The sequence below is a fragment of the Labrus bergylta genome, chromosome 18, assembly GCF_963930695.1.
Source record: "Labrus bergylta chromosome 18, fLabBer1.1, whole genome shotgun sequence".
Lineage (NCBI taxonomy): Eukaryota > Metazoa > Chordata > Actinopteri > Labriformes > Labridae > Labrus > Labrus bergylta.
The window spans coordinates 6,966,359-7,110,537 of record NC_089212.1 but is presented as its reverse complement, the minus strand read 5'-3'; the positions used below and the strand labels follow the sequence as shown (position 1 = coordinate 7,110,537).

At 42.4% G+C, this 144,179-nt stretch overlaps 3 protein-coding genes across 3 annotated transcripts; all 3 read right to left on the bottom strand.

Moving 5' to 3' along the window:
- Positions 1-8,920: 8,920 nt before the first annotated feature.
- gsc (goosecoid) lies at positions 8,921-11,945 on the bottom strand. Its single transcript, XM_020653103.3, has 3 exons — positions 11,419-11,945; positions 10,366-10,625; positions 8,921-9,527 (listed from the first exon to the last, which is right to left on the bottom strand). The coding sequence occupies exons 1-3, from the start codon at positions 11,732-11,734 to the stop codon at positions 9,378-9,380; spliced, it is 726 nt and encodes a 241-aa protein (XP_020508759.1). The 5' UTR covers positions 11,735-11,945; the 3' UTR covers positions 8,921-9,377.
- A 62,194-nt stretch (positions 11,946-74,139) lies between these two features.
- On the bottom strand, positions 74,140-97,911 carry dicer1 (dicer 1, ribonuclease type III). The gene is made up of 30 exons (XM_020641271.3): positions 97,753-97,911; positions 95,817-95,865; positions 95,452-95,562; positions 93,139-93,339; positions 92,831-92,993; positions 92,574-92,704; positions 91,670-91,804; positions 91,372-91,532; positions 91,070-91,238; positions 90,126-90,598; positions 89,884-90,016; positions 89,276-89,518; positions 89,019-89,173; positions 88,800-88,932; positions 87,657-87,732; positions 87,433-87,572; positions 87,131-87,310; positions 86,817-87,030; positions 86,575-86,728; positions 85,922-86,104; positions 85,625-85,730; positions 85,339-85,514; positions 84,300-85,062; positions 83,961-84,113; positions 80,999-81,652; positions 80,127-80,379; positions 79,453-79,721; positions 77,885-78,047; positions 76,956-77,031; positions 74,140-76,693 (listed from the first exon to the last, which is right to left on the bottom strand). The coding sequence occupies exons 4-30, from the start codon at positions 93,250-93,252 to the stop codon at positions 76,528-76,530; spliced, it is 5,736 nt and encodes a 1,911-aa protein (XP_020496927.2). The 5' UTR covers positions 93,253-93,339; positions 95,452-95,562; positions 95,817-95,865; positions 97,753-97,911; the 3' UTR covers positions 74,140-76,527.
- Positions 97,912-99,581: 1,670 nt separating this feature from the next.
- Positions 99,582-139,514, bottom strand: clmna (calmin a). Its single transcript, XM_020641261.3, has 13 exons — positions 139,079-139,514; positions 116,268-116,329; positions 113,119-113,214; positions 112,853-112,936; positions 112,671-112,763; positions 111,197-111,393; positions 110,833-111,026; positions 109,946-110,028; positions 107,776-109,860; positions 106,198-106,367; positions 104,481-104,556; positions 104,317-104,381; positions 99,582-104,079 (listed from the first exon to the last, which is right to left on the bottom strand). Exons 1-13 carry the CDS (start codon positions 139,161-139,163, stop codon positions 103,962-103,964), a joined length of 3,408 nt encoding a protein of 1,135 aa, XP_020496917.2. The 5' UTR covers positions 139,164-139,514; the 3' UTR covers positions 99,582-103,961.
- Positions 139,515-144,179: the final 4,665 nt, after the last annotated feature.

Below are 144,179 nucleotides of genomic sequence, written 5' to 3'. Positions count from 1 at the left end.
AGTGTAAATACGTCCAGCACAGAACAAATCAATGATGCAAATATCAGAAAGTATTTATCACATTTCTGTAACCAATCGCAGTTTAAAACGTGACCCACTTTGCTGAAGTGTTTACACAGATAAAGAGAGGAAGTTTTCTTTTCTGAACATTTTAGTCCAGACTGAGGTGGAACAAGGATATACTACAACCAAGTTATTCACACCAATGTTTTGTTTTAGATTAAATGTTCCCCTGAAAGATGAACCCTTTCATTCATGGTGTCCGCAACCCTTAGATATATGATTGACGTCAAAAAAATATGGACGTCTTCCAGTTGTACAAAAATGAAGCCAAATACCCCCTGCCAAAGGCGCTAGCTACCATATAAGACTGATAACCTAATTTGACACCAGGAAATGCACAGTGGACAAAACACACATGAACCTCGTAGTTAAAGGTCGAAGGTCACTCAGGTGGGTTCAGTCCACAGAAGAACAGATTCATGTGTCGGTTTGAAGCCAACGCTTAGAGTTATGGAAAGTTCGGTTCAATGAGCTGCTCCAACTGATGTGACGATGTCAGCGTGTCAGTTTGTCTCTTGAGCGCTCTCTTATGCACCATGGATAAAAAAGAACTAAACGTTTTGATTAGCCACCAACACAAAAGGTTTTTTCAAAAATCTCTGCAGTGACCTTAAAATCAGTTTTCATTACGCCAAGGGGATTAAACGTTTATTAAAAAAACATGTACACATCTGTGGATAAGGCCATGTGGAGTGTCTTTAATTTACATTTTGAGATAAATGCTGCAATGAACATTTAGAAACTGTATAAAGAAGAAGACAAAGAGGTGTGTTGTTGTACACGCTTTGCTGTGGAGACTCGAGTGATTCCATGAAGAGCTATAAAAAGTACTCGTTGCTCTGTGTGTCTGCAGTGTTTTCATCCTCGACGCCTGTTTTTTAATGCTCGTTCATTTTGTGATTAAATGTATAATTTAATCGAAGTGACTCAGCTTTGTTGGAAACTATTTAAAGGTATGATTTCATCAATCCTGAGTCCCTGATCGGGAGCCAAAACTAGTTTTTTTTTTCTTTTTATAAATGTGATTTCTGCAGTGGCAGTCGCTTTTTCTCGTTCGGGGATTTAAATCGATGGATCACCCGATGGATGGAGGTGGCGGTGGACGCTGTGCACACAAACCGCAGGACGTCCCGGGTGTCGCTCGGATTCAAACACTCGGTCACAGTGAAGGAACGATGGTGGTTTCAGTTGAATTTTGAAAATGTAAACACGTTCTGTGTCACGCTTTAAATCATGGCCGGCTTTAATATTTGACTGGACAATACATCCCCCCCCCCCCCTTCTCATAAACTCAACCATATAATCACAAATCATGACAACAATACAAATCTGAACATGATTATAAACATCATGAGTGCTGTTTGTTCCTGCAGATGTTACACACATTTTGAAATGGAAGGGAAATGAATCAAATCTGAGTTCACTTGTCTGACACAAATTCTGTTATGATCCTGATCCGAGTGATTGTGCGATATTTTAGAAATGTATCGACGGCTGTAATCTGCAGTTGAAGGTCTTAAATCTTCAGTCTGTGCACATACAGTACATGATGTTTCTGCAGGCTTTTGTAATCTTTTATATTTGCACATGTTCATGAGTCCCCTCACACACTCCTGCTGTTGTCTGTTGTCTGAAGTCTGTTTTGAAGTTATTCCCGCACCGCTTCATTGAACATGGCCGTGATATTAATCCTGCGTTTCATTTTAAGATTTTGTGAATTAGAAACGGATCACCATCATTCATAAATAAATCTTTCATTTCATTATTTATGTGATTTAAAACCATTATGACTCACTCTGGACCCCAAACAGAGCATGCAATCAAAACAAACAACAACATAATGCGCGACCAGAGAACAACACATTACATACATGATTAACACATTAATATTTACAGATATTAAATGTTGATGAAGACACAAAAAAATAAGATAACACTGCCAAAGTAGCACATCGCATACATATATGTATGTATTTATTTTTACAGAAAGATCAAAACTAAATGATGTAAATTGCCCCACCGTCATCTGTAGTTTACACACATGACGTGTCTGCAATGACAGCAGGGTTCACATGAGTATGAATGGACTCCATGGTGACTACATTCATTTATTATTCACTCATATCCTTTTTAAGCAGAATCTTTATAAGATCTGAAGACATCAGGCACTCTGTTGAGTCATGCAGCCAAGAAATAAAAATCTCTTTATCATCAGACAGAACTTCAATTTGGAGCTCAAACTGATTATTTTTTTAAACGAAAAACGCAAAAACAAAAGTGAATATTAATAACTGTCTTTCTCTTCATCGATTCCTTCATTTGTTTTATTTCTGAGTTTACAAAATGCAAAAAGGAAATTTGCATGATCATAACTAAGTGATTTAAATTCTCCCTCCATCACCTGTATAGTTTGCACCCCTGCTGCACGCTCTCGAGAACTCTAATAATAATAATAATTCATATCATTAATCACAGGTAAATGAGTCCTGGGCCCACACGTCTGGACGGTGTGCTGAGAACTTCAGCAGCTGAAAAATAAAAGGCCGATGAGAGAGGATTCATCATGAACTATGAGACAACGATGAATTCTCCACGACTATCACCGGATCTTAAGGCAGACAGTAGGGTGTAGTAACATAAACTAGACCAGGGGGTCCCAACCTTTCATTCTTTGAGCCCCACCGACAACTTATGTCTAATAAACTCTGAGCTCCCTACCCCCCCATAAGGACCTTTACTCTAAATAAAACGTGACACAATTTTGTTAACAGTGCTGCTTTAAGTTAGACATTTTTTCTTACAGCTTCTCATCAGTCTACACACACTATTCTTACCAAATGACCTGGTCAGAAATATCCAGTCAATGTGTTATCATGATTGAATTTAATATGTGCAAATGTGGTTTTTATAACCTCACTCAAAGCTTCCTGCCCCCAAGAGATCTTTGGCGCCCCCCTAGAGGGCCCAGGACCCCAGGTCAGGAACCAATAAACCACACTTTGACTTTTTAAGTTCTAAATGTAGATTATTCATGTTGTGATCTACAGGAGGTAAAAAAGTTATCTTCTTAAAATCTTCAAGTAAACCGGCTACGTTATCTCTACACACTGTTATAATTAACTCCAGATCTTGAGATGAGGTGTTAAAGAAATTAAATCCACCATGGCCCCTCTCAGCTTCCGTACTCTCACTGTACAGCAGCTCTGCAGAGACGGGAAGAGACGGCTGACGAAAACATTGATGTGACGGGTTATAAAGCAATGAGCTAAAATCATGCTGATTGTAGATTTACCATAAATCAGACTCTCAACAAATCCAGGTCATTTATCACATCACAGGGATCAAAATCTGTCTTTAACTTTGGTTTAAAACGGCTCTGATTGCAATGCAAACAGTTGCACATAAGCCTGTTCTGAGGAGGCTCATAGGTGCAGTGTGTTCCTCTGCAGAGAGGGATCATGAATGTGGTTGAAAGCTGCAGTTAGTGACTTAAATTTGTTCATCCATTAATTCATTTATTTTTGTTAGGGTGCCTTTTAAATGAAATCCCTCACAGTGTTAGAATCCATTATTTCAGATTTCTGGATTTGAAATCAAACACAAGATGCTCGAGCCCTAAAGAAAAGAATAAGATAAAGGACCTGATAGCGTTTACAGACGACTTATTTCCTCTGCTTGAAGGGAAAAATACATCGTAATATGTTTTGAATTAAGAAAATAATAAAACCCAGAGTAATTTGACCTTTCTCTGTCACGTATTACTTTTCAGCTGAGGAATTAAAAATGTCAGAAAGAACACCGTCTAAAGGGTTAACATGATGAATTGTACTAGATGACTGCAGAAATGAAACACTGATTCCAAAAAAAGAAAATTGAAGGAAAAATTTGACCAATAAAAAAGATCTGAGTGATCTTTTTGTTTTTCCACGTCTGCTGATGTGAGCGATCAGGCGCTCCTCAAAAGGCTGGACGCTCTGCTCCTCGTCCTCCTGCAGACGGGATGATCTGGACTCAGCTCCATTTATTCTTCTCTCTCTTCGCTGTTCTGGTTTTTAAACGTCTTCTACTAAAACCAGTTCTGTTTCTTTGTATACTACAAAAGAAACACAAACATCTGCTGAGCTGTTGATGCAGCTCTTTAAATAATAACATCCAGACTCAAGAAGAGGGGATACTCTTAATCCCCCCCAAAAAAAAACATTTCTAAGTGTCCCGTCCAGCAGAGGAGAAACGGCCTCTGTTAGAAACAGTGACATGTAACACTCCTCTTGCATATTTAGAGTGTACAAGCCAATTAGGGAAAGAAAGTATCCTACTGAATATTATCAATCAATCAATAGTGTGAATCAGACAGGATTTAGAAGTGGAGAGACAGAAAACTAAGTGTGTATACTCCATGTTCCTGCGTAACCTCTGCCCTGCACCGCTGATAACATCCCACTGACATGTCTTACTCTCTTACATATACTTTAAAGTTTCCTTTATGGGAGTTGAAGCCACTTTTCCTCATTATTATACAATAATCACTTGACATTTCTCTCACATGCATGTGGAGATTTCTCCAACCTGTCGTAATGTTTGTTCAGTCACATGCAGGCCGTAATAATTAACGATATTTGGACCTCCGGACGGGCTAGACCTCCTCGTGGAGACTCGTGAAGGGTAGGTATAAGGTAACATTTGAAGTAACTTTGGCATGGACTTTACTGCCTCCTCCTTCTCCCCTTCCCTGTCCATGTCACCCTCCTCCTCCTCCTCCTCCTCCTCCTCCTCCTCCTCCTCCTCCTCGTCTACCTCCTCCTCCTTTCTGACTGAAATTCTTATCTCATGTTTATAAGATTTGCTTGTGTGCAGATATGAGGTTTCCTTGTGAAAATCAGGATTATAATGTGTTGTGGCTGAACCGGAGACAAGACCACAAATCAAAGGGTAAAAACACACATGAAATAGAGGGAGGGAGACATACAGTGCATGCAGACGGACACTATCGATGCTTCTCAACCACAAACAGGCTGATGAATCTGTGCACGTCTACTGTTTAATACGGAGCCAGCAGCGCTGCAGAAAATCAAAGCTGTGATCAAAACAAAAACCAGAGGAATTCAAACACTGCGGCTCCCAAACCTGCGCTCCAGTATCTGCTGAGCTTCAGCTGACACAAATACGATCCTGCAGGAAATATTGAATTGTTGATTTTTTGATTGTTTGGCAGAGAAACCGACAAACATGAAACGCTCTGATTGTCTGTTCAGTGTCAGCCGCTTCACTTCTCTTTAAATCGGATACAGGCTGCGTGAGGGTGAGGTCGTCTGAGGAGCACAAACCGATAACAATCTGATGTTTTTTAGGTATTTATATAGGGACTTATCGTCTTAGAACGCAGCTCATCTGTCTGTGTTTGTACTACCACGACAACAGGAATGTCTAAACAGTGGCAGAATAAAGATTGTTTTATTTTTTATTTGACCTTCATTAAGCCAGGATGGTCCCATTGAGATTAGGAACCTCTTTTTCATGGGAGACCTGACCAACAGGCAGCAGCAAAAACACAACGTTACAGATGGAAAACACAAAGAGAGACAAAGTACAATTCACAAAACACTACATTTTGCATTAAAATATGAAAACCATCTGTGAGTCAAATCTGGGAGTCAGTAGTTCAAGCACTGGAGCTCAAAGCATCGACTTCCAGCTCCTTAAGTTTGAAGTCATTCTGCAACAGATTCCAGGCTGAGGGTGCAGAACACCCAAAAGCCTGTTTCCCAATTAAACTATGAAGGGTGTCGATGTTGATATTTGTATTTGAAATGCAGTCGATGCAACATGTGATGCCTTTGGATTGTTTCATTGAAAAACTTTACTCGGTGGTGTAGTGCAGGGTGTACCCACTTCTAAATCTCCTCTGATTCACACCTATGATTGACAGACAATATTCAGTAGCATGCTGCATTCTTTTTTTCTAAGATGGTGAAAGGATGACCCTCCCTCCGCTGTCTCTAATTGGCTAAATATGCAAGAGTAGTCTTACATGTCACAGTTTGTAACAGAGGCCGTTTATCCTCCACTGGACGGGTACGTATATTCACTTCTTCAGGCACCCACACTACTTTACTCCCAGCCCGTCCTAGTGACAAAAATCTGACCCTTGACCCTTTTCAGCTAATTGAAGGAGAAAATGATGAACCAATTCTCTTCACTAAAGAGTCATTTAAGGTTTGACTCCAACATCAAAATAAATCAAGATAAATAAACTAGTTTCAGACGTGAGGTTTTAACTTCTGTATGTGACATATATTTTTCTGCATGATTATTTGCATTCAAAACTTTCAATTCATGTGATGGAAATATTCAATATCTGCACGGCTGTAGGGCCGGGCCATTCATCCTTTTTCAGTTTCAATCATGATTTTTCTCCTCCTCATCGATAATGAGGACTAGATCATCGAGATGAAGCGATCACTGAGCCGCACGCTGTGTTGATGTTGTTTAGTCCGTAGGTTTCCTCATGTGTGGAAAATGTTTCAAAGTGTTTGTTGTTCTATTTTGGTCAACGAGAGATCATCACCCCTACCTCCAGATCAGAGTGAATTTATTTTGATGTATTGATTATTATTTTTATATAGTGAGGGCATAGTGCAAAACATCTGGGAATAAATTCCTTACATAGAAATGTCACGACAAATGTGTTCATAAAGGGGTCTTATTACACATGTAAAAAGATTTAAATCAGATTTAAGTCGGGGGAACCTGAAACCTTATCAGGGAAAAACTGAAAATATTAACCTCTGAATTAGGTCACTCATGAGGGCTCAAACTATCAAACTATCAAACTAGGGCTTCTTTAGGATTCTGAATCCATTGCAAACATTTGTTTCACATAAAATCCAATCCTTGGAGGGAATACTTTACATGTACATATAAAAGTAGCTTTATATGTTGATTTCAATATCTCAAATATTTATGTACATATATACAACTGGCTGAAGACATTTCTTGGTAAGGAATTTATTAACAGATTTGACAAATATTTGACAAAATTCCCTCACTAATATATTTCACTTATTTATCTTCATGTTTTTCAAAGTCTTCAGGGTGTTTTAATTTCAGTAACTACATGTGATCCAGATGTTGTAAAATCAATGAGTAATGGTGTTTAATAATCATGAACTCGATATCAATCAAAATAATCTGGCTCTACATTGCTGCTGTAATCGAGCAGCTCTATTGGCTGTAGCAAGAAAAAAAAATATTGACAAAAAGACCCTCAACACACACACACACACACACACACACACACACACACACACACACACACACACACACATACACACACACACACACACATACACACACACACACACACACACACACAAACATTAATATTGTTGTTATCATAATTATCGTTATTATGAATGTCTCTTTTGTATTGGGTAAAATATTTAAATGTGTTTTTCTCAGATTTAAAAAAAAATAAACATTTTAAAATATATTTATGTTCTTAAAAGATCAAAACTTTTAGGTGGCCACATTTGGTTAGAATGTGTCGGCTTGTAGGTTTACAAAAAAAGTTGAATGAGCTGCGATGAGAAGCAGCGAGTTAGATTTTTTTTTTTAATTCCTCTTATGATGCACACTTCTCTTTTCTGTGAGTAAGAATGAAAAAATACCGTTTTAAAAATGCATACAGGTTGTGGAAATACAAGCATGATTCTACGTTCACAGCTGAGAACCTTCTGTTGAAGTATTTAATGTCTCCAATTTTTTTTTTAACACACATGCACAATTTGTGTTGACTTTGCATGTTTGATAATTAAAACATACAGTTGTGATTCAAGTCACATTAAAGCTGCTGATGTGGACCACATTATTTTTATTGCTAACAACTGATTATAACAGAGAGCAGAACATCAGCATCACTGACTGTGACCTTGATAAAACAGCGTGAAGTAAACACCTCCCTGACAGTGAACGTTACAGCGTGACGTAAACACCTCCCTGACAGTGAACGTTACAGCGTGACGTAAACACCTCCCTGACAGTGAACGTTACAGCGTGACGTAAACACCCCCCTGACAGTGAACGTTACAGCATCATAAAGAGGAATAACTCACAGCTGGTCAGCTACATGTGTACCTAATTAAAAAAACTGTGTATTAAAGTCTGTGTTAATACCTGCATGAAAACTGCTTCAAAAAATAAACCAATAATAACTTTTTTTTATTTCATTATGGGTTTTACTCGACCATTTACTCGATTAATTGATCAGTTGTTCGATGCTAAAATATTAATTTCCCCGACACTGGCATCCTAAAATGTTTATATCAGCAAAATGTTTTTCTCCAAACTATAAGAATTATTTTTGTTTCCAGGAGGATAAAACTTAATTCGGAAATATCTCTTCAAAGTTTGATCTAAATGTATAAACTATTTGAATGACATGCGATTGCTGCAGCTTTGTTTTCACCCGTGTGTGCCAGTTTTTCTTTCAAAATAAAGTCCATGTAGTGATAAACAAACAGCTGAAAGATCTGTAAATCTACACATATTTCCTGTTTAATGTATGACGTGTCTTCTGCTTTCCGTAGAGACGCTTAAGGAGGTTATTGATTTTCTAAAGGCATAATCAACCCTACAGGAGAGTCTTGAAGTAAAACACGGTCCATTATTCCCCAGCTCATGTACATTTAAAGCTTGAAGTTTGGTTTCCCTCCAGCTCCACCTGCTCCATTTCTCCTTCTCTGTCTCTGCAGCATAACTCCACAGGCAGAGATGATTGTTCTGTTCAGATTTAACACCGACCTGACGTACAATAACCGGGTCAGACCACCGAGGAAAAAAAAATCAGACAACTTGTTGATAATGTTTCATTTGTATTTTAATGTATAGTATTTGTCCTTTTACGTATGTTTTCTTATTTCCGGCCAAATAAAATGACATAAACATTAGGGGTGTAAGCTCTTTAAAAGCTGCAGCGCTCAGCAGCTCCTATATGTGTTTAATCTGCAGCTGCTGAGCCACATAAAGAATAATGTTACAACGGAGAAATAGCAGAATTACAACATTTAATATCCCTTAAAAATGTCAAACATTACAATATATTCAGACACGTCATGTCAGACCTGCGGGAGTCACGTGCCCCCGGGCCTGCGTAACATCACAAACTTAAATTAAATATAAATAGCGCACACAGAACCTTTAATAAAATGTAGATATGTACAACTGTGCAACATGGCAACACTTCTTCATCATCACACCACCACCAGCATGTCGTCGAGTCCACTCTATGTATGTACACACAGACTGAGCTGTTTTTATCAGCTGTCCGAGTCCACGTCGCTTTTACTCTCGTCGGTTTTCTCCGCGGACGTTTTGGTCGCTTTGTTCCATTTCTGAGAGTTTTCAGATTCCTCTGATGAAGAGCGTTTCTGCCTCCTCCACTTCGCGCGTCTGTTTTTGAACCAAACCTACGTGATAGAAAACACAGTGTAAATCTCGAGGCCGAGGCGCTTTTATTCTCTTTCTTTTTTAATGTATCCAAACAACAACGTGACAGAGTTTGACGCGTCGAATTTATATCAGAACTTATTTGGCACACTTCATCTTGCGCTAAATATTTCTGACAGGCTTCTCTGTTTGTGTTCAATATGTGTTAGGCTATCTACAGTTTAATTCCACGCATCTTGTTTTTATTGACTTCATTGATTTTTTTTTTTGCGTAAAAATCGTTTGTTTGTTGTTCCAAACTCAGATGTCAACCAAAGCCTTGCACAGTGCCTTGTCAGCATTTATTAAATAATTTATATAAGTTTCCATTTCTATGTAAAAAAAAATGTTTTTAAACTCCGAGGATATTAAAAATAAATCGAATGTGAATTAATTTCGTTGTTCGCATGATATAAGACTGTTAAACTGTTTTAGATTTTTTTTTTATCATTCACGTCGAGAAATGTTGAAAAGGGAAAAAGATAAAATTCCTAGATGAACAAAGCTCTATGGAATTAATTTAACATCAAATAAAAAATGCATTTTTATTCTGATTGCTATTTTATTCGAGATTAACTCATTCATTGTGTACATATTTAAATACAGGTAAATTACGTTCATTTTTAAACAATTGAGATGGATTAAATCTAATTTGAAGTAACAAAAATCCTAGAATGCATTGATTTGCTAAATCTGTTTTTTTTCTGTTCCCCCTAATTTTAAAATAAATCAAACAAAGTGTGAGCGAATGTGAAGTTTTAAAAAACTTGGAGTAGAGAGGGGAAAAAAAATAAAGAAGCAATAGGAAGCTGCACTGACCTCGACCTTCTCCTCCCGGAGGTGGACCTTTCGGGCCAGCTGCTCCCGCGTGCCGACGTCCGGGTACTTGGTCTCCTGGAAGAGGCCCTCCAGAGCCTCGAGCTGCTCGTCGGTGAAGATGGTTCGGTGCCTCCGCTTCCTGCGGCAGTGCAGCTGGTTGAGGAGCTGCAGCTCGGTCCGCGACAGGCTGCCCATGTTCATGTAGGACATCATCTGATGCGGGACCGGGGAGAGCAGCACCGAGCCCGGGCTGTCGTAGCCTACGTGGCGGAAGAACGGAGAGACATGACGCACGGATGAGTTGAAACAATCAGACTCTCACAGAGTGTATATACATATAAACACTGTTCATGAGTTATGAGGCTAATGGGACACTCAGGCTCTGGTTGTTTACATGCAGATTACAGCTGGTGCGTAAAATGTCACACTCAGGCTAAGTAATGTCGTTTAATACACGTTTAGCTCATGCGTTAAAAATAACAACTTTTTATACCTCTTAGATCATGCATACAAGCGTAATTCTAAAACTTGAAGTGACATTTACCCCCTGAATCGATTCTTTATCTTGAGTAGCAGTATAGCTAATAAGGCTGACTCATATCCGTGCAGCTGGCATCAGATTTTTCTTCATATCTGTGAATATTTACGAGTGCCTTGAATAGATTTCTGTGCGTAAATTTGCCAACTTTTAATTTCATTCCGAAAGCAACAATTTGTTCCATGATACATAAGATTAGAAAGTGTTGACATATTTTCTTGGGAGAGTTTTTTTTTTCCCAAGGAAAATTATTATCAACAGTAAACCAACACTATCAGCGTTTTAAACATCTGTTATCTTCCCATTTCAAAGTTAGACCGGAAGAAACGAATAAACAGAACTTCAGATGGAACACTTTTCTTGTTAATTTTACTTTAAATGGTGAGCCAAAGCATCTTGCATTTAAAACGTGCAACAGGTTTATAATTCCATGTGGCTTTCTGTGAACAGTATTACAGTTCCATGACTACATGTTAGTATAAAACCCTCAATAAGCGGGACATTGTCGGTCCTACCTGCAGGGATGCAGGGGCACTGCTGCGGGCTGAGACCGGGCACTGAGCCGCAGCACGGCGGACCTCCTCCGGGGCTCTGGACGTGCAGCTGTCCGTAGTAGTAGCCGTTATATCCAATCCGGGTCCCGTTCACAGACTGAATCCCGGGTGGAGACGGCCCGCACGTGGCCGAGTACAGTCCGTTGTAGTCGGTATAGATAGAGTCCGTGAGGCCGGCGGAGAGCACCACCGGGCCGCTCCGGTGCAGCAGCAGCGGCTCCTTGCAGCTCGGCCGGCCGGACAGGATACTGTCGATGCTGAACATCCCCGCGGGCATCACACCGGTGCGCGGCGGCTCGTGTACGCGGAGAGGAAAAGTTGTTAAACTAAAGGTTTCTCGAAATAAAAAAAATGTCCCGGACAGAAAGATCTCCGTGTTCCTCTAAAACTGCGTCATGATCACTCTGGAGGCTTCTTTTCTTTTCTTTCCTGCATGCGCGACTCCGCGAGATGGTCTCTCGTGGATGCGGACTGGGTGTTTTAATGGGACCAGTTGGGGAGCAGGGCTGGTTTTATAGCCTGCTGACGTCACGGCGGAGCTGAGCTGCTCTGGGATCAGCTGCTGCAGCGCGCGCGGCGTGAACGGGCCCAGATCTGTGTATTGAGAATTAATTCAATTAAGATAATCCGCACTGTTTGCAGACTTTAGGAAACTCTGCTGCTGGGGCATTGAGTAATCCGATTATTTCCTTGTCAGCGAAGGCATCACAATGTGCGGGACACATTAACTTCATATCAGAGATTACAATGAGGACAGGACGCGCGCGGCCTTTATCAGCAAAAGTCAGAGTTTAAAAGAAAATAAGGATCAACGAGTTCATTTATTATGAAAACACCATTTCGATTAGTGGACTCCGAGATTTTCTCTTTCAAAATGTCGAGCCTAATGGTGCAATAATTCTTAAAAGTATTTATTTGGAGTCATTAAACGGTTTAATAGTCTTAATCACGGCGCTTCACTAAACGTGAGTCATTTTCAGATTTACGTTTTTAAAGAACCACTCGGATGAATTTGCAAACTACTGAACACATTCAAGGAGTTAATTGACTCCGGTTTCCTCCAAGTTTACAAAAAGGCTACATAAATCAAGAAAAGCCAACTGCTTAATAAGCAAATTAGCAAAACTACTTCATAATAATCTCAGTTTATTTAGAGTTTTTATTCAAAACAAAAATGATGTGGATATCCATACATCTATACACGCTGTACACATTCCGAGGTAATATGCATATATGTTTGAGTAGATTTAAATAGTTAGATAAGCTGCTTACCTGCACCAAACTCAATGCAAAATATCCTCAATTTAAGCAAATTTAATAGAACAAAACATAGCCTAAGTATGTGTGAAGGCTTTGTGTGTCTACATAATAATAATTTGTATTATTGTTGTATTATAAGAGCATTAGCATAGTAAGTATAATCAGCTGCAGGCAGCCTTCATGATTTCTTTAAAAGTTCAGAAATTAAACCCCCCTGACGCTCCATTCACGCGCACATGATGTGAATACATGTCAGGTAAAACTGTAATCAAGGCCTGTATTTGTTTCTCTGTCTCTTTCTTTCTTTCAGGACTTAATGGATATTTACCATATTTCCATGTCAGACCGGATCCACTGAGCGTTATATCTGCTCTTCATCTCATTACCCACCCTGCGCTCCTCTCTCCACGGGGAGCAGATTTTCCTCCCCGGCAGCAGCTCCCTCTCTGCGGGGTCACAACGTCCGAACATTTCCCCCCTGACCGGGATAAGATAACGGCCCATTATCGCCTCCATTCAGCCTGGAGAAAGAGAACTTATTGCGTATTTACACCGCTAATCAACATGGCCTGAGTGGGGGTGAAGTGGGGGGCTTCAGGCTGCAGGCTGCTGTGGAGGAACGTGGATTCCCAGTTCAGATCTTAATGGGACGCGCTGATTGCATTTAGAACTCAATGGGCTCTTAACACATACTCATGTCAGGCTGACAGATAAGTTTGTGATGGGGAAATGTGTCGTACACATCAGCGCGATGATTAGCACGGCACGGCACAGAAACAGGGCTCTGTTTGAGGAGTATTGTCTTCACTAATGCGGTAAAACAACCGATTTCAATCACATCAAGAGGACACGTCTGCAGATCCGTTTCTCTGCGGGAAATCATAAATTAGATTTATTTCACAGGCTATTTTAACATTTGCATAACAGCATGTTTATTCCGCATAGGTGTCAATAATTGACACAATGCTGAGCCGAATAAAATCACGATCACAATTTGTTTTTCTCTTAGAGGACGAAATAAAAAATAACTCGAAATTATCTGACATTTTTTTTTGTACAAAATCTGGGAGACGGTTCTAAACATGATGTTTAAAATTTAGAATCCTATAATTAGTCATTTAAATTTTTAAAGTTATTATTTGGAAATAGAAAAAAAAGGGTATTTGTTACTTTCTTGAACATTTTTGGACACTATCAATCAAACTAGTGCGCATGCGCTTACCGTGCACGAAGCCTTTACGCAGTTAGGCTACTTCTTTATTTCTAATTTAAATTATTTATTGATCCACTTTCTCAACATATATACAGTCATATTTTAGTGCAATGTGAAAAAAACGATTTCCTAATTTCTATTCTTTTTTCTTAATTCTCTCAATTTATTTTTATTCCAGGCTCGGAGCAATTTGGATCAAATTCCCCCGAGGACAAATTGAAATACAGAGTAGAACTATAACGTTGTAATTAAAAGTGGAGTAAAAAAAAAAAATCATATACACACCATCTGAAGATTATACAATAGGCTTCTTGTATAACATATGGAATAAACAGTTCACTACATGATCAGATTGATTCTTTTTTCCGCTGGTTAAAATCCTCAGATTCTGTTCTTGCATATTTTGTATAAACATTTTTCATACTTACCTGATTTGAGCCCAATCCACTTTGCAAACAAACTTTAGTACGATGAAAAGCCTTTCTGCTTTAAGAGACATTCAATTGTAAAAGGACCAAGAATATATATTTATTTCTCTGTGTTGAATCTGAACCTTCAGAACTACATCTGAAACCTGATCCATGAATTTCTTATGGCTCACTTTCAGAAGGAGAAAGCGTCAACCTCCAAAAAATATACCTTATATATCTTATTTGTCCTTTACAGCAAACACATCATTTTACTGTTGATCTCCATCACTGAGCATACTTTTGTCCACATTGCTACTGTGGAGGAAACACAATACAAGAAACTAAAATGAAGTCAAAATTCTTCAAGATTCATTAAACTTCATGCACATCTTTTTTTCCTGAGTTTTATATTGATGTATATGTAGAATATTTATCCAATTGTTTTTTTATTTGCACTCAAAATGCAACATTTTACCCTAACAAGAAAAATCCTTTCTTATAAAACCTTGTAAAACCAGAATATTTTAAAATGTGTGTGAGGCTCAAACATACTTTCTGAAACCTCAAAGTTATGTAAATGTTTCCTTATGAGTGTAATCCCACATTTTATTTAGGCATCTTCTTCTTGAGCTCAAAAACTAGACTCAATCATTTAATCTCTTAATCTCTCATGGAAGGAAATTTACCTAAACAAAAAAGGAGTTTCCCTTCAGGTTTATTAAAAATACTGTAAACTCAGGTCAGACTTATTCTATACACGTTTCTGCTAACATGAAAAGCAAAACCGGATTTTTAGGTTTAAAATTAGATTTAAATTTTATTCCCTGTCTACATCCCAGCTCAAATAATTTACAGGTGGATATATTTTCAATGTGACACATCCTTTTAGTGTGTATAATAACACAGGACAATGAGTTTTTCTGCTCTGCTGCCTGATAGAAGCTTTGCTTTTTGGCGCCTTTTGATATGGAAACATGCCGTTGTTGTCACTGAAAAGCTTTTTCTGTAATACAGTCACTCTGTGATTCCAGCCAAGTGCAGAGAGAGAGACAGGAAAACATTAAGGGCCATGCTGTTATTATTTTCACATTTATTTCTATATTTCTACTTCACGGCGGCAGTGAAAAGGAGCGAGTGAAAGGGATTGCTTTAAAGCGAAACATCCATTTGAAAATAAAAGCTGAGGAGCAGCGCAGTGAAGGCAGCACTTATAGGTGAATAGAAGCGTCAATCAGGCTGCAGATGGAGGCTGAAGACTCACCCCTCCACAAAAGAAGATGCATCTTTATATATCAGAGCCCTGATCTGTAAAACCTGGTTAAACACAGCAAATAAAACACGGATGCCTGGTAATGCATCCGTCCAACAGAGGATAAATACAGTGTGAGGGCTGGACGGGCTTTTACATCAGACTGCAGGGGAACAGAACATCTGCAGCATTTACATAATCACACCATCAGAAAAATACTGAAAGGGATAGATTGATGGATAGATGGAAATACAATATATATTTTAGTTACGTACACAAAGTGAATTAACCATTACAGTCATGACCTTTTTTTAACCCTTCATAGGGAGCATATTTTGGCTCATGCTTGTCTAAGAGAACTTTTGTAGAGAACTCCCTCCAATTAGCTTCTTAATGCTGCTTATCAGATGTGTAAACATGGAGTTTACCATTCCTATTTCATATGGTTTGAAAGCTAACACAAATAAAAATGCTCCATATAAACACCTTCACCAGAATAAACAGACACAAACAGATAGTACTAGTGTGAAGAATAAATAGCGGCTGCATTCTCTCTGTGCATGTTGATGTAAATGGTTTGAAAACCAGAGTAACGCTGCATATTGCCTTGTTGAAAATGTATGATGTTGGGACAAAGGTGGTCTAGCGGTTTGGTTGAGCCTCTGTAAGGAGGCTATAGTCCTCAAAGCGCCCAACCCAGGTTCAAGTTCGACCTGTGGCTCCTTCCCAGCCTGTCATTCCCCACTCTCTCTCTCCCGGATTTCCTGCTCTATCTATTGTTGTCTGAAATAAAGGCATTAAAAAACCTCCCAAATTGTTTCAGTAAAAAGTATGATGTTGCTTAATAAGAGCAACACATAAAAAGCAACTTCTCCACTGAACATAGGGTCAATATCCAATTTAAGGGAGTTGACCAAACGTGGCAAAAAGTTATTGTGATGTTGAAAGGTCGTCCATGAGGGATATATATATGCATGATATGCTCATCACCTCTGGACAAAGCTGCAGATTAAGTCTGTGCATGTAAACACTGGACCATGATGAATCACAACATGTAAACAATTAACCCTCATTCTCCAATCAGAAGGATTTAAATCAGAATAGCAAGTATTAGTGTCACCTTGGCCTCTGTCAGAAAACCCTTCCCCAACATCTTTTTCACAGATGAATTCAGATTTTTGTTACTTTTAAAAACTTTTCAGGCAGTGATTGGTCAGGTGTGTTGAATAAACTTGAACTTATCCCCATCTGTATACTTTGCATACATTCACACATACTTCACATCACACCTTAACCTTCTTTATGACTGCAAGCTTCTTCTTTTTTTCCCACATTTCTTTTGGCAGCCAATCAAAACTTTTTTCTTCGAACAAATCACTCATAAATACTGATTTTATTAACTGTGAGACAGTCCATAAAGAATTGTATTAGAGGCGTTTTGGAGCCTTTATTTTCAAGAAGCAGGATGGGCACTTTATTGTGAAAGATCATCATGTTTGGTTCTTGTATAAAAAAAAGTCAAAAAACTCCAGATTTAACCAAAGTTGTCAATTCAGAATAATTTATGTAAAGGTGTTGAGTCAGTTTTTCCTACCAAATAATTTCCAAGCAACATATAGTTGATTGGGTTAAGTCAAAACAACACATAGCCATGCGAATATATTTGTTTTACCAGTGTTGAACATAGCAAAGTACAATGTTGAACAAACAAGAGAAAACTGGACGTCTAAAAGAAAAAAGACATTTCTTGTCCACAGTATGGTGTCCATTGTTCTCATTTCTCTTTGACTCTTATCTTTTTTTGTTTTATGTTACAAATCCGGAGGTTTTCAATAGCTTTACTGAATTGACTGTTAGCATTATTATACTTTTTGTGTCTACTATAAGCCTAGTATTGGTGGTACTTTTTTTGAAAGGCTGGCAAATCATTGAAATATGGAACATGACGGTGTCAGTCATATTTGTCTGCAGACACCAGATGTAAATTACAGAAGCTGAAGGAAAAATACTGAATCAAATCCTAAAAAGTTGCAGAGAACTTAGTAAATAGCTATAGAGGTAAGAGTGACCATAACAGGAACTGGACTTGATGTGAAAACTGTGCGTGTGTATTTGAAGCTTGTGAATGTTCCTGGATGTGGGTGATAGACTGGTTCATAGTTACACATACGGGCTGGTGCGGTGCCAGACAGGCATGTGTGTGTTTGTGTGTATTAACATCCTGTGTATTTGAAAGGAAAAATCATTTCATTGCATCAGCTTGTCTTTCTGTAGTGTTAGGACCCTGGTCAACAAGCTGCAATCCCAAACCCGTAAATCTGAAATCCAATTACTGAATGTCCTCATTAGAATGGTTAAAAACTAAACGTGGTCCTCACAACGATAGCAGTACAAGCACACACATACACACACACTTTAGACATCTGTATTTATCATACATGTCAGATCTGTCATGTTGAAGCTGCAGTGTTCTTCTCTGGATTGAACCAGGGCTGCGTTCAATGTCCACGATGAAACCCATCTGTTGTCGGGTTTGCTACAGTTCAAGGACACCCCTCCACCACCCACCACCCCCACCCCCTCGCCATTCCCACCACCAACCCATGAAAAGCGTCTGGTTCTCAAACAAAACCACAAAGTGCCTGTAGCCTGACCACAAATCTAATATCAGCCTCACACATCAAAGCACACAAATCACAAACTGTAGTTTCTGTTCAACTGTCGTGTTCCTTCACACATGAGCTTCAACAAAATTGTAAACGTAATAATCCTCACACAAACAGGGCTCTGCCTACTGGAAAACAAGCAGCGGTGATGAGGATGCTTCCTGACAATTCATACTACATTAGAAGACAAAGATTATCAAGACAAAATGTCATTCCCTGTTTTTAGTTATACTTAATAGAGGAACTTTTAGGACATCCATTGGCAACATCGTAATTAGCTGGCAGCGGGACAAGCTAATGTGCGCTAATACATTTCACCAAAAGATCTTGATTTTGTCACTGACAGGTTCAGATCGTTATTCCAAGTGTCTGACAACGTTGCAGAAAGGATCCCTTCAGAGATAGACCTTTTTGTTAAATCTTTTTTTTTTCCAACCAGAAACAGCTGTTACATCGTTCTCTTCAAAGATGGATCACTGACCAGTTAAAGAAGCAAAGTACACTACTGAGTTTTTTTTAGACAACTTTTACTTGCAGAAGAAGGGAGTTGCTGATCTACTGATGCCTCCATTGTTTTGTTTTTTTTCCAAATGTGCTACAAAATGTGTTGGATCAAAACTTTCCAGTTCAAACACTAAAGTCACAAAATAAATCAATACAATTAAAGAGGTAGTGGTAAACCAGCAATTCCAATTTTCTATACAGTAAAATTACTGTTTTTGCCAATTGAGTCTTGTGGCTTTGAAGACCATAATGAAACTTCTGTTTCTGATTTTAAAAAGAAGCATCTAAGTCTTCCACAAAGAGGGTATCTTTGTATGGATAAAAACAGCCAAAAAGGAGCACACTCAACAGTAAACACGATTCCAGGTGCACGACATCAATAACACAATTGATGACACAATGCAAGAGGGAAATGCTCCTAATGCAAAACCTAAACAATTCCTTCCATTGCTGATGCAAAGGGCCATGTGGGCAAAGATGATACTGATTTAAATTGAACATGTGTGACCACTGCACAACATTTTTAGAAAAGAATAGAATAGAACTTTATATATCTACAACGTGGAAAATTGTCTTTGGCTTCACAAAAACAAAAACATGATGACAAACAAGAAAACATTTAAGTACAGCAAGAGATTAGAAGAGCAGTTGGAGTCCTTTACAACATCACCCTAATCACCCTTATTATCCCCACCCTAAAGAAAGAATGTGAATGAAAAGCTATATGTGTGGATATACTCGATACTGAAATAGTGTTTAAAGGCTTTAAATTAAATCTGTCAGTTAGAAGATTGAATATTTCTTTTGAGCTTTTGTCATCATGGTTAAAAGAAACCCAAAGCAAAAAAAGATCCTTTTAAACTCATCTATCTGACCTCCTTCCTCTGTGGATGTTCGTCTATAATGTTCACTGACCTCCTGCTCTGCTCCTCATATAATTAATACGGCCATTAGAGGGCGTTGTCTCTTGAACATTAAAGTGTCATTCTGTGCCAGTCACTGCTGTGAGATATTAGAAATAACCAAAAGTGTAAAAAGTCTTCACAGCAGGCAAACACATAGTTCACATAAATATGGACAACAATACCAAAGTTGAAAATTGTTTTCACAAAACGTCTTGTAAGTGGAAACAGTAAAATAAATCCTCCTGTGGTTTTGACAACAGAATGCTCTTTTAAAGCGTTTAAATCTGTGCAGCATTACGGCTGATTTTTCCTCAGAACAGCCCTGAGCTGTCTGCAGCTTGAAGAGTTCAGATTTCAGGAGTCACATGAATATACGGACTATTCAAAGAGGGGGCCGAATGCAAACATGTCCATTTCTTTTTAAAGAGCAGTGTGGTACCTGCTATTGCATGTGTCCAGTCATTTTCTACTTAAATGGTTTCAATTCAGCGCTAACGTCATGCTGTCAGAGGACAGAAAAGGCCCAGGCGCTCTCTTTCAGGGGGTCATCAATCATTCATTATAACCACAATCCATCAGCCAATCCTGGTAATTACTGATTACAGGCAGCCAGTCATGTGGCAGGATCAAGGAAACACACGCACACACTCACACTCGCTAACGCACAGATGTCATGTCAGGAATCAGAAACACATTTACACATTAGAAGGTCTGAAACATGCTCTCTGACTCCCCCTCTTTTCACAGAGGTGCTACTTAACACACTTTGGAATTATAAGAAATTCAAATGAGCTGTGCAGGCGCTGGCAGGAACATAATAGAACCACAAATTATTCTATCAAAACAAGCCGACACACTCACACACACTCAGCCGAGATGAATTTAAAACTCAGCCCTGTCTCAACACAACACCGCTCTTTAAGATGTCTTTTACATATCCACATACGACTGTCATGGCAGTGTGTAAAAAAAAAACATTCAATATGTATTTACACTATTTTTAACACCTTGGTGCACGTTCTCACTTCATTATAAATCTCCTTTATTTAAATTTACTCTGTAGCAGTGAAGTAATAGTTCTAGATGAGACATTTAGATTTTATAATCTCGAAAACCTTTTTTGTTGTTGTTTTTATTACAAAAACAAATCCAGCATGAATCTTTAATAGTTTTTTCCATGTTGGTTCAGCACTTAGTTTTCTACCATCTCTTGTGTTTACCATATATGGACGTGTCAAACAAAAGCAGGTGATGTGCAGACTCACCTTGCTTACTTCTTAATCACATTTTCTTTTAAACCTCAATGTGAATAACTTGGACAGATAAGACAAATGATGGCAAATAAACCTACTGAGCAATAATTTTGATTACAGCTCTGCACACTTTTCAGTATTTCAGTATTATAATTGTCTACAGAGTTGAAGTATTATTATTGGTATTGTTTGTTTAACTTGTACACCGTCTCTAAATGTCATACTGTAAGACGTCTGCACTTAAGATCATCCTGAACTCTTTTACAAACTTTTCCATCACACCTACTTTATACATTTATCAAATTGTTCTTTTTCCAAGTTCCCCGATTAGAAGAGCTCCTACTTGTTTGTTCGACTACGTCATATCCATTGTGAAGCATTAATAAGAAAATAATCGGGAGGTTGAGCACTTTAACATGTCATGCTCATTCATTGTGAAAGCAGTAAAACAAACATGTTGCATGTGTCTTCTATGTTCTTCTGTGTTCTTTAACATAACCTGTCATAATGTCAGCGTTAGCTCGTTATCTCTTGGGCATTCAGCCTAGTTTGATTAGCACAGCGTTTATGTCAGAATCCAAAGTGAATCCAGCAAACATCAACGTTACTGCGTCGGCTTTGGACAGAACAGAACGGATTAATCAGAAATATTTGATTTTCAGAGAAAAGGAGGGAGGACTTCATGATCGTTTGCCATGCCATAATGAAGAGTGAATAAAGATGGCTGTATATTCTGGTGCAAACAGGCTGCAAAACTCTGTAAACTGTTCGCTCCCCTACAATGTTGGACTCAGCCTGCCCGGTCCACCTCGAGAGTCTTGATAAATACCAAGTGTGATGGCACGGCACCAAAGACCCAGGGCAGCGGTGGGGGAAGCAGAGCACGGTGCGGCCCTGAAACAGAACCAGATTGTTGAGATCTGGGAGGTATTACCTAGCCAGCACCTGGCCTGCATGGGTCCCGCTCCTCTGTGTAACTCAATCTAAAAGCTTAACTCTGTCGAGCTACTGGCAGAGGTCCCCCATTAATCCAATGCAGGTGCCAAACAGCCGCGTCCACACACTCGCTTCATACCTGTTAGGGACAATTTGAAGACATATTATATTTTCCTTCTTATGCTATTTATCTCAGTTTGTATGTGCTGCCTGCATGCACAAGATGCATAAATAATAAGTGGAGATAAAGCGTCCAAAATGAGGAAAACCAGGGAAGAATACTCGGGGAGATTCTTTTCGACAGAAAGATGTAAATCCCTTAAAAACCTTGAGGTCTTAGGAGGGGTTGATAGCAGACAATGGCCCACTTAAACTCCCCGCTCACTTCATGCCCCGGGAAATTAAACCTGATTTTTAACAGTGCCGCCATTGTGATTTACAAATAATTTGACAGAGCGGCTAAAAATCTTTAATATCCCATGATGACAGAATGGAATTAGCCGCATATTTCCCTCCTAACTTTCAATTTTCCTCCTGGTTGTGTAAGCCCAGGCCCTAATCCCATCTTTATACAGCTTCAGTATTAACCCTCATCAAAAACACTCACACAGGTCGCCGGCCCACTCCGGGACCCTTCTGAGAGGAGAGGTGCGTTTTGTTCACAGAGCCTCAACGTGGCCTTTGTTGGGGCAAACATTATGAGGGGGGGGGGGGGGGGGGGGGGGTTGTTGCAGTTTTCTTGCAGGAGGGGTTATTTAGGAGCCTGAGAATCAATCCAGTATTACAGTTAAGCCATGTAATAATTACCATCATTAGGAGTAACTGGAGCGTGGAGATGACCAGACTCCGCTCATAAACCTGCAGCTAATGCCGTGCGTTCCTTCAGACGTTTGTCATATACATAATTCAATAATCCTGGAAATACATATTAACATTCCCCCGCAGCTGAAAACTGTCAGAGCTTTGCCCCGCAGCTCTCCGGCTCTGCTCTCTCTCTCTTTCTCCCCGGAGTTTACAAGGTCAACTTCCATATTCTCCCCCCCCCCCCCCACTCCCCTCCTTCCTCTCCCTGCACACTCTCTGAGAGGAAGAGAGAGGCTTTCTCTGCAGGAATCTGTGCAAAATTCAATTACTGCATTGGTTTTCAGGGTAATTCAGATAATCACTACACTGTATTTTAATCACAGACGTTGTTTTAAGAGCAGAAAACGCTCTGCAGATACAGTGCAGATATTTGTTTACTGTTTTTTTTTGGGATGTAGGCATTTAGCAGATCCCATTAGTGAGTCTGTGTCTGTGCACTTCATGCCTGAAATCGACAGAACATTTCATTACAGCGTGCATATCTGCTGCAATAAACAATGCCTGGTAATGCTTTAAAACCTTTACTCAACCTTAAAGTGCACCCTCTCAAATTAGACCCTTCTCAGCATGTTGTTATTGGCACCAAACTGCAGCAGATTTCTATCACAGGTCGGATAATTCAATAAGCATGAGGGCATTCAAGCGATAGCCTCGAACCACTTCACTGGGTTATGTTATGGTTAATGTAATACAGATTTAATGTGCGTTTATGGGGAAAATCTGGAAGATGTGCAGATAATACAGCTCGGAGTAAACAGCACAAAGTTCCAACACAAGAAATCTTTTTTTCTTTTCATGAAGACACAAAAGGAAAACAGAGATGTTCAGTGTCTGTGGACCACAAACTTCATCCTTCACAATCAAATGGTTTAATTCGAAACAGCCTGAGTAAATAGAAATACTGAGTTTCATGTAAACTGGAACACAATAAACATTTATTTCTGAAACACATGTGGACCGGTGAAAAGTAACGAAGCTTCACACGATGTTTTTAAAAGTATGAAAATCAAAATTCATGTGTTTACAACCAGCATATGAATACATACTTTGAGGTTTGTTATAAGTTAGAATAAGGAGTTTTTACAATAACTTCTGCAGTATTTAACAACACAGCAGCACTTTAAATCAGTGCTTCCCAAAGTGTGGGTCGGGACCCCACAAGAGGGGGGTCTTGATCCGTCTTCCAAAAAGACTTATTGTAAAAACAATATGCACAAAAGTAGTTTAATTTCAAATAAAAAACCAGGGTCATTAAGTGAAATGAAAATTCAATTAATGTGTACAAATATGTAAAAAGTAAGCGGACGTGACAGGAACATCGAGGGTGCTGCTATTTACACACAAAGATGAACACACCTGAACACACCACACCTGTGTGTCTTTAGTGAAGGTCTGTGTGTCCACTCAGTGCTAAAGTCTAAACACACACATTACTATAATCCTGCTTTATCCTTTCTTACATAACATTTAGACATAGAATAATTTAAAAGTTATTAGGCTGTTGTATTCTTTTGTGTTCTCAATGTCTGAACGCTGCGTGGGACGTAGCTGTAGCTACATTATGTGCATTAACCCCCTCCAGGGACAGCGCGGGGTCCCCACTCTTTGGCAGCCTTATTTTGGGAAATAGTTTGGGAACCCCTGCCTTACATATCTTTTTTGTAGACACTGTTTATTATTTTATTTGTAATAAATAGAATTACATTTCTTCTATTAATACAAACTGACACGAGAAAAGGATAAACAGTGTTAAACAAACTGGGGTTGAAGTACTCGAAATCGGTCTTTTTGAAGGTCTCAGTCTCGTCTCGGAATCGAAAGCATTTTTACTCTGTCTCGGTCTGGGTGGACTCCGGATTGTAAATCAAGGCCGGTCAAGACCACCACTTGATTTTCCACGTCATAACTGTGATTAGAAGGAAAACACCTCCTTCTAAAAGAACAAATCACTTCACTTAATTTGTAGTTTGATTTTTATCCCCCGTTATGCCCGCAACCTTCCAGGTGTCTAAGTGAGTGACACATATCATATGATAATGATTGACTACATTTTTTGTAAGGGACTTTAAAATGGTTGAAGTAAAACATTTTTTTTTAAAGTTAAAACAAATATTGTTCTGGTCTTTGTTGAGTGTTATATCAGCTAGAATTTGAAAAACACTTCTCTAAGTTGAAACATGAATCTCAGGCCCCACAGTGTCATTTATTTCCGTCTCTCTGGCTGCAAGAAGACTCTACGGGGAGGTAACTACGGTGCACAGAAAAGGACAAAATGGCACACCATTAATGCGATTAAAAATAATGAGTGCATTCATTTCAGACCTTAATTGCATCACGATTAATGTCAGCCCTAATGCAAATACTTTTCCAAGTTCTATAAACTCCTCCCATAGGATCCTCTGTAAATTTGAAGATATGCCTAAACCCTCGTCATGACCTCTGACCTTATGTGCAGCTGAATATGATGTTTTTCATTTTCAGGAGGGAAGGCCTGGATGTGTAGTCTCTGGTAGTTTAACCCCTCTGCTGATGTTTACACCTGCAGCAGAATACACATCCACTCATTCAGAGGGATCAGCCAGGAATTTGGCTGGCTAATTGGGTCTTAGAGCGAAAGAAAAAAGAGAGAGAGAGAGAGAGAGGGAGAGCGAGAGAGAGAGAGAGAGAGAAAGAGAGAGAGAGAGAGAGAGAGAGAGAGAGAGAGAGAGAGAGAGAGAGAGAGAGAGAGAGTAAATAGTCCCTGGCAGGCTAAAGTAAGGATGGAGGAGGAGGAGAAAAAAAAAGTCTGTTATGAACTCTATTCGCCTTAATTTCCTCTGCAATGAAAGAGAAGGAAGATTAATGAAATATCCTCAAATCCATCCTGTTTCATTTCTATTAAATCAGCAGTGAAACTCAAGCATCCTGCCCAGGCACAGGAGGGGGAGGGGGTCTCTGGGATAACGTTTCCCCTGGTTGCTAAAGAGACTTTCTGGTGGTGAGCAATGATATTTTGAAAATTCAATTGTTGCTGAAGTCTGTATATCAGGTATCACTTTGATTCCCCCTCAGACTCAGAGTTATTTAATTACGTCCGTACAATGTTTGGGATAAATAAGACGTTTTCCATGAAGCAGACGTTTTTCTCTTTAAGTCTAAAAAAAAAAAAAAAAAAAATGCAACCTTTCCTGATTCTCCCCATAGGATCGGTGAATAATAGCAGCCATTTCCTCGAGTACAACATGCTCTAAATCTCCGTTTGTGTATCCAGACACAATGAGCTGCTGTCTCACATGAAGCTGCACGGAGGAGGTGAAGTGTCAATACAAATGCAAACAGCAGCGTCCTCATTGGGAACAGTGAGACGAGCCACTCAGAGCCCGCGGAGTTAGCTAATCCTGTCTCAATTAGAATGAGCTAATAAGTAGGCCTGTAATTAATCTGACAATGGAGGAGGCCGGGAACAAACGTCTTAAAGCGCTAAAGCCATTAGTCCTGCAGCTGTGTGTGTGTGTGTGTGTGTGTGTGTGTGTGTGTGTGTGTGTGTGTGAGTGTGTGTGTGTGTGTGTGTGTGTGTGTGTGTGTGGGAGGGGGGGGGGGGGTGTTTCAGAGGATGTTGTTGCTATAGTCATTGTGGGGATTCCTGCAACAAAACTGATTTTTTTTAGAGAATTAAAAGTCAGTCAAATGCTTCCTTTTCAACCCTGCCAACACAATTTTCTTTGTCCAACTTGTCAGTTAATGCAGCTTTGGCTTTCCCCCTGAGCTTCAAAATACAACTATTCAGATACCCCACAGTGTGAGTTTTGGACATGCAGGGCTAGTTTGGGGATGTAAGGCACCTAAACTACCAACTGAGGTGAGGAAAAGGATGACAGTTGTGGTTTAAATAACCAGAATCAGGCGTGCAGGGAGCTGATTGGTTAGTGCACGCACCCCATGTATGGAGGCTGGAGTCCTCCAAGAAGGCGGCCAAAGGTCCAAATCCGACCTGTGGCTCCTCTCCTGCATGCCATTCCCCACTCTCTCTCTCTCTCTCGCGCTCTCTCTCCCTGATTTCTGATTCTATCCATTTTCCTCTCTCTAAGTAAAAAAAGGCATAAAAAGAAAAATAAATAAAAGAATCCGGTGTCATTGTAAAATAGTTTCACACGTACAAAGAACATCTTGTGATGTTATTGGTCCATTAAGGAACCAAAGTGAACAGCACTTCATCAGGACATTATTTTTACCGTGCAAAAATGTGAAAACGAGAAAAGTGCTGTTCAATAAAGACAGTTTTTAAAAGATCAGACACACTGAAGGCAGTGATTCAAACAAACTTTTACTACATATTGTCACTACTTTGTATCTCTCCTTTTTGGGCCTTAGAGATAGGACAGTGGATAGAGTCAGAAATCAGGGAGAAAGAGAGCAAGAGTTGGGAAGGAAATTAAGAAAATGAGCCACAGGTCCAACTCGAACCTCGACCATGGAGGACTACAGCCCCCGTACATGGGCCGCACGCACTAACCACTACACCACCAGCGCCCCTCCAGTTTCTTTTTAAACTGAAAATGATGTAAAAATAATTGTTGTCTAATTTCCTGAGATACATCATTCAACCTGAAGGGACCGACTTGTGAAACTTTAACAATATCAAGCTTTCCCCAGACGTCACAGTTCAGTGCCTGCAGTCATACACTTCTCTCTGTTGCTTTTTTCCTGTTGTACTGAACTCATAACGAACCGTGACCCCGTAAACCCATGTGCCAACCGAACCGCGACCTCTGTGTACTGTTACCCCCCACGTGTCACGATGTCATATCTTACCCTGTGAACTCTAAGAGACCATGACTGCACAGAAAGCAATTAAAATAACAGAAACGCAAGAACTTAAATGTGGATTACAGCATGCTGATCGAGCAGTGTTTACGAACTGGTCCTGGTTTGTGTGTCCCTGGTGTCACCGGCGGAGTGACTGTTGACCCCCTTTAAAGTGTGTGTGTTTGTGTGTCGAAAGAAAATTGCCTGTCAGACTAAACTGAGGGCGGTCAGATGAGCAGACGGATGGCACCTTCAGGATATGTTGCTTTTAAACCCTGTAAACCTCCTGAGCTGTGGAGCTCAAACTCTCTGAGTGTTTACTGACAGCTGGCCTGTTCACGTTTGACGATGATTGGTTTTCGGCTGAACACACACACACACCCACACACACACACACACACACACACACACACACACACACACACACACAAACACACAAACACACACACACACTCATGTCACTGTATTTGTGAAGACCTCAGCCAGCATTTCTTCACCTCAGATGATTTTTTTTTCTCCTCCGCTTGATCCCCGACTTGACATTTGGTTCTCATAAGTGTAGGAAACCCAGAGCATGCACTCACACACCAAAGCAGCAGCAGCAGCAGCAGCAGCATCAGTCGGACTCCTCCACCCTAAACTCTGCACTCTGTCATTTAAAACAATAATAAACAAGCGCTGAGGAGAGCATAAAACCTGCTGAAATCTATTACAAGGGAACAGTGTGGTTATATGGACGAGGGGGGGGTTTACACATCAGTGTAATTCAGAGTGCCATGCTGATCCGGGCCAGGCTCTCTACATACACTTATCTGATCCTTACGGGTGGTCCGACCAGCGCCGCCATGTTGGAGACTAAAGCTGGCCGATCTTGAGGTCTTCTCCTCGGGAAGTGATGGAGGAGAGGAGGGGTGCGCCGTATGTGGTCATGGGTTTATTCTGCTGCTTTCTATTGTCTTGATTTGGAGATTAATCTTCTTTCCTGAAAGACAACACAAAACATCTCCTCAGCCGTATGAAATCACAGAAAAATGTAAACTTTAAAGCTCTGGTGTCTCTGCCTTTTCTTTACATATGTTAGGGTCTAAGTTACTAAAAGCTTCAAGGAGTTTTGAATGTTTCCAGTAGATTGTTTCAGCCTGCAGCCTTTAAAAAGCCTGGAGTGACTGAAACATAACTCTTTGACCCGATCACAATGAAGTTCTAGTTCTTGTTTTTGTCCCTGACAGACTCCGATTGTTTTCCTGACAACATCACAGATATGATTATGGATGCATCGCTTCATGGGTTTAACATCAGTATCAGCCAAAGATGTTTTTATTTTGGTCATTCATTGAAGAAGAAGAAGAAGGGTCTAAATTCAATGTGAATCTTCCACTTGAGTCTGGCTCACATTACAGCAGGTGTAAAATCCTTCATGATTTTGAAATCAGGGAGCATCACACAAAAGGAGAATGTTAGCAGATATTCTTCTACGTCGTCTCAAACATGCTCAAACTACAAGATATATTTAAGATTATCCTGCCCGGCGGAGGAATGCACCTCCTCATGTAAACAATGGAGCCGGCAGTTAAATTTGCGATTGTAATGTTTAGTGCAGAGAGGACAAAAACATAAATTAAAAAAAGTTTTAGGTGAAGAAATGTCTGGGGAGAAGCGGGCATCATGGGTTGTGTATGAGAGTTGGAGGTAAGGTGAGGTAACTGTGAGATGCATTACATGTGTCCAAGCTCACTTTTGCAGGTTTCGTCTTGCTGTTGGTCGCCATACTCTCCACTTATTACTGTCCTCCCTCATCTCTCAACGTTATTGTAGTCACACCCAACTTCTGCAAGACCCTTTCATGACGTCATCGCCAAGATCTTCAATCCTAAATATCAAACATGTTTGAAATAGATAGGGGCGTCCCCGACAAACTCTGAGCAGATCGGAGACGTTAAGATTGGATCTTTATTGGACTCACAGTACAGGATAATTCGGACAGATAATCGGTTCCGAGCAGCCTTGAGTCGGGAGTGACCCTGCGTTTGTCGGGAAGGAGGAACCGGACCTCAAATCCTGCAGTGTGAGTCAGGCTTTACAGATACAAAAACCACAACTACAACCTGTACATGTTTACACTGGTCCATTTCTCTATGAAGAAAAGTTTCTCAATAAAAATATAATTAGCCTGAAATGAACTATTGTAAACTCTAAGAGTGATCTTAGATATTCACTTCCTGAACACTTCAAAGCAGACAGAGGGCTCACTCACAGACCTGCAGGTTTACTTACAGGATAATTATGCAAAAGAAAGAAGCCTAGTATCTCCAAGTCACTTTCAAAGAGGAACTCTACGATTATTTTCTATCACAATTTGAGTCGCTGAGATTTTGTTGCAGTGAGTTAATTCAACTGTCTCTGCTGTCTTTGTCTTTATTCAAGCGAACATGTGCATGTGCATGTCTTCACGTGTATCTTATCTAATCCATCATCCTGAGCTAATACGTCAAAATCTACATGCAGTATGTGTTCAAGGTCAAATCCACATTACACCCCATGTCAGAGACCTTCTGTATGACTTGGATCTAAATAAAAACACCTGGTGTGTCATCGTGTTCTGCAAAGCGTCCGTTTTAACTGAGCTGTACCTTCCAGTGTTGAATTAAATTCATCATTTCTCGGCCGCGGCAGAATTGAGCGGTTGTGACACGGGCTCCAGCAGCTGGCGGCTGCGTTACACGTGAGAAAAATTAAAGAGGTGAATGTGATCTGGTTCTGCAGGAAACCAGCTCAGCCTTTCACAGTGAACCCGGCTGGTTTCATGTATGAGCTCAGTGTAGTGCTGCCTGTGAGCGACCCCCACACTCGTCTCTCTGTAGGTGACAGATGAGAGCGGCCGATGAGACCTGCTGCTGCGGAGCGGCGTCCAGATGAAAATAATTACAGAGTGTGAGATGATGAAGAGGGAGCAGGCTGACACGAGCTAATACATAATCAATACAAGCGTTTACATTCAGGGAGAAAAGATGGTTCCATCATTTCATCATGTGCTCAATTTCCACTCAGGGAAAGAGAAACATGTCTCATAATTAAGTTTCATTTTATTAAAGTGGATAAACTGTTCGATCAAATAAAGGCAAAGAGCCACAAAACAAATCTTATAGTTGGGTTTGGAAAAACATAGCTTTATTTAGTTTGCACACAAAGTTTGATTCAGTCTAGCAAAGACTGCGGTGCAAATAAGAAGGTTTTTGGTGACCTTTGTTTAACCCTTAATTTTATGTTTATATAAAAGCAGCTTGATAGAAGAAAGGTAGTGACTTTAAAAGCTTAGGTGCAATGTTACCTGACCGGACGGGTAACTTAGCTACAGGTGATGCCCTCTTCTGCTCTGTTTTCTGTTAAACTGTACCCGCTGACCAGTCCAGTGAAGGAATAAAGGACCTAATCCATAATTATAATGATTTCTTTACTGTATTAGACTTTCTCAATGAAAACAGAGAAATCTTAAATTAATAGACGGAAATCTCCGCATTGGAGAAAGAATTGGTTCAACATTTGAGTCTTTTTCTTAATTTGTGTGTTTGTGTTCTCTCTCCCTCTCTCTCTCCTGTGTGCTCCCCAGGTGTTGCCCCGACACACTGTGGTTTTTCAGTGTGTCCTGCTCCATCGCTACCTGTCGGCCTCAGTCGGTGCGCTTGGTGAGAGGATTCCCTCTGATTTGTCTGTTCAGCTTAGCGCATCAGTGCACGAGAAGAAAAACGGAAGTGACCAAAGATAGTAAACGACTACAGTCAAGAGTTCATCTGTTCATCAGACATTATTCCCAATTAGAAGTATATCACGAGTGGTGAGCGACAGCGGTGTGAAAATGCTCTTCTGTATCATAACAACGGTTCATAAATCTGCCTTCTTCTCTGTCCTCGTCCTCTTCCTGTTTCCCCTTTTTGGAAAGACGATTACAGACTACCGCCGCCTGCTGGCATGCAGCGGTATTTCCTCTCACTCATGAGCAGAACGTACCTTGTAGTTGTCCATCGGCTGTAGTCTTTGCGGTGTGTTCAAGTGCAACTTTTTTGGCCAAGACAAAAGGTCGGCCTTCGTCGCCACTAGTTCTTTGCCGTCTGCTTGGTGTGTCAGGGCCTTCAGAGTGCCCGGCCACACCTGAGGCAACTTACCAATCAGAGGCTGAGACATGAAGAGCAGGAGAGAGGAGGCAGCCAGTGGCCAGAGGGTCACTCGCCTGTGTGTGTGTGTGTGTGTGTGTGTGTGTGTGTGTGTGTGTGTGTGTGTGTGTGTGTGTGTGTGTGTGAGACGTCAAGCAACTTCAGTGTGATCCTGTTATTTAAGATTAGATTAGCTCCTCTATTGTTTTTGTCCTTTATGGAAGAAGCTTGTTTTGAGTCGAACATTTGTCTTTAGTTTGTAAATGAATCTCTTTTTAAACTTTGCTCATATTTAGTTCCTCCTTCTTTTCCCTGACTTTTAGTTTATTCTTCCTCCCCTCATCTCCTCACCATCTCAGGGAACATAACAAATGGATTTGCAAAATTGCTCTTAGCCATAAAAACAGTTGACAGTACAAAAAAATACATAGTTCAGGTGACAGGAGACACATCTGTGCAAATACAGCACGTGGAAAAATACACGGTGGTAATGGTAATAAAAAAATGTTTGCCTCATAATTAAAAAAGGGAAACTAAGACATGCATCAGAGAGTCTATGAAGAGGTTATCGTCTCCCTCACTCAACATGAAGGATCACTTTGAGGGTAAAAGCACCTGGAGTAGTTCTGCTCTCCTTCTCCATGATGCCCCTTGAGATGAAAAAGTCAGACCGGATCCTCAACACTAAATACATTTCCCCGCTCCAAAAGCTCTCACAGGGCAATTTGAACAACACTCATCTGTCAAAAACAAGCAATCTAAAAGTTTCATATTCCTACGCTGAGACTTGGGAAATCTCTCTTGAGCGAGAGAAAATGAAAGTTGGGGAACAGGACATCTGTCAGGGAGTAATGGCCTCGGCCCGCTCGCTGTAATTCCACAAATGCATCCGAGCTCTCGCATCATGTCGAATACACGTCACAAACATCCCAATCTGATAACAGCATGTCACAGATAAATACAGAAAATCATTTCATTTGTCCGCTGACCGTATGAATAAGCCATCAGCACAAGCCTGCAGCTCAGTGAACGCTGCTCTTGGCCGGGGCTGGATTAGATGCTACTGATAGAGGAGATGAATTGGAGATAGAGAATTAAAGTGGTGTACCTCCTGCTGTAACGCTTCATTTGTTTCATATTCATTACATGTGGTCTGAGTTACTGCATGCACTGTTATTTCTCCTCGCAGCAGACCTTTATTGAGTCATATGAATTTTTATTTTTTTTTCAGAGGAAATGTGATCCTGGCAGTCGCAGATATTCAATACTTGATAATCATCTCATAAAGACGCATAAGATGCAGAGACTCCCCGTCAAATAAAGTGAAGACAGATGATTGTTGTGTTATTATCGAGCCCGTCTTTGCCCCGTTCACATGCAAAGAAAGGAACCTCTTCCTCCTGCAGGATCGGTCTCCTTAATTAATATAATTTCACTCTTTCCACACGGTGTCAGGTTGATTTGAAGGCAGTGAGACGCTGTATTTACGAGGTTTTAAATGTATATTTTACTGTGTGTTTTGAAGTATTTTTACACCTTTTATTTAGTTTATGACTTCTCAGAGGACACGAGCAGCGGAGAGACAGAGATGCACATGCTTAAAGAAATGAGGCCTTTTTTTAAAACCCAAAAACATACAATATTTAAGTTAAATTACACCCAGAAACCTGAAGTTCTGCAGCGAGTAACAAGACAAAAAATGCACAAGGGACACTTGATACGTCACAAATCTGCCCTATAGCTAAAACAATATTAACGAGTCAACAATTAGCTTTTCTTTCATAATGATCCTCAATCTGCACAGTCAGCAGGGTCGTGTATCTCAGTGGTTCTCAGCAGGCCTAGCCTAAGAACTGCACCACCAACTCCTTCATGGAAATCTTGAACAAAATTTCAGATGTTTTTTCTCAACCAATCAGATTGATTGAATGACTAACAGAGCAGTTTGGACCTCAGATGGTTCAAAACATGTGACAGAATGAATAGAAGGAACAAAACTTGCATGTTTTAAAAGTGCTTGATAGACTTTTTGACACTTTTTTTTTTGCAGTCGCTTTTTCACGACCCACTTTTTGGGTCCCGACCCACCAGTTGAGAACCATTCAAGTGGATTTTTCATAATATGTCCCCTTTAAGACAGAAAGAGGAGTATGTTCAACAACATATTTAAACATGATATTTGACATTTTTTCTAATTTTGTTGTAACATTAGGGGGCACAAGAGACCCCAAAAAAAGTTGTGATCCCGGGGAATTCTTTGGTGCCTGTCCTTCATCTTAACCAGAAAAATAACACCAAGTGAATTGCAAACATTACTTGAATGGATGTTAGCTTTAAAAACAGAAAATGAATCCTTTAAATGTGTCTGTGATTTAATCTCCAGACGAACTACTGGCTAACCCCTTTCCTTAGATGTTGTGCAAAAGTTAGATCTTGCAATCTAAAGTTAATGGCTCGACTTTTATCTTCCACTTCATTTGTAGTCTCACTTTCAGAAATAAAAGTGTGGCTAGTAGATGCACAGACGTTAGAGCGGTTTTTAATCTGAGCGGACCACAGAGATCTTTAGAAAACGCTCGTCAGCAGTCGGACAGTATCTGGGTTACAAGCGCTGATGAAGTTTCAATTTCAACCGTTTACAATCAAACTAACTGCAGCAGATCACCTCTCCAGCTGTGCAGTCATCACTCACACACACACACACACACACACACACACACACACACGCACACACACACACACACACACACACACACACACACTGGTTGATCTCATCAGTTCTGGTTCACAAGCTGATAACCAGCAGAGCGCCGGTGTAACACCCAGTAACGTTAAACGCTGAACTAAAGCAAGCCTGAAATCTGGACCTGATTGCCTGGCTTTGTGCCGACTGCAATCGGCCACACTGAGAGTTGATGGTAGACTGAACCGAAGTTACAGAGATCATTTGAACCCTATTGTAAGCTTTTTACATCTAAAGTCTTCAGAAAAGTTGATGAAAAAGAGTAAATGGAGCGGGCAGGGCTCGTCCTCCTGTCAGCAGCCTGTTAGAGGCGTTCTGAAGTTTCCAGTGACGCTCCTCGCTGAGCAGCAGCTCTGGGAAAAGGATACGGGCCGAGGAGTAAAGTTTCCATCCCACCTACCATGTGGTGCCCTCACCGGGCCCGAGCCCACTCACAGAGCCCCATTTATCCTATTACATCAATCTGCTGGGATCCACTTCACACACTGGCAGAGTTTAGGAAAATATGCAATAGATGGAATCGACAAGAAGCCACAGTTGTGGTGCACATCATGTCCATGAATATAATTCCCATCGATTCTCGCTGCCAAACATCTCAGACCGGCTTAATACTTTTATATGAAATCCCTCTAAAAGCGTATAATTTCCAGTGATTGCTCACACTTGTGGCCTACTTACATTCACATTGACAAGGGAGCGGTGGCTCTGCTCCAGAGAACACACTCTGTCTCTCTGGTGTTTCCTCATCGCTGCCAGCTTATTTATTCTGCACGGCTTTAAGTGTCGGCTGTGGAAAAGGGAGGAAACAAAGAGTCATTCTGAGAGCATGTGCGAGGTTAAAGCTGAACTGTTTCACTCCGCTGGGTGAGAAAATGGAGTCTGATTTTAAGCCTGATTCTCAGCAGCAGAGTCGGAGTGTACAAATCTGCATTTAAAGACGAAGATTAAAATGACGGTGTGACGTCGAAGCTGTCAGTAACGTTTCTAAAGAGTCTGTAAGACGGAGTTCAAATGATCTCTAATTCCTCTAAGTGTGGCAGTTTGGTGTCCTGAACCAGTCAGTCTGAAGATTGAAATGTAAGAACTGGACCAAAGTACGAAGGCCAAACAGGATCAATATTCTGCATTATATAATATAATTTGTACATCAGTGCATTCAGTGTTTCAACATAAATAATAACCATAGTTTCATTTTAAAGAAAATTAATTTAATAGACCACAAATAAGATCAATATTCAACATGTTAACACCATCTAAGAAACCAAAGAAATAAAGACCAAATGTAGATAATCATCATTTTTTTCTAAAGATAATTTCAAAGCATGAGTTTCACATCTGATTTCAAAATACCTCTTCTTCATTCTGTAGTCAAGTTATTATCTGCTGTCATTATTTTTTGTTTGTCAGAAAGATAAGGGCTCTATGTAATTCTTGTTGCTCACTTTTTTGGGCTTTAACAGCAGCCAATCGGACGACAGTCCTGTGCCTACTCATCCACAGAGAGCTGATAATACTTTGTTTTTTTCTTTCTCTGGTTTCATTTTAAAAACCACTGGTCTCCATAAAAGTTCCTTACTCTTGGAAATAATGTTTGGAGAAGGACTGAACGAAACAAAAACGTCAGAAGTCGGTAGAGAAGAGTACGAAGCAGCTTCATGAAGTGCATGAAGATCAAACCAGTCGCACCAGATCTAAACGTCTTCACCAAAGCTCACTGGCTTGTGGTTAATTCTGCTGAATCTGCTACCTGCTGTGATCACACATCAGATCTAATTCACTGCTCCTGATCGAGTCAGAGGTAGCCCGACCTGATGGAATACCCCAAATAGCCAATGAGAGCGAGCAGACCGGGAAGCATCACTAACCGGATGCTGTGTACTTTTACAGCTCACAAACATGGCAGCGAACATAAACACAACTTTGCCCCGAGTCGAGTGAGAAAGAAAGCTGCAAAACAGAACGCACACCGGATTATAATGTTATGAATCAGTCGAAACCATCTGTGGTTTCCCATGTATTTAAAATCGGTTAAGATTGAAAAAAAAATCTTCTAATGTGTAGCCAATATAAGAGGCTTGCAGGAAAAAGTTGGAACGTTTTGCAATCACACATGCAGCTCAACCAAAAAACGTTTGGAAATCTTTAGAAATTTTGTGCATGTCTGAAAAGTCTCAATATTTATCGGGGCTGCCTTCCTTTAATACTGTTTGTTATTAACTGTTCTTTTGTCTTTCAGTATGATTTCTAATCATCTCTATAAACTCTGATAGTCATATCGGGTCCTGGCTCCCTGCTTGTTCCTGTGATGTCTGTAAATAAACCACACGATGTGAGAAGTTACTTTGTTGTCCCGCTGAGACTCTGCTGACCGCTCAGCCACCAAACTCAAGGAACCAGATCTGTCTCTGTTTGGGCGTCTCTCACAGAGATTATAATACATCTGAGAGGAAGTCTGCTCCAACAGGCCAGGATCCAGCACCCCAGAGCTGCTGCTGCTGCTGTGTGTGTGTGTGTGTGTGTGTGTGTGTGTGTGTGTGTGTGTGTGTGTGTGTGTGTGTGTGTGTGTGTGTGTGTGTGTGTGTGTGTGTGTGTGTGTGTGTGTGTGTGTGTGTGTGTGTGCGCGTGCGCGTGTGCGTGTGTGGCAGGTATTATGTCATGAGGTCAAGTGGTGAAAATAAGGTCAGCAGCAGCCTGACCACAACACCGGAGAGCTTCATCAACACAGCGTTAGAAAACACACACAACACACCATACGAGTGTGTCATGTCATTTTGTGCCAAGGTGTGACAGCTCAAACTAAAGTCTGCAGACAGCCGAGTCCCGCCGCTGTTTGTGTGTATTTATGTGTAGCCGTGTGTTACGTTATGAAACGGGAGATTTGGCTGCTTCTCTTGATTCGAAAAAGTTATTATTCCTCATTTGCTGTTCCTGGACCCGAAGCACGGGAACATTAAAAACATTAAAACAATGAGGAACTTTTGTATGGTGTAAATAATTTATATCAGAAAAAAAAGAAAAACTGTTCCCGCCTGCTGGGAGCAAACACGAGTGGAACCAGCAGGTGAGATTTGGCTCTTATGAGCGTGTCCATGAAGCATGAAGCTGTTAGAGAAATAAATTCAATTAATACAGCATTAAAAATATCGCTGTCCGTACATTTTCCTGACTCTAATCAGGTCAGATTTGTGAAATCACACCTAAACTCTATTTTAAAAATGAATCTAAATGAAATAAAGGTTCATTTTTACCTCAGTTGTTTACAAAACTAACAGACAAATGTTCTGCTCTCGAGAAAATAAAAGACTTTGGTTACATCTTCAAAGGTTCAAAGTTATCTTTATGGTCCTCACAGGGGAATTGGTTTGCAGCCGGAAACGTACAAAACATGTTTTATTTTTATTTATTTGACATGGATATAAAGTAACATTGGTGCTGTAACATTAAACCACGCACAAGTCTCAGATGCTCTCAGTGTCGATTGCTAAATGCTCCTTTGCAACATCTGACCACAGGTTGAGGGTAGAAGATTACACTTCTAGGTAGAAGAAGAGAGGGCGATCTGACCACCTGCTGGTTGTCAAGGTTGATAAGTTGGACTTGACTCCTCCCAGAAATCTTGCTCGACACTTGAACCAGGCTATCAGGACATTAAAACAGATTCAATACAACTTTTTACAAGAGGTTAATCATCTCAGAAAAATAGAACTAATTTTCATTATAGACAGGCAGATCATTTTGCTGGGCTGTCAGTTTTGAAGGGCTTGTTTTCAATTGTCTCTTATAAGAAATAAGATATAATTACGCTGAGATATTCTGATCTGAATTTCTTGAACTGGACTGTTGGTGCTCGGTGTTCAGTTCAGCCTGAGACAGACAGAAGCAGTCGAGTTTAATCCCTGTGTGTTTGCATTTAAATGCGCTCTCAGCTCGCTGCCCTCCCTCCTATTGGTGGATTAATGCCTGTTGTCTCTTCATTATGTTAAGCTGCCACATTAGGAGGAGAACTTGTCACGGCATCACAAGTGTTTTTTCCTGTTTCTAATGGCTGCCTCTGTGCACTAATGAACCTGTGATTAATAAAAAACATGTCCCCCGGAGCAGTGCTGTGGTTGGGGGTATGTGGGGGGAGGGGGGGGGGGGGGGTCTGAATGGCTGCAGGGCCAGAGAAGTCAAACTCCCATTACATCATCCTGCCCACATGCAGCGCCGGGACTCTGCAGCGTGATGTCACAGTTTACTCAGCGTCCAGGCCATTTGTTTTCTTATGAGAAGCCCTTTTGTTTATTTTCATCGTTCTGAATATCGCCCTCCGCCAGCTTCACTCCGACTCTAAAACTCAATTAGCTTAATGTCTCTTCGGCTTCTACCAGTGCTGCTGCTGCTGCTGCTGCTGCTGTGAGAAGTGCCCATTAAAACGCCATTTCTGACGCTTTGTTTGCTTTGCAGGGCTCAATTATCAATGCACCAGCACCTTTTACAGGACCCCCGGCTGCACGCTTTTTAAGAGCTCCAGGAGAGGCGAGATCTGTGATTTTTCTTGGGCTTTCCAGGAGGAACCTTGGGGGGCGCTAAACACCTCAGCTGCACACAAAAAGAGGCAGAAACCCAACTTTTTTTTAACATTTTCTGTTCGGACCCTGAAGACGTAATTCCACAGAACAACAGCCTCCCTCTTCTTGATAACTGTTAGCCTCCAGATGATCCGCACTGAAATATACAGCTGATGTATTCCAAGAGCATTAAATGAGAGTGTAGATATACAGTATCATGACCCGCCTCCAGGGGGGCTCCGACAGCAGATGGATTTGGCTCAAATTATCTGCCTGTCTCTGTGACTCAGGATGTCAAACTGATAAGATACTTGCGACCGTATCCACACGATACACAATAACACAACATAATCAACGGGAGGAAGAAAAAAACTGCACTTCCTCACGGTCAAGCCTTTTACTTATTACCTCACCCAAGGTAATTGTTGAACTCTGCAGGGACATATTTTGAGTGAAGGCATCAGCATCATGCTATAAATTCTACCTCTGAGCTGAGGAGGAAGGGGGGGGGAAAAAAGGGAAAAAAGTGATTGAAAGTCCGAGTTCAGTGAGAGTGCAGGCCGAAGCTGCCGGCTCTGGGTTTCATCTGATTTGCGGTGGCAATAAAAAAAAAAACACACAAAATATTTTTCAAAAAAGAAAACAGCGGCGGGCCCCGAGTCGGTCGCCTCAGATGTGTTTTGGATTGAAAATAGGATTAATGTGCTAAAGTGTGATTAGAATGGTTAAACAGGATTAATTGGAGCGGACTTGAGTCGCCCGGGGAGCTCTCTCTCTCTCTCCCCCTCTCGGTGTGTGTCAGGGTGTTTCTGGACAGATTCCAGCTGAACCAAGTGAACAAAGCGCACTAACTGTCCAGGATTTTCCACGTTTCTCCTCCTGTATATGCGTGTGTGTGTGTGTGTGTGTGTGTGTGTGTGTGTGTGTGTGTTTGTGTGTGTGTGTGTGTGTGTGTGCACAAGTGCCTTTTCCCTTTGCATTTTCTCATAGCCAGCTTGTCTCAGAGCAGATTGAACACAGCTGAGAATGTTGGTCTAGGCCTGCAGCGCACCATCCTCGGGGAATAGGCAGGAACCACGAGGCTGGACTTGGCTCGCCCCCGCGACGGCTGAAAACTGCCATGCACCCGGGGCAGGGGTCCAGGTGGATCGGCTGGGGAGAGGGGAGTAATTTGGGGGTTATTTAAAATGATCTATTAAACCCCTGAACTTTAATCAGGGTTGCTACTATACTGACAGCCATGATTTAAGTACAAATCAGTAGGACGGGGATGGGAGGGGATGGATGGGCTCAAAATGGGACCACTTCATCTGAATTATGTTGTGGGGCAGCGGGGTTGGGGCGTTAGCATTGATGAGGCCTGCCGAGGAAAAACGATAGCTCTTCAAGAAATCTGCATTCCTTCCAAATGCAACATCATCTCTGGCTGTTGACAAAGAAATTGCTTTATTATCCTTTTCCATCAGCCTGGTATTAGCATGTCGAGGATGAGAGAGGGCTCTGCGCGGAGAATAGGCAACCTTGATGCTGTCAGCGAGAGCCAGAATACCTCACACGGGGAGCCAGACCCCCTCATGTTTGAGTTCAGTGTAAATACAGGCCGCCTCTGACAGACACCCAGAGTCAAACTGGTTTACGGAGGGCCTGAGCAGTCAGAAAGCAGAGCCGGGCGCTCACAGGTCATTACCGCCGGGCGGCCTGTCACTGCAGTAATTGAAAAACCACAGGGGTGTGATGTAATCCACCGCCACATTACAGACAAGTACACACATAAATATGCAATCATCACAGAACAAGGAGCAGGATGGAGGGATAAACACAAAATCACAAGCGTGGTGATCCTGCGGGCAGCCGGCTTCATGAAAAGGTCTCGTCGGGTTAATATTGTTTCTGATCAAACAGATCTCAGCTTCAGAAGATCTCCACCGCCGAGAGCCATTACGACCGCTGTTTACAGCTCAGATGTTTGTTTTTTTCCAGGAACTCTTCCTGCTCGAGCCATTGTTAGTGTTTCAAAATACTAAACTGTCAATACTTCAGATAAATCAAAGTTCAGATGAGGTTTGGAGCCACTCGTATCGGCTACTTGCCTAAAAAAAAGCCGAAATATTTTTTTTTTTGGTTTTTCCAAAATCTGTTTATTGTTAAAGCTGCATATTCTGGACGTTTATTTATAGTCCTCGACTGTTGCAGCTCGTGAGGGTCCTCCCAGTGTCCTGTCCAAATTTAGCTTGAAAGAGTAAAAATGAAAGAAAAAAAAAAAACGCAAATTTGATATAAAAGATGAGTCTCATCAAAAAAATCTGAGAGAATAGAAATGTCCATCACTGTGAGGGGGGAAAACAGCTCATTTGCTCTTTCGACCATTTTCCAAGGCTGGCATGGCCGATCACATTTTGATTGACATCTCACAGGCTCCGCCCACAACAACAGTGCAAGTGACAAGCATATAAAGTGTGTACTTTATATGTTTGAGTCCTTAGAGAGAGAGTTAGAGGAGTAGGCAGAAGCACAGACATCAGAGAATGATTCATTTCAGCTGCTTACTGAATGCTGAGTCATTAAAATCTCGATCAGTATCACAGTTAGCAGATAGCATACACATGCTAATGTAGTTAAAATGCTATATGCTAACTCTGTAGTGTTTGCTGGTGTGATATTACAACTAACTTAAACTCCCCTCGCTGACATGCAACAACTGTGGCCAATTACAGCTCATCAACATCCTGCACTGAACTTCTGTATCCAACTTTAGAGAACTGTGAGTGACATTAAACACCGACAAGCTACACTAACACTGGCAGTAAACAAATTAAATCCAGTTTGACTTTTACTAAGATTGGTTCAGGGAAATGCAACTTTTACCACGTCAAATTCAAACAGAGTATCAGTATTTTAAAGAAGGTGTTCACCTTCATCTGTCTCCTGAAGCAGGTGCTTAGGAGAAAAAGTAGAAAAGTAGAAAAAGGTCCAGTGATTTCTGTGAGGTTTTTTTTGTCCTGATAGGATAAATTGTACAAACTAAAGGGCTTTTCAGATAGAACGTCAAGTCTAAGTATTGCACGGCCCAATAGCATATCAGCGTTTGCTGTTCTTGCGCACTGCACAGGAGTTAAAGGGGACATATTATGAAAAATCCACTTCCACTGTGTTGTTGAACATACTGTATATTTGGGTAACCTGAGTGTCTACCGACCCACAAAATGTGAAATAAACCCATCCAGTTCTTTGTTTGTGGTCTGCATAAGTCTTACAACACAGAGAAAAATGTTCCGTTTCAAATTTGCTCTCCTTGTGATGTCACAGTGGGATTCCCCTGGTATCTCCACCCATGGACTCCACCCCCAGCAAAACTTTTGCGCAGATCCATCATTTTTAATCTCGCTAGTGAAGGAGTGATGTCTACCAGGAAAACTCAGGGTGGACTCATTACATTTAAAGAGACACACACACCAAAACGGAGCGTTCTGAGAGAGCTGGTTTATACAGTTAGTTACTTCTGATGGACTCACTGTGAATGTGTAGGTGTGACCTGCGGTGTAAAAGCACTTAACAAGCTATTTACCATTTACCATCCTTTCCTTTATTTTCCGCTCTCAGCCAAACTGTCCAGGTAGTGAATCAGGTAGCAACACGTCGTAGTTTGCCTCCCAAACAGCAACAAGGCCAAGGCTGCAGCCAGAGAGCTGATCGGTGGTTGTTCCATCACATTAAGGTTTTATTTTTTCTGCAAATTTTTTTTACATCTAAGCTCTCATATCCAGCCTATAAAAGTGATCTAATTCTAGTCATAACAAAAATATTTCATCCACATTTTAAAAAAAAACCCAGAAGGAATATTTTCATCCTCTGCTGAGAATACAAGATATTCATCTCTGAGAATTCTGGGAAATGAAGCTCTTTTTGTGGTGCAGAAAGCAGTGGAAAATCAAAGTTTGGATAATCCATTGATCTCCATGACATCAGTTTGTGTTGGATCTCGTGTCTATACCAGATGAGTAGTCTCTACGGTGAGGCTGATGACAGAGACGATAACGAGGAGTAACCAGGACGATGGTTTTCTGGAAGGACACGTTAGTGTTGAGTTTTAGGGAATTAAAAAAAATACATTCTTTCATTGTGGATGCAGGAGGCGGGTATCTCAAAAACGGTTTATTTTTTTTATTTTTTTTCACACTTTATTAATCGCTGGGGGAAATCCCTGGGCCCGAATCACACACATGCACAAACAGGACCTGTAGACATGTATTAGTGGAGAGACGTCAGAGTGGGGCTGCTACAAACCCTCAACTGCATTAGAGCTGCTCACATGTATCAAAGTGAAAACAACACTGGACAGACTCAAACTGTTGACTCTAAAGAGCCAAGTGTACTTGGTTCGAAACAGTGTTGGATGTTTGAGCATATCTGATAAGCAATAAAAGTCCAAATATGTTTCTGTAATTAAAAGTAAACCATAAAAGAGTTTCACTTTTTACAATCTGTTGTGAATAAATGCAGATCAGCCTGGATTATTCTCCTCATCTGGCTCACACTCTGAGTTTAACATTTCAAATCCAAGTTTGGGTTTCTGTCATAAACTTTGTGAAACTAATGAAGAAAGTACTTTTTTTATTTAACCTCCTGAAATTAGATTGTATCTCAGAAAAACAGTTTTATTGGTAACATAAACTAACCTGATGGCACCTTGTTGCTGATGTAACATGCTGACCCAGAGATGAGTATCCGCACGTTTAAGTATATTAGGTCGGGCAGCTGGAGCTAATAAAGGTCCCCTTTAAAACCTTTATAAGTTTCCTGCATGAGTAAAAAAAAAAATAGGATGCACACAGACGAAGGCACCAATAAATCCTGGAGGATTAGGATGGAAAACAGGGATCACACGTTTACTGTCAGAACGAGTCCACTGTGTCGTCTGTCATACTCGCTGGGTGTCCTGACGGGGATGGTGTAAAGTGTTCAGGCGGCCACACAGACACACACACAGACACACACACACAGACACACACACACACACACACACACACACACACACACACACAGGCAACTGCATTTGGATTTTTAAAAAGCACTTTTAACCTTTGTCTCAGGCTAGAGAGAGAGAGAGAGAGAGAGAGAGAGAGGGAGAGAGAGAGCGAGGGAGAGAGCGGGGAAAAAGACCAAACCAGCACTTATAAAGTGCTCCAATCATAATACCCACCATCAACTTGGCAAACACCTTCACAGTGAAGGGGCCATGCTTTATGAGCGTGTTAGCTGAATTAACAAATTGCAACGCAAACGAGAAACATGCCTGCAAGAAAAAAAACAACACGATGCATTTGCAAGATTTCCAGCAGGCCTCGCCACCCCTTCCATCTCGCCACGACGAGGCGGTTTGTGACATATGGACCTGTTTTTTTTGTTTTTTTCAAGCCGAGGTGTTTCTCTCTGTTAGATTTATAAAGTTCTGCCGTTTCTGAGAGAGCCAAACATTAGCGAGTTGCAGGGTTTCGGCCCCCTGACTCTCATGTAGTGGCGGAGAATTACTCTGCACCGTCAGGGGATTCCGACTTAAAGGGGGAGGCTTCGCTGATGCCTGTCTGTAATTGGCCGAGGTCACGGCCACCGCTTCACTGCAGATGACCCAGGCAGGCATTATATATTATTACAAGACATGGACTTCAAACCACTCATAAAGTGAACTATCAGGGGGATTTCTCCATTTTTTCTAATCTGCAGGCCTGCAGTTTGTAAAAATCAAGAACCCCCCCTGTCTTTTTCGAACATTAATTCACAACAATGGGACTTTTCATTTGAGTGAGAGCAGAGCAAGGCAAGGCTCGCTCAGCATCTGGTGAAGAGTGCGGGGTCAGAGCACCCAGCGCTCAAACTTAAGTATTTTTTTTTTTTCTGGGCAGGATCCAAAGAGGACTGGGTGAATGGATGTTCATTTGTAGAGAAATATCTTAGCCTGAGATGCTGCAGCTCCTGATTCGGCTATGAAGTGTCAAAAAGTATCCAAGATTTGGTTTAACGAGTCTTGAGCTGCAGCATGGAGGCACCAAGTCTGAACTGGAGCTTGGAGAGAATACATTCTCAAAGGGAGATTATATTAATTGTGCAATCCACAATGACGATACATTTTGGGCATTTTTACTCAATATGGCACGATCATTCTCCCACTGTCATTTCGTTGGAAAAATGGCAGCAAACCTCACAGTTTTATCCCAGGTGTTCAACACAGCCGATAATTCAATCTTGAGCTCATGAATGCTTCCTTTATGTATGAAAATAGACAAGTACATTTTAAACAATATAACCATCCCTATCCATATATTTCCATGTTTCCTTTATGTTGGGATTGATATAAAACAATTCTCACTGGCCAAATTGTAGGATACAAAAACGATTACAGTCAATTATGTCTCAAATTTAACTCAACATATACCAGTGATCAAATATTATTATGGACATATTTCTGGTTTTCATGATTTCATGGCAGATTTTGTCATGTTTTCTTCATGTTTCCAATTCATTGATATATAAAAATTGACCTGAGGGCCACGTTGAGGGTTGATGGGGGCCGCGTGTGGCCCCCGGGCCGCCAGTTGTCCATCCCTGCACTAGGCTATCTGGCACCCCCTAGACTTCTTTTAAAGCTACGTCATGGTGCCTTTAACTGTCGCTCACTGTGAAACTTCACTCTGAGAAATGAAGACAAAGGCTCCTCCAGTCTGCGTCATCTGACACCAACAATGGTGGTTGAAATGGTGACAGGCGTTCAATTATTATCCTTATAGAACAAATCAATCTTCACATGGACGCTCTGGTTTGCTTTTGCAGCTCATAAAGAGACATCACTTTTAATTTCAGTCTGTTTTATATCCAGATAAAAACTCCTCGCAGTGTTTTAAGAGCTCCGTCTGGTTTCCTCTGACCCCTGAGCACGCTTCAGTCAGGCAGCGTATTACTATATATTATAATATATCGTCAAAAAGTCTAGCACCACCTCAAAGTTTTGTTTTCTTAGGACACTTAGCGCCTGTTTGCTCATTCTGTAGAATAAGCTTGAACCCAACAGGTCGCATGGAAGCTGATTTTTAAAACACATGTGAACCCGTCAAAAATGTCCCGAAGCTCGAGGAATCTTAATGAGGTATTTGGAAACGGCCATCAGGCTGAAGTGGAGCCGCGTGTGATGAATGCTGCTGTAAATGAGCCTCTCCCACTGCAGCGTGTTCACAATCCACCGTGTACCAGTATGATATGTGGACTATTACTGATAACTCTGCTTGTTGAAAAGCTTTACTTAAGTGGATCGAAAACCCCCTCAGAGAGCGATCGTATATCTGCAGGAGAGCAGAGCCGAGTTTATTCAGACGACACTTCATCCTTTTCTCCATTATAAGAACCAATGCATGATTTTTTTAATGCTTCAGCAGTATGTGACCTTAAGAATGTCTGTGATTTGTGACTAAAGATATTAAAGTGCAAAAAGCTCATTGTCCGGTGGTGCACGGCTGTTTTTTATTTTATTTTTTATAATAAAGTGTTATTTTAGCTCAGAGACACACAAGGAAACCTCCCACAGACTAATACAAACATTACATTCCTTCATTCTCTACTCCTGGAGGAGCACTGATTATAAAGATCATTTTCATACATACAGAATCTATATTTTTTTCAGTTCTCATTTGGGGCCTTTTTGACTTATTATTGGATAGGACAGCTGAGGAGAGAGAGGAAACGCTGTGAGGTGAGAGAGTGGAGGATGTTATGCAGCAAAAGGCCGAGGTCGGATTTGAACCCACAGCCGCTGGGAAGAGGACTTTAGCCTCTTTATATGACTAGTGGGGCCAGTGGTTCTCAACTCGTCTAGCCTCAGGACCCACCACCAACTCCTCCATGAAAAAAAATCTCGACCCAATTTCTGATATTTTTTTTCCACCAATCAGATTAATTTACTGAAACATTGTGCAGTTTGGACCTGAGTGTGGTAAATGGTCACACACTAAATTCAATAAATTCACACACTGATGGTAGAGACTGCTGTGTAAAGAGTCCATCAGAGGTAACTAATCCCAGTCATATGCATTCATACGCCGCAGACAAAGCAGCAGGAGGTTCAGTGTCTTGCCCAAGGACACATCGGACATGTGGCTGCAGGAGCTGGGATCGAACCCTCACCCTTCCAGTTAAGAGACAACGACTCAACCAACTGAGCCACAGCTGCCCATTTGGTACAAAACATGTGACAGATGTTTAAAAAGCACTTCAAATACTTTTTTTTTTTCCAGGCACACATTTGGAACCCACTGGAAATGTCTCCAGGACCCACCTCTGGGTCCCGACCCACTAGTTGAGAACCACACTGCATTAGACTATCCAGCACCCCACAGAATCCAAAATGTTAATGTATTATTCAATAAGAAAGAAACCACAGTAACATTTAACGAGTTAGGTATCACTGTCTGAACTGTCTTTGAAAACAATCAAATGATTTCTTGTGTTGAACTCTCCGTTGTAAGAGTCTGAATGTAAGCCCACTGTAACTTTTCAACGAGGTGAGTAGAGGATCATAAAAAGGAACCGCCTCTCTCCCGGTCTGCATATCATCCTCAGTTGGATCAGCTGATTCAGTTTTCCCCTCAAACCTTTACTAACCTTCAGCCCAAAGTGAACCACCTGTAACCTGAAACCTGAAGCTAACCATGTGATTGATGGCGCTCGCTCAGAGAACCACACGGTTCTGGAAACGAGCACGTTTACCCTGACAGGCTGAATTTGTGGTCAAACGTATCCGAAGAATAATGAACATTGTGGCCGTTTAATAGAAACAACTTCTGAAGATAATTTATTCTCTGACTGAGCTGCTGGGCTTGTCTCTCTGGTTGTGGGAACTCAGGTCGGTCAGAAAAAATAAAAACTTCATGTTTTAACCTTTGTGGGTTCACTCTGATTACCTGTTTGCCTGAATAGTTGTAAATCTGTGTCGGCCCTGTGATTGGCTGCTCTAAGGTGTTTCCCACCTCTTGCCCGGTGTACTCCAGTTCCACATAACCCTTAAAGGATAATAAGTGGTTTAGTAAATCGATGGCTGGATGTTCTAATCAGTGCAAACATAAATGAATCATTATAATATATCTGTCAGCTGCAGGCTGAAGCACATGACTGGAGAAATTCCAAAACGTTTCTTATTATAAATTCCTTGAACCCCAAAATATAAAAGTAGATGTTACCCTTTAAAATACCAGATTTTTCCGTGCAGTGAATATTATCACCTGGGCCCAGTTTTTCAAAAAGTTGAATCTGGATCAGAACGATCTGGAGAGGATCCCACTGGACTGGACGTTTGCATAGTAAAGCAACACACACCATACCAAAACAATATCCATTTTAACAAGTAAACAATTAAACATATTTTCAACTAGAATTAGAAAAAATAGATGCAAAATCAATCATTTTCATTGCATCTTTCAGCCTCGCTTATAAAAAATGAATACATCATATATGCATCGGCAATTCTAGAGTCTGTTGGGGCCCTGGGCAAAGATCCATTTGGGGGGGGGGCCCTCCAACCACCATTCATCACCATCATGTCAGCCAGTGTCCCAACGCTCCTCTTCTTCTTGTTTTCCAGTTTCTTCTCTCTCTCCTATAGACGGATCATTTCCTCTTCATTTTTCTTTGTTGACTTTCATTGACACACTTTGGTCTTCACATCAATAATGCATGCAACGCTTACATAGCAGGGCAACACGAGTGAATGCTGTCAGATGGTGCCCCTGCAGGGAGGTTCCCTAACTGTCCTTGCAAAATTTGTACATTTAGGGCCACTGCTTTGGTTTAGGGAGAAATTCTGTTTGTTTGACAGATAGCCCCTTGAGATGAACCATCTCGTTTTTCGAGGGGGTCCAACACAAAAAACACACCAGTACAGTGTGATACAGAACATAGTCACGCACAACACACACACATAAAGGCTGTCACACACCCAACCGCCCACATATCCCTCCGGCAAAGTCACAGCTGCCACACAAAATCATCAGAGGTAGATACACATTGTGACATATTATGCAATAAAGAAAACAAAAGATACGATATTAAAGGGGCAAGAGGACATTAGAAGCAGCAGGTAGTATTGATTTCTTAAAAAGGTGTAGGGAACTTATTGTTCTTATGTTTAAGTTAAAGGTTAAAGTTAAAGGTTTAAGTTTGTCAGCCCTCGGGAGCCCCCCTACTGGGGCCCCAAGTAGTTGCCTGCTCTGCCTGTTCAAAAGCAGCACCTCTGCATATATGCAACTTAAACTGTGAACAGTCTTCACTCAACCTCAATCACCATCCCAAACAAACATTCTTCCTCTTTCACGTTTTCTCTGCACACAGCAGCTTCCTGCACTTGAGGTCCAAGCCGACCTATTATCATAAATACTGTCCATAATAAGCTTTAGCACAGAAAAACATGGAGTTAAAATATCAGTGCAGACATGAGAAATTTGTTTTTGAATTTTACATAAACGTGCAGGCCAATACCATGCCAATAAACATTTTTAAAATGAGTGTATAGAGCATGCTGAGTGACTTGTAATATGGTAATAATTCCCGTTAGGTTCATCACTGTCTTCCTTTCATACATTTCTCTTTTAAAAATAAAGTTCAGTGCAGCTTTAAATTGATTCAACATGTACATGTTGTGCACAAGCTGCAGACTCTTTTGAGTTGCAGTCACCAAAACAAACTTTCTTTTTTTGTCTTTGAGGAGATCAGACGGAGTGAAAGAGCCTGAAATCACAGCGCTTGGACTTGTATTCATCAGACGCGAGCGTTACGAAAGCTGTAAAACGTAAGCTTCAGATAAACAGTCGTGCGCTGTAATGCATCGGATGCTGGATGGCCTTAATGTTTCTCTATTGAAACATCCTGAGCTGTAAGGCCCTTATCATCTCCTCCTAATGCATAGGTAATCACATGTGTGTCACTTCTCTTCTTCACAGCCCCTCGTCCCCCCGGCCGGCCACTCCAACATGAAAAACATCCTTTTTACAACCTTTTTATTCATCCGGCGCCGCTGATGGACACCCACGGAGACTGTGTGACACTGATGGCTGGGTGAGGGCATCATTTCCCTGAGTAAAATATCAAGCTCCTGTCAGACCTGTCAGCCAAACACACACACACACACACACACACACACACACACACACACACGAGCTCAAAGCATGCTGGGAGAGAGCCTCGTCTCCTGATATGTATCTTTTTTTTTTATTATTCTGGAGTTTTCTTTTGAGCATGAAATGGCTGGTAGGAAGAAAGAAAGCATTTGTATTCACATGTGTGTGACAGTTGAGGGGCCCGGGGACCCTCCTCCTCCTCCTCCTCGCTCGGTGTCAGGTGGTTTACCGTTCAGCGGGGCGGGGGCCGCGGCAGACGCAGAGAAATGGCAGCACTTAGCCCCGGCGGCGCGACTCATTTTGTTTTCAGTTGGCACCGTTTACAGACACTCTGTGGGCTAAAGAGGTTTGTGGAAGAAAAGTCATTTGTCCGTTTGACTGTTTTGTTTTCCTTCACTTCTGTTGACTCGCAGACGTGTTTATTTTTGCAGAGAGGGGTGACATATGATTATTCAGATCAGAAGCCGTTCACGGGCCCTCGAGGTGCAGAAATCGCCTCATCATTTATATCCATCACAATAAGACATACACAGCATGCTGTGCAATACTGCATTGTGTGGGTGCACAGGCTGGGGTCAGAAAGTCAACCTCCTTTAAATTGTTGTTGTATTTAAGAGTCAGGATCCATTTTTTTCACCAGCTCGTACAATGCGTTCTCCTCTGTCGCTATTTATCTGCTCACTTTCTGAAAGTTGAAAATAAATCGAGCAGTTGCACAACCTCCACATTTCAGAGAAGGAACAATCTCCGAGGGTTATATCACCTAACACATCGCACCGAAGCTCTTTCCAGGAAACTCTCTGCACAACCATTAGGAAATTAAACGTCGACAGAAATTTGTGTTTCCCCTCCATGAGGCCTAAAAGCTGTTTGAGACATTTCTTAAAGCTGCCAGGAAGAAGAAAAAAAAAAGATTCCAGTGGAGAAATCCTAAAACCTTAATCAGTCCATTCTTTCACTTCTCTGTTGATTTCACCTTCAAGAAAAACAAATGTGTTAAGATAAAAAATGATTCATACAGTATGAACTGAAAGTATATATACAATTATGATTAGACGTCTTAAAAGCCACATACCAAAATGTGGAAGATAGGGCCTGGAAATGATTCCAATTTAAATTTCAGTGACGATGATTTGTCTTCCCACGATCATGAAGACGAGACGATGGAGATTTAAGGGTGATTGTGCTGCATGCTGAGTTACGCTTCTTTTGTCTGTAGGTTCTGTTACATGAGGTTAATGTTTCATGTTGGTATGTTTTTGCCATAAAACTACATCACCACTTTATCTTCATTATTATTACATTTTATTTTCAAATTTGTTTTTATGTGTTGCTTGTATTTCAAAGTGTTCAGAAAGTTATTATTAAAACTGTTTTCAGTTATTTGTATGAACGTGATGCAGATGTTGTAAAATCAACGAGTATGAGGTTAATAATCGTGATTATGGGGCGCCAATAGCCTAGCGGTCGGTGAGCGTGCCTCATGTGCTGAGGCTTAAGTTCCTCCAAGCGGGTGGTCTGGGTTCAAATCCGTACTGTGGGGCTTTTCCTGCACATCAGTCCACACTCTCGCTCTCTCTCTCTCTGATTTCTGATTTCTGATTCTCTACTATGATAAAGGCAGAAAAAGCCCCAAAAATAAACCTTTAAAAAATGTTTACAAAAATAATCATGCAGCCCAAAGACCATCCCTCTACCAGCTGATACTCATTTAAATATGTTCTCAAGAGATCCCAATACGACCTGATGATGTCACAGACATTTAGAGCACTTCCTGAAAACTAAATGTAATAAAATAGAATATATGCAGAAGAGCAAGATTCCAGATTTGTATCTGTCACATGTTCAGTGTGTAGTGAAATGTGCTGACTGTGCCGCGAGGCCATGCAATAAAAACACTCAAACATGACTCTTATTTACAGTAAAATGTTAAATATGAGATTTAAAAACAGAAAGAGATATACAGTAAGTATACAAAATGTAGGAGATGTAAAGGATATTAGCAGACTGTAATGAAATATGACATTTCACCTCCACATTTTCAGCTTTACTTCTCATCAATCCTTCTTGTGCGCCCGTGAGTCTCGTGCTTAAATCAGAGCAGCAGTCGGTCTTTGGGAGACCTCGAGACGGACTCGTCTGACCCTCACTTCTTCACTTTTTGGGGTTTCTTTGTCTTTGGCTTTGCAGCACATTTCACCACACACTTCCAAGCACGCCTTCTTCAAATCTACAACTTTTGATCATTTTGACTTTATGAATTATTATACCCGTGTGTGTCTCCCATCTTGGTCAGAGTCTCAGAGCCGGGCTGTGACTGAACACTGTTTCAGATGCTCGGTGGGATGACTTGTTTGTACTTTGAAATAATCAAATATATTAATAAATACATTTTAAAAAGATCATTACTGGACAGTTGGCTGAAGGTTGTATGTAACAGAAGGAGATGGGCAGATCTCAAGCTGCAGCAAACAACAGAAATAAATCAACCAAAAGAAAGGGATCAAAAACATAGAAGCTAACAACTTAAATTTTGGAAGGTTTCTTTTACCGACTATAAATGACACAGAACATAGAGATCCAGATATGTTGTGGGAAGGATCCAAAGCAGTCATGAGGGATCAGATAATCTCTCACTCATCTGTGAAAAAAAGAAAGGAGAAACACAAACAATATGGATGTTAAACATAGAGAGACAGGGAGAATTAAAGATGAAAATAAACTGAAGGAGAAACGTCACAAGTTAAATAAAATACCAACAAACACCACGATCCTTAAAGATGGTCTATACACTTTACACAGGATGAATGCTAAAAACGTGCAACATTTGCCACCATCATTTTATTGTCTGGTGTTGTTCTGATGCAGAAATAAAAGTTGAACACAGCCGGAGCTTCATTTGTTGCTTCACATGAGTTTGACTTGAATATCAATCCATCAATTAACAAGCAGAAAAGCACAAAGCTGATATCCTGCATGGGTCTCAAAATAGACCCTTCCCTCCTCTCTTTCTCCCTCCACCCGCCTCCTCCTCCTCTCCCCCGCTGTTAGCTGGAAGGAGCCCTCAGTCAAATGTGATGGAATAGATTTATTCAGATTATCAGGTGCCGGGGCCCCTCGGCTCGCCTCTCCTGATATGTTTTCTCTACATTTGGGGCCCTAATAAGGAAAGCAAACACAGATATCGCTGCTTCTTATTTGAGGACAATTGTTGCTGATGAGTTGGAGGATAAGGAGCGGAGGATGTGGAGGAAATTGGGCTCCGGGGTTCTTTCTGCGGCCCGGCGGGAGGCTGCGCGCAAAGCTTGAATAACAAATGAGTTTTGCTGAGGATTTGGCTAATCATCTCAGAGAGAGAGAGAGAGAGAGAGAGCGAGAGAGAGAGAGAGAGAGAGAGAGAGAGAGAGAGAGAGAGAGAGAGACCCAGCACTTGAACTGCAGACCCCGCGCCCTAATTAACGACAACCGCAAATGAAAAGCAGCTGGCAATAATTACATAATTAAAGTGCCTTTGGGGGGAAGAAAAGCATAATTTCTGCAGCCATCGCCATAAATCTTGTGCTGTCCGGGCCCATACGTTTAACATGAACTTTTCCCGAGCAGGTTAATGCATTACTCATATAAAAAACACAGGATCTCTTTGTGTTTGCCTTGGACCTGCTTAATAACAAAGAGGCTGCAGGATCGCTGCGCCCGTGAACGCCTCACAGAGCTGCCGGAGCATGAAGTGCCGACACCTCCACTTACCTCCACGTGTGAACATCTCCCCTTTTTTTCCACTCCCTGCTCCATAACACTCTGTGTTTCCCTGGATCAGGCATGTCTGCAGAGCTGCAGAAAAAAAAAAAGAAACTAAACTGTGAGTCTTTTTTTTGTCTTTGATGCATTCCTCCTCTAAAAGGTGAACACCTCCACCTGGAGCTGTGAGGAGAAAAACCTACAAACACTCTCACATCTCCAAATTAGCAATTAAAACCTCAAAGCGCACATTTGGTTTTACTTTGGATAATTCCACTGAAACTCTGCGCACAAGGGAACTTTTACGCAGCCACCAACAGATGAGCAATTAAGCAATTATAGGCGTTTGACGGAGTGAGCCATAAACACCTCGAGCTGCGTTGTGGAGCAGCTCAGCACGCTCCGTGTCAGACCCCCCCCCTCCCCCCCTCCACATGATTAATAGTTTAATTTCTCAAAATTATTTAGACACACAAATAATTTGATACAACGAGCGGCTATTAGCACATCTTGTAATAGACATGTTACACTGATGAAAGCTTTAATTTGTTTTTAGAGCACTTACAGGGTTAGAAAAGCCAGCTCGCGCCCCATCATCAATCATGTGTCACTTAGCGCCAGTGTTAGATTATGGCAGAAATGCAAATATGAGCTTAAATGCATGCTGTCCGACAGCTGGCCTCTTTGAATCTCTGCAAACTGTTTTCACTGTAAAGAAAATTACAAGCAGTCGTCTGCTGAGGATTTGTCCGCACGGAGTGAAGGATGGAGAGACAGGCTGCTCGGTGTCTGCAGGGTGTTATTAAACCGGACAGACAGCCTGAAAGGCACGTGTGATGATGTGGAGAGTTATGGATGTCACAAAGAGACAGGCAGGAGGAGGAAATATATGCATATCGTTTATTTTGTTTGATCCTTTTTAATACAGTTTTTATGTTCCCCAAACACAGATCAACAAACAGATCATAAATACTCTACGGTATGGAAGCCTAATGTGGCATTGAGTTATGGAGCTGCAAGATCAATTTTAAAAAAAAAAAGTAAACATGTATCAGTTACTCATTTTAAAACAGATCAATCTTTACAGTTATTTCATCCAGAGAGTCAAAAAATGCTCATTCTCTCTCGAAGCTTTTCAGTCCTCAGCGATAAAACAAGATGCTTGGACTGTCCAAAACTGGGATCAGCATTTCTTACTTTTTTTTTTCAAAGGTTTATTTTGGGGATTTTTATGCGTTTAGTTATAGGACAGTGGATAGAGTCAGAAATCAGGGAGAGAGAGAGAGTGGGGAATGACGTTCAGGAAAGGAGGCACAGGCTGGATTTGAACCCAGGCCGCCTGCTTCGAGAACCAGTGCCGATTCTAGAGTCTGGTAGGGCCTTAGGCAAAAATTTATTTGGGGCCCCTCCAACCAGCGTTCATTTTCAATATGTCTGCCAGCGTCCCGGCGCATACTCCTCTTCCTCTTATTTCCCAAGCAGACAGGTAATTCTTTATTTACATTCTGTGTCTTTCATTGACAAACGTTGGTTTTCACAGGAATATTGCATTCAACACTTGGCAGGGAAACTAGAGTCAGTGATGTCAGATGGGGCCCCCTTGGGAGGTTTCCTTCTTGCATTGCAAAATTTGCACATTTTGAGCCACTGCAGTGGTTTAAGGTTTGGATTTTACTAGCCTCTGTACATGGGGCGCTCACTCTTACCACTAGGCTACCATGGCCCCCATTTGTCAAATTTTCGTTTTGTCAAAACATTAGTTAATTGATAAATGAAGAAAATAATTAGCTTATGACAATAACGCTTAAAGGGATACTTCACCCATTTGCATTAAGCTTTGTATGATTAGAAACTTGGTAGTATTTTTGAATGGTCGTGAATCCCACCCTCATTTTCCCCTGAGACGGGAAATCTTAGTATTTTAAATCTGACAAGCAGCCTCCGATGACGCAAAAATCGTCATTTTGCGTCATCAGCGGCTGTTGTGGTTAGCAGGGTGAAACTACAACGCTAGTTCCTCATGTTTTCGACCACTGAAACTGAACGTCCGCCATATTGCTTGGAAGCTATGCTAACAGGCTCTATGGAGAAAGCTGATAAGAACCAACAATATGGAAATTATCTTTCAACTTCAAACTGATATGGATGAAGGAGATTTTGAAGGTCTTGTGCTCAAATCTGATGTTCGTGGCTATCTCTATGAGCCGCAATATAACGGTGAGGTGGCTGCTGCCGACAGGCCGGTCCTATGTCAAAAAACATAGGTATATATTTATACCTATACATATATCAAAAAACATTGCTATATTGTATAAAATGAAAAATATTTTGAATCAGAACTCACTTTATATATTGTACTGCTCCCTCATTCTTCCATACATTACGTACTACGTGGAAGTATGGGGTAACACATATAAAACAAACGTAAACCCAATTTTCATACTTCAAAAGAAAGCCATCAGAATTGTGAATTATGAATCATACCAATTGCTATGACTCAACAAATCCTCTATTCATCAGACTACACACTTTAAAACTAGAAGATCTAGCTGACCTCAACACTGCTGTTATAATGTACAAGGCACAGAAAAATGCACTTCCATACTGCATCCAGGAACTGTTCATGGCTAGAGAAAGCAAATTTAAACTAAGGGGGACATGTATGTTCAAAAATTCAAGGGCAAGAACTAACACCAAAAGTAGGTGCTTATCTGTTAAAGGGGTTAACCTATGGAACAACTTAGACAACAAATTAAAAATGTGCAGCTCAATTAGAAAATAAAAAAAACTGTTCAAATTCTGGGTAAAAGAAAAACTGTCATTATCATAATGATGTTTTATATTTTTCTATTTTTTTTTTCTTTTATTGTTTTTACTTTGTTTATTTTTTTGCAGCTATTCTTGTTTTAATATACTGTATAAATGAAATGTTCAAAGGGTAGGCATAATAAGCCTCGGCTTCATCCTACACCTTTTCGGCCATTGTTTTTTTTATTATTATTTTATTTTATTGTTCGTGTATGTTCTATGGTTTGTGGTCATGGACCGAAATAAATATTTACTACTACTTTACTACTACTATGCCTCAGCTGGTGCGGCAGCGGTGAGGACGAGGAGCCAGGGCTGGCTCGAGCTGGGGCGGACTGGTGGTGAAAACTCTTCAATGCATTGGTTTTGTTTTGAACATGGCCGCTGCCAGCTTACAAATAAATGGCGTTAGTGGACACAGGGCCTTAAACTTCCATCATAATGTTCTTCTGTTTCTTGCAAGCTCATGCAAACTCAGTCAAGGATATACATTCTTAAAATAATTCTAATCTCTGAATTTTAAATAGAGCGTGCACTTTGTTTGACCTCACGGCCGTCTGCTTTAAACACATTTCTCCGTTTCCGTGATGCACTTTGCTGTAGGCGGGCGTCTTTGTGCAACATGTTATGGTCAGAATAAAACTAAAGTAGAATACGTTCAAAACTTGGCTGCACAGAAAGAAGGCTAAGTGCTACGTGAAGTTCAGACGGATTACAAAGCTGCTGTTCAAGGTCGACGAGTCTCCTCAGCTCAAGGTCAGCCATGTTCCCATCACCCCCCCCCCCCCCCCCCACCCCCTGCTTCTGATCCTGCCTTTAACCAGACCTCTGTGTGTTTTCTTTTCTGCAGCAGAAGATGATGTTTAGTTGTATGTAGATGAGTTCAAAAGGTGAAGAAGCCAAAAGAGGTTCCTGCATTAAAGGTAATCACTGCAGCAGACAGAATCTGAAGGTTTTATTTGTTCCTGCTGCACTAAACCCGCTCAGATCTCCACTGTAACGAGGTTTTCTTTTAGGTGCATGTTTTTCTAAGCGGCCTTGTTGACACATCAGCATGCCGCCACACAAACGCAGCCCTGATTGGGACCATGAGTGTTCCAGTGCATTTCAAGCGTCTTGACAGACTTCAGGGTTAAGATGTTCTGAATTAGATTTGAATTACAACCACTAAATGCCCCTGTCAAAGCTAATTACGGCTGACACTGGCCATGTGCGCGGGGCCGACTCGCTCTTATAGAAGAGGCTTAAACAAAGAAATACTCGTAAGGCAGCGCCCCAGAAATTGTCATAGTGTAAAAGGGTAATAGGGAGGTATTTCTCAGCTAAGAATGCTAATCCACACTCGCTCTCGGGCGGTGGTTTGGCACATAAAAAAACAGCGGAAAAATTTATCTCGAAGTGTTGTTCTGCAGATAAAAGCCAAAGTACATTATTTGGAAGTAAGAGGATTTTTAATTCTCCAGAACAACAAGGTTTTTGTTCTCTTCTGTGATTTTTAGCAGCTTTAAGCACTGTCTCTACATCAGGTCCAGATCCGGATGTGCTGACTGAGATAAAACTACACACAGAACCCCGGTTCAGATGGACGGGCTTTCAGGAGCAGCTCAGCCTCCCTCGGCGGCTGCAGATGTTTAAGCTCACTCTTCCTGACACAGTAATTGCCCGGGGAGGCGAGGTATCCTTAAACAACGCTCAGCGTGGCCCGGAGAAATGAAAGGACGATGAAATGAATTAAAATTCTTGTGTGAAATGGTGAAAATAAACAGCGTGCCTGACATGGCACCGACAGTCCACAGAGAGGGACTCTGTGATTTCTCAGAGTTCAGACTTCCAGCGCTGACGTCGCAGGGAGGCCGGTGCTCTCTCGACCGTCGCTCTCTCTCACCTCTCTGACAGCTCAGGTGTGAAAGTTTCACCTTCAGAGAATTAAACTGGTCCCCCCTGAAAATCCTGTTTCTGTAAACCAAGCAAAATGAGGATTTTACTTTAATCAAGGGAAACACATCAATTAAAATCATACATTCCAGCTCCAAACTGTACAGTTACACTTCCATAAATCAGTTCAACCAATTAATTTGGATAGAGTTAAGCATGGGAAGATTGGTTGGATGTTGAGATGTCTGGATGGATAGATGGATGGATGGATGGATGGATGGATATAAAGATGGATGGATGTCAAGATGTCTGGTTGGATGGATGGCTGGATATCTGGATGGATGGTTAGATGGAGGGATATCATGATGGATGTCTGGATGTTGAGATGTCTGGATTGATGGATGGATGGATGAAAAGATGTATTAACAGATGGATGAACAGGTGGTTGGATGGATGGATTGATCCTCCCAAACTGGGTAAAACTGTGTTATAGAAGGTTATTCAGGCGATGCACAGGAGCCACAAATTCAGAGTGAACATCCAAAATACTTTTTAAAAGTGAAATTTACAAAAAGAACAGTGTTTTAAAATCACCATTAAATAAAGGAAATAAATCTCAGCATCCTATAAACCTCCATAATTATAGTAAAACCAATATGTAGACTATTTATGATAATACTAATTAAATATCTAATGGTGCATAGACCAGCTTATCTCTGGAAATCTTTGCTAATGATTCGTTTTGTCTTTTTGGTTTGTTGACTTCTTTATTTCTATTTTTTATAACCTGACAACTTTTAAAATGAGGACCCTTCCCTTGTCTCAGGTTTTTTTCTTCTATTCCTGATTTTCTCCTCAATAAATATTTCACTTTGAATCCAGGCTATATCCAAATACCTTTTGATCTTTTGGCACATTTAAATATGAAATCAGGAGTTATGAGTTTAACTTTTGTTGTATGAATTCTTCCTGAGTGCCAAATAATGACTATTTTACCCGGATCATGGCAATCAGGAATCATCAGATATGATTCACTTCTTCTAGTGATCAGAAAGGATTTTCATAAAAACCTTTGAAAACAAAATTACTCTAATACTAATTAGTATGTTATTCCTCTGTGTGATAATGTTGGTCTATTCACGGATGCATAAATAAGTCAAATCAGGTTTTCAATCCGTCTTGTGCTTGATTTTCTACACATTCTTTCTCACTCGTCTGGAGTCCCTGGAAGGTTTGCTCATAAATGAGACGTATTTTTCTACCTTTAGTTCACCATGTTGTGCTCTTTATTCCAGCCTGTAGAGCTCTTCCTGTAAATGTAAAATGAAATCTCTTCTGCATGCTATCAGCGGTGGGAACTCCGGCCGAGCAGCGACATGTTTATGTCAGTTACATTTTTGTTTATAGAGGAGAATAAAACTTTAAATCACCTCTATCGCTGCCAAATGAAATCTCAGAATGTTTTTTAACACTCAGTATTAATGCGTTTGCGTCATTTTTGCACAGTCGTATTATTGTTTTCTCTCGAATATCGTTCTGGAGCCCGGCGCGGTTTATTCGTGTTTACAATGGCTCTCAGGAGCTCTGATGTAATCGGACTCTAAGAAACGGCTCCAGCAACACCTCGTTACTCGCCCGGGTCGCCCTGCTGTTGCCTTTGCCCCCTCAACCTCTCAAGGTGCCCGTTCGGTGACGCAAACAGGACCCCCTTTTTGCAGAAGCCTGCTTCTGACCTGCACAACAACCCCCCACCCTCCCCTTTCTCCCTCCCTCTGCACTCGGTGTGCATTACATACAACAAGTGCAAATTAGGTTAGTGAGTAATATCCAGCGCGCGGGGGCCGCCGGGTCTCCAGCCAGTACTCATGAGCATGTTTAAGGAAAACAGTTACTGAGCTGTGATTATCAGGGGGAGGATTAGAGCGGGATTTGGCCGGCCATAAATTTATCACAGCTTCATTAAACATGGACAGCACTGGAGAGGGGGAGGGGGGTATAAACAGGATGAGGGGTGTGGGACGGGGGGGCTACAGGGGCCTGTAAGTTTGGTTGCAGAACCAGGGGTGGGGGTCTGGTCAAGGCTTAGCTAATTCTCTTATTCTGGACTAGAAAGGGGGGCAGATGGGAGGCCCTCCATCTGAGAGCTCTTCATTAAGCCCCCTCCCCCCCACCCCCTGTGCAGCAGCGTTAAACAGCTGAGGGTGAAAGCAGAGAGACCTGAGCCAATTCAGTCCAAAGTGGAGCCTTGATTTGGTGCGTTTATGCCTCATCACTGTCCGGCGGGGGCTCAGTTTACACTGCGGGGGGGGGTTAGGGTTAGCCAGATTAGCTTTGATGCAGTTTGGGGAGTTTTCACAAACAAGAAGCTGAGAGAGTTCAGAGGGATTATTTTGTCTGAAACAATTCAGAAAGAAAAGTGCAGAAAAGCAAAGAGGCCCAACGTGGTGCTTTGTTTCTGATTCAATGAGTAAAACAGAAAAAAGTAAAGAATAGTAAAGAAAAACTCTGATGAATGAAAATGGTAAATGAATAAAACCTTAAATAAAATTTGTACAGTTGCACGGCAAAAAACAGAGTTGTTTTTTTACAAACAAAACAAAAGCATCTGGTCTTCCTCTTCGTCATTGCAAAACCTTCACAGTGGAGACTGTTCAGTTTTATACATGTTAAGTGTTTTTGGTAGTCCTGATTTAGAGAGATAGGAGCTCAAGGTGCCAGGTCCCCCCGGCAGTCTAAGCCTATAGCAGCATAACTAGGAGCTGGTTCATACCTGCGCCAGCGTATTCTAGTACAGAGTTTGTCTGTCTCCTGGACTCTGACTGGTAGATGATTCCACCAAAGGAGAGGGGCCTGATCACTGAAGGTTCTACCTCCCATAGTACAATTAGAGACTGTGGGTACCACGAGCAGGTCTGATAACTGAAGGCTCTACCTCCCATAGTACATTTAGAGACTGTAGGTACCACAAGCAGGCCTGATAACCGGAAGCTCTACCTCCCATAGTACAATTAGAGACTATGGGTACCACGAGCAGGCCTGATAACTGTAGGTTCTACCTCCCATAGTACATTTAGAGACTGTGGGTACCACGAGCAGGCCTGATAACCGGGGGCACTACCCCCGATAGTACATTTAGAGACTGTAGGTACCACGAGCAGGCTCTACCTCCCATAGTACATTTAGAGACTGTAGGTACCACGAGCAGTCCTGATAACTGAAGGCTCTACCTCCCATAGTACATTTAGAGACTGTAGGTACCACGAGCAGTCCTGATAACTGAAGGCTCTACCTCCCATAGTACATTTAGAGACTGTAGGTACCACGAGCAGGCCTGATAACTGTAGGTTCTACCTCCCATAGTACATTTAGAGACTGTAGGTACCACGAGCAGGCTCTACCTCCCATAGTACATTTAGAGACTGTAGGTACCACGAGCAGTCCTGATAACTGAAGGCTCTACCCCCAATAGTACATTTGGAGACTGTAATTACCAAGAACAGGCCTGATAACTGAAGGCTCTACCTCCCATAGTACATTTAGAGACTGGAGGTACCAAGAGCAGGCCTAATAACCGGAGGCTCTACCTCCCATAGTACATTTAGAGACCATAGGTACCACGAGCAGGCCTGATAACTGAAGGCTCTACCTCCCATAGTACATTTAGAGACCGTAGGTACCACAAGCAGGCCTGATACCGGAAGCTCTACCTCCCATAGTACAATTAGAGACTGTGGGTACCACGAGCAGGCCTGATAACTGAAGGCTCTACCTCCCATAGTACATTTAGAGACTGTAGGTACCACAAGCAGGCCTGATAACTGAAGGTTCTACCTCCCATAGTACATTTAGAGACTGTGGGTACCACGAGCAGGCCTGATAACCGAGGGCACTACCACCCATAGTACATTTAGAGACTGTAGGTACCACGAGCAGGCCTGATAACTGAAGGCTCTACCCCCGATAGTACATTTGGAGACTGTAATTACCAAGAACAGGCCTGATAACTGAAGGCTCTACCTCCCATAGTACATTTAGAGACTGGAGGCACCAAGAGCAGGCCTAATAACCGGAGGCTCTACCTCCCATAGTACTTTTAGAGACTGTAGGTACCACGAGCAGGCCTGCGTTCTGGGAGCGTAATTGTCTAGAGGGGTAATGCGGCACTATTAGCTCTGTAAAATGAGATCGTGTCTGGCCATTAGGAACATTGTGAGAAGGTTTACAACCCTAACATAGGCCTATTACTATATTGAAATAATCAATATGGTTCCTGATGGTCTTTTTTGCTTAATTTGTAGCTCATAAAGTTGCATCATTATTAATGACGGTTCATTTTCATAACCAAATACAAACATCTCATAGAAGCTTGGAGCAAAGGAACACTTAAAAACATGCTGCCACCCTGAATGTTCTTGGAAAAGTGCACAACATCTGTCAAAGGTCTCATGCAAACACACCACTGCAAATCAAGTCAATGCTAAAGCTGTATGGGGCCAGTACCGAGGTATTTACAGCAGAGGAAAAAACCTCCCTAATAACACTGTAATGTTATACTTTTGCTCCTTATTTTTCTTTCAGATCGTGCATGTGTCATGTTGGGCTCCCTCCTACAAATAGGAATTGAGGGTATTGCTGCGTGGTATTTCTCTCTGGCTCGTGAACAGTCGATCCAAATGGAAGCCAGGTCCAATCTCTATGCCACAAAATGGCACGGCTGTTAAGAAGGAAAATACAAGAGACGAGAGGCTTGGAGATCAGATTATCATTAAGTAGCACCAGATCCCCTGGTATTTTGTCGAGAGATTTGGGTATTAAATCTCTGCTTCAAAGTGGCTAATTACGCTAAGTCCTGATTTCATGGTCACAGCTGCAGTTTATTACCAATCACAACAGCTCAGCAGACTGCCGCGGTCGCTGCGCACCACGAGAAGCTGCGGCTTATCTCTGCTGGTATCGATGTCACTGAGACGCTCAGCAGGAACATCTGGACTGATAACTCCGTCTCATCTTCATCATCATCAGCAGAACCAACAGATTCCAGGGATTTACCTTCAGTTTAAAAAAATATATATATTTGAGGTAAAAGTTCTTGTTCATCACCTCCCTGAATCCCTCTCCCTTCACGCTCCATTTCACGACTTGCTCACACTTTAAAGCAACATGTCACACTTGATCAACAGGCAGCGAGACTCCTGTTAGAGCCGGTGAACAGCAGAGCTCAGCCGACGTGTGGAAGATGTCCACATGCAGCTTAACTTCCTGCAGTCATCGGCTGTCAGCAGCACATCACATTTCTGAGGCTCCCTGTGAGAACACTTCAGCCTGTTGAGAAGAAAATGTTGAACATTTCAAGACATGCCGTCCACTAGACACAGCTGTGTTCAGTTCATCTCGGTGGAAAATGAAAAAATCTTTTTTTTGGAAGGCTTAAGTGTGATCTATGTTGGTGAATCTTCTCATAATCTACCCTGTAGCCAAGGCAAATGGCCGACACCATGCCCTGTGTCTGCTTTACTTACACCAACAAAACACTAGTTGGCAGTGGAGTTCCTTTCTTCAATATGTGAGCTTTTCTAGATTTCTCAAGTACTGAAGAATGTGTTCTGTAAAACAGAAAATATGCATGCACAATGTCAACTTAGGCCTGACATTTTGAGCCACAGCACTGATTTGAAAGTCATGCTGAAGTCTTGCGTGATGTGGACAGAAGATATTGTATAGAAAATTAACATAGTAGCAAATTCCTGCTCGCTAGCAGAACAATGTCAACTTCCTTCTTCTCTGACTGTCAATCTTCTGACCGTAATACGTACATTGTGAGAACTCAGGTCGTGCTTTTGACTGTGCAGTGTGAGCACATGATTCCTGAGCTATGGTTGTGTGTTGCCAATGATTCACTTGTAAAGTTTGAGTTGTCCTTCCACAACCAAATTATGCAATCGTACAATGTATGTCCAACCGTGGATATTGAGACCATGCATCACCATGAAAGCAAACAGGTGGTAACAGATAATTGCTCCACCATGCAGATCGAGCTAAGGGTCTGTAGCTCAGCCATAAGATGTAGAATTAATGCAGTATAAATCAGGCTGGTATAATATTTGTCTTGTGAAAGTTTGGTTAAGGTTATGCAGCTAAAACTATGGTGGCCCTACATTTCCAATCATGCTGCAACAACCCAAACGATTTCCATTAGAAGAGACAGACTGCAGGTCTGCAATGACGAAAACACCCTCAAAATGAAGAAATCGTAATGCAAAAAGTCAAAACAAATCAATCAATCAATCATTATATGTATAGCGTCAATTCATAACAAGTGTTACCCAGAAGAACTTACTCATCGTTAAGAAAAATGTGGATAGGGGGAGATGGGATAATATGCAGGAAGGATTTCTCCTTTGTATTCCTCTTGTTCCTGCTGTTCACACTTCCTCCCTGCTGAGGTGGAGGTCAGGGCAGGCTGTGAGGACGGCAGTGCATCCAGATACTTTAAATACATGTGACACCGCGGACAGATACAGACCAGGACACCTTTCCATTGTAATATCTGAATTTGCATCATTTTGGAATTTGCATCCTGATTCTTCAGATTAAAGTTGTTCCTGCAGTTTAATTTGTGATTGCGCTTGTCGGCCAACATGTTAAACACCTGGTGAAGGTGAAAAAATAAATCATTACTATTGTTCTAAATAGTTAACTTGAACTGTTTTCTTGACTTCCTCACCCTAACTTCATGCTATTTGACATCAAAGTTTTCTGAACATTTCACATACAAACATTTACACAAAAACAAACTGATGACTTATAGCTGCTCGCTAACTCATCGCTCCTCTGCATCGTAAGAAAGGAACTAAAATGTAATAGTTTCAATAGAGGAACAATCTTTAAATTGTTCAAAGACAAATAACGCAAACCCAGAAGAATATTTACTGAACTGTGCAGCCAAGTGGTTCTCAAGGGTTTAAAATGAATTCTTTATTGCAGCGGCCAAGGTTTGATTCCAGTTCATGGCCTTCACTGCATGTCATCATCTCTTCTTCTCTTCAACTTCCCTGTCTGTCTTTGGCTGTTTCTATTTAAGGAACTAAAAACACAACTAAACTCCTTGTTTGTCATTGTTGGGCTCAATCCTGGTCTGACAGAGTTAACCAACATGCACTCTGTGTGTAACAGCACTCTCTCTCTCTCTCTCTCTCTCTCTCTCTCTCTCACACACACAGAATAAAATCCTCCTCGTGTTCCTTCCAATCCGTCTCCCTCGCTGACTTTGACGATGTGCAGAGTGAACCCGATACTCGGACTGACGAGCTTGACGTGATCAGCGTCTGATTGAAAGCGACGCGTCGATCTCTGTGGTCCGACGCTCAAAGCGCACAACGATCACTCGCCTTAGTTTCTCTTCTAATAAAGCATGTCTGCTGCTGGCGTTCCTCGGCCCCCTCGCTGTTCCAGACGCAATCAAGCTAATATTTTCATCTTGAGTTACAAATGACTAATAATCATAGGCTAACGTAGCTGAAATATTAAACTGCATGGCGTCTCCACAGAGGCAGGAGGACGTTTTGGCAGAAGGTACTTCATGAAACAAAGTGCAGTTCAAAGAGAAGTCTCTGATAGAGTCATTGTTCTGTACCTGCTCAGCATCAACTCTGAGACACTGCTAATGTGGCTCAAAGTGTGCGCACCATGTGTTACTGTGAGCTGTGGAAATAGTTTTAGAAAAAAAAATAGCTGTAGGAAGTAAACAAAATCAGAAATACTTTATTAATCCAGGAGGGGAATTTGGTCGTTACATTTCCCCTAAACACAATAAAGCAGGAGGAAATATAATAGAAATGGAAATAATAGAATAAGCTTAAAGTACCCTTATTGTCCTCACCTGTGTCTATTTAGTCTCAGTGTTGCTTCCCTCTTGTTGTCAGTTCATTGTTACATTTTCCTCATGTCACTCGTTCTCTGTGGTTCCTTGTTCCTCGTTGATTTCCCTTTTTTGGAATTTTGAAAGCACGTTTTTGTTTGCATTTTGCCTTTTTTGTTTAAATAAATTATTTTTTTAGTTTCTGCAATTACGTCCACCTCCTTTCGTTTTTTTTTCCACAACCGTGACAGAAACACACTAATCTCTTTTTCATTTAAAAGCTGCAGCCCCGTTAAAAAACACCAGTTTGAATCTCAAACCAAGCAAAGGTGTCCTAAATGTAATATTCATGTACCGACTTCGAGGATATTTGATTTGAGCTCTTCAAGTGTTCCCGGGGAAGACAACAAACTTTTGACGTGATCTCTAAAATGTTTTTTTTTTTTTCTGTTTTTTTTTAACATTATGATGGATATGTGCTTCCTCACAGACTGTATGACATGTCAGACGATGAAACTTCTTCATGTGGAATCTGTTTGAATGAAGTCACAATTAGTGCAAATGCAATGAGAGCGAGATGCAGTGACAGCTTGAAGTCGGAGAGAACGAGGACGCTGAAGCTGATATGTTTTTGATATATTATTATCTGTATAATAAGGTTTTTTTTCCCAGACACGTAGCTGTGACGGTGTGTGTTTTCCTCTCCATCAGCAGACCTAATATCATACTTTCACTCTGTGATTCGCCCCCTCTCGTTCAGCGGCCTCGTATCATATTTAAAGTCCTGATGATTGAGTCCCCCCCTCCGCTGATGGCATATTTCTCATTTAGGTTAAATCAAAGAGACGTGGTGTCAGGCCTAACCGCCGCTCATTACCGCCATCGCAGGAGTACAGGGAGCAATTTACCTGCAGAGCGGTGGTAATGCTGAGTGGAAATAGGCCGAGCAGGAGCTGAAATGATGTTTTTAATTATGTGGCATCTCTCCCAGCGTTCCCTTGCTGAAACTCAGGCCTCTCACATCCAAACTTCATTTCAATATTTGCTCTCATCAGACGGATGGCAGAGGAGGGGGCGTTGGAGCGTGAGGGAGGGTGTGTGGCGGACGTCTCCACACAGCGACCTCTGCACAAACAAAACAGCAGCATCGCACAAACTTGTCATCGTGTTGATTATCTGCCTAAGCGGGCGCCGTCGGCTCATTTTCCCATCCGCTAACACTCTCTAAGGCTTCAATCAGCAGCTTGATTCTCATTTACATTTATCTCCGCTCCGAGCTGGTTTTTATTACGCACACTGACCCTGCTGGGAGAGCAGGTGGAAAACAATGCAAGCTGGAAATAAAGACAACAAGCTTTGTCTTTGAAAATAAATTAAAAGTCTAAAGTCCAGAAGAAGCTGCGGCTGAGTTTGATCTCTGTGCTGTCGACCAAAACAGGACTTTACCTCAGAGACATTCAGTGAGGTCACAGAAGGAGTTTTTAGATCCTGTTTGAATTTCTCTGAATCAAACAATGCATATCAACACGATTCCAAGCATCTCTCGTTCTCACTAATGAAGAATGAAACGTGTTAAAGGTCCTCTCCTGGCATTTATTACACCTCTAAAGATGTTTTCAGACTCCTGAATGTTTCGACAAAATATCAGGACAGACGGGCTGCAGCTGAAATGTTCCAAAGTACTTATTCACACATCACGTCCTTCACAGCGTGGAGTCTTCTCAGGAAGGGGGGGGGGGGGGATGAGTGGAGGATGATGAAAAGGATGCTGCTGTCGTAATGTTTACAAGATTCATAAGTGGTGAAGCAAAGTCCGACGTTATTCCAACGACAACAGCAATGCAGAGGAATGAGACCTACTCAGAGCATCAATGAGCACGAGGTAAAGAGAAGAAGAGTATGATCAGCTTCTTCAGGTTCATGATGTAAATGTCATCGGGATTTTCCTCAATAATTCCTGCTGCACTCACACATCGGCTCACCCAAATTCAAATGGACATTTCACTAGGGTGGGAGCAAACACTCCCCCCATCTTATCTCTTCAAATGTTCCTTTTCAACATGAGGAAATGACATGCATACAGATTTCTGCCCCTCATATCATCATCGGTGTGTTTTTTGGATATCAGGACAACATTTGACAATCTCCCAGAGTGCACCAGGGCTTTCAGAGTTTGCAGAATATAATGAACAAGTTGATCTGAGAGTGCTGAGTGACAGTCTGTAGCTCTAACGGGACTCGGACTCTGCAGGTCACAGCACAAACGCTTTATGTCAGAGGGGAACAATGCAGACACACACACACACACACACACACACACACACACACACACACACACACACACACACACACACACACACACACACGCTCCTCTATCCTTCATCCAGTGTATTTATTCGTGCTCTCTGTTGTTTTAACAGCGCAGAATAAATGGCTCATGTGACACAGCACAAGTCTGCACATTATCAACACAGGTAATAAGTCACCATTAAGCTGCTCATTCCCACAGCAGAGCTCTGGTGACCCTCTGCTGCACACACACACACGCACACACGCACACACGCACACACGCACACACACACACACGTACAATCCACAAGTTCTTCTTCAAATTCAAACTAACAATAAATAGATTTTTTTTTATCTGGTTAAAAAATCGTTTAGCTGTGACAAAGTCAGCGTCGTTCAGAGTGCAGCTGCAGTTTTATAGGACACATACAGTGAATTGCAGTCAATCAAAGATGTACATTCCACTACATGCACCACACTCCATAAAGGAATCTATTATCTGCTATATTACGACTCGTTGTCTGCTGCCTGCTGACTGTGACAGCAACATGGATACTGAAGTTTAATAAAAAGCATCAGACATTTAAAGTGAAGGAACTGTTTTCCCAATGACCTTTACAATGTTGTCAAAATGTGAGTTACACAGAAAGTAATGTTAGAAAATAGAAATTCCCTCACTTCTTAGGACGGTGAGAGAGAGAGAGAAAGAAGAATGACTTGTGGTACAGCAGCCACAGGTCGGATTCGAGCCCTTGCTGCCCGCTCCGTACATTAGGGGTGTGCACCAACCGCTAAGCTGCCGTTGCCCCCATGAATAGACTCTTAATAGAAAGTGTATTTATAGAATCTGTGGATTTAAAATACTTTTATCATTGTGTGCATGCAATCATTATTTTGAGAGGTTGCTTCGTGAAGTTGGAGACAATAAGATGTCCACTGGAGATGAAAGACTTTCAGAATGAATCAATGAATTTCACTCTTTAAAACACCAAAACTGTAACAAATCTCAAGGATCATTTCACTAATTTTTTGGTCACTTTGGAACCCCCTGTGGACAAAGTTTCTGCACATGTATAAATAATTTAACCATAAATCTGATTCTCACTTTCTTCTGTCTCTCTTTTGACGGTCAAATGTGTCACTCATCGTGCAGTTCAATCTCCTCGTCTGACCCCACAGCAGCGGTTATGATACCTTTAATCACTACGATACAGAAATGAGGTTTGCTTTCTCATGAAGAATCATATGTATTTAAGTCTGTTTCTTAACCAGCTAAAAACTCCTCACAGGTTTCTCCAGAGAGTCCTCGTTCACCTCCTCACAGCAGACGTTCACTGTGAGTCCAAATCGTCTCAGCCACATAAACCCCGGCCTACATATACCCGGAAAGAGAGAACGAGCAGATTAAGAAGCAGGTGTGACCCTCAGACATGTCTGCAGTGACGCTGGAGGGTCACCTGTCGTCCTCGCCATGAGGCCGGTTTGACTTTTCTCCTTACAGACGCCTTTACCAAAGTTAAAGTCAGAATGAAGATTGTGTATTTAAAAAGATAGCTGAAGTTTGAAATAGCAGTTGGATATATAAAATGTAAATATTGGGGAATAAGTAGGTGTTACAGGCTGGTTGGAGGACACCTTGATTGTAAAATAAGTTGACAGTAAGCAGGTTTAATCCAGACTGAAACCTGACCCTGCATGTGTACCTGCTGGGTCCTCCGGGACCCGTTAAAACCTGCTGCTCCACTGCTGCAGCCTGCAGTCATCAGGCCCCTCAGACGGAGCCAATAAAGAGGGTGCTGCTGACGAAGCTCAGAGTCTGACGAGGCTCAGGGCTGCAGGCTGCAGGAGGAGAACACATGATGGGCAGACGGAGTTCATACATCAGGACTCTGCTGCAGGTCAGGAGGACACAAAGCATTATGAGACTCAGAATACAAATCTGCATGACTAATCAGTCTGTAGATTTATACCATTTTCAAGTTCCTCATTGTCATCGTCATTATTTATTTGTGTCGTCAGAAATCACAGCGAGGGAGAATCCTGGTTTACAGAGAGGTTAAGATACGGACGACTGGAGCAGAACCTCTCACAGAAGACGGATTAGACAACCAAAAACACAAACACAACGTGAATGATTCAGAATATTAAGAGATAAAGGGGCCACGGGTTAAAAAACGATGAATAAATATGGAATAATATATATGTTTTGCCTTTATTAGAGATGAGCGCTGCAGAGAAACAGATGATGATGGGAGGAGAGAGCGGGGGGGGTGACGTGCAGCAAAGGGCGGATTTTGGATTTGAACCCTCGGCTGCTGCAATGTGGACTATAGCCTCTGTACATGGGGCGTGCAACATGACCACTAGGCTATCCAGCTCGCCAATATTTATCCATTCTTGATCATATAACTGTGTTTGTAAAAATGCAAGTCAAATATTCAACATAAGTGTAGATCTATTCACAAGGGAAACTGTGTATTTACTGTCTTTAATATTATTATCACTACTGTTATTAAATTGTTATTTTCACCTGAAACTGAAAACTCTGAAAAAAACACTTTAGCTATTTTGAACGTACAAAAGTAGGTAGATTAAATATACGAAAAATTAGGCCAGTGGCAGTTTCTCAAGTGTCCACTAGAGGCTGCCTGCAAGAGCCCCGGGAGTCAAATACACAACCATTCAAAACAGCCTGTTTTTTACAGCATGAATTAACATGTTGACAGCTTGCTACAAAATAGGAAATAAGTCTGATTCATAAGAGCAGTCGAACGTCACTTCCGGCTCGCCAGAGTGACCACGCCCCCGTTTGGGTGAAAACAAGCCCTGAGAATGTATCGGCGGTAGATTAGAAAACACTGGTAGCCGTGCGATTAAACGCGATTAAACGCGATTGCGAAGCTTTTTCTACTTCAAACTATTTTAAAAACACAATTTAGTATCGGGGTTTCATTAACAAAGGACAAAGGAGGGTAAAAGAAGAGCTCCGTGTGTTTGGACTGAAACTAGAGAGGATTAAAGTGGTACATTTCATATTTTAAATGTTTACATCACTGGTCATCAGATTTAGACTCATACTTGCCGTTTCAAAGTACGGTTTTCATTTTTTAAGACTTTAAATTGGTAAAGACCCCAACTTATCCATCAACCGCCATTCATTGAGATGGAATGATTTCACCCAGAAAGGGGCGGGGCCAGCATCGTTTGGGCAAAGTACCCGGATGGGTTGCTCTCATGAATTAGCTCATCTCTTGATTGACACACACTGTACTGGGGGTGATTTTTTAAATATCGCATCCGTTTTGATTTGATTAACGATACATGCTATCCATACTTAGGCGCGTAGCTGACATGTGGGCGTGATGTAGCGGTATGACAAGAGGCTTAAACCCCGCCTCAGCACCAGCTCTCAGCCTGTCGTTAGGTTGACTGAAAGTTAGGCTGAGACAGGATTTCCAACATGGCGGCTGCTGCCAATGAGCCCCCTGCGCCCCCTGCAGGAACAGAAGACTGATGTCACTCAGGCTTCATCCAATGGTTACACTCAATAAACAACATGACCACAAGGTGAATGACCATACCATTACTTTATTGTAGATATACTGGGCTACAATTGTAAAAAAAAAAAAAGAAGAAAAAAAAAATCCAAACAAACAAAATTAAAGGTTTCTGTGATCCATAAGGTGCAGACCGCAAACCACTGCAGCTCGGTATTACAGTATGATTGAGGAGTTTCTCTTCCACCGTCCCTTACACTCTGGCTGCAGGTCATGATGGCCCATAATTCACCACACTGACATCATCAGTCCATCACTGGACACGTTCAGCTCCGCTCTGCTGGTGTTCGCCTGCTGTCAGGCTCTGTGCTGGATTTAGGAGACAGACTTCATGCTGCCCAAAACAAAGAGTCATCGTTTCACAGAGGAAATACAACCCTCTGTTCACACTGACCATGACTTTACACCGGAGCTCAAAGGAAAAGATCCACATTCAGACACCCGCACTGCTGGAAAACATGCTAACAATCAGCAACGACTGTCTGCTGCTGCTGGTGTTTCTTTTCCCCACTACTACCACGGTTGTTGTTTTTTAAGGAGCAATTCTAAAACTGTTCATGTCATTTTAACCAAAAGATATTTTAAGACTAGAGCTAGAGATAGAGATACAAAGACTAGGAGATTAGAATTAGATTGGCAGCAGTTGAAGCCAATTTCCCAACTTTTCTTAAACCCTTCTTGACCTCACAGTGGACAACAGAGATGCAGCTGAGGCGGTCTAAAGAAATGGTAGTTCATCTAAAAGACCAAGCGGGTGGTCCAGGCACGGCCAACCTACGTTCTCAGGTGCTACTCTGCAGGAACATAGAAAGAAAACCTGCAGCACACTGAATAAAATTACAGAAAAGTAGCTTTCAGTGAGCGGCGAATTGCTGATTCAGTTAATTTGTTCAGATGATTCAAACAAAACTCCGACACCCGGCTGCTAAAAGGCGGGAAAAGATAGACTTTTATGGTTTAGCATTTTTTCCTATTTCGTTTCTTATTGGGATTTCTTCCTTCCCCCTTCGAACACGACGTCTAAAATGCTCATTTCTCAATTCTTACAGGTCGTTTAAATCGCGGGGGTGAAAGGTGACAGACAGTTGTACGGACTGCTTTGTTTTTCCAACAGTACAGAAACATGTTTGAGTGGATGTTTCCTTTAAGCTCTGGCTAAGCGCGCTGGGAGGTTTGACTTCAGACTGACACAGCTCTGGACAAAAGGAGCGACTCGGTAGGATGAAGCATCAGTGACTCTAAAGTAGTCAGGCAGAGAGTCGATGGACGTGTTTGAGGCAGGACGCCACAGAACAAGACGTCCAGATATTTGTACAGATCACTTACAGGCCCGTGTCGTGTCTCCTCCCACAGCCCTTCCTTTATTGTTTGAATACCAGCATGGAGGCGGCAGCAGCAAAGCCTGAACCACAAGTTGAGTCCTCTTTAACATCGTATATACACTCGTCTTTGTTTCCTCCATCGTTCACTCCCTTTCACACTCTGACATGAGGTAAAGTATGGCGCCCAAGTGCAATGCTCAATTGTGCTACATGTACAAAAAAAGAAAGAAAAATTAAATTAAAATCCATCGGGTCGAGAAACAACAAAGTCCGCTCTGAAAAACACAGGACCCTCCTTCTGTCCTCCGTCCCTTCCGTACACACACACACCTCCCTCGGAGATCAAAAGAAAAGGTTGTTGTGTATTTATGCCTGATCAGATTATTTGAGGGTGGTACTGTATGAGTGATTCACATTCGTTGTTAGTAACCCCCCCCCTCCCCCTTCCTGGGAACTTACAGATAATTAGTGTGTCATGGCTCAATCTAAACAGCTCAGATTGAAGGATCCACATGCTCGAGACGTGATGACAGATTGCACTCTGTTTTACAGTCAAACACTGACGACTGATGGACTACATGAAGACTGACTTCTCATTGATTTTCATGTGAAGAAAACAAAGACTTTCCTCAGTTTTTATTCTTGCTAGTTATCGGTAGGAACCAGTTTTAAAAAATATGGCAACACATTAGAAATCGGATAGCTGGTTTAGCGGTTGGCAGGTAATTCAAATCAGAACAATTCCAGCAGAGAGCAAAAATAAATATGTGCAATCTGCACAGGTTTTCAGTAAATAAATCTGATTGGTCAAAAACATACAAAATTTGGGTCGCAATTTTTCCTGGAGGAGTTGGACCAGTTGAGAATCACTGAATTAGATGTTGCTGTTTTTCTTCAGAGTTAAAGTTCACATATGATGCAAAATACACTTCACCATGTGTCTCTAGTCCGTCTACAAACCCCCCAATGATGAGAAAAGTCCATCCTCTCTGTCTTTTGCCTGCCAATATTAAAGAATAAAGGACCCAGGTTTAGTGAAATCCTAAAACAACCCTTGAAATATGTCCATAGTTTTATGAAACGACCGCTGATGAAATGATGAGTACAACCCGACCACGTCTGCGAGCAAATACCCTTCTGATTACTCAGTCCTGTTGGTTTTAACCCGGATGTCTAAAAAAGTATCTCCACTGATGACACTCATAGCTAATGATGAGGAGACAAAAAAGAAAAAGAAGTTATGCCTCTGTGCAGAGAATAGACTTCCTGCCCCTCCTTCCCCCCCAAAAAAAGTGTGAACCTCAAGCATGAGGGGGGGAGGTGGGGGAGGGAGACGACGCAGCTTGACGAACGAACGGGACAACCAAATCAAACAGATTTAAAAAAAAAAAAAAAAAAAGGTCAAATAAAAAGAGGTATTATAGTTACAGTGCAAAAAAAGACGAGAAATTCAAGCTTAATACAAAAAAACATAGCACCAAACAAAAAAAAAAAGAAAACGAAAATGCATGCAATTAACTGAGGTATTCACGTGAACAAAGGGCTTAATGATGACGATGATGAGAACAAAAAATAAAATACATTTAGCGAGAAGCAAAATTTGTCGGAACAGAAACCATAAAAAAAAAAGAAAAGGCTGGTATCCGTATCGGACTCGACTTCAACCTCATAGTGTCACATCTGCTCTAGCTTTGGTAGGTTGGGGATGTGAGGAAACGTGAGTCGGCCTTTTTTTCACAAAGACGATGTACTCAAAAAAGATTCTGTGTGTCCAATTTTGTAGAAAAGTCTGCAGCATATATCCAACGTGTGGTGTGATATGTCTTCCTCTCGTTTTATATCAAAACTGGATGATTCGCTCGGCTGAAAGAACGTTTGAGCGTGCGAGAATCGACTTCCAATCCCCGCCGTGTATCAAAACATGTTGAACCAAATCATCCAGATAATGCCACACACGTCGTGTCCTCTTGCTCTCACACTCTCCAGAGTATATATCCATAGGTTGAAACATTTAAAGAAGCCGTCCAGTTGTCGTGGTTTACACAGAAGCTACAGGAACATGCGACCTCGAGTGCAGGTTTTTTTTAAAAACGAGTTTTAAATTACAGTAACTGGGAATGTTGAAATTCCTCTCGTCTCTGCAGGATATGAGGGGCGGGCCTTAGCGAGAGGCCGACGATATCGTTCATGTATTTGATTTTTTATATATATATTTATATTCTTTGCTACGTAAATGATTTTGGTGTCAATGTGACCACACAATTCTCAAAGTAACAGACCCTAATGGAATTAGTGCAAAAATGATTAAGAATACCATTTCAAGACAGATTTCAGATTTCAGACAGAGGTGCCACCAGGGGTTTCTTTTCTTTCTTTTTTTTTTGCTCCAGTGGTATCTGTTAGCCACGTCTGCCGTTAGCGTTTTCAAATCCGCTGTAAAACCGACTGGCACTAGTGCACAGGCTGAGGAGTTTAGCGTTTTTTTGTGTTTTTTTTTTTTTTAAACTTCCTACATACTTTGATTTACACCTTTGATTGAACTATGTACAACCAAAAACTACACAATAAGCAAAAGCCTCGTCTCATTGACACGCAGGTACAAAAAAAAAAAAAAAACGTAACAGTGAGGAGTAGACATTGCGACCTGACCCTTTTTTTTTTTTGTTTTTTTTTTGTTTTTAGACACTTTGCTAAACGTTAATAAAGCACTCATGTGATTACACAAAGCAGAGAGGGAAAAGTAAAGATTGTGTTTGCGCAAAAAAAAGGGGGATAAAAAAAGAAAACGAAAAAAGGTACGAGATCTGATGTGAAATCTGTTGTGAGATCAGTCTGCTTCTCCTGCTGCGTCTCCACAGGCCCCCCCTCCCCCTCCCCCCACCCGGCTGAGGATGCAGGGCAGGGCGAGCGTTGCGCCGTGTGTCCGGGAAGACGGTGTTGCTTTCTCTCATTTAGCGTCGATAGCTTAGGTGCTTATGCTGAGCTCAGTTGTTTTGGACCTGAGGTTGATTGGCTTTGAGGCTGCGCAGAGCTCGACGCGCCGCCGCTGACTTGGCGATCCGGTAGCTGCGGCCCACTCCTTTGAACTTGCCCTTACCGACGACCTCCACCGTCACCCGGACCTTCCCGTCGTACGTCCTCTCTGCGGGGCTGCACACACAGAACAGGGGATCAGACTCAGAAACAGGATTTCATCATTCAGACAGTTACAACCAGTGAGCTTCTTTAAGCTGCCATCAGCAGCCCAAATACAGCTATGAAATTCATGACAGGAATTAGAGCCTCAACACAGAGTTATCAGTTAAGTCTGGTTTGATTGTTCTGGCCTGTTATTGTTGCATCGCTAAGATTAATAGTGACTAAGTTTGGAGATAGACGTCTGTCTAGGTAATGAGAAGTCATGATGTTGTACCTGAACTTGGCAGTTTCTGGTTCCATCTCCAGCAGCTCCCTCACAGGAGAGCGTGGCACATTGGCAGAGAATTTCTCTGCAGGAGGTCAAAGAAAAGAAGGTTTTAAAAGGTCACATATTATACTAAATAAACATCACCATGTTTCTCTAACACTAACATGTGTCCCTAGTCCGTCTCCAAACCCCCCAATGATGAGAAAAGTCCATCCTCTCCATCTTTCACCTGCTCTACTTTTCAGAAAATGTGTGCTCAAACAGGCCGTTTGGAGATTTTCCTTTCATGACATCACAAAGGGCAGTAGCCCCTCCCCCAGGTGGGTGACACTCCCACAGCTAGGTGTTTGTTCTGCCCTCTGAGTCTGCCTTCTCACCGTAAACAACAGGGCATGGAAGGAGAAAGCCCGAGCCACTTCCAGAGAGGGGGCGTGGCCAGACACAGCTCATTTACATATTTAAAGGTACAGACACGGAAACAGCCTGTTCTGAGCAGGGCTGAAATAGAGGGGTTTATAGGCATAATCAAATACAGGATCAGAGTGGATTTAGAACAATAAATCCATCCCTCTTCCACTCATACAGGGCTGGGTCACAGTGGCAGCAGGCTAAGCAACGTGCCTTCCCCGCAATGTTTTCCAGCTCCAAGATATATAACCCCCTCCAGTGAGAACTGGGTCGACCCCTGGGTCGCCTTTACAACCTTGACTTAAACTTTACAGAAATGTTTTCTGGAGCTCTTAGACTTATTTAAACGTGTTGAAAAGGAGGAGAATATGTGACCTCTAAAGTGGCATCATGAATATCTTTAGACCTACAATTCTTGAATATGTCAAAATGACTGATTGTAATCCTGAATGGTAGAAACCGCTCACACCTCTTCATGACCTGCTCAACAATGATGAATAAAGAAGTACGCTCAGACTTTTCCTCACCTATGAGTGGCCTCATCATTGGATAATACACCTGCCACACCGTCTCCAGGGACATCCTGCTGTCCATGTAGATGGCTCCAGCCAAAGACTCAAAGATGTCCCCCATGGCCTTCGGGACCTCGATGTCTTCCTCCTTCTCCTCGTCTTCTTCAGAGCGACGCAGCTGGAATCAGAAACACACGACGCTGTGAGCTGATGACTCAATTACATAATTTTTATTTCTAGGTAGAGATGCCTTTAAAAAACTAATTTTCTAGATTTTAAGCTGAAATGATTGAAGGATTTCTTGAACCTAATCAGTAGATCCCTTGTTGGTTTTGCACTTGTTGTATATTTTTTGATCTTACTCTTCTTCAGTTCCTTGTGGGGAGTAGTTCTGCTGTTTAACTGCCATCTAATTTTTTCTCCTTCTTCTGTGTTTATTGCTTTAGTATCAATCACTAAGTCAAATCCATTGTTAGAAAAAAAAAGTGCTCGCAGGATTAAACTAAGTATGGTGAAGGTGTTCTTTGGTGGGAAACAGAAAATTCAAAAAGATGAAAAAAAGCCAAGGCACTGCTCTGAAAAAAGTATAAAGCTTATTCATCATAGAGATTAAAAAAAAAGAAAAAAAAAGGCAAGTCATCAAAAAGCCGGGTAACAACCCACGCGTAGCGGCCCAAACCACCTTCCCCAGGGCGTCGTCCTCAGCACAGTCAGCTACTTAGATACATACCAGACACTAAGGAGCACCTGAGCAGGAGGTGTTATAGTGTGGGTTGTTACCCAGCTTTTTGATGACTTGCCTTGTTTTTAAAATCTGTATGATGAATAAGACAATTAACTTTTTTTAGAGCTTTTTTTTTTCATCTTTTCTCATCCTTTGTATTTGTTAACCTCCACAATAAACCAGATTCTGATTCTTTTATTTTGAATAATCAGCCCTGAATAATTCCTATAGTTCAATACAAACCAGTACGGACATTATTCCTGGATAAAATGATGTTTTAAACAAACTTAAAATTAAAACTCAGAAGTGGAAACACAAGGACTGGCTCTTCTCAGAAGACCCCCTCTAAAAACACCAGCAGCTGCTTTTTCTACCTTCTTAACAACATGTAGAGTAAGAGACGATTCACTGACAGACTCACAGGAACATGTACAAGCTTAACATATGCTTCATCGGGTTGTAGTTCCTATTATTAGTGAGCCGTGGAGCGATACCAGGTCACTGCAGCATATTTCTTTATTTCTTTCAGCTATGTTTTTTTTTAAATCCCAGGATGCTCTTGTATGTGCCTGATGTGCCTAAGGCTCATGCGTACCTCTGAGAGGAGATCTGGTGCCAAGATAGCCATTTCCAGGCAAATTAAATCCAAGTGCATTTTCTCCTCAGTGCTGAAATCTTTGGAATATGAAACAGATTCATAAAGCTAACAGTCGTGTTATGCAGGCAGATCTTTCTGAATGCAGACTTTTATTATTTTTTTTGAGGGGGGGGGTCTACAGCTGTACAGATTAGATTTCTTCTTGCAGGGCTTTTTGTTGTTCTGATGCTGCTCGTGTCTGTGGCTAGAAGCAGGACTCACCTCAGAGTCCATGCCCTGCATCTCGTTCTTCTCCAGCTGAAACTGCACAAAGTCGTCGATGACGTGGAACAGCTCGGGCGAGATCGCCTTGAAGTACTTGTGGTAGTCGTACTTGACAGCCAGGGAGGCAAAGATGGTGTTGTTGACGAGAGCGGAACGCAGGTCGGTCAGTACGCCGGGGGAATGCTGCCGTGGGTCTTCATAAAGGTGCTTTGTTATGAGGTAGTCTAGAATTGCATCACCGAGGAACTCCAGCCGCTGGTAACAATCTGAAGAGAGAGAAACAAACAAGTCGTTAGCCGCTTTCTTCTATTTCCAGAAAATATCAGGCAGGCGGCCCCTCTAATATTCCGGCATAAAAAATCCTCACAGTAGGACGTTTCCTCTGGCGGACCTCAGGAGGCTAGACATGACGTAAAATGATGCGCTAAGATGTCGGACGAAGTAACAGAGCCAACACTATGATGACAGTGTTTTGCCTTTACACCAATGCTACAAATTATTTGACTTATTCACAGGATCAACCAAAGAGCAGAGGAGAACATGCTGGTGAGCAGAAATCAGTATAAAGCCTCATGCAGCATGAGACGGATGCATTTATCCACATAACCCCATTGTATACTGAAATGAAACTAGTATTTCTGAAGTGTGCAGCACACAGTGTTCAGTCTGACCTGTGATGGTGTTGTAATGGTAGGAGGCGTGGGTGAAGGCCTGCAGAAGGTAAGCCTTATTCTGAAAGGTGTAGTTGATCTTGCTTTCAAAGTTCTCGAAGCCCGAGATGAGGTGGTTGAGGGTTCGCTCTGCGTCCGGATGGTCCAGCAGGCTGCGGGGCGGGATCTTCAGCCAGCCGTAGCACAGGTCGATGGCTGTGTGACGGCTCTGCACCACCGCTCCCGTCAGGTTCCCTCTTTCCAACGGCAACACCTGGAGTCAGCAGAAACAACAATAACAACTCTGATCCTCCAAAACAAGCAGAGAATTCCTTTCCAAACATCTGAAACATACTGCTTTTTTTACTGTAGTGTCCTTCTCCTTTCAGATGTTAGTGTCCAGACCTGAAGAGCTGACCCTCCTATGCTGGCCCATGGCAGCTCTTCAGGTCTGGACTCTGCTGTCCACTGACATCTTTAGAGAGAGACTAGGAGGAGGTAGTGCATTTTGTACCATCCAGCGGGAGAAAGCGTCAGCCTGACCTAACTTCTCCCCCATATCGCCCTACCAACTTTTCTCTCTGTCTTTGTCTTTTCTTTTGTGTAATGTTGGCAACAACAATCTTTGTGTTTTTGTTTGTTTAGCATGGGGGTGCTGGCTCTGGAAAGCCAGGGCTACTCGTCAGGCCTTCCCAAGGTGGTGGACGGAGATATCATTTATCACTAACATATAATGTAGTCTTTGATTTTCTGAAGCCACTTTCACACCCATCATGCACAGTCCAGAACCCACAGAGGCAAGACACTTTCAAGAACTTCAACAAAGACCAGTTTGCCGTAAAGCTGAGAGATATACACTGTAGCATCTGCCTGCAGCATGTTTCTAAACTCACCTTGAGGCCCAGTGAGCAGAGGAACATCTGTGCGGCTCGCTCTCCACAGCTGGTCAGGTAGCAGCCCAGTAGAGCCTCCACACAGTCAGCGATGCTCTTGTCGGCGATGCACTGCTCCGTGTGCAGGTCGTACGAGATGGACTGCTTGCCGAGCTCGGCGCCGCAGTTCTCCTCTGACGGATTCCAGAAACCGACCACGAAGTCGTCCTCCTCTCCGGCTTTACTGGGGTCCAGGTAACACATGGCGTCCCACGAGCTGTAATCGAACTCCTCAGCAGAAGGTGCGCTGGGCGCCGGCTCGGCGGGGAAGTGGGCTGCGGTGGGATGGTGGGCCTTTTTGGGGGGCTTCCACTCGTAGGGAGACTCCATGGGGGGGGAGGCGGCTGAGGCCGGGGTGAGGGGGGGAGGGAAGCCGCTCAGAGAGATCTTCTTTCCAAACGCACCGGAACCCAGCAGCATGTTGTCGATGAACTTGATGTGCTCCTTGTAGTACTCCAGATCGTCCTCCATGTTGACTTCATCTTTCGGCTCGTCCTTCAGCATCAGCTCAGCATCATCCTCCAACACCACCTCCTCCTCCTCCAACTCCTCCTCCTCCTCTTCCTCATCAAAGTCATTTCCAGAGCGCCCGTTGGCCAGCAGCTCCTCTTTGGCCTGAATATGAACACAAACAGAAAAGAAGAGTTCAAGAAGAAGAAATACTTTATTAATGCTGCAAGGGGAAATTCAATTTTACACTCTGTTGTTGAACATGCTACACACACACACGCACGCACGCACGCATGCATGCACGCACGCACACGATCATGTGGACATGCACTACAGGAGAGATGTCAGAGTGAGGGGGCCACAGCGAGCACTCCTGAGCTGGTGGGGCACCTCAGCAGCCCTGGCGTCAGCAGCTCAGTAAGTGAACTGGCACCTCTGCAGCTATCAGACCATTTTCCAGACTTGGTCCGCACCAGGACTTGAACCGGCAAACCCTCTGGTTCCAAACCCAAGTCCCTGCAGACTGAGCTACTGACGCCAGGGATTGAACCCGGGTTTAAACCCGGAGCCTCATCCATGTTTATACTCGTTCAAGAAAGAAAAACTTCTACATAAAAGTCGACCAGAATTGACAAGCAATTTCTTGTAATAATTTGTGTCAAAATGAAAATGATTCATGGTTTCAAACGTGAGTTCCCTGAATGTGGTTTAAAGGATGAGTTAAACTGCAGCAGATTGCGACTTCTCCTTGAGTCACGGCTTTGGTTTGGCATCTCCTCCCTTTACACACAACAGAGAGGTTTTCGCTCTTTACTTGTGGTTTGGACAAATGGTTCTTATAATAAAAAATGAAGCTGTAAAACAAAAGCTGTGAAAACAAGCTCACTTGTTTGCAGAAACAAAGACATTTCAAATCAATCACAATCTACAAACGAGGCAGTTACAAAAAAAACAACATCTCTGTGGTCTGCTCCGAGTCTAAAACACGATCATAAATCTGAACCTCAACGACTGCAACAATCGACTCATTGCAACGCTTTTTCTTCTAACCTGATTGGTAGATTGGTTGGCCAATATGCTCCTGTAATCTGTATCTGCCTGCTTTCTCTCCTCATATATCCTGATATGAATTCTTCTTTAACAAACAAAAAATGTAAAGCAGAACAAATATGTGAGGAGATTTAAAATTGATGTCAACATAGAGTTTGTCCAGCAGAGGGCGCTCTGACTCCTTCATTTACAACCCTCTCAGCATGTCTGAATCTGATTAGACTGTGGTCAAAACTAGAATCTTTGACATGTTAAAAAAAGCTTAAAACTTATTATTAAAATACCACCATAAACTTATTATTTGATACAGCATGCCGTAGCCATCTTTACCTTTACACAGCTGAATTAAACAATCAACGTGTTAAATGTTACCTTCAATGGTTTAATCTGAATTTAGACAAGTCCCATCAGTAAATATAATTGAGGATTTGTATCATTTTTCACCTTGAGGTACTTCAGATGTGTTCACAGGCACTCTTGTGACGGAGAGGTCGAAGTAGGAAAGAAAAATGCTGACGTGTTTCAGCCTGGTGGCCTCCTTCAGGGTGTTGGAAGTAAAGACAGGTGTGCGGGGACAGACGTACAGGGACAGACGTACAGGGACAGACGTACGGCTGGGTGCCTCCATGTGACTCAGTTTGTGACGTGTTGGTCCGAGGGAAAATGTTACATGCTGACACAACATGGAAGCACCTTTCTATTTTCAATCTAACGCCCTGACGAAGGCCACTTCCACTTTTCTTTCCTTCTTCGACCTCTCCAACACAAGAGACTGTTAACCATCTCAGAGACCCCTCCACTACTCCCACAAGTCAAGCTGCTCTGTTGTTGGCTTTCTTTTCAACAATTTATTCCCACCACAGAGCACATTATGGATCCCGACCCACAGTGAGCACGCCAGCTTCAATTCATTCATTGTAAACTTGTATTTTTTATTTATATTTGGTATTCACTTTGAGCTGTTTTTTCTTTTAAAAGTGCAGAAAAATCTGATCTCAGAGTGGTAGAATTATAAATGTATTTCCTTTCATGTATAATATTTACTTCTTCTACCTTGGAGCGCTGCTCCAAGGTAGAAGAAGTAAGCAGTCAGAAGCAGTCATTTAAGAAGGTGAGCTACAAGGCAAGGATGAAGTCTGCCCTCTAGTGGCTGGACGACAAAGCAACACTCACAACTTCTATGACAAACGTGAAATACTGAGAACAATCTTTAACCATAATACAATGATCAGCTCATTTTAATTTTAACCTTAAACTGGAGTGAAACTTATTTTCAATCATAATAATAATAAAAAAGGATCCAAACCCTACAGGTGTACAAACAGAGCACACACACACACACACACACACACACGCACGCACACGCACGCACGCACACGCACGCACACACGCACACACGAGATGATAAAGTCCGCTGACTCACCTCCTCTGAGTCCGGTATATCGGGGATGCTCTTGTCCTGGTTGACCACGTATCCAGGGGGCAGCCAGTTGACGGGGGGGTCAAAGATGGACACCACCATCCTGCTGGGGAGACCCTTCTTCTTCCCCAGGCGGTACAGGTTGCAGTTACTCACCTGGACGAGGACACAAGCAGGCATGATGAGAGGAAACATGGACACGTTGCCATGGTTACAAACTGTAGTCTCAGAAAAGTTAGTAAAAATACTCAGGGTTTCCAACTATTAAAACTTTCTGACTGAAAAACTTTTTATGACATATGAAAATGTATCACCTTCATAATAATCCCCACTCGGTCTCACCTTTTTGCTCCTCATGTAGCTGAGTCGTCCCTCGTGAGCGTCCGGGTAGGTACAGAACAGGTACGTGGTGATGGCGTGTTTGAGAAAAGAGTCTCCGAGCATTTCCAGCCTCTCCAGGTTGAAGCCGTCACTGGCGTTGGATAGGGTCAGGGCCTGCAGGATGAGGCCAGGGTTTGGGCCCAGGCTTTTAGGGGAGTCCCCCGCCTCGGCTCTGTGCTGGGGGACAGCGGGGAGGTCAGGGGAAGGTGCTGTGTGAGCGTGGGGACCCGTAGCTTCTCGGCTGCTGACTGAGGTAGCTTGATTTTTGTGGTCTGAGGTCCTCCCTGCTGTACATTCATCACTGGGCTGCGGAGGACTGGAGCTGGGCTTCTTCACGCTGGGAGAGGGCTGCACAGAAACTGAGGTAGTGGTTTGTATTGATTCGGGGCTCTGCAGCCCGGGGGGGTCGGGCTGCGAGCGTTGGCAATTGTCATGTTGGTGAAGGTGCTCGTGTTGGTGGCCGTCGTCGTCACAGTTGGCGACCTGGGCAGTGCCGTTGGTTAGGTTCCTGGTGCAGGGGGAGTCTCCGGACTTCGAGGGGGAAGAGTGGAGGCTGCTGGGATGTGTGAGGGGGTCAGGGTCAGGGGTTTCAGTCTCTTGGTGCGTACAGTGATCCTCCTCACCATCCTCACCATCCTCACCATCCTCATCGCAGGAATCAGAGCAGGTGATGAAGGTTTTGCTGTCGATGGATCTCTTCCAGCCAAAGTCCAGGTTTGGATATCTGCATCAAAAGAACAAACCAGCTTCACATTAGGATGTAAATCCCTTTATTGCTTCCTACAGATTTAGCAGGTGTCCTATATTCTTTTTTATCTACTTCAAACTTAACTTACTTCAGCTATGCATGAATCACCTGATTTTGTTGGAGCACCTGTCATGTTTAAGTATAGTGTAATGGTGCAGGGGAAAGATGATTCAGGATATGGAATATCTTTAAGTGGATCATTTTCATTAAACACTGAACTCATGTGTTTTGTGTAGTGGCTGTTATAAGGACCTGAAGTCAGGGGGGAGGGTCTGAGCTCCAACTCCAGCTTCACTCGCAGTCTGAGCTCGGAGTTCCTCGGCGGTCAGGAGGCAGTGGAGGCGGTAGAGGATGCTGGGCAGACACACAGCTTTCCTCCACAGGGAGGCCGGGATCGGGTGGATGGCACACAGCTCTGGAACCAGGATCTGAAAACACACAACACACTTAGACCAGGACTGTCTTATCACAGGATGTGTGTGAGGTCGGAAAAGCTGAAACTCGTTAAAAGAGGAGCCACAACAGGAGCAGCCGTTACCTGTTTGTTCTGCAGACTCTCCCACTTGGCCTTCCTCTTCTCTGCACTGCTGAGCGGCAGGGCTTTCCCCTTCTGGTTCAGGTGCCGAGGAGTTAACAGGTTCAGTCTAGGAGGGCGAGAATATGAGAATCAACTTCACACCGGTGTTACAAAGTGACTTGTTGCTCCTGACAATCACTGTGCAGATAGAGATGGAAATCACCGGAGACTTGAAAACACTATATCATTGTGACACATGGGTCATGTTTTAGTTTAATTGGATAAATAAAAAGTAAAATAAAAGCCAGTGGTGCTGACCTGGAGGAGGTGTGGTCCACATCCAGGAGGGGCTGGTTCAGGTTGGACAGGTCCAGGTTGTACTTGGTTTTGTAGTACTCGGCAAACGTCTCGTACTCCGGTGAAGGGAACTTGCTGAGCGGCGTCAGGTCTGTGTACACGTCAGCGACGTAGAAGCGATGAGGCTGGTCGAAGTTACGATACCTGAGAGAGAGAAGCCGTGTGAGGGGTCAACATGCAGCCCAAGAGTTTATCACTTTGAGAACTTTATTAGCCTCTCCAGAAGAGTTTTTTTTTTTTTAAATTTCCTCCTGTCGAGTATTATCAGAGAACGTAGCCTGATTTCCCCGTACGCTGATGACACCCTGATGTTTATTTATTGAGGTCAAAATGATGACCAGACCTTTAAGATATTAAGTTTGTCTGCAGCAAAGAGGAAGATCAAGAGAAACTGTCATAAATTGAATGGTAAGGAACTACATCTTTCTAAGATGTCTGAATTGATCACCTGCCTGTACCGGACAGTATTAGCAGCTGTTGTAATTAACAACAACTACAAGTTTTCTTGTCTTTCTTTGTGTGATTGTAAGATTGTAATGTGCTATAATATAAAGCATTTTATTATTTCTCAGTAATGGTATTGTTTCTGTTTCTTTGAAATGGTGCAGCTGTACCTTGGAATGATGACAGCATCCTGGTAGTCCTCGAGCTTGAAGGTGAAGGGGTTCTGCTTGGTGTACTGAGTGGTAGGAATGCCAGTGCGGGCCTCAGACTTCTCAATGTCCTCCATGAACGTAAAGTCCATATCGAGTGTGTCGGTGTCCCCAACTGAAGAGAGCCAATAAAACCAGTAAAGGTTAGCACACGTCTGGAGGAGGTAACCCACCATGGCCTCACTGAGAGAGACTCTACTCACCAACATTCAGAGGTAGAACGCAGTACGCCGAGTCAGCCAGCGTGGGCTTGAACTCCAGTGCAGGTTTCTCCAGGCGGAGGATGTGAGAGAAGATGTACTGGTGCAGGCGGGTGATGAGGTCAAGCTGGGCGGTGGTGAGAGAGAAGCCAGACTTCTGCAGCTCGATGGAGATGGTCACCTCACCTGAGCGAGTGTACACGGGGAAATGTGGGATCTGAAAAAAGATTAGATGACTTTAAGGACAAGTAAAGGGACAATATATTTTTGTTCATATAAACAAAGACATCATTTAAAACTTCAACCAGTGGACGTACTCGAGGTATGGGTTTGGCAGTCAGGATGCCGAAGCACCTGGTGGTGTCCTCAGGTGGGTAAAGCCTCCTCCTGCGGAAGTTAAGCTCATCGGGGAGAGGTGTGGTGAGGACCATCCCGATCACATAAAGGTAGTACGTCTGCTCTGGGACAGCGTAACTGTCCCGCAAACACTCTGGTATCTACAAAGGACACACAGGGGGAGGGAAGTTGAGCTACAAATCTGATTTCTCTTTTGGTTGTGGATGAAACAAGACATTTGAAGAGGACAGGATCCAGATGAATAGCTGATCAGTTCTCTTACGGCTTTAGGGTAGCACTGCCTCCTCTTGGTGGATCCTGGCCGGCCTGGTACGCTGGTCTCCTCTTCATCGTGGAGGTCCAGCTCCTCCTCGTACTTCACCGTCTCCTTTCCCACCGGCATCAGGTGATCATCCAGCTCACCTGCACGGGAGATTTTACATCACAGTTTTACATCTTTGTTTCTTCTTCCTTCTGATTCTGTAAAAATATCTGCTCTGGTTTTACCTATTTTGTGGAGTTTCTCACAGCATAGTAGTGCAACAGCTTTCTCTGCCAGTCTGGCACAGTTCATGATGGGACCCTGTGAAGACACAAGGAATAAATCAATGAAGTTGTTATATCATTCTGGGAGGGGATTAAAACAATAACCGTTTCAGCAGAATCATATAAGTTATACCAAGTCCACATGCATAGAGTTTATTTCTCAAATACTTTAAAATAAAGTCGGACTTTATAACGACATAGAAATTAATTAATTTTTGGAGTCAAACATTCAAACATTCTGACCCTACATTCACACTTCTATATTTTTGTTTAAATGAGACATATTCTGAAAAATCCACTTGTTCAGTGTTTCTGAACATATATTTGTGTAACCTGAGCGTCTACAGACCCAACAAATGTGAAATAAACCCATCCAGTCTTTTGTTTGTGGTCTGCATAAGTCTTACAACACAGAAAAATGCTCCGTTTCAAATGTGCTCTCCTTATGATGTCACAGTGGGATTCTGGCAAAAATAAATCCCATCCCATCCCCTCCTCTCCCCTGGTATCTCCACCCATGGACTCCACCCCCAGCCTAGAGCAAAACTTTTGCGCAGGTCCGCCATTTTTATTCTCGCTAGCAGAGGAGTGATGTCTACCAGGAAAACTCAGGGGGGGGTCATTGCATTTAAAGAGACACACACACCAAAACGGAGCGTTCTGAGAGAGCTGGTTTATACAGGGTGACAAACCTCCTCTGGTGCTTGATTCATGTTATATTTTGACGAAAGCACAGCACAGATGTTTAATTTAGACCACAGGGGGACTGTTTGAAAAGGTGGAGAAGGGGGATAATATGTCCTCTTTAATACACAAAAATTTGACTGAGTTCACATCAAGCGCCCACACTGACTTATGGATACAAATCATGGTTGTTTAGAATGCTGATTTTAAAATGAAATCTTAGTTGATTGGATTACTGGTACGCCTGAGCAAACAGTTTGTGTGGAAATGAAGTCATAATACAGGGAAATAAAGCTGTGTTTTAAAAAAAGAAAAACCTGCTTGTGTGGACGAATGAAATGTGCAAATTTGCAAATTAGGGAAACAACTCATTCTGGATTCAACCTTCAAAATGATTCAACTGTAGATGTTCTTCCTCACCTTGATAGGAACTCTGAGGGGCGAGTTGATGGGCAGGTAGAGCGTGGACTGGAAGCGTCCGTTCTGCGTCTCCGCTGTTCGACATTTTGGAGCTAAGTGTGTGAACGGGTCACTGGGCAGTCGAGCACAATACCTGAGCACCAGAGAATAAAACAACGCTTAAAAAAGGCTACCCCAGAGCTGTGATTGGTTCATTAACTTTGCAGATGCTTTTATTACCTGTTGATGTGTCCGATGGCTGTGTTGATGGTGACCCGCGGACCTCCATCCTCAGATCGCAGCACGTAGGGAGGGAGGATGTTGTCATCGTCTAGAACCTGCTCCACCTCAAACTCGCTCACCTCCACCGACTTGGAGCATTTGTTCCTTAAGATCTAAAAGCATGACATCATCGTTACTACCTAATAAAGCTCTGTTAATATGATAAAAATAAGAAAATATAACCTGAATCAAACGAGACACAGAGAAACAGTCACCTTCTCTATGGCCTTGTAGGTGGTGAGATCGTCCTCGAAGGATTTGGTCCTCTCACTGTCAGCCAGCATGATGTAGTTGGAGACGGGGGCTCGAGCCCGGCCTTTGGACTGGACGTAGGACCTGTACTCTGTGGGCAGGTCGAACCGCACCACAAGGTTACACTTTGGGATATCCACGCCTTCCTCCACGATGCTGGTGGCGATCAGCAGGTTGGTTTCATGAGCGCGAAATTTACGTAGAACCTGTAAGACATAAAAAGGGCAAATTAAGCGCCACTTCAGAACTCATGAAATTAAATTATTTCCTTAGAGTGTAAAATTGACATCATATAGGACAATAGGGCTTTTACAAAGGATCCCCACACCAATTTTAAAGCCTTCCCAATGTTCTTATCATGGTCAGAGGGGACCCTGGTTATTCATTTATGCAAACTGACTCACACCCACATCAACAAAAGTTATCAATCAGCATTGTCTTGTAAACTAAGCACGCTTCATGATCACGTTCTGACTCCATCCACTGTCCTGTCTCTACAATTATAGCATAAAATTTTTTTAAAAATACATTTAAAAAATGTATCATTAACATATCAAGTCAGATATCTTACCTCTTCTTGTTTTCTGAACTCCACCTCCATCTGTTTGTTCCTCGGCTGGTTCTTGCCGATGCTGTGGCCGGTGATGAAGTTGCTGCTGATGTAAGCCAGCTCCGGGTCCTGTTTCCCCGCCTCTTTGATCAGACTGACAAAAACACACCAAACCACAGAAAGTTTCTAAAAGGTCAACATGGATGTCAGAACAACTAGCAGTGTAGTAGTTCAGAGAATACAAAAAAATATCAGAGGCGTACCGGTTGAGGACCACAGCGGTGTATCTCCTCTCAACAAAGATGATCCCACACAGGATGTTTGTAAATGGCGAGGGGAAGTTGGCTTCAGGCCTCTCTTTGACCTCCACCTCCTCGTCCTCGTCTTCATCCTCCGAGTCGCTCCAGGACACGTAGTTGTCCTGGTTGCGGTTGTTGTACCACTCCACGCTTTCAAACTGCTGCCGCTCGAAGGGCTTGTACTCGTGCAGGATCTCGAGCAGCCGGAGGACTTTGGGGGTGACGAACTTGAGGTCGAGCGAGGCGGGGGAGAAGTGCTCCTCGCAGAGCGCGTGCACTTTGCGCAGGATGGTGTCGGTGAAGAGTAGAAACTTTCGGCTCAGCTCCTCCTGTTCGTGTTTGATGTACTTCTGGAGCTCCCGCACCATGATGCCTGCCGCCTTGTCTGCACACCAGGGTCCCAGCACCATCAGCACGGCCCGGCAGTCACTCAGGACCTGTACAGATACCCTCATTTGTGTAAAAATCACCACAGGAAGTAAAAATGAAGTGGTAACACAATGAGTCAAATTGCTAGAAAAATAATTCTAGAGGGCTGTACTTTTTTTGCATGATAATATCCAAAATCTTGCAAATGGGATGCGATCATTTCAGGACAATGACATATTGCCGTAGATCTTCAGTCCCACCTCTAATAAAAGCGCCTTAAAGCTGAAAGTGGTTATTGTCAGAACAATGTAATTGATATTATCTTTAGACCCCAGATGTCGCTGGTCAAGGTCTATCCTGTTGACCAGGAAGTTGAGTCTGAATCTAAGGGATGTTCAGTTTTACATTTGGTATGATAAAAATAAAAAATACAACAGTCCTGAGTAATGACCATAGTACACACACACAGCGCTCAGTTTCACTGTTCTGCATAAACAAACAAAAACCCACTCCCAGAATTCCTCACATTTTTTACTAACCTGTTTAGAGATGAATGTGGGGTCGCGATCCTCTCTGGCAACAGGTACGTTGCAGTCGTTCAGGAAGTGGAGAGCATCATCGAGTTCCTCCTGCAGCCTGGAGGAGAGGCCGCTCTTGTCCATGTAGGGACCACAGTCCAGAACCACCTCTCTGGGCTGAGAGGCGTACCTGAAATATCACACAGTGCACAGGTGCTTTAAACAGATTTATCAGGGACCAAGTTTAGCTGTAACTGAACGAAGCGAGGCACAGAAGTACGACTTCAGCTCTGGTCCAGGCCGTAAATGAAAGCTTGTATTACCTGTCCAGGACCACGAGGTCAGTGGCAGTTTCCGCGTTGCTCTTCAGGATCGTCTCCAGGTTCTGGATCTTGTGCTCCAGTTCTGACGGGTCACACTTTCCGTTCAGAATAGAAGCTGTCAGGCCCAGGATACGAGAGCTCCCTGAGCAGCCCTCAAATAGCTGCAGACACACACACACACACACACACACACACACACACACACACACACACACACACACACAGAGGAGAGAACAGGCGTCATTTACAGTTCACTCAGACATCTGTTCATCTGTTCATTCATCCTCCACACTCTCACCTTCATGATGTCACAGTAGGGGTGGTCTGTGATGGCCAGGTGACAGTCATCGAAAACCACCAGGTTGATTTTAGATAACTGTAAGATTTTATTCCTCAGAACGTGCAGGAACATGTGGCACGTCATGACCAACACCTGCGCGAGAGAACGTCAAGGATGACAAGGGAGAGCGTTATTCTCATCACAGAGGACGGCTTGATTCAGCATCACATGACCCTGATGATAAAGGAGCTCCTAACAAGGGCTGCTGCTTTGAAACAGTAAAGCAGACGGATCTCAAGTAGTCAGTAAAATGTAGTTGTTGGAGGAACTGCGGTGGTCAAAAACTTAGCTGGAATTTAAGCAAGATGTTAATGTGGAATTTAATTCTTTCATGTGTAAGTCAGTGATCACAACAGCCCCATTCACACTGCCGTTTCATAGCTTGATATTTACGCCCCTGTGACATTTTGCCTTCATTATGAATGTTGCAGAGACATAATGGGGGGGGGGGGGGACAAACTAATCCCCTAATCTACCGGCTACAGAGGTAGTAACAGAGGCAAAGACTGTATCGAGCAGAGTAAGACAGCTCTGTGTGTGCGTGCATGTCTGACTATGAGTGTATGTGGAACTCATGCATAAGAATATAAGGTACGGTGACCAGTGTTTCCCAAAGAATGACACAAGGGGCGGCAATCGGGCGGGGGTCTTCATCAGCGGTACTTTTATGTTTTTTTTTTTTATGTTTCACCCTCCTTTCTGTCATCACAGCAGGTGACGTAGCAAAGCTAAGAGAGCCAAGTTACATTGATTAAACCAGCTCTACCCTGAGGTTAGTCTTAAAACTGCAGACTCGTGTATGAAGCTTGAGTAACTCATGAAGAAAGATAAGGAAAATAAGTTACGAGATGGATCAACTCACCTGATTCTCGATTATCTCCTGACTCCACTGTTGGTCAGTCCATGATGAGGTCTCCTCTAAATCTGTGTACTCTCCCACCTGGAGGTCTGAGTGAGTCCGGACTGCGGCTGCCTGCTGAACTACAGACAGAGCTGGACAATGTGGAACGGAGGAAAAAAAGGAAGTTAAATCAATCCATGCAGCTTAACATAAACAAACAATGACATTTGAAAACAATGAAAGCTGTCCCTGTGGCACAACTAAAGCTCTGCAGGTACCTGAGTTCACCAGAAAAACTGTCCTCTTCGCATTTTCTTGGTAGCGTCCCCGGATTTGGTGGGAGAGCTCTTTCGTTAGAAGTACTGCAATAAAGGTCTTCCCTGAGCCAGTATTCAAGCAGACGATAGTATTATGTTCAAGAGCTGCTTCAAGAAGTTCTACCTGTGGAGGGAGGGTCAGATCACGGTCACTGAGTGGACGAAAGGACCCCGTCACAAATAAAAACGAAACAATCACAAACGACCTTTCCATGAGAACAGCCAGTGTGTTATATACAACACATGAAGCAGCTGGTAAACACCGTCACCTGATATTTCCTAGGTGTATAGATGTTATCGTGGATCGCCTCCTGCTGCCACGGCAGACCAAAGAAAGGCCCCATGGGTGAAGTGGCAGGGGTGACAAGCTGTAGGCCTGCCATTCTTCAAAAGAGGTGGAGGTGAGGGGACTGGGCTCCTCCAGTCGTCCACTTTATCTCATATCATCATCCTCTCCTGTCACGAGTTCACTGGAGGTAAAGAACAGAGAAGATGTTGACTGGATGGTGTGAAGACATCAGAAACTACAGTTTGTCTCCACGCAGAGAGGTGAAAACCACAAATCAAACACAAGCAGCAACCTGCAGCATTGAAAAGGGAGTTGAACGTCACAATGCAAAGCCTGGGACAGCTGGGTTTAATCAGTTAACAAGTTTGGTAGCTAACCAGGGCAGGGAAATTAATAAATTAATAAAGTAATTAACGAAAATTAATAAAAACCAACATTCAGAACCTCTAACCGACGTTATCTTGCCCATGTGGATTATTTTCAGGGCAGATTCACAATCTGGACGGATGGAAGAAATGTTCGTTGTTTGAACACATTTTGTCTTTAGGGAAGACGACGCCGAAAAAAAAAAATGAGTCAAATGTAAACACTGCGGAAAAACAATTTGCAAGAAATGCAAGTTATTTATCTTCTACTGTTTTAGAGAAGTACATTTCTACTTAAAATCTAAACTTTGTCGTTTCATTTCAAGTGATGCTTTGATTTCGGTTTGAAATATTCAATAAATAACCAGAAGATAGTTCTTTAGATATGCTCTCTTTCATTAAAAAACATATCCGCTGTAATAGTGGAGCATATTTACAGTAGAGACCATGTCAGTGAGGGCAAAAAACTAAAACAAAATAATCGCTCGTAATCGAGCTTAAACGTTCAATTAATTGTGATATTGATTTGAGGTCATATCGCCCAGCCCTATAGATAACAATACGTTACAATGAATTGCTTTGTTTGATGTCTAACTTAAACATTAAAACAACATTAAACACAGCTCATTAGGAGCAGAAGAAGCGTTAGTTTGGAGCTCTCTTTCAGGACTGAGGTGCTCTGACTAAGCTACAGAGGTCATCAAAGACAGAAATACAACGATTACTTTCCTAGAAGCCTCACATGGCTGGCCTCTGGTCAAGTTCTGGGCTTAAATCAGATAACAAGCTGCAGCTAAGAACCTCGCCCACTCATTTTTTAAAAGTCAGACTCAGAAAAAAGGAATTTACCATGCGCAAAATAGAGAACACAGGAATAGCGTCAAGGTATGAAAACAGAATAGTGAACAATAACAACATAAAAAACACATTATATAACATGCATACAGTAACTGTCATGGAAGAGAGCCATAACAATGGGCATCAACACACCACAGAGACCATCTGTGCTGCCATCTTGAATGTATCTGAGGGAATTCATACCGTGCCCAAGCACGTTTCACGCCCTAAGTCCAGTTCATTTGAGTAGAGTGAGAGCTCCGTAGTCTGTACCGGGCTTTGGCATGCTACACTCCCTCTGCTCTGTGCTTCAGCAGGGTACAGATGTTCATGCACGAGCACAATCACGGGAATGCAGCCTGGACCAAACGTATAATCGATCTTAGGTCTTGCATTATCGAGAAGTCCAGGAGTGTAAGTGGGTCGTAACTTACCAAAAACGACTCAACAACAGCCACAAAAACTTGTATCTAGTAAAGCTGCAGCCATGTTTCTATGAGTAGTTGTCAATTAAAAGACCAGAGACATTTCACCGTGCTGCAGCCGCCATCATACAGTCTATGGCCGTTATTTGACAGCTACGGGAAGTGCTCTTCTTCCATGTTACTCAGCAAATGAGCTGATGTCATGAATCAATCAAGCCCCCTTTAATGTGTTTAAGTTGATTACTGTTGTTGTCTTTATGATCTCTCTTGGATGACATAGGGCTTCACTTAAGTGATGATCAGATCTTGAAGCGCTTGTATGAATTTGAACCGGATTATGCAAACTGCAAATATTCTATTTCCTCCCTCCCTTAATAGGAGAAAAAAGTCCAGGAGTGCTGTTCCAGTGTGCTCCCAGAGGACTACAGGTATGGTGATAATGTATGTACAAGAGGTAACCATGCTCAGCAGCAGTGTGAGTGCAGGTTAGTGAGGGACTGAGGAGGGGGGACAATCGTGCTTCAGCACAGTACGGAGTAACTGGGCCTCGTGTGAACGCGCCCCTAATGTAAGAGAAGAGCTAACTCTGAGCTTTTCAGAACTCGAGGCGAGATGTGCTTAAAGGGAATGAATGAAGTTAAGAGTCTTAGGCATTAGTATACTTACAGGTAAAAAGTGAGACTTTCTGGATATGTAGACAAAACTTAATCTGGGCTTCATGATAAATCTTCTCTTTATCAACACCTGATGCTTCCCCTCATTTAGGCAGAAAGACGCCTGACAAAACAAGAAAAAAACATCATGTAATTTAGACAAAGGCCACAATCAGAGCGTTATCTTTACTGTAGAAAGAAGTGAGAAATGGTTGATTAAGGCGGATGAATCATATTCATAAACTAGATCCTACATAAGAATGTTTTTATAATCCCACTGACTACAATATGTGGAGGAAGCATTCAATCAAGTTTGGCCTTCACAGAGACAACTTAAACTATTACAGCACTGCAATGCTACAAAGTCAAAGCTCTCACCTTTTGCACAAATGGAAAGTGGCTGGGATTTTCACTGAGGCCTGCAGTTCTGCAAACACAGAGAGCGAAAAGAGAAGGTGAGGTTCTGCTGGGTGCCAGGTGCTCATGAAGGTGAGCAAAAGGGAGTGAAGCTGGGCGCCTCCATCCCCAGAGCGTTCAAGAACACAAGAATCCACTGAAGACCGACGTACCAGCAGTGACGTTGATGCAGAAAACACAAGTCTTTACGATAATTCAGCAGATCAGATTTGCTCGTAATTCAAAAAACAGCGTGACAGGACGGATATCAGTCCTTGTGCTCGAGCGGTATCTTGTTCCCTGGATGACTTACCAAACAGATAATATGCATGAGAGCTTATCAGTTGGCCTGGATGTGATTTTTTTTATTTTTATTTTTATCTCTTGCAAAGATTAGACACCAAAGTCACTTCCTGTTTAGAAATGTAGAGCTGAAGTCTTAGCATACTGAGCCTGTTTATGTTACCGTGTTGGGTACAGGAAGAGTTACAGAAATATTTAGCAGTAAGAAATAAGGTTGTCGATACTTTGTGATAGCATGCGTTCTAAAAACACTTGACGATCTCCTTTATTTTAATGATCGATAGCATCAAAAGGTAACAAAGCTTTAATACACTGCACATCTTCAGCTTTAATTTTAACCAAAAGCTGCCAAGAGTTGCAGAGAGAAACTGTGATGATCCACTCAAATCACAGGTTGGAAAATACTGAAGATTCCATATATACCTACTAACTTAATGATGATGGTCTCCATATTATTGATGATGATGATGGTTTTTGTTTGATAACGATGACTTATAAGATGGTTTCTATACTGATTAGAGCTCTCAAGAACTGCCCTCAATGTTGTGCTTTGCCTCTTTGATCCATTGAGACAATTTAATGGATTCATTCTAGAGATGCTACGATCAATTTTGACTCGGCTTTGAATGTGCCCCACTTGTGAGCTCACAGTGACAGGCCAACACATCTGCCATTGTCCCACAGCCTCTCTGACAGAGAGGAGAGAGAGTGTCTGTGCAGAACACAATGTTCAGAGCTTCAGCCACAGTGATCCCTGCATCACATCCAGCAGTTAGTGACACTCATTAACTCTTTGACCTCAGGGCAGTGTGACATTTCACACCTACTCTCTTCAGCAGCCAGTTCAAAACACACAGGCATCTGTCATCCGTACTACTACAACAACAACAACAACAACATCATCAGCTTGATTGGTAAAGTAAAAGCTTTCAGCTCATGATGAGGTTAAACCTGCTGCCAGAGACCATGCTGACTGGGTAGCATTAGCTCCTTAGCAGGTTAGCAGCTTCATCCCTGCCAAGCTTTTATAGTCAACCAAACAATAAAACATTAACAATAACGCATCTTCATCAAACGTCTGGAGGTGTCTGATTAAAAATGAATCAAAACCTCTCAAGGTCTTTGACATTACCTGTTTCTGAACCGTGACGTTAGCTTAGCAGAACACAGAAGCCCAGTCATGTGGAAAAATTAGATGATTCACGTCCAATTAGCTCAGCTGTAATGAATTCATTTGCAAACATTAAGTAGCCACATTGCCTCTGATTGCTTTTTAAAATCTAATACAAGAGTCGCAGACCCTCTCGCATATTCAACAGGGTAACTTCACCTGCTAGCATCGCGCCTGTCTAGGACCAGGTGTTCACCAGGTGTTCACCAGGCTGATGTGGAGGCTAACCTGGAGCTTATCTGAGTTAATTATAAAGAGAAACATGGCTTCACACAAATCACACATCGTGTATTGCCACACAACGTCTAGACAGCCACCATGTCAGTGCTGAGCTAGCCTGTAGCATGCTAGCTAAGTTAGCCGATAGCTAGCACGGCCAGCACGTTCAGCAGAGTTACGATAAACTAGAAAATATGAGTCATGTAATTCTGTAAATAATCTCACCTGTTGTGCGTTTCTCTATTGATTGTGTCGCTTAAAATGACCTGTGTTCTCTCCTCGTTGCCATTCACTAATGCTGTCTAGATTTGGTGGCTAATCGTCCACGGTGGGACCACTTCCTCTCCGACGGGCCTCTGCTGCTACGCACAGATCTACGTAAACTACGTAACTGTACGCCACACTCACTACAGTGGACGTGAATCCCTGTCCTGCGTAAAGAGCTGTCTAGAAGCGGTGGAGTGGTTCTTAAAGTGGGGGTCGGGGGTCGGGGGATGCCATCCAAAAAAAACAATACAGCTTTAAAACATGTTAAAATTGTACGCCTACCATTTATAGTAAAAACAGACTCTGTTCCATCATCTTTGCAGGTGACCGTCAGTATGAGAGCATGCACAAAATGTCATACTTAATAATATGCTGTATTGTAAATATTAAAGAGGACATATTATCCCCCTTTCCCACCTTTTCAAACAGTCCCCCTGTGGTCTAAATGAAACATCTGTGCTGTGCTTTGGTGAAAATATAACATGAATCAAGCACCAGAGGAGGTTTGTGACCCTGTATAAACCAGCTCTCTCAGAACGCTCCGTTTTGGTGTGTGTGTCTCTTTAAATACAATGAGCCCCCCTGAGTTTTCCAGGTAGACATCACTTCTTAACTAGCGAGAATACAAATGGCGGACCTGCGCAAAAGTTTTGTTCTAGGCTGGGGGTGGAGTCCATGTGTGGAGATACCAAGGGAGAGGAGGGGATTTTTTTTTTTTTTACCAGAATCCCACTGTGACATCACAAGGAGAGCACATTTGAAACGGAGCTTTTTGTCTGTGTTGTAAGACTTATGCAGACCACAAACAAAGAACTGGGTGGGTTTATTTCACATATTGTGGGCACATATTGTAAACACTCAGGTTACACAAATATATGTTCAAAAACACTGTAGAAGTGGATTTTTCATAATATGTCCCCTTTAAAAATTACAATGGCACATCTATTACTCAAAGCAAAACACAATCTCTCTCAATAAGAGAGTGGAAACAAGAATTTCCAAAGTTAAAATTCAAACCTGAAGCCTGCAAAACCTAATAAAATGGAGAAGCTCAAAGCGTATTTTCATTATTTGTCCTTGTTTGAAGGAATTGTATCTTTAAGAAATATTGAGTGAAAGTTTTGAGGACGATCAACACACTATCAAGACATTATAACCTAAAGTTACATTCAATTTATGTCTGCAGATCAATTATATAAGTTTTTCCTAAACTAGCATGTTCAGTATGTAAAATCAAAAAGCCCAGAGTGATCAGAAAACTTTACAGCTTTAGGGTGAAGATGACTGTGTTACATGATGTCCAGTAGATGGCAGCATCACCTCATAAAATGATGCTGACCTGTATTTGTGGCCAATTAAAAACATGCAAAATAGACCTGATGGAGCAAATTTAACTAAATGGGATTAACTTTTTTTTTTTTTTTACACACAGAACAAAAAAAAGATCTTTGCACATCATTGCTGCATCATCAGTTTCCCTATGCTGCATTGATGTAAAGTTAGATGTGGTTAAGACTATTGAGGCCATCAAATGAAAGTAGAAGCATTTTACATTCACTCTATATTGCACTTTAACAATTAATGATGCAGCACAGCTTATTGATCATTATTCCAAACATCCACATGACTGAATGTAACCAGTTGATCTATGAAGTCCATCCATCTATTAACTGTGCTGTCCACATGCCCCGCTTCTATGGGCCTTCAGTGCTTGATGAGGAAGAAGGATTTCATTTATAAAGACCTATATTTAAATAACTTTAAAGGAACAGACACAACAAGAGACAAAGGGTTTAAAACACGTCGTTTATTGCACTTGACTGGTTCAGTTGAATCCATCAGGCTCTGATACAAAAGCTAAGATGCTTTTATTGGGTAAGTCCTTCCATTGTTTTGATGGGGGGGGGGGGGGGGGGGGGGAGTTGGATGGAGGGGGCTGGTATGGTTCTGTGGTCATGGACACAGGGGACACACACATACACACACACAAACATGACCACACAAACAGTCTACTAAATCCTTGTAAAAACTCAAACTACTCCCCCTCTCTCATGAACTCTTAGCCCTTAAACTAACATTTAAATCTTCGATGTTTCCACTCAAAGAATCAATTTAGCTTTGCTTAAAGTCAGACCTGATTATCACCTCTGTTAAGAACGATCTGTTAAGGACGATCTGTTAAGGACGATCTGTTAAGGACGAAAGAAAGAAACAAAACACTGCTCTAATTCAAATTTCATAAAACTTTGTTGAAGGCTATATCACTGCAAAGAGAATCGTGTTAAAATTTGGACCAGATTCAACCAGATTCCCTCGGGATCAATAAAGTTTTTTATCCATATATCTACTTAGTAAAACGTGACAAAAATAAAAACAACTAATGCATGGGATAATCATTCAAATAAAAATTGATTAACTTCTACACTGCAAAAAACTAAATTCTTTACAATTTTGTTTGTTTAGTTTCTCGTCAAAAATATCTCAGTGCACTTATTATAAACTGCATTTTCCCGTCAAGTCCAGATTCAAACCTTACTCAAAAATATAAAACTCAAAAATGAAGGCTTGTAATAATAATAATAATAAAAAAACAATCTGCCTGTGTCTTGATATAATTTTCTTCATCAAAAGTAGTTCGTACATCTCATTTAAAGCCACCTAACAATTAAATGTGCTTTCCTCATTGGCAGATATTCTTTGTACTTATTACAAACAAAGGCATGGTCTTATTTTCTGCTATTTCTGTCATTAAGTAAAATGTTTATCTGGACTTGTCAGGTAGATGTTGCTGATTATAAGTGATCTGAGACATTTTGACTCGAGTTTAGACGAACACACTTGCTAAGATCTTTAGTTTTTGCTAGTGCTGTATTCAAGACCACAGTAACTGAGACCAAGACATACCCATTATCGGATTGCTCAGAGATCGAGACAAGACCAGTACATTTAGGGATCGAGACTGAGTCAAGACCAAAACCAAGGCAAGGCGGGACTGAGACAAGACCAAGACCAGAAATATCAAAGACAAATCATCATCTTGTGTCCCTCACTTAGACCGTAACACCGGGGAGGTAGCAGCCGTAACCGGGAATGAAATGAAGTTAATGGTTCTTTTAGAAATGTTTTACAGGGGGGTTTTCCATCTAATCACAGTAATGACGTTAAAATAGCCAATCAGTGATGGTATTGATTTCAAAACTGGAGTTCGCCCAGTCCGAGACAAAATTCACTAGACTAGATCACTAGAGCAGAAGGGAATATCTCTTCTTGTTAATGAATTAAAAAAACGGGGCCTGGGATCGTATTTGCAAGGAGTGAGTAGTATGGAATTGGGACAGAGCTCTAGTTCTCACAAGGACACAAGGACACACACACACACACACACACACACACACACACACACACACACACACACACACACACACACACACACACACACACACACACACACACACACACACACACACACACACACACACACACACACACACACACACACACACACACACACACACACACACACACACACACACACACACACACACACACACACACACACACACACACACACACACACACACACACACACACACAGCGCTTGATGCACTGGGCTGAGAGGACGACCCACTTTGTTCTGGACTAGACTGAGTGTCTGCAGCTCATATTCAGGGTAAACAGAGACTTGGTTGGCTGGTGTGGTACAACGATGTAATAAGGTCGAGTCGATGCGTCGTAGTGCTTCATAACAGACGTTGTTCCAAAAATAACATTTATAAAGATATTTCATTGTAAAGCATTCTCTTTCCCTGGACGAGCTCAAGCATAGCCGATCACATAAAACATCATAAAAATCCATTCACGTGTCTTATGAGCCGTAAAATAATACAAATACATATTCTGCCTCGACTATCGTACAACATGGAGAGTTCTTCTCGACCTTCTACGTGTTAAAAACTTCGTTATCGGGCTTGTGGTGAGCTGTGTGAGTTCAGGTTTAGCACTTTCAACACGATCTTTGGCAGTTTGTAATCTTTTTCAAATGTGCAACACATTAAACATACACCTTCATTCAGACTGATTAGTCCTCTTTACAACAGAACAGGTAACTATATCTGTATATATATATATATATAAGCTCTATCATCTCCTCTATCTCCAGTTTGACTCTGAGCTTCTTCATCTGGGTTCAAATGGCTTTTCGTTTAGGCAACTGTGCATCCGTACATCCGTAATATGTATCTCTATCTACACGAGAGTGCTGTACAGTCAGATAATATAATCCAGAGTCCGCTCTGGTGTCGGCTCTGCACGGCAATAAACCACAAACTCTTATAGCGTGTTTAAACAAGGAGCAGATCTGCAGCGGACTGTCAGGGCCACTGTGAGCGGAGTTTAAGAATGGAGGGGGGGGGGGGGGGGGAGTATTTAGAGAAACGTGGCACTGGTTTAAGAAAATAAATCTTCATGTTAAGAAAAGACTGCAGTTGGTCGAGTGTTCACTAGAGGCTGGATCAAGGAACACCGGAAGTCACATACACACCCATTCAAAAAATATGTTTTCACAGCATAAATTAACATGTTTACAGCCTGGTACAAAAACTAAATAAGTCTGATTAGTAATTGTCATCACTGGCACATACTGTACATTTTTTAAAACAGCTTTGTTTCGATTTTGAAAACAATACTTGTTATTCATAGTTAGGCGTGTAGATGACCTGATTGACAGGTGGGCGCAATGTTTAAAGAGGCTTTAAACCCGCCTCAGCTCCAGCTCTCAGCCTGTCGTTAGGTTGACTGAAAGTTAGACTGAGACAGCATTTCCATCATGGCCGCATCTGCCTCCAGAGCACAGACGGCTGACGTCACTCAGGCTTCGTTCATTAATATTTACGGTCTTTGTGTATAACTCTAACCCTATGTCATACTTGTTAAAATCAAGTGATGCAGTTGTTATTTAAATGAAAAAATCAAAGCAGGTCTAAATTATCTCTTTAAATATATATATTTTTTTCTTATTCTTGAAAAATATGTATTTTCATGTTAAAGATTTGTCCTTTATGAATGAATCCATCTGTATCATTTTAAGTCTGAGGTGATTCTTTTCTGTAAACTTGAAGCTAAAACTTTCACAACGTTTTAGTCTTTTTTCCAAACAAATAAAAAAAAACTTTCGTCTCAACACATTTTGACTCTTCCTCCTTTACATAAAGTCATGACCATACTTGGCAATCGATTAAACCTTTGAAAAATACTTGTTTCTTTCTTATGAAATTAAAACTGTACGTTCTATTACTATCCTGAAAAGAACGTTAAAACAGTGCTTTAACACTTGCACAAAACTCCTGAAAGCTTTCTGATAATTTTCGGATTGAGCTGCATGTGTGAACACAAACAGCCGAATATTTCACCCTGACTATACACAGAATTTTCCTGACAGCCCCACGATCAATTCTCCGAAATCAGGATGTCAGGACAGCTCATCCTGAAGTCAGGATATTTCTCATCCTGAAGTCAGGATGAGCCTGTGAGAGCATGCAGTAAGAAAATATTCAGGAAAATTCAATTCAGGCGAGCAAGGGGGGTGATGACCATTAGAGTGATCTCCGTTCTTTTTACGTCACGTCTCCCCTCCTGAGACCTTCCTGAGGGACTGCTTCCTGCTCTGAGGTGCATGTGTTAACAATGAACTCAGGAAGATTTCAGCCTCCTTGAAATTTTGTGCATACGTGAAAATTATACTAGTAAGCCCTTTGTGTCTTGTAAGAAAATAATGTTACGGCCATTACATAATGCACTTTTCTTTCTCTCAAAATATCCCAATTTTTTTTCTTAAAATCTGAAAACTCTCTTCCCCAGCAGTGGCCCTGACACGTCGTCACACAGATCACTTTAAGCCACATGGAAAGCTTGAAAGCAACAACCTAAAAAAGCTCTAATAGTTCAAAATACACGTTTTTGTAAATGCCTTCACTTGATCTGGAGTTCAGTCAGTGTGATGAAAGGAAACAGGAGTGGCAGTAGAGCTGTGTCAGTTTGTGGATCTGTTGGTCTCCTGATGGTGCATTCAACGGTGTATAAAATGTGTGTATGTGTGTGTGTGTGTGTGTGTGTGTGTGTGTGTGTAGAGTCTGTTTGTGTTCATGTGTGAGCAGAGAGCGTGTGTGTGTTCAGAGGTTGAGCAGCAGGCTGGGCAGTGACTTCAGGTCCATCTGAGGCAGCAGCCAGAAACAGTAGAGCAGCAGCCACAGCAGCAGCAGCAGGTACAGCTCCCAGCCGTCACTCCACCTACACACAAACACAAACACACACACACACACACACACAAATTAAGAGACTATAACTACCAAGTGGTGTCACCACCTCCAAGCAGAGACTGTTCTTCTTGTGAAAGCTGAGGAGTTTTAATATCGACAAATCTCTTTTAAAGTTAAAGGAAGATTATTACCGTCGACTTGAATGATCTAAAAAAAAAAAAAAAAAAAAAAAAAACACCAACAAAAGCAACGAGAGAAAAGTTCTTACCAAACAGCGGGTTCTCTGTTGTCGGCGTTTTTCCTTTCTGCAGTCCCAGCAGCAGTCGGATTGTTCTGTGTGTGGGAAAAAGGTACAAAGCAAACATACTGAGTGTACAGTGTCAGAGAGAATATTTATCCAAGCGCAGCGATATGTCCACAATAAAAACCCACCTCTGTGAGGCGAGCCCCCTTTCTGTGACGCAGGACTGGGGGGATCTGGATTTCATCTTGTCTGCTGGAGTCAATCCTGAAAAGCAAAAAACAAAAAAAAACTCCTTTAGATAAGTAAAAGAGAGAGAGAGCAGACTCAGGAAGTGCAGAAGAAGAAGCCATCCATTATAAATGCTTTATATAAATACTTTAAATACTTCAGGATCTTTGGACTTCTTCCAGAAATGAGAAGTTTGAACATTTAAAAAGCAACTTCCTGGAAGCTCAAAGTGTGCCTGTTCTCTCTTCACCACAGGAAGAGAGGGAGGTAACATGTTAGGCTTTTATATGCTTTTAATTTTTCATCCATTTAGTCTTGTTCATCATCACAAAATTTGAGGGAATGTGTGAACTCTTTGATAACTTCATCCATACACTGGAGTAAAGTAAGTGTTAATCCTCCTGACATTTTTTTAAAAGAGGATGTCTTTGTCTTTTTATTTACAACCTGATTTAAAGAGGACATATGATCCCCCTTCTCCACCTTTTCAAACAGTCCCCTGTGGTCTAAATGAAACATCTCTGCTGTGCTTTGGTGAAAATATAACATGAATCAAGCACCAGAGGAGGTTTGTGACCCTGTATAAACCAGCTCTCTACATTTGCTATATTTTTAATCACTTATCCGTTTTGATTTTATCTAGCCAAAGATGTAAGCATATTTGCATATTCGGGGAGTGGCTGATTTGACTGACTGGCCGGCGTGTTTCAGCTGTTTACCAGGATGCTAAGTTACTGTCGCAGCTCCACCTCTGATTAATCTGGTCTGTTACTAGATTCATGAAAAGTTACTTAAGGTAGCATTTTCAACAATGTTTGGCTTCAAAAGTCCTCTTCAGGCATCAATGGGTGATGTCACTGAGACTACGTTCTTGTTTATATACAGTCCATGGTCTACAGTATTGTATGTATCTACTTCCTCATAAAGGCTTGTATGCATGGATAACACATTTTTTTAAAGTGCACAAAGCATTGTATTTAAAAATATATATATCTTGACTGTGCTTTCCCGTACTAAAAACATGTTTTTTCTATACTTGATATAGAATAAAAAAAACATACAGAAAGGATAGTGTGTTGTTTTTTTGTATTTGGAGATAAAAAAAGAAATGTATTCACACTATGAATCGTGTCCTGTTTAGCTCCAACACAGTATGACAAAACACTGAACTTAGAAACAAATGCTCTGTCACATCTGAGCAGTCCTGCACGTATAATTCTTGCTTAATCACTTGTGTGCGAATGCAAATTCCCCTTGAATGGAAAAATACTGGCATAATAAAAACATGAAAACTACTTTAATATCGTGAGATAACAGAATGTAACAGAATAGGGTTTGATGTGTAAAAGTCTGAACGATTATAGCTTTGATTTCTTTGTCGAGCATAAACATTATGGAACGCTCTCGTATTAATTAATACATTCAGCCACATTAATGTCTATAACCGTCATCCTCTCTCTATGCCGAGTGTCTAAACCCACATAAGGCCTGTCTTCATTCCCATCAGCAGCCTACAGAGATAATTCTGTCCAAGACATTTAAGGAAATATCTGAGCTAACTGAACGAGGCCGGGTCATAGCAGTCCCATTCATTGCCATAACACTGCTTTCCCCCCGGGGTCCAGTGTGTGTTTCTCAGTGTGTACCAGGGAGCCGACTAAGAATAGAAAAACCTACCTCACAGGCTCAGTGTTTTCCCTGGCAGAGTCCGAGCTCTGATTCTCAGCCTCACTGAGATGACCGCAGACTGCTGGGACATCTCCACCCCACAGTCCTTCTGTCTTCAGCACGCACTCATTCTGGGATTCAGAGGCTTTGTCCGTGTCCAGGCTGGTCTGAGTGATCAACTAATGACAAAGAGAGACTAGCAGTGAGTCTCTAAGATGCTTTAGAGACGTACACGAGAACTGCCCATGCATTTCTTTATGTCACAGTGACACATGAATCTAGTTTGTGTTTGGCGTCTAGGCTCCGACCTAATCACTCCTCACAGTTTTAATTTATATGCAGGAATTTGAGGAGTGATGGGATAACATTTTAACCTCCCCCCCACCAGAATTGGTGGAAGGCCAGAGCTGGCAATGAAGGGGCAAAGGGAGAGAGCAGAAATCTTGCAGCTTAAATAGGCCGCTAATTGGAAGAAGGTGTTGTCAGGTGATAGTTGAGAATGAAGTGTGAAATCATTGCAGCGCCTGAACTAGCTTGCAGGCATTGCCTCATTTTGCAAATTGTGCAACGATTTTGCAGCAATACAATATATTATTTAAACATAGAGAATATTTAATATTACTTTGCATTGTCAGCCAATTCAGTCACTTTTAATCTTCTCATCTGAAATGCCCCTTTCATGCTCTGCAGACAGTTCTGAAAGGATTGTAGATTACTGCTGGAAAAACAACATAAAGACCTCATTTTTTAATCTCCCTCAGCAACGATTTCTGCATTTTATGTTCTGTTTAAACAAAATGTTGATGCATGACCTCCAGCTTTCTGCAAACATTAAGAGAACAGAATGGTGTGACTGTGGATGATGAATGTCTGCGGGTCATCTGGTCATTACGTGAGAGATGGTAGAAGTGTGAAATATCACGTCGCTTCATGTTCCTGTTGGGGAGCTGGACCATTAGACACACATACGGAGGCAGAGAGAAAAGTGTTTTCTGAGATGCCACTCACTTTGCTGGAATAATTCAGCAGAAAATCTGTTTGATTTCTCTTCGAGAGAGTTTCCAATCCCATGGTTAGTTTATTTAGTCAACTGGAAAAAAAAACCAGTGGAGGTTAAATCCACCAGCTCGTATCTTGTGTAATATTTATTAGAACAGAGGTTACACATTGGAGAGAAGTCATTGCATTTCTAATCTCAATAAACATCTAAAAACTGTCTACGTAAATGAACAAGATTTGTGTTATTTTCTATTTGTGGTCAGAGGCTTCGATTGGAAGCAAGAAAACTTTCTGTAGAGAGCTAAAGAGGTCAAAATGAAATCTAAGAACCTTGGAAAAAATTTCAATAACTGCTACACTTGAAGCCCTAGATCATAGTCTGTTGCCATGAGAGACAAAGCAAAGTGGTGGACTTTCCAATGTCCCTAAGGCCCTGTGTCCAGCAGAGTCTTTTCTCATATTTTTTAAATGAGCAGAATGAGGAGCAAAAGCATGGGGATATGTGTATATGTCTTAAAAGCTAATTTTGCATCTACTGTATAATGGTCTGATCAATGCCAAGGTCCTACCAAATAAACTCCCATTTACCTTGCCATTGTCTTGTGTTGTATCCACTCCATTTCTGAAGTCGTCACTCAGCAGGATGAGCGGTTGGTCGTCTGGCTGAGTCTCTGAGGCTGGCGCCGGCTGGAGAGGAGACACGCTCAGAACAGAAGGCCAACTCTCAATATCAGAGTCAACTGGCTCTGTGCTCATGGGCTCCTCTTTGTCGGGGTAGAACAGGTCCATCGGTTCAATCGGGTCACCGAGTAAGTCGTCTGTGGGGGAATTTCGATCAAAGTTGGGAGAGAACAAGTCCTTGGGTCTGGACATCTCAGTTGTACCATTTGGTTTTGAGTTAACTGGATTCGATGTGTCCTGCTGTGTTGCAGACGTCTCATTGTCTGAAAAGGTATCAACCAGTTTGTCCTGGACCAGTTGAAGGGGTAAATCTACTTCCTGCCCAGTACTCACAGGTTGAGATTTAGCATCTGTAGAAGACATCTGAGATGTTAAGTCTTTTTCAGTGTTACCTGTCTGAGAATCAAGGTTCTTAGGGTCATCCGTACCATCCAAATTGTCTGTTGTTGGTTTAGCGTCTTCTGATATGAGACACGAAGAAATCTCAAGAGGCTTCTTGTCCTTATTGTCATTTGAGTCCCAGCTCGATTCTTCTGGCTTTTGAGGCCTGTTGACATCTTTGTCTGTCACCTTACTTCCAGATGTCTTCTCCTCCTCCTGATGGACCTCATCATCTGCAACATGATCTTGTCTTTCTCGGTCACAGTTTTCCCCTTCTGCCTGCTCCTCTGGCTCACTTGAAATAGAGATCTCAGGAATGTTTATGCCCGAAGCAAGACTTGTTTTTGAGGCCACGTCTTTGTTCGCCACAGCGCAGGTCTCTGCTCCGAGGATTTCCTGTAAGTCACTTTGAACTCCTTCACTTCCTTTGTCTTGTGTCTTCACTGCCACTTCATCCTTTTTCTTTACAATCCCTGATTCCTCTCCTAACTCTCCCTTTGTCTCCTCTGTTTTCTGACATTCAGTTTCCTCCTCGACTTCCTCAACAGTATTTCTTACATCCTTACCTTCAGTTGGACCATTTATTTGTACTTCCTGGCCCATTGCAGCCTCCACTGTTTTCTTGCCACTTTCTGGTTTCCTGTGTGTGCGCTCATCAGAACTTGATTGTTTCGCAAGATCTTCTAAATCTTCAGGGACTTCGGTAATGGAAATGAGTGGAGACCGGATAGTTTCAAGGAGATCTATGCCACTAGAGTTGGCCACCTCTTCTGCATTGCCCTTTACAGAAGATTGTTCTTGCTCTTTGTGAAGTTCTTTTTTAATCTCAGCTTCACTATGATCAGGTCCCTGTTCTAAAGCAAGGTCCTGGTTGTGGCTCTCAATGTTGGCCTCTTTCCCATTCACTACCTCCTCTAGTGAACGTCCTTGCATCCTCTCCTGTGTACTCTCCAACGAGCTTAGAGAGTAAATCCCTTCGTCTGTGTAGGACTCTGCGATCGACTGCTCGTCAGGGGTTCTATCATCCAGTGATGGGACAACATCATCAAGGGTAGTGATCTCCACAGGGGTAGCACGGTACACATCCCAAGCTGTTCCACTGTCGCATAGAGAGCTGTCACTTCGGCTCTCGCAAAACTTCTCTGGTGTTGTCCCAAATTCGCTCTCAACCCAGGAGTCCGGGGAGCCGATTGCCGAGTCACCGATCACCGACTCGGTGTTAACAGACTCAGGAACTGAAGAGTTAGTGGGTGATTGAGTGTTCGTCAGCTGTGGGGGGTTAGACGTTGAGTTGCTTGAGACCTCACGTGGCAGTTCCTTGGCTTCTTTCACCACACTCCTGGAGAGTTCTTCTGCATCTGCTAGGATGTCATCACTGGACCATGAGCGAGCTGCGGCCACCCTAAAGGAGGGCGACTTGGTGCTCCTGTCCTCGGACACGGTGGAAATTAAAATTTTGGGTGGGCGTTGGGCTGAGTCTCTCTCAAACATGTAGGATCTCTCCCTCACTCTGCCCCGGTGAGTGCCGTTCCTCATGTACTCAGCGTCGGCCTCACGGTAGTTGAGTCGGCACATAGAGACGCTACGTTCAATCAGCCGGGAGCTCTCATCCTGAGACACAACAGAATAAGTATTAGTAAAAATACTATTGTGTAGATTCTGACTTCGAACATGCCCGTTAGGATGGGACTCTTACCTCTTCTATGCCCGGGAAGTGCTCCAAGAACTGTGACACGTAAATGATGATGGATTGCTCATCTGTTGCCTTGATGGTCATATCTGGGAAGATAAACAACAATCACCACAGTGCACCACCATCGTTATGACTCCCAACAACTGCTTGTCAACAGGCAAGGCAGGCAACTGTCTGGGGCCTCAGACCAGTAGGGGGCCCCTGAGGGCTGACAAACTTTAAACCACAGCAGTGTCTCAAAATGAGCAAATTTTGCATTGACAGTCGGAAACCTCCCTAAACTGGCCCCATCTGATAGAACTTGCTCTTGTTGCCCTGCTAAGCTTTGCATGCTGTAAAAACCAAAGTTTGTTCAACAAAGATAAAAAGAAGAGGAATTGTCCATCCATTATCCATCCATCCGGAGAGAAAAAAGAAACCGAAGCAGAGTAAGCGTCGGGACACTGTCAGACATAAGGGTGATGAAAGATGGATGGAGGGCCCCCCACCTGATGTTTGCCTAGGGCCCCAACAAACTCTAGAACCGCCACTGCCGGGACCTGTACCATTTGTCAATAGATACCTAAACTACATCCACAACGAGGGGCGTCGACAGGACTTCTGGGCCTCAGGAAAAGACATCACATTTGGCCCCACATTTGTCAATGAGCAGAGACGATTGGGGTAAGAAGGTCTGGTTAAGCTAACTATTTAGCCATGGGAAACCTGTTGAATTGTATTTCTTACTGGAAAGTATCCACCTTTGATTTTGGCCCTACAATAACTACATGAACATTATGGTGACTATTCGATGATCAGCTACTTTTACAACTTGGAATACTCTTAGTTTTCCTTTCATTAAATATTAGTTATTTTTTACTTATAGGTAGAAACAGCTATTTGCTGGTTACCCTCAGGCTCCAGTATGCGTGGGATACCCAGGCTGTAGTGGGCTATCCTGAAGGCGTCCTCCAGATTCTCTCTTGCACTCCTCAGCAGAGCCTTCCTCATGTCCACCAGGCTGGGGTCGATGGACTTAATGACGGCCAGGAATGCAAGGCCGCTTTTCCAGCTCTTTCCAAAGTCCTGCACTGCCACTCCATACCTGGAACAGGACAAAGTCAGCGATCAGTCGAGAAGAGCACTTAAAGAACTGTAAGAGGAAGACCTTAAGTATACTGCACTGGAGCCAGTGAAATACCTTGTGTCCCTCTTATCTAGAACCCTCTCAGATTCAATATAACAAACTTTATTGAAACTGCAGACCAAACTCACTTGCGTGTTCGTTTCTGTACCCACTGCAGCAGCTTCTTGATGGTCTTGCTGTGTTCTCGCATGGCCGTGGACGCCGTCTGTCTCTCTTCTGACGGCGTGCTGCAATATGAAGCGTCAGAGTCGGAGCTGGTCGGGATGGATGACAGGCTGGAGGAGGAGGGGAACTGGCTCCTGATGTTCCCAGTCAGCTCCTTAATCTGCAAGCACACCGAGAGATGGATTATATTCCCCTTCACTCGACTGTTTTTAGCGGACAATTGAGCTGCTGAGTATCAAATTATTGCAGCAGATTATTTACCCATGCCCTTTATGCTGACACTTGAGCGTACAATTTGCTGAATATTTATACTCAGATATCAGTATCAGTGATCAGTAGGGTTACTTTCATCAAGAGTGTCAGAGAGAAAATATCCCAGGTATGAAGTGAAATCTTTTCTGGCTCAAAGTTCTGCAAAAAGACAACAAACAGGTAAAAGTCCCAGTGAGTAACAGGATTTCTACCCACTGTTTGTCATGGCAACCGTGACACAGAACAAAGGAGCACTTTGCACTTTATCCATTTGATCCAACAGGTGTGTCTAAAGAAAGACGCTGACTAGCTTGCAGTCATATCATTTATCTGCAAACTAAAGCACTTCATCAGCACTCCTGCAAAATTCATATCATATCAGGCCCTCAAATCTTCCTGAGAAGCTAATATACACACGTCCCGGGATGTTTACCTCTAAGGGATTGTCACAAGAATGTCCTGGTTAAATAAAAGAGGGTGAGAAGTGAGAGGTTTAAATCAGTTGTCATGGTTTCCATGGTAGAAACCATGCGAGACCCCAAAACGTGCAGAGTTTATTTTTCATGGAGTACCCCTTCAAGTATATCCCATCGACGGATCAACATTTTGTCAAAACAGTCACCAAACGATCAGCTGATCAAACCATTCAAATGCAAAGCGACCTATTGTTTGGATGTTGTTCTCTTTATTCCTGCTGTATCTCGTATGTCTCCTGTGATCTTCTGAACTCATGAAACCAGCTTCTCTGGGCTTCTCTTCAGAAGCACTGATATTCCCTTAAAGTCCTTTGAAGCAGTCTCACGACTAAACCCCTTTAAAAGACCACAGAAGAAGCTCAGTGCCTCTTGCTTGGCTTTTCCATTCACCAGAGCTTAGGCCTGGCAGTTTATTCAGCTTCATACAGGAGATGACCTGCAGTACATGAGGACAGTCTGAGTGAACTGATTGACCCATGGTGTCGGTCCAAGCCACTGACCCGCACTGTGGATTACATAAAATACCCAGCATGCTCTACTTTGATGGGCTTTGTTCATGGAAAGTCCACAGGTTGTGAAGCAGACAGACACTTGACCTCATTTCATGTGAAAAGAAAAGCAGAGGTGAGGAGATGGAAACTCAAAGTGGGTGAAGAGGTATTAAAGTTCAAGGACAGCCCAAAGATATTGTCAGAGAAAATGAGATTACCTGGAAGAAGAGGATGATGTTCCAGATGAGTCCCAGGATGATGGAGGAGTTTCCATCGGCAACATCGGAGGCGTCGATGCTGACCAGCTTCACCTGAATACACATGAATTTACAGGATGTGTTATTAATGCAGCCAATAAGAAAGCAGTTAGTGGATGAGTCTTCATGCTGGTGTTACTCACATTTCTCTCCTCCAGGAAAGACAAGACCTTGGCGATGTTGTTGAGTCTGAAAATCCGATGGGTGGACTTCTTGAATCCATGAAGCTGGAAAATCATTCAGAATGAAAAGAAGCATTACTGACGAGTACAGAAACCGCAGACAGACACATTTACTCAAACTCCCAGGGCTGCTGAAGTGAACAGCTGATATGATAATGTTCTAAATACTTTACAGCTGCGTGTTTGAAAATCACTGTGATGAAGAAAACAAAGTGTGAGAGTCTGACCAGCTTGCAGCCCGAGAGCTCCTCCAGCAGGGCCATGAGGATGTGTCCATCCTGGATGTCCCGGAAGAGATCGTGCACCTCAATGGGTGGGTCACACTGGGAAAAAAAGGAAAGAAAGAGGAAACATAAGGGACAATCGATAACATTTTTGAGGAAAATCAAATACAATATCAGGACCCTTCTCAAAAGTGTGAGGTTTAAAGCCGAGGCGAGGGGAACACAGCTCTCTGTGTGTGTGTGTGTGTGTGTGTGTGTGTGTGTGTGCAGGTCTGACTGTGTGTCTATGTGGAGCTCTCGCTGTGCTGCGCTTCCCCAACGCCTCGAACACAAATGTTACACCGTCCTGGAATCAATATGAAGTTACAGCAGTGTATGACGTGGGATTAGATACTTCTGATGGTCTCACTACACTGCAGCCTCTGCCATCAGTGTGTGAATGTGTCGGTGTGACCTGTGGAGGAAAGAGCTTTGAGTATTCAGAAGACTAGAAAACTGCTATACAAGCTCAATTCCATTTACCAAAGAGGTGATGATGGCTGAGGGAAAAAGTGCAGTCTGAACAGGGCTTTAATTTGCTGCCCTGGCTAATTCCATGGGAGAAACATCAAATATTTAACAACTCTTTTTAAGTTGAAGATTGATTTTATGAATCTCTTTGAAATATTTATTTTAGTTTGAGCCGCCTATATTAAATTGGCTGTCTTTGGTTTTATTTTTACACTTTCTTTATGGAGATGTTCACAGAGTGAAATTTGAGTGAAATCAAACCCAGCTGACAGAAGAGTAAACGCTGTAATGTGATGTTTTAAACCGTGGATCAGTCAGTAAACCACAGTCTGCACCGTGTGAGCCCTGTTATCACAACAAGTCATTACACACCGAGGAATCTGTGAGACCTGTCTGAACACGGCGAACAGTGCATGGTGGGGGGGGGGGGGGGGGGGGGGGGGGGGGTATGAAGTGACTGGAACTTTCCAAGATGACTGAAGACAAATGTGTGATTGTCAATTACTAGGTCAGAGATTTGATGCAAGGCCAAACAGTGAGTAAGAGAAGAGAGGCTCATTGTGTGTGAGAAAACAAAAGATCTGATCAGCGTTCAGCCTCTTGACTCGCCCTGACTCACCCCCTGCTCAGGACTGAAACCGGAGAGAGAGAGACAGGAAGGAAAAACAGAAACACGGCGTGACTGAGTCAACAGTGATGTAAGACTCTGCTCCAGCTCGCTGTGTTTACATGGACAGGTGTTCTGCAAACATTACGCTCAGTTTATAGAGAGTGTAATGCATCCATGTACTGAAGTGAATTATAATGATGTTGATTTAAGGACACCTTGTGTTTGCAGAGCATGGGGAAATAAAAATAAGAAAACTAAACAAAGGTTTGTTTTCAGTTCGGTTTAGGACAAAGTGAAGTGCAGCGTTTCAGCCTCTTGTGGCCAAATTAAGTATTACAACAACAAACACAAATAAGTCAAATGAGCAGGTTATCATGTTTACCATCTGTTTACCACTGATGGGAAAATATTTCAAGTTTATTAGAAAAAACAATACACTTTTATTTCCCCCTGCTCTAACTAATTTTAATAACTGGTTGTCAGGGTAAAAATAAAGACATTTATCTGAGAAATTATTTAAAAAAACAGACTTATAATAAAAGTTATAGCTTCAATCCTTGTTTACTTTTACTTCACCTGCTTAAAGTTTTTTTTATACCACCCGTTTAATGGAGGAAACTTAAGCACCACATGAATGCAATCCTGAAAATATCATGCCGGGGTCGACGCACGTGTGAAAGCAAGCGGGTGATTTTTTTCCTAAGGCAAGACACACACACTTTACCCCACGTTGCTCCCATTACTTCAGCAGCATGTGAATGTGTATGAATGAGATGAGTTACTTCTGATGGGTCCTTTACTCAGCAGTCTCTACCATCACAGTGTGTGAATGTGTAGGTGTGACCTTCAGTGTAAAAGCGCTTTGAGTAATCTGAAAACTAGAAAACAAAAAAAACAATTTCAAGTCCATTTGCAATTTACCAAAAAATACCTAGAAATCTGATTCTTAAAAAATCGTATTTTCACTCCACTGACAACCCTTTTTCACCTTGTTTCGTTGTTTTATTGCATTAAAAAAGAAAAAGAGTGGATTTGGTGCACTGTCCTGAAAAACCTTCTAAACATTTTGTGGTTGAGGATTCAGCACCCACAGAAGTTACTGAAGGTGAGCACAGCCAGAAAAATAAAAGAATGGAAGAAGATTTCACCTTTTCTTGAGTCGTAAACACAGAAAAGAAAATCCTTCAGATGAAACATGGAAAAAGGATCACAATGTTTTTTCCCCCATTTGCCTCGTAGGACTACAATACATATATAATATAAGCCACCTGTAAATGTAGAAGTGTTTGTCAGACATTTGGCATGATGAGGTGTAGGAAGACTTTGTAGACGTGAGGGAGAAAGATGAACACTTGATTGATCCAAAACCTTTCAGGCAGGATGTATAACTTTCTAAATTAGATAAAAGACGTAGTCATGTTTTTTTAAGCTTCAGTGTTTGAAGATGTAATCTGTTATTTATTCACACCATTTCATTTGGTACCTATTTGCTCCTCTTTAACCTTCCACATGTATCTTCTTTCTTTACAGTTTTAATCTGTTTAAACGGCTCTCCGGTGACTCCGTGGAGGACGGACTCTCTCATCCAATCAGCCGAGGTGTTCGCATACATCAGCTAACAGGGAGGTGTTGAGAGGAAAACGACCACCCCGGGGGTAAATAGATCTGTAACATGACCACTGTTCTCTCAGATTAACACTTTACAGCCCAGTGAAACTTTACTGCAGCACGCAGGCGTCTCCACAGAGCCACACCTCAAACTCTCCGAGACTGCAGCGTTGTTTATGTGCAGCACACGTCTCCGCTGCACACAGCGAGCATCGTGCGGTCTGCGGTGGAGACGGAGCCGCACTGGGCTTCAGGGCGGAGTGACAATAAAAGACAAAAAAAAGAAAAAAAAAAAAGGTGTCATTCTGCTCAGTTAGTAAATGAGAGGTGAGGGAGCAGCTCTGTAATAACGGCATGTGGAAACCATGATTACTGCTCCTGCTGTTTGTGTGTTTTCTGCAGCCATGACAGTATGTCAACAGACCTTTTCTAAATGCAGGTTCATCCATCTGGTGAAGGTTCTCTTCTGCACCACTTCTCTTTCAACTGCAACACAAAAAGACACAAAACATGTTTTTTCAGTCAACAGGAAACTGAAGTCAGGGTCACAGTAACTTTTCAGAGAGACAAAAGAAGCAAGCGGGTATGAATCACCTCTCGCCAGAGGCTTACTGACGAAGCAAAGGCACGGCATCATGGGGAACACACAGAATAAATATTACATTGAACTATCTGTTGCACTTTGAAATTAAACATCCTGAGGAAAAAAAGTATTTCTGAAGCAACATCACAGATACCTTTAAGGAAAATTAAAGAGAGAAGACATGTCAACACATTAGATTTAACAGGAAGCCGCCATCCAGCTGCACTAATCTGCTTATTTCAACACATAGGAGCTTCACATTCACTCAGGGTAGTTAGTTTTAAAATATAAGACTAATGAAAAATGATGCTACAGCTTTGGAACAGAGGGAAATATATAATAATACATTTTTATTTATATAAACTAGTGTTTGTAAATCATGGTCACATTTAGAGACAAGTAGACCATAAAGAAAGCAGAGTAAACTTTAGAGAAGGTGTTCCCTAACTTTCCAGCTTGCGACCCCTAAAATAACAGTGCTGGAGACTGGAGACCCCCACTGCTATGTTGAAGTGCTGGCTTCTCTGACAACAATGCAGCAGACAGTATTTCCTCCTTGTAACTTTAGATTCTGCTCCTGAATGATCTGGATTTGTTTGGACCAGAGAAGGTAGGCGGTTTTAAGGCACCCCCACACGGCCGTTTTGGATGCCCCTCGGTTTGTCAGATATGAGAGCAGTTATCAGGTCAACAGGTGTTGCAGCGATGGAAGCGGGCAAGAGAAGTAGTTCAGATAGAAGTGATTGTACCCGACCTAAAAAGCCTCTGCATGTTTCTAATAAGCTCCACGAGCAGAAACGTGCTCAAACTAGGATCAATGTTGGAGATGCTTTTGAAAAATGGAGAGAGGTTAGAACACAGAAAGGTTTACAGACCGATGCAGAGCTGGATAAACACTGAAGCTTCAGTGTCCACCACATGGTGACCTGTGTGAGCATCCACTCTAGAGAGGAGGGGGCGAGATAAAACAGCAGTCTTCAATGTTTTGAATTTGGACTGCAGTACCCATTTTAAACTCTGTGTGTGTTTTTTTTTAGGGCGTGGCTATCTTATTTTTGTTGTACAGGAATTAAAGTGTAGTAATGCATTTCAAATTTGTTGTCCTATTGCGATGACTACTGCACAAACATGAGGACAACCTGCTAAAGGCAAAAATGTGGCTTGAAAACAGACGTCAACAAACTAAAGATGACATCATCATGGTCACGTCCTCTTCTTGTAAACAGTCTGTGGTTATTACTGTGGTTTAAATCATGTTTAATGTTTTCTCCGATAAAGGAGAGGGACTGCAGTCTGCTGACGGTTGACTTTTCATTGATTTCGTCCTGAAGGCGCTTTGGTCTCGACCGACTCTGTTGCACCAGAGTGCAGAGAGCAAACATATGGGGGCAGGGATGGCAAACTAGAGAGGGTGGGGTCGAGGAACTCTGCTACCATGGAAACGCCTCTAGAGTCAGCTGTTATTCATCTTAATGTCCTGTACGGCTCACTGGAGCCAACTCATGCCTTACACAAACCAAGGGTAATGAGAGCGTCGGCTGCAGGATGATATTGATTTCTTCTTCTTCCTCTGGTCAGTGGAATATTATGATGGCTTCACTAAGCCTGAAGGAGAGACAGTTAGCTGTAGAGCAGTGGCATGAGGAGGACTGGACCAATGATTGTTTAACGTGCCTCGTTCATGGGACTGCAGTGTGTCCTGTCTGGTGCTTTCTAACAGAAAAAAGGCCTCAAACACATTTCACCGCCTGTTCTCTGAGTTTGTATTCAAGAGGCGTAGCTGAGAAGACTTTAACGCATGAATCTTTGTCAGAGCAGAAACAAGGAGGTGGAGGAGGGAGGGAGGGAGGGAGGGAGGGAGGTGAGAGAAGAGAGAGAGAGAGAGAGAGAGGATGACAGAGAAGAAGTGACAGACACAGCCTGAAGCCAAATGAGCAAGATGAGAGATGAAATGAAGAGTATGTTTCGAAATAAAAACAACCATACGCTTCAAACTAAAGGAGAAAATCCAACCAACTGTTTGTGACAATAATGTAACAAACAGAGTAGATTACTCAATCATAATCATCATCAAGCTGCAAATGATGATGTCTGCAAATGCACCAGTCGCAGACTATAAGCAACAGGTCTATACCCTCCACTCTGAACACAAAGTCTGCATGCACAGCAGCCTATCACAGATTAACTCCTTAAATCTCTGCTACCATGCTAATGCTAAATGCACTGTTGAATGCATCCTAAAAAGGCTCGAGTCAGGCATCATAATTTGAGATTTTAAGCTGCATCATTCGACCGAAGTGGCACAGATGTTTGAGCTTTCAGAGGAGTCTGAGATTTGTCGACATGAACACGTTAACGAGCTGGAGTCAGAGATGCTGCTAAATCATTTTTCATCTTCAGATTTAGACACCAAGGCCTACTCCACATGTAGGCTGGTATTTTTGAAGAAGTAGCTTTTTCTTTTGGAAAACTCCTTCCAGGGTGAAAGTGTTCAGAAACTCTGTTGAAGGTGTTTCTGTGTCGATGGGGAAACTGAGTTTTGTTTTTGTAACCGTTGCTAACTGGACTTTTAACACGCTCACACATACATACACAGTTACTCTCCCACTATGTTGACGAGCAGAGACGCCTGATTAGACGACGGAGGTCACTTTCGCTTCATACGACGCTCAGACGACAAAAACCCCAGTGATTTTGGACGAGACCCGGTCGGACTTCGGGTTGGTGGGACAAACTTGAAAATGAAATGGTTAAAGGACATCGCAGTCGGTCTCTGAGTGAGCTGCTTCGCCCACACAGTGAAGGACAGAGTGGAATGAGATCGGCTGTAAGTGTTGTCAAAACATTTTTTTTTGATGACTCGTGTGGACTAGGCCCAAGGCTGTATCTACAGTTACTGTTAACCCCTCGGATAGTTTAGGTACAGATTACTTTTTCTGTTTTCTAACCGAGCAAAAAAGCAACAGCGTAGTGAGGAAGTCGTACCTGGCTGTAACAGCATGCTCTCAGCTACTCCAGTACAACAGAGCGACCACATTAAATGACCACACTCTTGGCCCCTTGAATTAAATAAATCACGACCAGCTCTTACAATATGGTTCATTCATAAGGAAAACACACATGACGTATCAGAGCGGGACCGGAAACTGTGAGCTAATCTTTCATTAAAGTGTCAAACACTTTTTGGTTTTTTAAAGACGCTGAAACAGGAACCAGAGCTCCACTTTGGACGCTTCACCTGGAAAATGACATCAGTTTAAAAAACGCTATATATTTTACTGCACATAAAGGACTCCTTCTAAAAGTCACAGAGAGTCAGATTTGACAAGTCTGACTGAGAGAGAGCTCCCACAGTGACAAATGACATAATGACTACAGAGGTGTTTTCACTGTAATATGGAAAATACACAAACTTATAAGAGGAACGTGCTGCAGGATTTGTGATCATTAATTCTTAAAGCTGCACACACAGTAGAAAATATAGAAGAGGGGCGTGTTTGTTTTTCTGTTTGATCATTTATTCTGAGGCCCAGAAGCATGAAGAGAAGAGTCCTAATGATGCCTCTGTATGTACCGCCTCATTAGACCCACACACACTCAAACGTGTGTGTGGACTCCACGCTCATACATTGATCCTGCAGAGTTTTATACACACGAGCCTGTTCTGACTGTGCTGCTCAGTCAACGGGAAGGCAAACAGCATCAGTGTTCAGAAGAATCGCTGGACGCAGGAACCAAAAGTGCAGAACAAAGAATCTTTTTAAAAAAAAATAAACAGTGTCAGGTGCGTCGTTTGAAACACCTGGTGCAAGTGTCTTTAGGGCGTGTCCAACTCAGATGAGAATATTAATCTGGGTGCAAAGTGGCGCAGGGAGCAAACAGATCCAGCATGTAAAACTATACTTTAAACCAGGTTTTTGTTGGTTTAGGGTGCAGTAGGTTTTTGTTGCCTGAAGGGAGCAATGTGTCTCCCTGATTACACTTCATTATGACACCCACACACCCTGAGCACACAGATGGGTGCTAGTACATTTACTGCTTACACAATACGGATAGTGGGCATGACAACTGCGTTAGTCGTTATCTTACAATGACACTAGCATCTACACTCTGCGTCAGGTGGTAGACAGGACCTAATGTTTTTAATTCAGGTTGTTCAAATATGAACCTCAAGCTTCATAGCTCTTTGTTGTGGCAGAAAGTGACCAAGAACAACCATCACTCCACAACTGCACAACTCCAAAAAGTTGTACACAAATATCTTTGTGTAATTCTTCTTTCTACTGGATTGAAATCTGAGAGAGAGAGAGAGGGAGAGAGAGAGAGGGAGAGAGGGAGTGGGGAACGACATGCGGGAAAAGGAACCGCAGGTCGGATTCAAACCGCAGGTCGCCCACTCTCAAGACCTTAAGACTTGGGGCACACTAACCCCTAGACTATACCGGTATCAACTCAATCATATTTTTAACCTAAAGCTGCTGCAAGAGAAAGAGTCTGTGTTAGAGTAAACGTCGACAGTGTGCAGGAGTTAGCCGGCTTCTTTAGTAATTAATAAAGAGGAATGACTCAACACTGGGGGGCTGTTTGTGTTGCCATGGTACCAAAAACCAGAATCAATGTTATATTGAAGTTTAAAATTCTGTTATTATGACTCTGGTCCAACAAACACCATCCATCATTATTTATATCCGTTGTTTGGGGCAAGTGAACAAGGTCATCGAGCAGAGAGACGAATGTGGTGTCACTCTGCGGTGACTGATTACCAACAGAGACCCAAACTCATAAAATCCCCAAACGAGGAGAAGAATAGAAGTGGTGCACCGACAGAAGAGATGAAGCTACTATTTATATTTCTCTCTAAACGTCTGGGTCTGCGACCTTCCTCATCGACCTCTTGTGCGTTTCTGAAGTTCAAACAGAAACAGAAACATCTCCACACAATGACACTGTGTCTGTGTGCAGGGCTGCCCAGGCCTTTATGTGAGAGTCCTGGGTGGAATTTATTAATGGGGCTCCCCTCACCATGACGACTGCCTGCGAGCCTTTTTTATTCATTAAGCTTCCACTCTTCATAGCTGGGACCGAGCCAAGAGCTGGTACTGTGAAAGGAGGAGGGGCCTGGGAACAGGGGCAGGAGGACCAGGACCAGGCCTTCTGATGTCTGCAGGGTCTGTGCAGGGTCTGCGCTGAATCAACTCCAGAGAGCATGTCTTTACGACAGTTGTATCCGTTCTGGAAGTGTTTAGTTAGTATTATTATTGTTATTTATGATGTTATTTAATGTTTTATTTCCCTCTATTATGTCTGTTAAGTTGTGACTGATCCTGTTTTAAAGCCTGCCACTCCTCGACCTCAGCTGATCATCTCTTAGTGCTTCAGTATCTGCAGTGATGCAGTTTAATGTGCGCAAATAAGTCATAAAATAATAATGAAAAAACTGATAAGAGGGATGTGTTGTTAATAAATACAACGTGAGCCAATCATCGCAGCAGCTAGAAGGCTCAGCTTGACAAAAACAATCACACAGTGTGTGTTCAATGATTGATGGGACTCATCATACCATCACTAAGCGACTTCATTAATTACAAGACAAGACGTCTCATGAGGCGCGGCTCAGCAGGCGCCATTGATTGACCAATCACATTATGAGTTTGCATTGTGGTGATAAATCAAGAGCATGTCATGAAAAGAAAAAAAGAGGCTGAGAAATAGATTCTTGTGGTGGTTACATATTTTCCAACAAGTAAAAGGAGCAATCTTTAACTCTGACACCTATTGTTTAAAATGGGTACTACAGTCTAAATTCTAAACATTGTAGAGAGCTGTCTCCCCCCGCCCCCTCCTCTCTAGGGGTCACCATGTGGTGGACACTGAAGCTTCAGTGTTTATCCAGCTCTGCATCGGTCTGTAAACCTTTCTGTGTTCTAACCTCTCTCTATTTTTCAAAAGCATCTCCAATATTGATCCTAGTTTGAGCACGTTTCTGCTCGTGGAGCTTATTAGAAACATGCAGAGGCTTTTTAGGTCGGGTACAATCACTTCTATCTGAACCACTTCTCTTGCCCGCTTCCATCACTGCAACACCTGTTGGTTTGACCTGATAACTGCTCTCATATCTGGCGTCCAAAACGGCCATGTGGGGGTGCCTTAAAACCGCCTACCTTTTCTGGTCCAAACAAATCCAGAGGATTCAGGAGCAGAATCTAAAGTTAGAAGGAGGACATACTGGCTGCTGCATTGTTGTCAGAGAAGCCAGCACTTCAACATAGCATGTTTCCTTAATGTCTGATCATATAGTAAGGTCAGTTTCAATTATCAGTTAGAGCTCTGATATGGTACACACAAGTTACTTGAATCCATAAACATTGGCTTTAAGTCAGCCTAAAAGACATGTCACATGTTTGGTTGCTTTACTTCAGTTTTCAGTCTAGAAACAGAGCTCAGAGCTCGGTCTCTCAGCTGAACACCGCAGCACCTAAACTCTGTCCTGTCATTCAGCTTCCCTCGGTGCCAATTAGAGCCACGAAGACGACTTCTCCCACTCAGTAAAAAAAAAACAGTAAAAGAAACAGACGCCTACTGATGTTCTGGAGCCGCCCACACACACCTCACATTCACTTTGAACACAGACTCAGGAGATGAGCGTCCATGATTGTTCCTCTGCACGTCCCCCTCGTCAGACTGAGAGGATCTGAATATTCCCCGAGGTAAGGGTGATAAAAAATACAGGAGAGCTGTCGTGTTGAAATATTCATGCAGCGGCAGCGACAGGGGCTTCCCTGCACACTGCAGCGCCGCATCATGCAGAAGATTACATAACGGAACAGTTCACCGAGAGGCTCCTCTTCTCTGAATCATCATCTCACCTGTTTGTCTTCACAGATTCACATCAAGGAGGGCGCAACGAGATAATACACGCTCAGATCTTTGAGATAATCACTGTTACACGAGCTCAAATCATGGTATCAATAAAACACGTAGACTAACGGTAATACAATGAATATAAAGAGTGATTTCTTCTTTTTGTCACTATTTCTAGACTTATAATGAAGCCTTATTAATGATTCTCCTCCAGAGCTCTGTAAAATAAATACCCTCTTTGTTTTTGTATTGCTGATATGATGTCGCTTCTAGGAGCGATTTATGCAAAGTATGTATTATGTAAGATATTCTCTGGCTACTAAGTCATACATATTTGATGTAAAGTTACCACAACATTCACTGACATTCAACATGATAAAACTTTCCACTGAAAAAAAGGAACGTTTGAGCTTCTTCTGTTGGTAATTTAAGATCGTTTTAAAGAGGATTATAAAATCTACAGACAGCCACTGAAGGTCGATGTACTCGGATCAATTACTCCAGAAACATTATGATCAATAAAACGATATAAAGACCTCATCATGCAAACAATGAGACAATTGAAATGGAATAAAGCCAAACCCACAAGTGTTTTCTGAGTTTACATATTCATACATATTCATACGATGTAAAAACCAAGGCAAAGTCCCATTCTCGTTCCAGATCTAGATCTAGATCCCCGTCCAAATTCAATGTCATACGACATAGCAGCGGTTTAAGTGTCTTGCCCAAGGACACATCAGACATGTGGAAGCAGGAGCTGGGGATCGAACCCTCGACCTTCCTGTTTAGAGATGACCAACTCTACCACTGAGCCACAGCTGCCCCACAGCAGGAAGCCTCTGACCGAAGTTCATTCACAACAATATCAAATCATGAAACAACTGTTCACACTCTCATTAATGCTGATGTGAAATTCTGAGAGTGATACATCTTTTAAACGAGGTCAGCTCAGGTCATTTTTTGGTGTTTTTATTGCTGTCGTCTCATGACTAGCATCATAACTTCCTGTTGGAAGGCGTCCATGAAGACTGATAAATGCTCCAAAGAGCCATTTGAAGTATTTCATGTGATTGTAATAAAAAGTGAAAGATAAGACGAGAGCCAGTCAGCACCTGCAGCAGCGTTTCCTCACAGGGCTTATCTGTTTGAAGGGTTAACCTTCCTGCTCTGGTCTCATGACCCACTGAGGTTTAAACACGCTTGGCTCGGAGCGTTACGTCATCACTGAAACCACGAGGCGGGATAATGAGCAGGTAGGACGTCCAGACTGTCCCGTCCTGTCTGTGCTTCAGTGAGGGGATTTACAGCCGTGCTCATCTAACATCCATCAAACACTCTTAACGCTCTCGTTCAGTGATGAACAGATCAGAGAATCTGCAGAGGTCCAAAACCATGTCAGCGTTACTCAAACAGTAAATCTGTTCTAAACCGTCTCATTTCTAAGAATTCAACAAATTTCCGAGACGTTCTTCCTCTGAAGCATCTAGTTTTAGTTGCACAACAGAAACATGATCCTCGCTGTGATCTGGTCAGCATGTTTGTGTAAGTGATGGTCAGTGGCCGGAGGAGAGTCCTCATCCTCGTGTCGTTGCCCCCTAACCTCACAAACTGTTTCTTATCTTAGCCCACACACCAAGAAGGACAGCATGCTTTGTTTCCTGCTGTTTCCTTTTAAAAATACTTTATAACCATCCGTCAACAGCAGCACTGTAAGTCCTTCAGTCAAGCCATAAGTACTTACATTTAAGATCTACTGAGAGCTCCTTTGTGCACAGGAACATCATCCTTTTAATGTCTATCATCACAGAGTGCTCGACTAAACGATAAGGGAGTTCGGCACAAACAAGCTGAGGGTTTACCAGAAGATAAAAGCTCCTCGCTGCAGGTTTAATGACAGAATAATGTAAGGATGTAATGGGTTTCATGAGTGTGGGAGGACTGAGGATCCATCAGAATATAAAAAGCTTTCGTTATCAGCTTGAAACACTTTAAAGGCATCTCCATGGAGGCATCAAAAACAAGTTTACATGTTAAGTAACGCTGCCTGAGGCTCATTAATCATTCGTACATGTCAGTCGGGATGCTTCAACACCAAGCTGAGTGTCTGGGTGACGCCTCATAACAACACAAAGGCTGCTGGAGAAGTCTCAACTCGAGTGGTGATGATGTAATCAAAGGTGATTTATGGGGTATATTCAGCACCTGAAGTCATCAAAACAATACAATCTCTAGGTCACATGTTTCAGCCCCGGAATACATCCTGCACCAGCCTTTCTTGAAAGGTCGAGTGTGCGACATATTACCCATAAATATAAAAGAAATCAATATATCAATACTATCTGAGTCATGACTGTCTATAATGAGTGAGAAGCTCGTGTCCCGCTGGCTGTGTTGTTGTCAGAGTCGTGTTTACATGAACGGGACGGCCGGCTCCTCCCCTTGTGTATAAAAGCTGTTTTAGTCAAGAACTAGAGAGAAGAAGAAGAACATACTCACTGATTATTTGGATGTTGCTTCAGCGTTTTTAGATCACGGTCATTCCGTTTGGATTTACATGCAATGTGAAGCTACGAGCTAACCAAAGAGTGCTAACATGAGCATGCTAACACAATCCAAGGACATGTTTTGTCTGTCACTTGTGCTCAGGAAGTGAACTGGCACCTCTCCAGCTACCAGACCAATCTCCAGAGGTGGTCCGCACCAGGGGACACTCTGGTTCCCATCCCAAGTCCCTACAGGCTGAACTACTGCCGCCCCACACTATTCACACTAAATATAACCTCACTGTGAGGGCCGAAGTATGTTCTGAAATCAAAGTATGCTAAAAATGCCCGGCAGTATACTGGACAGTCCAGAACTGTTTTAAGTGTAAAACGGGAGCACACTGGTTACACTAAACTGCTTCAACATGCAATGCAGCTCTCAGTTTATCCAATGACAGAGCTCACCAACTAGCAAAATATAAGTAACTGTACTGTAATATATTTGATGATGTCAGATTATTTAAAAATGACTAAGTAGCTGTATTAGTAATGAACAGCTGTTTGTTGTATGGTCACACCAGCTTGATAGCTCTCTTATCCACTGTAGCTCAGACTAGATCAAAGTCACCTAACTCGTAGTTTTGTATGTTGTTAAAGGTCCCATATTATGCTTTTTCTGGTTTTATATGCTCTTTAGTGTGTTTTCCATGTGTCCTGTGCATGTTTAGGCACATCTATGTGCAAAAATTCAAAGTCTGCGGAAATGCGACTTCTCCTACGTCCTCCTGTTAGCTGTAGCATTAGCCGCATGTAATGCTCGGTTCTAGCCTCCCTGGAAGAAAAATTGCCAGTGTGACGTCATTGTCAGTGTGACATCACTGATCTAAGCCCATTGGCTCGTTGTGGCAAGCACTGCAGCTTATGTTGCAAGCCCGTTAACTTCTGTAGCACGCCCACGATATGCCGTAGCCTGCGGTAGCACAGTAGTGCTAAGGTGCTAATGTTTATGCTCCCCTCGGACGGAGCCAGTGGCTGCATTCCCAATATGGTAAAAGAGGCGGGACATTTCCGAGAACCATGCTGACCAATAACGACAGAGCGGATCGGCAGACCAATCAGAGCAGACTTGGCCCACGTGGGGTCTAACAGTGTGGGCTCAGCAGAGTGTAGCTGACTGACTCAGAGCGTAGAGGGAGCAAGGAGGAGCAGTACATGAAAACAGACACTTTTTTTGGACTTTAGCTATTGTGAACGTAGGTACATAGATTAAATATAAGAACCCCAAAAAGGGCATAATATGGGCTCTTTAAAGGCACACTAATGGTCAGGTTACTATGCAGTATATAATCTGTGAGTGTGTAGTAGGCAGTAGGCGTACATGTTGTTTCGGTTTCAGACACAGTCTCTGACATGTTGGCTGTTCATATTCTGTAAAGTACCTTTTGTTGAAGCCTGCTTCCACCTCAGGACAAAAGTTGTTTCCATAGTGAGCCGTCAGCCAGGAGAGATCCAAAGCCATACCTAGTATCTCTCTCATCTAAATATAGGGTCACTTCTGACTCTCATGAAAACCACTATGATAGTATCTGAACCAGCGGTTGACTTTAAGGTGAATACATCCCCTTCTCATTTCTGTGGTTAAAAACTTCATATTCAACAGCTGGTAAAAGGTGAAGCACACGTTAGCAGGAAAACAGATTTCTGGCTCCAAGAATCCCAAAAACAAGACTTTAAATACCTGTGGATGATGTCTTTGAGTTTCTGAGAACTTCAATAAACCGAGTGTGATTTCATCCTCAGAAGAATGATACAACCCCGATTATTAAGGTGACGTGTGTTTAAAGTGACGGCAGAATAAAAAGATCTCCTGAGCCCTTCTACCTGACTGAAAAACACGGCAGACTTAGAGACAACACAAAGGGATTAGAGCTCAGTGATCCCTCAGATCAGATCAGAGAGAACGCTCCTGTCTGAGAGCTCAACACAGCTCACGCTGTCTGATGTCATCCCGCAATAAACACAGTGCAGATTACACAAACCTGCAGCTTTTTCAAACCAAGATCTGGGGGGGGGATTTAACAAATAAGCACGCGGAACACCTGAGGACGAGGATCAACTGAAACTACGGGAACACGACCCAAAGTTTATAGAGGAGGGCTGGATTTGGATAGAAAATAAATGTGTTTCAAACAGGTGCTCGAAGGTAAACGGAGCATTGTGTGTGCTCTTCAGAAACTGCTGCTCCTGGTTTGAATAAGAGGAAAAACATAAGCACGAGGAAAGCATGAAAGTATTTCTGACTGTGAGGGGAAACAAAGTGAAACATAAGGAGTGAGAGACTCAGCAGCTCACACTGAAGTGCTGCAAAATTGAAAAGCAATCCCTGGTGGGTGTGTGTGTTATTTAGTTTTTTCTGTACCTGCTCAGCGAACATCCTGGGGGGGGGGCTGCAGGTCAACCTGAGAGCATCGTCTCTTAGTGGTGAGACACACGGCTCTCTGTCTTGGTTAACCCTTTGAAGTCAACTGTGCTTCAGAGTTAGCGTTAGCATCGAGCACCATCTGTGAGCAGTGGAACCACCTGCATCTCATTAAAAAAAAAAAGCAGCCTCCACCACCGCTCATAGACTGGAGAGACAAAGACAGAGCGCCCGCCAACCCCAGGCTTATATAACCCACGAGGAGGTTTATCTCACAATATAACCACTGACCTTTTAAAAAGAGAGGCGAGGTATTTTTAGAGGGGGAAGTGGGCATTGTGTTCGAAAAGGAGCTTCTCTTAAGACCGGTTTCTGAGCACTTCTCAGGCTGCAGGTTCACAGGTAATTACTGTGTAAAGACAGAAAGAGCTAATCTGCACAAGACAAGAGGAATTTATGTCAGCTGCAATGTGACAACAGAAAATTACACAGTCAACTTACTGTTTGCTTGGGGGTGGTTGGTATACCGGAGATGTCACAACTCGAGTAAAGACTGAAAAATATTTAAAGCATCTTGTTGCTGATGAAGGCGGCAAGAAACTATTATTTCCACAACGAATGATCTGACAACTGTTTTCTTGATTAATCAATGTGTCGTTTGGTCGATGAAATATTTGGTCTCACATATTCTGTTTTTTTTAACCACCTTGGACTGGCTGCGACAGAGCTCATTTACATATTTAAAGGTACAGACACAGAAACAGCCTGTTCTGAGCAGGGCTGAAATAGAGGGGTTTATAGACATGATCAAATACAGGATCAGAGTGGATTTAGAACAAGAAACTTCACAGACATGTTTTGGGGAGCTCTGAGACTGAATGAAAAGGAGGAGAATATGTAACCTTTAACCCCATTCAGCTCCATCTTTAATAAGTTTGAGCTTGTGGTTTTGCTACCTGTAACTTATTCACTTCTTGTCTGTTTGCTAAAGGTATGTGATGTTGGATAATGTTAGCTTACATTGGAGTCCTTTGTCTGTAAATTAACTCAAAGATTCTTCAGGACTTTGTCACCGAGCACGTTAAGGCGTTCAATCACTGCAGGGCAGACGGGGAACCGTATCTCCCAGCTCTAAAGTCAAAAGAGATGATGTATCCTCAGGTCCTGATTTGAAAGCAAAGAGGAGACTTTATGAAAGACTTTATGGATCCCTTCAGTCCCTTCTGTGCGGCTCTTTCATCACCTCCCCCTCACAAACCAGGTGCTTACTCATCATCTGTGTGTTCATCATGTGAACTGTCAGCCCACACATCTGCACACCTACACTGAGACAACTGGGACACTTTATAACCCAGGTTTTCAGTTTCAGTTCCCTTACATAGAGAGGAGGATCTTATAGGATCGGAATGTAGACACAGGTAGATTTACTCCATAAAGTTGCAGACTGTTGGATTTGATTTTGCTTCTTAAATATATATCTTCTTTTGAACCACACGTACAGTATGTGTAGACAACCTGCTGATATGTACAAGGTGTGTGTTACTGGCGGATTCCTCTAGAGGGAGAACTACATAAATTAGAACGCGTACAACATCATACATAGTAGAGATTCTGGATTTGGACGGTGAAATGTAAACAAACATGACGCCCCTCGAGGAGGTTTATCTAAAGGTAATTCTAAGATCACGGCGATAGTTGCAGACTAGATCTAGTTACTTTTCTTCAAAACTTTCCTCCATTGATGTAGCGGCTCTCAGGTGGCTCCGAGGTTGTCACATCCGCTCTCATCACCATACAACCCTACGCTGCTCCTAGGGGTTATATGCATATTGCACAACCAACGCTCTAAAAGCCACTGCAGGATACACAAGGCTGATGTCATGTGTTCATGTACCTGTTTTTTTTTTTTTTATTAAGCTTACACAAGGAATTAGACAGCTCTTCATTTTCTTTCATTGAATCGCTTTAAAATGTTTTATTAATAATGGACCCAGTACTTCAAGAGTAATCCATCCTCCCATGACCATGAATATCTGCACTAGCTGCAGGCTGATATTTCCATACATAGAGGCACTGGGTGATTTTAAGTCAGTTCTTTTCAAGTGTTTCTGAATAGGCTGATGGATGAGCGAGTTGCTCTTTGAGAATGAATGGAGAGAGAATGTGAAAGAAAACATAAATCAAAGATGAACCTAAACAACAAATCTGGATAAAACTCAGCAGGCGTGCAACAGAAGTTAAAAAAATTGCCTTAAAAAAAAGTCAATCTGAATTTGACCCATTTATTAAATTAAACCCTGAAGCCCTCCGGCTGTTTTGACCTCAATCTTCTGCTAATGAACCAAAAATGGAGGTCTGAATGTGAGGCGGAGAGAGACTCTCTGAGCGACTTCTCCGTGGACTGAAACCTCAGCAGAGACGAGCAGCAGCAGCTGCTTTGTTTAAGCAAATTAATATTACATGCAAAGTCTGGAACTCTGCAGGCAGCTGCAGCTTCTGTTAGCCCTCTCCTTTCCACTCGGAGCTAACCTGTTTGTAGAGCTTCAGTCGATCCTTTGAGAACCTCCTTTCATCATATTGTCTTTAGCTGCTGGCGTTTCTGAGGAGGCGCTGCTGGAAGCTTAAGTAATCAAGTTAAGACTTAAGTGTCTAATTATAGTTTGAAATGAAGTCAGATGGTCTTTATGTTGAATATTTTGGTAAATGTCACCATAACATCATCGAGGTCGTCATGTCAAACCGTTGTAAAAGGAGAGTAATACCTACCTTCGCTGTCTAAAGCCGTTTTCACACATGCACTCCTGAAAATATCTAGATCATTTCAGGAGGAATGCTCTAGATATTCTCCTGACCTGGCTGCTCCTCACAGCGGGAGACTATCCCTGTCAGACGGGAGGGGGGGTCTACTGAGGTAAGACATGCGGAAGTGGCATCACAGTCAGATTGCATTCTGCCCATTTTTCTTTCCGGACAGATTTTTGACCTGCACGTGCTCGTTGAAACACTCGTGAACAATACTACTTTCACAACAAACAAAAACCAAAAGGATTTCAATTCTACGATCTAGACCCGCACCCATCAATACAGTCTGTTGGAGCCCAAGGAAAAAATGTATTTGGGCCCCTCCATCTAGCATTCATCCCCTCATGTCCGTGTCCCATCACTTCCTCTTTTTTTCCACTTCTAGAAAGCTGAGTAACTGTCTTCAGAGATCTGGTGGTTCATTGTCTTTAACGTGCTGTAAGAGCTACTCTGAGCTCTGACATGTTTCTGAATCCCTCTGACAACCAAAACAAACCAGTGTAGACTGGTTAGTTGGACGAGTGCGCGTTAGGACTTATCCCCCCCTTACTGGGCCAGTAAACAACTTCTCTAATGGTTAAGATGGTTTGTGAATACAGCTTTAAGAGCTGCAGTATGTGGAGGAGAATCTGCCCACAGAGCAATCTGTGAGCATGCAAAATGATTTCGCTAGCAGCATCAAGCTTTAGGGAGGGAGCTGTGACGGTGTGTGTGTGTGTGTGTGTGTGTGTGTGTGTGTGTGTGTGTGTGTGTGTGTGTGTGTGTGTGTGTGTGTGTGTGTGTGTGTGTGTGCTGCCTCGTCACAAATTCTGCAGCTACTCTGTAAAATTGAGCCTTGGGGTGGGGGGGGGGGGGTTAAACACAGAAAGCTTATTTTCTGAGAACCAATGAGCATCTGAAAGTGTTTATAAAAGCGTTGCTGCAGGAACAACTAAAGGAGGACATTCAAAAGGGATGAGGAGTTGAAGTAGAGAGAAGGGCCTTTGTGTGTCACCACCCCCCTTAACCTCCAGAACATCACAGAATAGTTTGTGAAGGCTGCGTCTCCTGGAGGTGGAAGGACTGGGCGCACGTTCAAGAACGCCGCATTGTGCCCGATGTGAGCGTCAGAGCCGAGCTGTCACTGCTGCTTGCAGACAGTCTGGATCAGACGAGGAGAGTCAACAGATCTCAAAGGGGACAGGGTGAGGAGGTGGGGGTCTTTTGTTTGGCCTGTCTGAACTCTGCCGGGCACACCGCAGGTCGTGTTCAGCACGGTGTTTTATGGGGAATCCTTCACACGTTTTGTTTTTTTTCTGGAGATTAACAAATTGCCTTGTTATGAATGTGCGCTATACAAATAATGATCGATTGATATTATTTTAGTTATCTTCCACATGTAGAGTAGATTTAAAGAGAATCTGCAGAAGGAGAGGCTGAAGCTGCCCTGTTGTTAGTATGATGTTTTGTGCCATTAATGTACTGTAGAAGAAGAGTGTGAAACAAGGCGTCGTCATCAAAAGCGCTGAATGTAAGAAATTCTTTACATGAAGGAAAATAAATGAGGTCAGCTGAAATAAACGCTATCAGGGGATCCTGAGCAGCCGACATGTACATATAGACGGATAGTGACTGTACACACCTTTCCTACGGCTACACATGAAATCACCACCTCAAACATCCAGGTGAGAGGAGACCAGATAAACACCCCTCTGTACAGACTCTTTTAATGATTAAAAAACTTCACGTCACTGAAGGCTGAAGCTCAGGGTCAGGTCCAGGCCGGTACACCACGATCCGTGCACTTATCACAAACCAACACCTGTCACTGTTTTCAAGGCTTTTAAAACTGTTCTGTTCTACGTTTTCGGTCAGAACATTCTTTAAATAGAAACTTTGTGTAACTTGGCCTCGCTCTCCATAAACGTTTCCTCACATCTCAGACAAGCTGTAACCAAGAGACGGTCCAAACACAGTCCAAACCTGTGAGGTCTCATGTTTATCCTGCTCTATTTCGGTCTCCAATCGAATTAACCTCAACATGAATTCTTGATTCTTTGGTCCATTTACTCCTGTATGTATTCACCTCAATCGCCCAAAACTGGCCTCTAGGGTTCTGAGCATGCTCCACAGTTCCCTTGCAGGACTTTGACCTGGAAGTCCAACGGTTTAAACATGAAGAAGAACGCCGGGATCATCACGGCACAGAATACAAAATGTGCAGAGCTGTAAAGTCTTCCATGTTTTCACCACCTTATTTGCCTCTATGAAGGTTTATTCTCTGGTGGGTCCACTGCCCAACAGACCTGTAGTATTGCTTAATATGTAAATTATGTAACCTGAAACTTGTTTCAGACATACAGACAGTTTGCTGCTTGCTCACTTGTTTTTCCATAATTTGGTATGTGGCGTTGTAATAGTTGAAATTCTGGAGCGTACCTTTAAGACATCCTTTGTTGCTTAGTTACTAGGGGAGTGACGTCACTAGATGGCACCTTGTTTTCATCCTTGAAGTTTAGATTGAGCGACTCTTCTGCCATGGACGGTTGTCTGTAATAAACCTCCAACTTTCCTTTTGCCTCTCAACTCAACAGTGACGCTATTGCGCTCATACTCATGATACTCATGATAAAATAGTATCCGTACAACCGGGATTCATGAGGTTGACGTGTAGTTTGTAATAAGCGACCAGCATTGTGGAAACCGCAGACACGTGTGGTTCTGCACTTTTGGCAAACAAACTCTCTCCAACACTCTCCAAAACAGCGCTAACCAAGAGGCACGGACCCTGATTGTTACAATGTGACAGGTCAACAGGAAGAAGGTCCAGCAGTAATTAGCTGAGAGGAGGAATACCGCCACCTACTGTAGAGGAGTTGGACTTCTGTCAGTAAATTGATTCTCCTTCTGTGCTTGTTTTGGGACCAGGACAGTAGTCCAGTTTAATGGCCTGATGGTAAAAGCTCCACTTAACTGTGCATGTCTGTTTTAATTCATAAAATCCAGCCATCCATATATACCTCATAATTCACTTTTTTTAGTCTACATCTGTAAATTTTGTAATTACTGTACATAGCACAGACTCTTGCACTTTCTGCTTATTTGCACTTCTGGTGAGATGCCAAACCTCATTTCGTTACTCTATACTTGTATATGTGTAATGACAATAAAGTTGAATCTCATCTCTCATCTCATCTCAAAAGTGAGATTTAAACCAGACCAGAGCCAAAATCAATCCAATTAGTTGTCTGCCCATTTTGAAATTGGAAAGTGTCTTTGGAGCAGCCACAGCCAAGCAGGAGTTGAGAGTCTCAAGTTCCAACCAATTAGAGAGCATTTCCCTCGTGCATCACACATTATGGTCCGCTTGTTATTGTACACGTGTGAACACAGGGTTATGATTTTTTTCAGGACATAGAGTTGGGATAATGAGATCCTAGATTTTAAATAAAGGTTATGTTAAAAATCTGTACTCGTGGACATGAAAGTGTGCTTCAAGTGAGAGCAAAAGATACAACACACTTTGGTACGTATTCTCTCAAAAGTCTCTGTGCCGGGGCTAAAATAACCTTGATGACATCATCAGACTGGCGCGGTCATCGGAAAATAATCAACCAGTTTAAGACCATCCAATGAGTCCTGTTTCAACCTGCAGAAAAGACCGAACACCAGCTCAGCTACCCAGAGAGAAACCTGCATGAGGTGGGAGGCGGTGTGTGTGTGTGTGTGTGTGTGTGTGTGTGTGTGTGTGTGTGTGTGTGTGTGTGTGTGTGTGTGTGTGTGTGTGTGTGTGTGTGTGTGTGTGTGTGTGTGTGTGTGTGTGTGTGTGTGAGCTGTGTGGGCAGTGTGATGTGGGAATGTTGCTCTCAGGGACTCGCTGCTGTAACGCAGAGGGAGCTCTGCTCTCGTCTCATCGTGCGTTATGTAACAGCCCCGGGGGCCGTCGGTTTAGAGCGCTCGCTGCTCGCCCAGCTTCACAGAATCACAGCCTCATCAGACAGCTCCGTCTAGTCCCTGAGTGTCACAGAGGATAAGGACGAAAGGCACTGAAACTTCTGCAGCTCTTCCAGAAGCAGAGTTAAGAGGAAAAAGCTTCAGGCAGCGATGTCGCCGTCAGGCAGCGATGTCGCCGTCAGGCAGCGATGTCGCCGTCAGGCAGCGATGTCGCCGTCGTGCAGCGAACATGCAGAGAGAATCTGCTGCCTTCTCATTAGAGCACAGACCCCTGCAGAGACTCCAGCAGAGGGTTCTGCTGCAGTCAGTTTATCACAGTCTTATTGGCTGGACACACACTAGCTCATAATAACTCTGTCCAACCAAATGTAGACTGCTCCTGCAGCGTGATGTGTTGGATTAGATGTGACCATTTCTTTACACTACGGCGAGGCAATAAAACTATTTGAAAGCAGGATCATTACTCAAACTGTGTTAATATCATCAATCAACTTTGGACTTTTTTACGATATGCTGAAGTGGTTAAGTGACGAGTCAAACGCTCTTTAAGAGTGAGTGGATACAGACGATATCATGAAAGGAGAAAACAAATCGCAGAATCAAGCTCTGCAGGTTTGTAAAAGCATTTCTTATCGATGGCACCTTCCAGAACATTTCAACCTCTGTGTGTGTTTTTAATGACTCAAGCCAGGATTGTGTTGTAATTCAAAGTTTTCTGTTTCCAGGGCAACGGTTGCCCACCAGGTGTAATAAGACCCACACAGTCCACTGTGATCACCTCGTGTGTTGTTTTTGGCACACGGAAGGAGAAGGAGGGGGGGGCACTTCATCTATCTTCATCCAGTGAGATCACATTTCATTATCATAAAGAACATCTTCATAACCTCGACAGTGAGTGAAGGGAGCAGCAGCACATTGATATGTCTGATAGTTATGGAAGTTATGAGGAAGAAGTCATGCCCACACACTTGCTCAAATGCCACAAAAAGTTTTAATTTGTCACAAAAGGACGTTGAAATTAATTCAAACTTTTTGTGGAATCTGAGCCTCTCTTCTTCCTCAGTCTGCTGTTTTCACGCGTGTGTCGATTCCCTGCAGAGAGGGTCGTATTTGATCTCCCGTTTCTCTACTCATGACATGTGAACGGGTTTAAAAAAATGTTTTAGACTCATCTGTTCTGATTATTTCAAGGCAAAGAGTCCAAAGTAATGTGGAGATAGCATTTTCAATATGTCGACTGCCATCGTTGGGCTTCATGATAATGCCTCTTCAGGGACCAATGGGTGACATCACAGAGACTACATCCATGTTTTATACAGTCTGTGTTTTAAACTTGATGGATTCTGCAACCTGCAACTTCAGAGGCATGGTAGAAAGAGTGATGTATTTTTATCGTGTTAATCAGAATGGTGTGGTTGCATGGAGTCCTGCAGGCCTTGTTATTAACACTTCATCATACCATCTTGTTGTTAGAACCATCCTCCTTCTGCCAACACATAAAACACAGCGGTGGTTTGAGTGTACGAGCCGAGGAGAGCTTGTTGCCTGTTGCAGTGTTTGGGTTGATCCCTGTTCGAGCTGAACAAAGCTTTCATTCTCACCACGGCTCATTAAGTCAATTACTTCCACTTTAAAGAGCAATTGTTTAGTCTGCTCCTCTAATCTTTCCAAAGCCGCGTTTGGCAGACTGGCAACACTTAAACTGTAATACATGATTCACAGGTTCACTCCAGTTCAAAACTAAAAGTCAAGACAATCTCAGACTCCTGAAATATATCTGATATGTTGGTCTGTATCCCTGCAGTCTGCGCTGTGTGCAAAAATGTGTTTGCACATAAAAGGCCTTCAATGTTACTGAAAGGAGCAATATGTAAAACCCTAGTGTTTAACACGGGTACTGCGGTCCAAATTCGAAACATTGAAGACTCCTGTTTTATCTCGCCCCCTCCTCTCTAGAGTCGATGCTCACGCAGGTTGCCATGACACTGAAGCTTCAGTGTTTATCCAGCTCTGCATCGGTCTGTAAACCTTTCTGTGTTCTAACCTCTCTCCATTTTTCAAAAGCATCTCCAATATTGATCCTAGTTTGAACACGTTTCTTCTCGTGGAGCTTATTAGAAACATGCAGAGGCTTTTGAGGTCGGGTACAATCACTTCTATCTGAACCACTTCTCTTGCCCGCTTCCATCACTGCAACACCTGTTGACCTGATAACTGCTCTCATATCTGACAAACCGAGGGGCGTCCAAAACGGCCGTGTGGGGGTGTCTTAAAACCGCCTACCTTCTCTGGTCCAAACAAATCCAGAGCATTCAGGACCAGAATCTAAAGTTAGAAGGAGGACATACTGGCTGCTGCATTGTTGTCAGAGAAGTCAGCACTTCAACATATCATGTTTCCTTAATGTCTGATCAGATAGTAAGGTCACTTTATCATTTAAATCAGTAGATATCTTACATATTGCTCCTTTAACCTTCCATGCAAAAAGAGATCACTTCATCATCCCACTAATGCAACGTGCACGAGACGTGGTGGCAGTTTTACAGAAAAGCCAGTAGGTGAATATAAGCTTTAATAACAGGAAAGGAAAAAAGCAGGGGGATTATATCAGAAACCTGTGAACAGTGAACATGGGGATCATCCTGGTTCTCTGTCAGTTTGCTCTCACAGTCTTACAGGAATAAATCCACTGAAGAGGCAGAGAACAATTTGTACACCCACAGCAGCAGAGAATAGAGCAGCAGAGTGATGCAGCTTTGTAGCAATGTGGGCTGTTAGTGAGGAGACAGTCAGGGAGCATCAACAGCTCGCACAGATTCAACGATTGGGAAATCAGGGCCCATATCAGGGACAATGTTTGAAATACAAAATGAGCAGATTGCTGATTCCAATGTTTGCATCATGACTTTTTTTGGGGTGTAAGACTCCCACAATGCCTCCATCTTCTCTCATGTTTGACAATGAAAACAAGTCAGAGTTTGTTCAACAGGTGACTCCATCTGCCCAATAAAAAAACCTCTTCACTGAATCAGTACTTATGTGTCCTAGATGTCAACATTAAATTGATGTTGCACAACAAATAAACATCGGTTACTGATTATTTGCCAATGTGGCAATTTCTGTCAACAGGCCCGATATCGTCTGAAAGTTGAAGCGATGCATCCCTGAGAACTCACTGTCACTCTCCTAATTCTCAAACATCCATCTGTTAGATAAATCAACAACATCTCCTCTCCTCTGCAGGTACTTTAGAGGAGTTCTAGAGGAATTTAAGGTTTATAATTTACGGCATTAGGAGGCAAAAGTGATTTGGTAACATTGCTGACGACCAACGCAGAGTTACAGAGTCATAGTTTATTTTCAAAAGATGTGTTTCAATTTGCTTTGAATAGAAAGAAAGACTTGAACTCAACCTGCACATCACAGCGTGAAGAGGACTTGAATGACCTGCAGGATGTTACTGATCTGATGCATGATGGACAATCAGCTGTCCAAGTTTCTCATTCTGTCCCACAAGCGACCATAAAGGAAGGACACAGCCCGAGGAAATGAACGTCTTGATCATTTTCATGAGTATAAATGTTGCAATTTCTCATCTACACCATTATTCTCTCTTTTTTTTTTAAAGTGTGTTTTATGAATGTCTGTTACTTTTCATCTTCCTGCAAGTATCTCTTTTCACTTCTACTTTCAGACTCCACTAATAAATGAAGTTGTTTATATCAGCTGCACATCGTTTGTCAACACAAAGTAACCTTCAGGTCTTTTTTAACAGCACTGGGGGTCACAGAGCCTCCAAAGGAACAGACTCTGTTTACACTTTGTTTTTACGCATGAAGCTGCACACTGGCTCCAAAGCCTCCATACAACAGTAGTTTGAGTTTAAATAGTTAAACTCCAGAGTGTAGCCTGAAGAGAGCAGTGGAGTAAACCCAGATCTATTTGAGAGCTCGGTGTGGAAAGTTTCGGACTCGTGACTGCAGAGAAACCTGGTCCAAAGTTCTGAAATCAGAAAGTGAACGCAGCTGAAAGTCGCTCTCTGCACTCACTCAGTCCTGCGTGGAGGTTGTGCATGCGTGGCCAGGCCACTCACCGCACCACACTGTTATCAAACAGCGGGGAAAACAAGAGGAGAACCGGGATGCTCTTACCTTGCAGGTTTTGCACCCGCATGTCGCTGATCTGTCCGATAAATTCCTCCCTTTCGAACCAGTCCTCCCACTCGTGTCCGGCCATCTCTGAGCCGCGGAGAGTGCAGGAGTCCCGGGCAGGATCAGTCAGAGAGCTCCCCCCCCCCGGCTGGAGGAGGAGGAGAAGCGGCTCTGCTGCAGCGGGCAGGCGGGCACTCTATTGTCCGACCCGCCGACGGAGAGCCATGCAAGCCGGGAACACGGAGACAAGTAACGGGACGGGTTCACTCACCGACCGGTCATCTCTCTGCTGTTCACCAGGCTGTAACACCGGGACTTTGAGCCCGGACAGCGGAGGGGAAGATGGAGCTCCGAGAGGACAGCCCGGAGAGATAAACGTAGAGCGGGGAGGAAGGAGCTGCAGCACCTGGTGGGTATTTCCGAGAGGTGGGATGGAGCTGATCCAGAGCCCGCCCACTTCTCTCTCCCTCACCCCTCCCTCCGCTCGCTCTCTCTCTCTCTCTCACACACACACACACACACACACACACACACACACACACACAATCCACAACACCAGCAGATACACAAGAAGTGAAAGAAGCAGAAAGTAGAACTACAATGACATCTTTTCAATTACATTTTTTTATATTCAGTTTTTAGAATCTACGGAGCCCCTTCAGTCCCAAAAAGTAAAGAAAAAAATCTTGTGCGCATTTGTTATAATTTGTGCGCACAACATATTATCTTGTGCACACGTCTAACATCTGCATGCGAACAATATGATATAATATAATAGGTTTACGTAGGCTATAGGCTATATATATGTATATAGATATATATATATACATTTTTTCAACTTTTTGGGTCTTCGGGGGCTCTGTGGAAACCTAATATTTCAAAGGTTTTATAACCCTTAGCCACCATGTTATTTAAAACTATTGGTGTCAGATATCTAACTACAGTATTTCATTTTTATAAAACATTTTTAGAGAAATATCCTAAATGTACGGAAGCCCTAAGAGGACATACATCCATACATTTACTCTGATCTTATCCTGTTGTTTACCATTATCCTGATATATATGTGATATATGAACTGAGATCTTGAGAAAATTATCAAAATGTAAAAATTACAGGACAACAGAGAAGCATACAGTAAATGTGTAATGTGTGTCCTCTATGGGCTTCCATACAAATGATAAATTGAATATTATGTTGTGTTTTTTTTTACACTTGGTATCAAACAATCAACTAATTTGATTCTCAGTCTTTTGGGTAAGTAAGTCAAGGTTAGCTTGCTTTCTAACCATGGTAACAGATTGTTTTGCAGTTTAACAAGTGAAATAACACATAAGACAAAAAAATAGAAAAGCAAAGAGATGTTTTATCGTCATAATGAAATAATCCTGACCTGTATTATTTTAAAGTGGGAGATTAACTGCACTTCAAAAACACGATGTAAAAATAAGTAAACATGTTTTAAACAAGTGTGACCTACATGTAAAAGGAAGATTGTTCAAGTGCGTTTTTGCTCATTGAAAATATTGATAGCACACCAGGGTTTGATTTAGAAAAAAAGAAAACATGTGATGTTTCGTTCTGAGATAGTTTGGCAAAATGTGTTTCTTTAGTCAGTGCAGAAGAATTCATGTTTCCTTGAACGTAGCCTAAACTCTGTCCATCAGCTGTGATGAGCTGTGCAAACTGGATGCAGCTGAACCTGCCCGTGTTCACGCTGTAAGACTCCACTCCCAGAGTAATTCATAAACAGTGACAGGATGCATGCACTTTGAATCTATACTAGGTTTTATTTCTGCAGAGACGATGGCTTTCAGGAGGTTATGAAACAGTCATTTATTATTTATACCGAGGCGTGAGCTCCATCCACGGAGCCAGATCTTCCTCTACTCGTTCCCATGTGCAGAAAACCTCAGATTCCATTCCTGAGTTCAACGATATATCCAACAAACACAAATACAGTGTGTATACAATATATACTATATAGTTGTAACTCCAGAATCTGTAAGTGTTTATGCATTTAAACAGATAAAAGCCTTTATGGTTGGAGTTTGTTAGTCAAGCAGAGATCTTAAATCATCCTGATTCTGGACCAAGAAATGCACTTAACATGTCGCAGGTTAAAAAAATAAACCTCTGTTTACATGTGGATTGTTCTTTGATTTTTATTGCTCTTTTTTAAAGATATTTTTGTCTTTTATTGGATCAGAGATGCTGAAGAGAGACAGGAAATGTCTGGGGGAGGGAGTGTGGGATGACATGCAAAGGGCAGAGGTCAGATTCAAACCCACGGCCACTTCAATGAGAACTATAGCCTCTGTACATGGGGTGTGCAACATAACCACTAAGCTACTGACGCCCTGATTTCTTGTAGTCTAATTTGTTGATTTCACCATGGAGGCAGCTCAATGTGTGCAGCACTTATAAAAACTACAGAGATGAGTGTACATTTTAATTTCTGAATATCAAATCTCCATTAACTTTTGACATGTTCATCAGTTTCAACTCTATAAGGAGGCCGTAAGGGGACATAGGGGAAAAATGTTTGTTTCTGGCAACCTCGTATGCTGAAATATGAAGGCAATGCAGTGCAGAAGTGCAAAAAGCTGCAGTTTGTCGAGTGTCCACTAGAGGCTGGCTCCAAAAGCCCCAGAAGTCACATACACTATATAAAAAAATTCTGTTTTTACAGCAGAGATTAACATGTTTACAGCCTGGTACAAAAAATTAAATGGATCTGATCAAAACATTATTGTCAGCACAAGAAATGTTCTCACAGCTTCATTTTTGGTGTGAACTCATAACTTAATTTTTGTATTTTTTCAGTCCGTGTCCCTTTAGGGGCTCCGTAGTTGTAGGCTACTTGTACAGTATCTGAAAAAAACAAAGAAACACTTGTTTAGAAAAGATATCCTTACATTTTATCTGATTTTTTTAAATTCTGTTTTGGCAAGTAGAAGAAGAACGAAGCCCGTGTAAATAGGACTAAAAACAACTCATTATTTCCTGCAGAACTCTGCAGCTTTAGTTTTTCCTTCTCACTGAATTTATGTAAAAACTGAATGTGGACGCCGCCTCACAGTGAATGTGCAGCTGAGTAATTGCGATGTGTCTCATCCTGTGCTGCAGTCATTAAGACTGAAGCTGGATCTGCTTTCTCTACGATGTCACCACACGGGAAATGAGGATCATATTAGTGAAGCCTGTTTATTCATTTTACAAACACAGAGCCATGTTCAGATAGCGGTGTAAGACAAGGTCTATGAGAGAGGGTCGGATTTTATTTGTGTGTGTGTCCGATTCAGATTTCAGAGGTAACATATCAAAGGCGGATAAATACACATATCCTGATTTAATATGTGAAGAATACCTGCATGAAGTGCATCGGTTTAGCTCAGGGGTTAAATCGTCCGTCCCTTGTACAGATGCTATAGCCCCCAAAGACTTACATCCCCGGGTTGGACTCTGACCTTCGGCCGCATGGCATCACAGCCATCATGCTTCTGTACGTTTATATTGATTCCTCAACGTCATGTTTGTGTCCCAGTCTGTGAAGTCAAAACGCGTTATGGCGTTGCAGATCGCCGAGAGAGCACGGCTTGTAAACACACACACACACACACACACAGTGGTGCTCTCCCTCGCTGACCCTGCCGATCCCATCTCACCCCTGTAATGCCTCTCTTACTACCTCCCAGACAGCACTGGGGGGGGGGGCAAAGTCAGAAGAAAAATTCAAATGTAAAAATAAGAGTAGAGTGCAGTGCTTCATAGGTAAAGACTGTCAAAACTTTGTGTATTGTGTTTCTTTTTAGAACGAGGCAATGGTGCCATCTAATTGATTTCTGATCCATGATTTTCAGTTTATTTTGCTCTTCTAAAACTTTGGCACTGTATGCATGTATCTGTCACACTTTCCAAGCCCAACACAGTCGCAGCAGATGGCTGTGAAATAAAGTTAATTTCAGTGTTGGTCCTGCATCATCATCGACTGTTTGGATCAGGTTTAAAAGCCTTCTTCTTCTTCTGCGATTCCTATTTCTACCGACTATACGCTGGTGGGGATTTCTAAGCAATTTGTATCAGAAAGCAATGTGAACAACGCTACTACGGCCAGCGCCATGTTTCCTCTCCAGAACCGAATCAGAAGCGATGTAATATGTGATGTGTACCGAACATTTTGGTTCTTAGGACAGGCGTGTGGAGAAGGGGACGGGGCTGAAGAGTTGAAGAGTCTCTTCTATCAAAGTGATTCTTTGTCAAACTTTGCACGACAAAATCATTTAAGGTAATTTATTTTCTGTACTTTTCCATGACCAGCCCACACTCTGTTGAAATCCACACAAACAAACACCTACAGCAGTATCTACATTTAACAACACGGGAAAGAGAGAGGGGAACATTTGCATGCTGACCCACATCAGCCCTCTGTAGCAGTCAGGAGGTTATTTTCATTCTCTCCCTTAAACAGCCGAGTCGATGCACTCCTGCCCACACGTTACAAAGCAGAGGCAGATGTTACGTAAGCATTTCAAAGTGATCATCCTCCCTCTGACAGAAACATGATGTTTCGGAGGCGAAAGACCACTCAAACAACCTTCCAGTGGATCCTAATCTTTAGTGAGCTAAAAACGGCGCCGCGCCGGCCGATACCGTCAGGAGTAATCTGTTTAGAAGCCATCTGGCACATTTTACCGCGGCCTGCTGTTCTTGACAAATAATCAAATCACACAGCAAGACTTCCACCTCAACAATGTAATATCTTATGATTGCCGTCATACAATCAGCACACAACATAACTCGTCCAGCCAGTGTGCTAAAAATGGATCTGCATGTTTATCCTACGGCCGCTCTGATGTGGATTATAATCTCACATGCAGTATGTAATCACATCGCTGTGCTGCTCCCGGTGACCCGGTCGGTGTATCTGTGAGTGCATCAGACTGTAATTGCTGGTGAGGAATGCTAAGAATGCAACAGATGAGAAGAAGCCATAAAAAAAAAAAAAAAAAGCTTCAGTCTCATTATGAGTGTCAGAGGTTTAAGGAAGCTAGCTGCTAAACAACAATAACAAGGAAGAGTGATAGCTGCAAGAAGCTAA

Coding starts and splice junctions, on each gene's coding strand:
- gsc (XM_020653103.3), bottom strand. CDS start 11,734: ATGCCCGCGGGGATGTTCAGCATCGACAGTATCCTGTCCGGCCGGCCG. Junction 10,626..11,418: donor GTGCCCCTGCATCCCTGCAG/GTAGGACCGACA, acceptor TCCGCCACGTAG/GCTACGACAGCCCGGGCTCG. Junction 9,528..10,365: donor TCCGGGAGGAGAAGGTCGAG/GTCAGTGCAGCT, acceptor TCTATCACGTAG/GTTTGGTTCAAAAACAGACG.
- dicer1 (XM_020641271.3), bottom strand. CDS start 93,252: ATGGCAGGCCTACAGCTTGTCACCCCTGCCACTTCACCCATGGGGCCT. Junction 92,705..92,830: donor AGTTTTTCTGGTGAACTCAG/GTACCTGCAGAG, acceptor CACATTGTCCAG/CTCTGTCTGTAGTTCAGCAG. Junction 91,533..91,669: donor CCTACTGTGACATCATGAAG/GTGAGAGTGTGG, acceptor GTGTGTCTGCAG/CTATTTGAGGGCTGCTCAGG.
- clmna (XM_020641261.3), bottom strand. CDS start 139,163: ATGGCCGGACACGAGTGGGAGGACTGGTTCGAAAGGGAGGAATTTATC. Junction 111,394..112,670: donor ACATCATCCTCTTCTTCCAG/GTAATCTCATTT, acceptor GTGTGCTTGCAG/ATTAAGGAGCTGACTGGGAA. Junction 104,080..104,316: donor AACAGAGAACCCGCTGTTTG/GTAAGAACTTTT, acceptor GTTTGTGTGTAG/GTGGAGTGACGGCTGGGAGC.